The sequence below is a fragment of the Sinohyriopsis cumingii genome, unplaced genomic scaffold (assembly GCF_028554795.1).
Source record: "Sinohyriopsis cumingii isolate HCF-2022 unplaced genomic scaffold, ASM2855479v2 utg000695l, whole genome shotgun sequence".
In the NCBI taxonomy this organism is placed as follows: domain Eukaryota; kingdom Metazoa; phylum Mollusca; class Bivalvia; order Unionida; family Unionidae; genus Sinohyriopsis; species Sinohyriopsis cumingii.
Genome location: NW_028315924.1, coordinates 964,462 through 1,108,640, shown reverse-complemented (window position 1 = coordinate 1,108,640; position 144,179 = coordinate 964,462). Strand labels below are relative to the sequence as shown.

The window sequence follows — 144,179 nt, the reverse complement described above, 5'->3', positions numbered from 1 at the left end:
GTCCGAGCGTGGTAAAGGAGGAAAAATGTGCTCAGCAAGACAGCCATGGATGTAAAAGTACTCACCAAAACGCTAGCCCGTACTTATTTCAAATCAAGTCGTGTCACCAAAAAAGACGACGTGTACGACATCAAAGGCATTGTCAAACGCAGAATGCCTCAGTGCTAACTGGCTAGGTCTGCATTTCTTACTCCTGCTGCTGTTGCGTATATTTCTTCCCTTCACACCGAGTTCTGGGCCTACTTCTTTAAATTTCGTTGTACCCGAACTTACATTATCCATATTATCACCAACAAAAAAAAACAAAAAAGAAAAAAAAACGCACAGACCTAAAAGAAACACTCACTCACTATAGCAATCGCTTCAAGTTCCCCAAAAAAATTTCAGGGCTACCCCATACTCTCGAAAAGAAATAACATTCCATTGCCTATGATATGTTAGTCAGTTAGAAGAAAAAATACAGAAGTGAGTCTATCAGCACATGATTTCTTTATCTTGGTTAGAAAGTGTGACTCTAAGTTGTTCGTTTCCGTCGCATATCAAAATTTTAAAAATAGTAATGTTCTGTAAAAAGTGAGTGAGTGTTTCTTTTAGGTCTGTGCGTTTTTTTAGCACTGAGGCATTCTGCGTTTGACAATGCCTTTGATGTCGTACACGTCGTCTTTTTTGGTGACACGACTTGATTTGAAATAAGTACGGGCTAGCGTTTTGGTGAGTACTTTTACATCCATGGCTGTCTTGCTGAGCACATTTTTCCTCCTTTACCACGCTCGGACAGAAAAATGAGTGTGTGGTGAGACAATTCCCACTCATGTTTAAAGCCTTTCAGTCAGGTTGTTAAGGACTAGTTAGTCCTACACCTGATTGGCTAAATTTAAAAGTAGTCTGTGAGTACATAAAAGCCTGGGGGGATGAGGCTCTCTTTCCTTCCCCAGGAGTAATTAAAAATCACGCGGTACGTTATTAAACCAGTGATACATGCTCCATTAGAGCGAAAATCACTTTAATTCAAGTAAGCAAGCAAGCAAGTTCGGGTACCGTCTCTAGCACTCTTGATGACACCAACTGTCTGGGTTATTTTCTTTCTTGCAAGCCCCTATGTTCCACTTCTGTTTGTGATAATAACTTGTGATATTTCACATTTTCTAAAGTGGAAATCTTTACAAGCCGTACAAAATACAAAACTTATATGACTTTGGCTTTTGACACTTGCACAGACTCTTCACTTTATAAGTGTCACGAGAAAATTGTATATCCCATTTTTACCATTTTCAAAAACACGCACACACTTGCAGCTTGACCAGAAATATGTACATCTTGTTTTGTGGATAAGTCACAGACAAGTCCAAGCATATATAGGTGGTTATGAACGTTAGGAATATCCCCTCATTTTTTCAGAAATATCAAAGCTTGTATGTGCATTTTCCCTTTTCCACTCTATATTAGTGCTTAGATTTGTTCCAAAAAAAAGAAAAAAGAAACGAAACAATTTTGAAGAAAAAGAAACAACTGAATTTTGAATTCAGGTTTCTCTCTGTTTATAATTTTTTTCAAGTTGATGGTGCATGACAGAGTACATTCGCCTACCTTTCCAAAGTGAGAGGCATTTCTTCACATGTCATTGCCTTTGTTAAATTCGGTTTCATTGGTTAGTTATCGTTAATCTTTAATTTTTTTCATGCATTTCTTTTTGATAGAAGATTTAAGGCTTTCTATTGTTATAACGGTATTTATGTTGTTAAGTCTGTTGATGAAATTATCTATAGCAAAGTGCTTAAGATTTTTTAGTTTCTTTTATTATTTCAAGCCCTACAAAAGGAGACCAAGTTTGTCTTCAAAGACGATTGAAACTCTAAATTACACGGGCGTGAAGGAAAACATCGTTGTGTTTGATCTAATCATGCTTGCCGTATCTCTTTGTGTTTTAGAGGTCATATTTCTTCTTAAGTAAATACACGCATCAATAGACAGACAGATTGGGTCATCATCCTTGAGTTTCACTGTACTTTCGGTTCTTTACTTCATACAAGTCCCAAATTGATTAGTTTGAAAACGAAAAGATAACATGCCCCTCAATACTGTAACACGTCTGTTCTGACTCTACCGATGTGAGTGTGAGTGTTTATGTCGAAATGTTTAAGTGAGATATAAAAAAAATGGTCAGTTTGAAAACGCGAACCAATACTGTGACGCTCAGTATTTTGATGTGGTAAGAGGAAATGGTACAACACACACAAAGAGGGCTTGTAAGTTCACATTTCAGTCTGTCTGCACTGTAATGGTAACAACGCAAGAACATAGGGATTATTATGCCACACAGTCCTAGAACAAAACAATGCATCACCCGTTGTAAGCCATTTCATTGGCTATACTTATTTTCTTACCGCGTTCGCTTCGAATTGACTTGAGTAGCTATTCAGACAGTGACGAGAATGGCCATGCTTTACTGGGTCTATCCTATAGGCGATTTATATAAAAAAAATATTTTTAAAAATTAAACTAATGCACGAACATTCGTACCATGGGCGATCCCATGGAAATTGTGTCCGTCTTATTGCAAAATACATCAACATTTAATTTAACCGTGCAGATCGCTAGAACAAACCTCTGATAATATACATTTTGAAAAGTGTTGTGTGACACGGATCGCCATTGTCGCTTGGTGTCTGCTTTCTTGTTCGAAAAGAGATCGTTTCGTCTTGACTATAAAAATTTAATTTGACTAAGTTTTACGCACTACTTGAACTCATACATTTACGTTGTAGGTGTAAGCCGTCTTTCTCAGTTTTCTGGAAGTTCCTTTTTGCGTTTCTCAGATATGATACTATTTTTTATGGACCGAACGAAATTTCTTTTGGCGTGAATCAGGACTCGTGGTTTTGTGGCATAATTGGAGAGCATTGATTAAAGCTCAGTTATGTCGTCTTCGAAATCGCTGACACGGATTTGAACTAACACTTCAGGTTTTGTGTGAGGCGATACGGTACATCATTGCTTTTTACTTCCTCAATGAAATCGTTTCATCTTATTGCAAAATTACATTTGACTAGGTTTCATACGCAGCAGGTCCCTGTATATAAGTAGAGTATCTTAGCGTCAGAGTATTCATTCCGCTCTCAAACGATCAAGAAGATGGAAGAGTCAGCACAGATCGACCTGCTGGTCAAATATTTGCTAAAAGTCATACGAAAGCATAATTCACATGCGAAAGTGGCAACAAAACTTACTCTTTTGATCGTTGATTTGATGAGAGTCATACGAAAGTGTGTAAGTGCTAATGAAGTTTGCTATATCTGCAAAGGTAAATGGGTATTTGTCTCCAGAATACCTGCTTCGTCTAAGAAAGAGAGACAAAAGTCAAGATACCTAATATCGTTGTCAGGAGAAAGGACACTGGAATTCAGAGTGCCCTACGAGAAAAGAGAAGAAACAAAAACAAGACGAAACAGAGAAGAGGGATTCAGAAGAAGAAGAAATTGAAGATGATGAAGAACTTGTGCCAGTAAAGACATGGAAATGGAAAAATTGACAATGTGAGCCGATGCGTTGGCCCTGATGTGAAATTTCATACTACCTTCTAAAAGAGAATAGACCAGAAAGAAAACGTAAGTGTCTCTTGGTCTTGACATTGTATAATAAGGATGGCGTGTTTTGTTTTTACTCACACTTTATGAAATTGTGCTCTTTCACCTCTCTCTATCCCTCTGGATCATGTTTGAGTTAGAATTAAAACGGAAGGATGTTTTCCTTCACGCACGCTCTTTAGGCATGCAAGTCGGTAAACAATAGTCAGTCTATTCATCCATCATTTTGTGTCTTGATGTTTCCTAAATCACACACTGATGCCATAAAATAACGGGTTAAATGGGTTTTGTAGTGTTGGGAGTGGGGGTGGGGTGTAGGTGTTTGGCAGAGTTGGTCATTGCAGGTGAGGGCTTAGGTGCTTTCAAAAAACTTTTTCTTCTTCACTCTGTGTTGATAGTATATTTGGGGTTTGTATGCGTTCGCGTACGTTTGTGTGGATAGTTTATTTAGGGTTTGTATTATCTCCCTTCTGTGTTGATAGTATATTTGGGGTTTGTTTTTGCCTCTTCCCTCTGTGTGTGTGTGTGTGTGTGTGTGTGTGTGTGTGTGTGTGTGTGTGTGTGTGTGTGTGTGTGTGTTTGTTCGCGTACGTGGTGTAGATCGTATATTTGGTTGTTTTTTTTCTTCTTCCTCCCGAGTGTGGATAGCATATTTGGGGTTTGTATGCGTTAGCGACGTTGTGTGAATAGTATATTTGGGGTTTGTATGCGTTCGCGTACGTTTGTGTGGATAGTTTATTTGGGGTTTGTATTATCTCCCTTCTGTGTTGATAGTATATTTGGGGTTTGTTTTTGACTCTTCCCTCTGTGTGTGTGTGTGTGTATGTGTGTGTGTGTGTGTTTGTTCGCGTACGTTGTGTAGATCGTATATTTGGTTGTTTTTTTCTTCTTCCTCCCGAGAGTGGATAGCATATTTGGGGTTTGTATGCGTTCGCGTACGTTTGTGTGGATAGTTTATTTGGGGTTTGTATTATCTCCCTTCTGTGTTGATAGTATATTTGGGGTTTGTATGCGTTCGCGTACGTTTGTGTGGATAGTTTATTTGGGGTTTGTATTATCTCCCTTCTGTGTTGATAGTATATTTGGGGTTTGTTTTTTCCTCTTCCCTCTGTGTGTGAGTGTGTGTGTGTGTGTGTGTGTTCGCGTACGTTGTGTAGATCGTATATTTGGTTGTTTTTTCTTCTTCCTCCCGAGTGTGGATAGCATATTTGGGGTTTGTATGCGTTAGCGACGTTGTGTGAATAGTATATTTGGGGTTTGTATGCGTTCGCGTACGTTTGTGTTGATAGTTTATTTGGGGTTTGTGTTATCTCCCTTCTGTATTGACAGTATATTTGGGGTTTGTTTTTACCTCTTCCCTGTGTGTGTGTGTGTGTGTGTGTGTGTGCGTATGTCTGCGCGCGTACGTTGTGTGTGTGTGTGTATTGGTCTCTGTTTGTCCCTATAAAAACTCACTTTATCCCTATCAGATACACTCTACCTACCTACCTGCAGTAGCGTGTATTCAGGTCAGCCACTTGCAACACTGTTGACATTTATCCCCTAGTGTTCAGTACAGTGACGTCACTGACGCTGGAAATTTTGAGACTATAAATATCGACTTGGGGATTTCCACATTTTGTAGCTATACATATATACTAGAATTCATAAACAGGAACGTCACTCAAGCTGAGGCTATAAAAAAATAGTGGGATTTTCCAAAGGAAAAACCCACAAGTTGGAGCTATAAATAGATAGTGGGATTTCATAGGAATTTCAGCTGATTATAGATACATAGGTATTTATTCACGATCGTCACAGAAGTTGATATTGTAAGTAGTTACTAATTTTATCCATTTTAGTCTAAACCATTGTAACTTAATTTTCGGGGATATGTTTATTTTCCTTTAAATTCTGGGACAATTTCGTCATTTTAGCGTTACTTTTAGTTACATCCATTTTGTCGTTGAGCATTTCCTTGATTATAGCTATTTATAGCGTCATTACAATTATGCAAATTTTTGAACACCCCAGCAAGATTTCAGGTCTTGGTAATGCTTTATATATAAATCTCACGCTTGTACTAGTGTATGTATGTTTCTGTCTCTGTTGTGTTTGACCCTCTACCATCATTGTCCCTAGACAATCCCACCATGTTCAATTCCCCTGGACGCTATACAGACCCACCATGTTCAATTTCCATATGTTCAATTCCCTTTGTCCCTAGACAGACCCAAACTCTATTCCCATGTTAATTTCCCCTTGTCGCTAGACAGACCCAAACTCTATGTTAAATTCCCATTGTCCCTAGAGTGGCCCAGCGTTTTTCTCCATGTTAAATTTCCATTGTACGTATATTGTCCCACGATTTTTCTCCATGTTAAATCCCCTTGTGCGTATATTGACCCACGATTTTTCGCCATGTTAAATTTCCATTGTACGTATATTGTCCCAGGGGTCTCCGTAATGCTAATTCCCATTGTACGTATAGTATCCCACTTAACTACTATAGACACGTAAAGAAAATAAAAATATTCAAAACACCACAAACAATCAAATCAAATCAACACAATTTAAATCAAGTATAAATTAAATCAAATATATGTAACACCATTCTTTCACGTTGCAATTATAAATAAATTATGAAGTTATTCAGCTTTGTTTAAATTAAATTATAGCAATGACAAGTAGTTTTCCTAAGCCGTAACTTTACAAAAGGGACCTTTGCTAGCTGCTAGCTCCAGCTATTTTAGCTGGTAACCATTGAGTTGCCCCCACCCCCACCCCCGTATGTTGCTGAAATTTATAAAGGCTTTTATATGTACGTGTTATCCTTAAAGGTATCTGATGTTGTTTTCCGTAAAAAATCAAAAATAATTTTGATACGGAAATTTATTTACATATTGTTTTAGAATCTGGGGTTGATCTTACATATTCGGTACTTGTCGAGGTACCCGGTCTGGCTCCACAACGTTTCCATTTTTATTTGGGATTCTGAGGGTCGTACTTCCTGCCAACGACAGATGTCTAAGGTAGATTTCCTTCCCAATGTTCCCACTTGTAATCTTTGCCAAGAGATCTCCTGCTGTCCTGTGTTTGCTATGTGTATTATGCTATATTGTGTGTTTGCTTCTGTCTTCATGTAAGGACGGCATCTAGGTCAAACTCTTTGCTTTTTTGAGTTTTCTAGGGATTAAGTCTCTTAAACTTTCCCTTTCTGTTCTACTAGCACGGCTGTCGGAGATTATCTGAGGCGTGTGCGTGTGTAACATTTTCACTCTCGCATTATGAGCATTTGGGGCTCTTTCTAACATGTGGCGGCTCAGCACTACTTCCCCAGTAAGCCACAAGACGTGCAGGTATTTCAAGAGCATAATTTGCCTCGTTAGAGATTCCACCTTCGCCCATATTTTCCACACTTTCCCCCAGTTTCTTTGCCTATTCTTTTGTTCGACCTCCATCTCTCTGTTGAGTCTTCTCGTACCTGTTTGTTTTCTTCAGTTTCCGTCAAGTGGCGTTTGTCCCTATGTCTTAACAACAGTGTCCTTATTTGTCGGTACCTCGAGTTGCTTGGCTGGTTGTTATTCCTATAAATGTCTGGTTTATGCCTCGTGGGTACCTCTAGCTGCATGGCTATGTGTTTTTCCTACAGAAATTGAATTCCCTTTTTAAAACATTGCTGTTTCAGTGATTTCATCCTGTAAGGATGCTGTTTCATAGGTGTACACAATACACTTTCAATAGCATGGCAGATTGTATTTATTTGTGTTCGAATATCTGAAAAACATTCATTCATATTTAATTGCTGCTTATGCGAGAGTTTCTGGTCCATATTGTTTAATAGTTCCGAATTCCGTTGAAGGGGTTAACCCCAATTTATTAAAATCCGACTGCACGCCACCCCTTGAATCCTCACTGTGTGGAACTGGTACAACTAAATTAACTAAATCATTAAAAGGGCTATATCAATCAACATACTCCTTTAACTGATTTTTATGGTAAAGTAACAATGGTGCAATTGAAACCATTAACTTTGTGTGTGACTTTGGAAGAAGCATAATAGTTACCCGAGGAGGATTTTGATGTGTGGGCAAGAGAGTCAGAACTCTAACATCAAGCCGAAAACTCGTTGCTTTTGTATTTTTGACAGGCCTCAATTTCGTTTTTGACTGAATAGAGTGATCTTTATTTCTTGCAACTTCACAAGCTCCTGACAGCTTGTTCTTGAAAACAGGCCCATCCTCAAGAACACTAATCTCTGTCCCTTTGTTTCCAAAAATATTTATCTTTAAATAACTTCAATGGTCCACGAACAGTATATCCAAAAGCTAGTTCAAAACGACTAACACTTAATGATTCTTGAACTGATTCCTTAACATAAAAAGACAGCAAATTAACACTCTAGTCCCAATTTGTTCCGGTATAAGTACAATATGACCAAATCATATTCTTCAAAAGTGTGATGAAATATTTTCATAGCAAATTATCATTTTCAACCAAATAATGAATTGAAATGTTTTGTGTCTCTTGTTTCGTTAAAGAAGTTTTCGATTCATAAATATCATGCTGTCAGAAAAGTTCAAGTTGCTTGTCCCTTTTCAAAGACTCTAACGCGTCTTGGATGGGATTTAAAATAAGGTTCTCCACCTCTGATGACATTGTAAAAGCATGCTGGTTTCGCTAAAGATTTCTCATACGTGTGAAATCAGAATTTCAGTTACTAAGTTACGTTGAAAATGTTTACATAAATTCGGATGAGCACCTAATTTTATGTTAAGACTGTCAGTGTATCCCCCAGGGGTGTAAAACTGAGGGTAAAAAAACTTTTGGTGTCAGAACTGGGGGTCAAAAAAAAAATGTGGGGGTCAAAAATATACTGACAAATTTTCATCCAACTCGTACTTTTTCAGCTTGAAATAGGATACTGCAACTTGCACACCATACGCTCTCTCTCTAAACATACCAATAAAATAACATGCACAATTAAATTTAACAAACAAATGCATTGTCCATTCAAAAAATTATTTTATTAGTTCATTTTTCTTTTAAAATCGTACTTTTAACAGTCTCCTTATAATCTTTTCGAAGTACTATTATAGACCAACATATTACATACAAGCCAATACAAAAAGCCTAATAAATCTTTATAACCGAATGACAGTCAATTTACTGCCTGTCATAAAATGTGAACTATCATCGCTTTCATTGTACTTCGTCCTGAAACAAATTTATCCAAAAATCAAGGAGGCTAATGATTCATCTTTTTTCTAATAAGTTACACTTGAACTTTAAGGTCCTTCTTTTATTGCAGCAAAGTTAAAAACCAAAAAAATTTCCAATGCCCCTCTGACTGTGTAATCCAAATAAACGCTTTGTCTCGGCAAGTTTACTGATTTCTTTGTTGTGAAAGAATGTCTTGGGTTATAATGTGTTCTCCATATATCTTGTAGCGAACGAGGGCAGATTTGTTAAAATTCTTAAACCCTGTTATTCACTTATGCAGTCTTCGTAATCACGCTATCGTAAGTCACACCGGTAAACCTAATGGATGTGCCTTATTCCAGCCAAGGGAATTATTTTCTCCATTTTTCATGAAAGTTAGATCCACAGTTACTCTTTTGTGTTCTGTTTCTTTCACTTTCTTCGCTAATGATTTTTAGTGCACGACGTTTCAATCTGGAGATCGCTTTCTAGTCCAACAAGTATTGAGGTTAAACATCAAGATGACTACTTGCTGAGCTCAATGGAAATCGCGTGGGAGCTGGCGAGATTAAGGGAAGCTACTTCGTCATAACATTGCCTATGCTAGTCTGGTTCCTTATTTCGTATATTCCCTGCGTTCCACTCCGCTATACGAATAGAGGAGCCCAGCACAGGGAGTAAACAAAGCGGGGAACCAGTCAATGCCTATGCTTGAAGTATACACGATGCCACCCTTCGTCCAACGCATTGGATATTAAATAAATCCTGATTAAATTATGCGAATCCCTTGCGTCAAAAAAAAAGCACGGCAGCAAAATGTTTGCGTCAATTTTCTCCAGCGTGCGTCCCTGACGCACAAATGTGCGTAAAGGGAAACACTGCCAGTTAAGACTCTATGGACTTAAACTAAATAACATAGAAAACTCCAAAAAGGTTTTGTAAATTTCAACATGTAATTACATTTTCTAGAATGCGAAATCTGAAACAAACCTATGGTATTATGATTAAACTTTCTATAACAAGTCCAAAATATAGAGGTCAGAATGAAATTTTGTGGTGTTACAGTTCTTGGATGTGCTGATGTACCACAGTCTTTAATGTGCTGATGTGCTAGCAGTCTTGCTAATTTGGAATGATAATATCCAGAACGTATTCTCATCAACTACAAAACATCTATCAGTCATAATTTCAATGAACGGTATGCTACTCCATTAGTTTAAATAAATAAATTAATAAACACATAATACGTCCTCTCAAATTAAAAATAGCTAAAACTAATGACAGGAGGAAATGATTCTAGAAAGAAATGATTCCAATGTAACCGACCTTTAAAAGATCCAGACATGACCTATTGTACAATAACCAGGTCTTGTAATTTAAATTTTAGCCTCCAAACTTTAACATCAGATAGGCCATAGTAATTACAAGGTAAAAGACAATGTTCTGACTTCATATCCAAGCTAACGTGTTTACAACATTATATTAAAAGTTTAGTCTACTCTCTTATGTTACGTGTTTAGGCTCTAATAAACAGCAACAAATGAAAGAATGAAAACGACAAACTTTTGAACAATTCAACAAATAATTTATTTCCCTGAAGAAGAAAAAAAAAATGTGAAAATGAAAAATAAGAACTTACGGTTTCAAGAAACAAATCCAAATATAATCCAAGAATAGTCCATGAATTAAATTTTAGAAGTCCTGGTAATGAAATGTTCTAATGAATTCAAGTTCGAGTCCTGACAAAAAATCCATGCTATAACCATTATAGTACAGATATTTCTATAGTTCTTTACTGATTCACAAACAATATTCCAGTGTTTGAATTTCCAAATAAAATTTAAAGAAATAACTTTGTCCAAGAATTCTATATGAGCACTCAAAAATTGTCTGCAATAAGAATTAATCTTTTAGAATCCAAATAATTTGAATAACAGTTAAACTTTAACTCCAAACCGATTACAAACAAAACGAACACATTACGTCCCAGTCTTTAGAAGCCCGACTGAGATTATTTCTCCACAGACAAAGTTATACAGTCAAATAATACGCAAAACAGATACCCGTAAGAGGGTCACATGATGAAATTCCAGAAGAGTTTAGAAGATATTTACATGTCTAAGGTCACGTATTCCAGTAAAGGCTCGATTTCACTGTTATCATTCAAACATTAAGAATGAATTTAAAAAAGAATTTGTTTACTTGATTCTCAATCAAGGCCAGGAACTAGGTAAGCAAAAGGTACAAAGGTATATTTTTAGGAGTTTTCAACTGAACAGCCAGGCCAAACTAATTTCTGGAAAATATCAAATTCCTAATAAACAAAATTATACTACTCTGACATGTAATGAAATTAAAAATAAAAAGATTTTGAAACGTACAAACAATTAAATTAAATCAAATATAAATTGTCAAATATACATAATAACTCTCATGGACAAACATTAGCTTTGTAAAATGTTGTTTCCAAAAGGAACCTTACAATCGAGAATGATGCATAAACACACAATATAGATATACATAAATCCTCCTCATAAACAAAAATAAATTTATACAATACAGCGTTTTATTATTATTAATTAGATTTACATAAGAAACTTTATAAATGTCACAAAATAAAGTTAGTACTTCTATACACTCTTTTGTATGGCCTATAATTAAGTTTCCTGCCATTTGTCTTGACCTATGACGCTTGATACTTTTACTCAACATGTTGACAAGGAGTTCAGCAATTCTGGAAACATTCTGGAAAACGTTTCCGATAATATCCAACCAACCACCAAATTGCAACATACGCATTTTACTGGCAGTCACTGGGAGAGAGAGCATTGACCTTAATATCTATATTTTTAACTTGACCGTGTCCCATAATATGTACTATAAATGTAACACAAGAACGGCAGAACTAACTCTCACTTAAAATGAATGTCAAATCTGCATCACTCGTTGTAGACGATGGTGTCATCGATGTACGTAAGCCAGATATCTATACCAGATGGCATCATCGTCATTAAATACCGGACATTTAAAAAACGATTCACACCAAAGTTCATGACGTTATATTGATAAAGTTCATTTGGAGTTACAAATACCTAAATTTCTGTGAGTGCAATATTGAGGGAAAATTTTCATACCACACTATATCACATTGTACTGATACATCCCATATGGAGTTGCTAATTTCGAATTTCCCTTTGATCTTTCCTTGAGTGGAATTTGCTAGAATTCTTTTAAAGAGTCAAACATGGTGATGTATGTTGAATTTTCAATTTTTCAAGTGAAGTCATCTAAATTTACTATAATTTCAAATTATGATTTCTTCTTGGATTGTCTTATTGCGATGCACAAAAAGAATACTGGAACATCAACACTTTATGAGCCACCACAGGCACATCAACACTTTCAGCATTGGACTTCATTTGATTTCCATTAAAATTTATTCAGAACCTTTAGTATTAGGACATGTGCCTGTAATTATATCACTATTTGGTATTTAATCGCAATGCCGTATGTTTTGTTTAAATTTGCACATTGTTTTCTAGGGACATAAAATATTTGTTGAATTCTATAATGCTTGATGCTTTTCACTCTTTCATATTATTTTTATTTTAAGACAAATCTCAACATCACTATGGACACAGTTCTTGAACTCTTCAGCTAATAAAATTTCTCTGAGATTATCACAATATTCATTAACCTTTTTAAAAGAGTGCAATTTATCAAGATCAAAAATTTTGAAAATATTCTTCGTACTGCTGACGAGTATTCCTTAGCTCAACGTTTCTTTTGTCGGTAAGTCTTTCAATCAGCAGTCTTCTGGTAAAAAATTATTTTAGTCTGATGCGAGCACTTGCAAATCAAAAACTGGCAAAACTTTTAGAAATCAAGTTTCTGATAAGACTAATCAGAAGTTCTTATCACTTACTATGTGTACTTATTGCAATAAGAAAGGTCACCTTGTTTCTGATCTCTGCAAATTAAAAAAAAAAACAACATGATCAAGACAGATCTATTCCAAATGCTCTTATTTCTAAGAGGTCAAAGGTACAGTCATGTATTTGAAGGCAATACATTTGTTGGGCCAACCAGACCCCAATAACTATTATTATATAGAATTAATAACCATTCATTTCGAATGGTTCTATATCACACTTTGTTGATTTCCCCAATCATATCCCTATTAACATTTCAAGGGATACAAGGCTTCTCATAATCTTGTATTATCAGGTACTTTGCCTTTTTTGGAGACGTCTTCTTCTAATGAGAGTTATCTTATGCCGGGAGTAGAGTATGACTTTGTTAATCATCCTCTCTATTGTGTAAATTTGTCATCTGATTCACTCTCAGGACCCGTGACAGTCAGCACTACATATTCTCTTTAATGCAATCACTTGTTATCAAACAGGAAAAATATTAACATTTTCATTTTGTGATGTACGGAAATAAATGATTTGATGAATTTATAAAGCATGTTGCTTTTCACTCTTTTCTGTTTCATGTTTCAAGAGCATAGACTCATAACACTGTTCACAGTAACTAATAAGGCACTGATATTGATCTGTAAGTGAACTATGTGACCCATTGCACAGTGCTTTGTTTACAGTCTAGCCTTTCAAAAAAATGTCAGATAACTTATGACAAGAACTTCACTCTGAAATTATCTTTGATGGTATTTTAGATTAATGTAATTTTTCAGGATTTTGACACAGTGGAAAATTCATTGCTAAGAAACAAATGAAAAGACCATTGTCAGAAAAAATAATTGTGATCTGAGGCCCCCAGTGCAGAAATAACCACAATGGTCATAATATAATTAAATGTTGCAAACCTTTTCTTCTGCTCATCATTTTCACTACATGTATAAATTTACAGTTTTCAGTTGCCAAGGTGAGTGACATCAGGTTACATGAGTCTCTTGCTCTTTATCGCAGTAGCAACATTACAAAATTATAGCAGTACATGTATCTAGTTAAAATATTTCATTTGCCCATCCTTGTACATTCACGTCATAAGGCAAGGTATATATTGATATAATGTTGTCTGTCGACCTCTTAAAACAATTTGTTTTCAATTAATAACTTGAGTTGTCACATACCTATATTTGCCAAACTTTGAATGACTAGCACTTGAGGCTAAAGTGAACTAAGCTGTTGTTGGGGATAAAGATAAAAAGTTAAGTACTGACAGAAGAATACTATTTTTATCCACAATAACTTTAGTTCAAGACCATGTACCTTATACAAAGTTAAAAGTGAGGAAGAGGCATGTTGATTGTGGGGTTAAAAGGTCAAAGATCAAAGTGACTAAAATAATTGTGTTTTTCAGAATAGCTCTGGTTCAAAATGACAAAACTTTACAGATGAATGTGCAGTAGGTTAATAAAAAATATATAGAGTCTGATTATAAAGGTCAAAGGTCACAGGTCTGGTAGCACGAGAAGTCTGAGGCCAATATATCCTGCAGTCACAAGGCTGCTGTCCTCAGACATTGTATCATAGGGTACTAAAATAGTAACCAGCAGGGGTAGGTGTGTGAAGTCATATGCTGATTACCACAAAAGGTCTGCCCTGTCAGAATTATATTAAGCTTTATAAACATTGATAAATGAATATAGATTAACCCGGAATAAACTGTCACTTATATGAAATAAGAAAGATTTCCACTGAAGACAGGCTATTCCCAAATCTTTGTTGCTACTGATGGATGATTTGTGAGTATGATGTCACCTGTTCATTACAGTGTGCAATTTTCCTCTTTGCAAATCTTTCTGGGATGCACCTGTTTGCAGTTTAAAAACTTAACAGCCATATCTAGTGCAAAATTCAAAATGGCCACATGAAGTAGGATAGAACTTTTCCACGTAGATTTACAAGTAATCAAACATAGGATTAAAGTTATAAATATGATGTACATATTTTGCCTCAAAAAAAGCATTTAACTGACAGTAACTTAACAACTGCAAGAAATCCCAGTAAGTGTACAAAATGTACACTGATGTGTGCCGATGAGGGTGTCTGCAAATATCTGCATGTTTTAATGAATAGGTGAGATCAGCCCATAAAACTTCAGTCAGTATCATTACATGTGTGGTGCTGATATATCAGCCTATTAAATGAGGTGACCACTATCAACAAGGCTATCATAACACAGTACAGTCTGTCAAAAGCAGCCATATCTGTGAAGATATGTATGCACTGAAAACAGGTGATTGTGTAATAGAGGTGACCACTTTCAAAACATGGCTATCTTAACACAATACAGTCTGTCAAAAGCAGCCATATCTGTGAAGAAAAGTATCCACTGAAAATAGGTGATTGTGTAATAGAGATGACCAATATCAAAACATGGATATCTTAACACAATACAGTCTGTCTGAAGTAGCCACATCTGTGAAGAAAAGTATCCACTGAAAACAGGTGATTGTGTAATAGAGGTGACCACTATCAAAACATGGCTATCTTAACACAACACAGTCTATCAAAAACAACCATATCTGTGAAGAGATGTATCCACTGAAAACAGGTGATTGTGTAATAGAGGTGACCAATATCAAAACATGGCTATCTTAACACAATACAGTCTGTCTAAAGTAGCCACATCTGTGAAGAAAAGTATCCACTGAAAACAGGTGATTGTGTAATAGAGGTGACCAATATCAAAACATGGATATCTTAACACAATACAATCTGTCTCAAGCAGCCATATCTGTGAAGATAAGTATCCACTGAAAACAGGTGATTGTGTAATAGAGGTGACCACTATCAAAACATGGATATCTTAACACAATACAGTCTGTCTAAAGTAGCCACATCTGTGAAGAAAAGTATCCACTGAAAACAGGTGATTGTGTAATAGAGGTGATCTCTGTAAACATGGATATCCACCTTTGGAAAGGAAGAGAAGTATCCACTGAAGACCAATGACTGCTTAATATAAGTGTTCTTTATGGCAGGTTTGACATCACTTTTTGTAAGTCATATAACAACAGAATCACATTCTAAAATGAGATTTCATTAGACATTGTGCTTAAGTTTATTAAAAAATGAGATATTATTGGACAGAGTGCTAAATCATTTTAAGTGAGCTTTTATTGGACACTGTACACAATATTAAGAAGTGAGCTTTTATTGAATATCATGTCAATTATAAAGTAAATGTTTTCCTTATAATATTATGTATACAAGTAAAACAACAAGTGATAACAGTTTTAAGAAAAAGATGCATATGAGACATAAAACATGGTGACAGCAACTACAGTTTAGTATGCACATGTGGGTAAGATACAATGCAAAAAAAGTAATTTCAAACTAAGTATACTGCATTCATAAAATGTACTTGAGCTGAAAAATAAAAACATGAATAAAACAAAATACCAAAATGTTATTGCATATCAAAAATGACACATACAGAACCCGTACATACAGCAATTATAATTATCTAGAACTATGAGAGTATGATGAATTAATTTATCACAGAACATAAGCGTTACAATGAATTTCTTAGTGATTTTATACTAACGGATGCATAATTCTTAGAAGTTTTAATGTTGATACTGACATGTACATCTATATTGGAGGTCATTCCAGATACGTGACCCAAGTCTCTTGAAAGATTACTGTGAGTTCTAACAATAAGCACATCCAAACTTGAAACTAATCTAGTAGGGTGTAAAATAACAAGACAATTTAAAGTCAATAGGTCTGTTATTGTCTGAAAGCCAAGTCATGCATGACATTCCACATTAATTAGCAAAGTGTCTGAAAGCCAAGTCATGCATGACATTCCACATTAATTAGCAAAGTGTCTGAAAGGCAAGTCATGCATGACATTCCACATTAATTAGTAAAGTGTCTGGAAGCCAAGTCATGCATGACATTCCACATTAGTTAGTAAAGTGTCTGGAAGCCAAATCATGCACAACATTCCACATAAATTAGTAAAGTGTCTGGATGCCTAGTCATGCTTCACATTCCACATTAATTAGTAAAGTGTCTGGAAGCCAAGTCATGCAGCAGCAGGGGGGGCGAATCGGACATTTTGTCCAATCGTTATTTTGCTTAATTATTACTTTCTGCACTCAGCGGATCCGGTGTAGTCAGCGCCTGGTAAAAAAAAAACGACGACGGTCCATCCTACACGATGGTGACGTCATTTGGTTTAGTTAATACGTTCTGCGCGTCGATCCCCAGCGTCGTCAGCGTCCGGTAAGCACATCGACGACCGCGTCGATGTCATCGCCCCCCCCCCCGCTGCTAAGTAGTTATTTACAATGAAAATTATTTACAACTAACCGAATATTTGGTCAAGTCCGATACGATATCGTGTCCGAGGATCATGTAAATTTATCGTTACGAATCCATGTGGGGTCGACTGAGCATGACTAAAAAAGTTTCGAAAAACATTAAAGTCCATGTCACCGCCGCACCATGTCTGCCAAATATTTCGTAGCGTGTGTGTATCAACGCCGTTGAACACAGCAAGAATATTACAGTTGTCTCTAATTACTTTTGGAATCTGAGTGTATCGTTGAGTGACATATATCACGTCAGTGTTTTTATGCCTGCCTCTGGAAAATATCCTAGCTGGGTTTTTTTGATTGTCTAACATAACATCATCGTACACGACTAGATTGTTAACGTCGCCATCAATATCATCAATACCCGGTGCATCATTGATATCCGTAATAAACTCAATAACATTTTTTTTAGCGATCGCTGATGCATTCTCGTTGAAATCTTTCAACACCTCGTAGCATCGTTGATCATCTACGCTAGGAGCAACCAAATACAGCTTATCCCACTTCATCCATCTCATTATTAAATTGAGTAACAATTGCGTCTTGCCGGATCCAGATGGTCCGATGATAATCATCCGGATCGAGTTTGGTAACGCTGCAACATGCTTAACTGGTTCTCTTGTTTTAGTCGCCGAAAAATCAATTATATTCATATCTCTATACATAAATTATGGATCTATATTGTGTGAAGTGTAGAGTACGTACTGGCACAAATGATATGACAACCGTTACGACAAGAAATAACAGATCGGCGCTTACTGGCAAGTGTGTACAATGCGGTACAAAGAAATTTAGATTTATTTCTATTAGACCCGGAGATGTTTTAAAAAAAAGCGAGGAGGTGACATCGCAGCCAAATTGGCAAAACTCCCCGGAACACCGTGGGCAAAGTATCCAGGAGAAAAACACCTCCCAGGATATAACTACTGTGGCCCCGGAACACGATTAGATATTAGACTCGATGATCAAAATCAGCCCAAACCCGGTGAGTATCCAATAAACGCTATCGATAAGGCGTGTCATGCTCATGATGTTGCTTACAAAAGTAGCGATCTGCAACAGCGTCATATCGCGGACGTAAAATTAATTCACGCGTTAAATGCTATTCCTGATAAATCCGTCAAAGAAAAATTGGCCTCATGGTTGGTAAAATCGGCTATGAAAGGTAAATTAATGATGGGCGCTGGTAATTAATAACAACATGGAATCCATCTATTATTCTCCGAGAGGATACTGGAAGGGGAAGGCCGCAATTGGTAAGCTTGCAAGCGCTGCAAAAGTAACAAAGGCCACTGCGGCTAATTGGTTATCCAAACAGGCTATATGGCAAATCTATCTACCACCGCCTAAACAAATCAACTTCTCGCGCTTTGATGTCAGCGTACCTAATGAAGTTCATCAGGCTGATATACTATTTCTGCCGTATGACAACGGTTACAAATACGCGCTAACCGTAGTTGATGTTGCGAGTCGATACAAACAAGCGGAGCCGTTAAAAACAAAGTCAGCAACTGAAGTAGCCGCTGAGTTTGAAAGAATTTATCGAAGAGGTCCTCTGCGCTGGCCAAATCTATTACAAGTTGATCCTGGTAGTGAATTTCGCGGCGCTGTTTTATCAACGCTGAAACATCATAGCGTCGCGATACGACGAGGTCATACTGCGCTACATCGTGATCAGGCAATTGTTGAACGATTCAATCGGACTCTTGCTGAACGGTTATTTGGATATCAATACGCGAAGGAATTCATCCAAGAAAAACGATCTCGTGAATGGGTCAAAAGGTTGCCAGGCGTAATTGCAGCGTTAAATAACGAGATTACCCGAGCAATCAACATGAAGCCCAGCGACGCGATTAAATACGAGTATATACCCGGAAAATCAAAAATAAATAGCGTTTCCAAGCCGATTCTTGGCGATGTTACCGTGAGATATCTGTATGAACCAGGAGAGCTTGAAGGCGGTAAAAAAGGGCTACCGATCCTATTTGGAGTGTTACCACACATAACATATCAACGATAACACGATCAACTGGTAGACCACCGATCTATAGACTGGATTCAACTGCTCCTCAGCGCGGATTTACACGCGAGCAACTACAAGTGATACCTAACGATACTCAATTGCCCCCACGTGGTCTTAACTAGCGCCGTTGCGTCTATTGCACTCAAGACAGGTCAACCTCACATTGTTTTTGACATGACCGAGACTGTTATCGATCCTATCCACGGTGAATTGGCGAGTGTCTTTATCCGAATAACGCCAACTCATTATACAATTGCAACTCGCGCAGTGATTATTCTGTTGTTGTCGTAGCGAGATTATTAATTCGGCATCAATATCAAAACGCCGCTGTTTTTTTTTATCCTGTTGGCGGTAACCCGAGAGTTTTCTATTAATGACGCTTGCATCGATAATGTCGTTGTCGTTGGTGACTCCGTCACTGACTTCGTCAACAACAATTCTTCGAAGCTGATTTATCCTTCGTACTCTGGACACTGCAAGATAGACTAGATTCGACCATTCGATGCGATTATCAACTATCCAAACAACTGTGTCCGTGATGGTTAGTCCCTGCGTGGAATGTATTGTTGTTGCGTATCCTAGCGTCCACGGGGATTTATCAGCACGTAGCGCGTCTTCGACGACGCTGATATCAACGAGCACAATATCATTCAGCACAAGAATTTGTTTTTCTGTCCGGCCCGGGATTTCAACTTCAATGTTCTGCCGCCGTGTGTCCGCGGGTCTATAACACAACGGCACTGGACGCGTTGGAAACTTTTCCTTATGCAACGCAAACAATTTCCGCTGAAGTGTGTCTCTGACTATCTTTCTACTCGCTACAATCAAATCGTTTGGTCTCCATGTTTCCCAGAATTCATTTAACGGCGTTTCCGGAATCACCTCGCGGATTATTTCACATTGAACTCTATCCGGCTGTAATCTGATTAATTTTTTAACCTCGCGCAGTTGTTCATCAAGTGCTCGGTAATCAGTATCGGTTTCTTCATAATAGTCCACGAACCCGCTCAACCAATCATGTGGACCCTCGCCGACAAATGGTGGTGGTTGGCCATGGTCGCCACACATGATTACCGCTGTATTCGCGCGCAGCAACCACTCAAGAAACATTTGTAAAGTATCTAACGAAACAGTACATATCTCGTCCCAAATGATAACCTCAGGAATAAATTTTTCCCCCATTCGATCAGGAGTCCACTCACCGCCGCTGTATCGAAAAAAACTGTGATAAGTAACGGCGTCAACATTTCGTTGTTTTATCTCTCGCGCTAGTCTATGGGTCGGTGTAAGCACGATTATACTTGCCAGGGTTCGAAATAATTCAATTGCCCGAGTCGTCTTTCCTGACCCGCCACAGCCGCTTAAATAAACTGTTTTGTATCTACAAATTGGATCAGAACACGGTGGTGCATTAGACCATTCTGACAATTTATCACCGCGTAAGTAGTCGTTCTCAACGGTGACATTTGCTGACGGGGAATAATCGCGTCGTATTTCATTTTTAATTCTCCATATACCCCAACTCTCGTCCGGACTAGTAAACTCGGCTAAGTTTTCCTTATACGCTACGTCAACATAAAACGAATCAACGGCTACTCTAACCGCGGTGTCGGGAAATCTATTTATCATCGAGAATAAATTGATAGCGGCGTAACCCAGCATAGACGCCCTCAAATGCGGATACGCGGGGCTGTCTCCACAAAGTAGGTAACAACTGTACCCAACTTTGTTCCATTGGACAAGAAAGCTGTTTTGCAGTTTACGTATCTATTTTTTGCCACTGCGTCCTTGATTACGAAATCATATTCTGCGTCATCTATAATCAGCCGTGAGCAATATCGTTTGTAGTCGTGGTTTTTTCCACCTTGTGTGAACTTGCCGATTATTCTTCTACCGAGATCTTTTGCCTCGCGGTTTCGTTGGTTGAATATCCTCCTGGACCATTCGATGATATATTCCTCGTCGGCATCAATGTGTTTTCTAGATTCGTCAATTATGCTATCTAGACGCTCCGGTTCTGGTAACCAGACTTCAGTCTGTTCCCGGTATGATATAATCGCGTCACTGACAATCAACGAAACTAGCATGCCACAATCAATCATATACCGTAGCAGCGCTATTGGCAGCCACTTCTTTTCAGCCATGTGTCTACCGATCCAAATATAGCAACAGCGATGAAGTCCTGCCGCGAATTCAAATGATACTATGCGAGCGAATCCGGTTAAATCAAAATCAGGCAGTGGTCCATTAATAGCAACACGAGTCATTTCATGTCTGGGGTGTCCAAATCGTTTGAAATACTCAGCGGCGGATCCATACCCGAGAAAACTCGCTGGATAACAGGCAACCATATCAACGGAAATCATAGCGTCGCGGTTGTATTCAGTGTTCCATAGTCCACCGTGATAGTATTCCAAACAACTGGATTGTACATCCGGTAGAAATTCCTTGCGTGTTGGACTCCACGCATTTTTCCTTGCTGCAACATGAGCCGCAACCGATGGAATCGTAAAACAATTTGTTAGCAGTTGTTCATCATGCTCTTCAAATTCCATGGCGGTTTTTTTCATCTTGTTGTGAAATGTTTCAGTGCGATATAATTCACCATTTGGTCTTACAAACTGATCAAAGGTATCCATGTCGTTTTCAGCGCTGCGAAGTAACCACACTGATACAGGGTCGTTTTTACACAAGCAGGCAATAGCATCAAATAGTTTCCTCTCTGCGAGAAAACCATCCCGGGAGAATTTTTCTCCTAAAAATTCTTCGGGTATATACTTTACTGTTCTATCCCGTGGAAATATTGTGACCGCGGGCGTCCACGCGTGTTCGTTATGATCAATAATTTTGATTGGGGTTCCCTTTGATTTATATTTTGATTCGTATTGTTGTAACGGTTATTGGAAATCTCAGCGATGTTTCTAATTTCGCTATGTCGCTGATGGTTGCTCCTCGCTCGCGCACTGTCTTCTCCCATTGGTTTATTTTACTACGTCGTAAATCAGTCAATTTGTTTCCTCGACATGCATTTGTAAAATGCTCTATTATTCGTTCTGCTACACAGTTTATCCCAGTTGACTGTTTCATTGGTTTCAGTTTTCCGATATCAGGTTTCTTATTTAACGGGTATATTCCATAAACAACTGCTGTTTCAGGATACGCTCGTTCATAGTATGGTCTGTCAATTCCGGTTAACAATCCTGGCTTGGAGTCGCGGCTAACAATGACTGTTTTCTTATCGCTGAGAACCGGTTCAAATTTATCACGTATGATCCAATTACCTGATTCCACCCGGACAATGAATTTTACTCTGAAGAAATACCTTTTACCGTCAAGTTGTGATATTATCATTGCTGCGCGGTTGTCGTTCATGGTTGCATCAACAACACCATCAATTCGAAATGTTGACCAACTATGAGATGCACCATCACGCTTGAATTCATTGATACAATCGCGTATTTTATTCAACAGGGTTCTATCGTTTATTAACGCTTTTGGTGCGTCCTTGAGGACGCTATCGAGATTAAACCTAATATTTTTCCAGGGCTTAATTGCTGCTAATCTCTCGAACTCATCCATATAATTAAAACAAGTATTTAAATGAAAGAATATAGTATAATGAATAAATGCAAATGGTTGATGATTGGGTCGATAACCCCGTGCAATAAATCATGTAGAGGTGAATTCTGCGGGTATCATTTACAAAGCGTTCGTAATGGTTCTCTTGGCCCCCTCCCGTGCTTGGTTTGCCACGTTGGTGTAAGAGGAAAATCGCAGTTGTGTATCAATTGTGGCGGAAAGCGATACAGGGAACTAAAACGTTATTATGATAAACGAATAAAAAATGCCGTCATCGACCCCACCGCAGACTTCGTCATCAAAACCCCCCAAGACTATGTTGCAAGGTTTATAATTAAACCAAATAATGAATTAGACAAGTAGTATTATTATACAAATGGACCAAGAATTTCAGCCGCATCCCGTGCTCGTTAATTACGAGGCATCTCGCGACGGTATTGTTAGAAATTGTAGACTGAAGAAGCCGGTTGGATGGAAAAATAATCACGGATACTTGATGTTTGGTGCCGGAAAGAAGAAGTATTATGTTCATAGGGTGGTATTTGAAGCATTCAACGGATTAATCGAGGACGGTCTCGTTATTGATCATATTGATGGATGTCCTCAAAATAACAGACTGTGTAATCTGCAAGCCATCTCTCAGAGTGAAAATAGTAAAAAAGGCCAAACTGGTAAATGCTCAAAAAAAGCAAAAAGCGTAAAATCATTTGATACTACAACTCACGAGGAAAAAATATTTCAGTCGATGAATGAGGCAGGAAAATATTTCGATATTTGTAGAGCCTCAATACAATTTGTTGCAGAACGAGTATATCAAACAGCGATCTCAAAAAAGACGGGTCACAGAATTCGATTTTTATATATATAACATTAAAGGGAGATAACTCGTTTTGTGATAGCGTCGCATGACAAGAGTTACGTTCCTTGAAGTCCAATTAATGTTGCGATTAATTGATCATTTTACGATGAAAACTAATGAAATACACGCTGTTATCTAACAGCTGTATTCTTTTTTTTAGTGTTTTATTTGAGTATTTGGTTTCATTTAAATGCCGTGAAACACCATTAATAAGTATTTAATGGTTTAACGATTCAAGGGAATTCAAATTAACACACACCTTGTGACTGACGCCGCTGTATTAGTCACTTTATATATAAGATGACTCGTTATAAGCCTGGGGCTTTCGAAAGCCAATTCAACTAATCAAAAATAACCCACGCTCTTGACCCGGGCGTGTGGTTGTCTTTTGTTCACAATCATGCAACCGGGTTAATTTAATTGGGTTGCTTTTGATTGGTTGAATTGGCCGTAGAGTTCCGCCCCGCCGTTTTATGTTTGTGCTGTCTTGTGCCGTCCCATCATCCATCACTCATTTCATTGTAAATATATCTATCCTTAATTAAGTACATGTAGTGATGTCCCCCAAGCATATCTTCTGGGCGGTCTACGATGACGTTTGTCACCCTAGGCCTCCCTCCCGGAGATGTATGTTTTGGGGTTCCCTTGGGCTCAGATGGATGCGAAGGCACCCAAGGGGTTTGTCCTTAATTAAGTATATGTATATGCCTGTAATCTGCCACAACACTCGAGTGGAGATTTATGGCATTGTATTGTCCATGTATGCCTGCAATCTGCCACAACACTCGAGTGGAGATTTATGGCATTGTATTGTCCATGTATGCCTGCAATCTGCCACAACACTCGAGTGGAGATTTACGGCATTGTACTGTCCATACAAAAAACGGGGTCAAAAATGACCCCCAATAATTTTATTAAACTTTAAACTTAAATTTTATGTTTATAAGAATATGGATTCCCAAGACATCAATAATATATTAACTGAGATTTCAAAATTAAAAAATCAAGGAATTGTATTATCTGATAGGCTCAACAGCGAGGAAATATTATCCGATTATGAGGCTATAAACGAACAATCGAAGCGAGGGCGTTTTACGCTAGCCCGCGAGTATTCTTTTATAAAACGATTACAACATACAATTAATGAGAACCTGTATGGCAATGACGTAAGCGTATTCATTGGGTTATTCACTGCCGTTGAAACAATACGAAAAAAACTCGGGCAGCTTTATGAAAAACGCCGCGAGATCTCTAGTAAGATTAAAAACATTAGGAGGATTATAGACGAAACCCCCGTGGGAGCCTCAGCTTGAAGTTACCTGTGCCCACGCCGCGTGACGAAGTCGGCATACCAATGTAACATTATATACAATGCCACCATGGAAAGACCCGGCGGAAAATTTTATTTGAAATCGCGGATCAATTTACAATAATGGTAGGTGAATCACTTACTACTCGGCTAGCCAGAGAGCGGCTAGCAGCGCTTAGAAAGTTTATACCGTTACGAGACAGAGTGAGAGAGAAACTTCAAACGCGACAACAAATGCAAACTGATTTTGCTGTTGGAAGTGAACAGTTATTTGCCCCGGTAACTAAAGCGACTAAGGATGTTACGGCGGCAACTGTACCCGTTCTTGGTGCGCTTGAAAAGATAGCGGCAGAGACAAAACAAACAAAAAGGTCTTTAGAAACACTCCCTGCAAAAATAGCGGCTGCTACAACACGGAGGCCACCACCACTCGCTATAACCGAACCACAAGAACCTTATGTTACAATGGCCGACGAAGAAGAACTAGGCGCCACCGCAAGAGAACCAGAAGAAGAAATACCCGAAGAAATACCCGAAGAAACACCGAAAGAAAAAAAGAAAGAGGGAAATATACCCCGTAATGTTCTTAAAAAGTCCGCAATAGATCAAATTAGAAACATCGACGACGATGAGAAATTAATTAATTTTGTTGTTACAACATCAACTAAGAACCTTCGAGATGAGTATATCAATGAAGGTTACAAGAAAAAAATAACCTCGACGGAGAACTGGGCAAGAATAGTATATTTAGCGAGTAAACATAGAGACGCATTACCAAATCGTGGTGATCCCGATTATGATGAATTCCTCGAGAAAGTTAAAAGTAGAACACCAAAAAAGGGAAAAGGATACTCTGTTGGTAAAGAATCCTACGGCGTTACCTGTCCTGGTAGTGTTCTCAGTGATATATCACGGCTGGAAGTACTAATCGGAGGAAAACGAGCTGGAAATAACTCTACGGAAATAATCAATGAGGCCGCTGATATTTGCAAGCGGTTATTTGCAGGCGGTATCATGGACATTAATGCATATCGAACGCTCATAGACGAGCTCGTGGATGATTAAAAAAATTATATTTTGTTAATTTTTTGCCATTTTTTGACTGTTTTTGGCCATTTTTTGCCATTTTTGCCATTTTTTGAGGGCAAAAACCCAAGGAAATCATTTAGAGAAAATCGATGTTTTTGCTAAAAAATCGAAAAAAAAACGACTATAGGCAACCAAAAATGACTAGAAATCAAGAAAAAACCAGAAAAAAACCAGATTTTTATCGAGGGTAAAAACCCAAGGAAATTTTGTCAAAATTTATTCCGGTTTTCCACACGGCGGTGGGGAGGGGGTCAATCACTGGTGATCACAATCACTAATTGGAAAACTGGTGTTTTTAATAAGGATGATCATACACTACAACCATGATAAACCAGTACTCGTCTACGTGGTAAACTCGCGATTGCCTGTTTACCGCGCGTACTATGGAGATGGTCTTGGTAGCACCATTGCGGGGTTATTTACAAGAATGGCTCCAAAAGTAGCGCCGTTAGCCAAACAATTAGGAATGAAGGCTATTGATGTTATTCGTGATAAGGGAATCGATGTTGCCGGAAAGGCGCTTTCAGCCGCGCGGAACAAACTAATGTCGTTGATGAGATCCAGGGGATTTTTAAAACGAAAACAGAAACCACCGGTACTACCATCAACGACAGTGATGCCTGCAAATGTCAGTAAAGTAATAAATAACGCCGTGGAAGAAAAATTAGAGTCATTGGCGACGACTCAGTCGTTGGCGACGACTCCGTCGTTGGCGACATCGCCATCCACCGATGCTGCAACCAACGCGCTCATGAACGCGATAGCGGGAAGTGGTCTACGACGAAAAAATCGCAATTGAAAACATCAACATGATAAATAATAGAATGTTTGCGCGTACCGCTGATCCCGCGTTTGATATGGACGCCCCAGTGCGCAGGGATGATTCTGTCCGTGATTATCAATTTTATTCTTATTATGCAGCGCAACCTGACCTACGATCGCGAATTGAACTTCAAGTCCAAGATACCAGTAAATACTTTCTGCCGTGTGAAGCGTTTATCGAAATCGAGGGAGAACTCGTGACAAATGCCGCCGATAATGCACCATACGCAGATGACCATCGTGTTCGAGTTGGCTTCGTCAACAATGGTATCATGGCGTTATTTGAGAGCGCCAGATATCTTATTGACGGGCGAGAAATTGAATCAATAGAACGCGAGGTTGATGTTGCAACGACGATAATTGGGTTGGCGAGATACTCGGATGATTATACAAGATCGGCGGGCCCATCTATGATGTTTGCGAAGGACACCGCTAATAGCGCTGATCATCTTCAGTACATCAACGTGCTAGCGAAGGAAAATATCGCAGGTGATCAGGCTGAAGCAGCCAATTCAGATCGCAGAGCAAAACCAGGCGCTGATTTCAATATTATAAAAAGTACTAACGATAATTTTAATCTAGGGTTTGCAACACGAGTAGGAATGTTGCAAGGACCACGCCGAAAGTTTTCATGCGCGATTCCACTCCATCACATATTTGGGTTTTGCAGAAATGTCAGGAAGGTTATCTATGGGGCTAAGCATACAATCGCGCTAACGCGAAGGGGCGATGATAACAATGCAATATGGCATGCTGCTGGCGTCGCTGCCGGTAAAGTCGTTTTAACTAAAATGGCATTGTGGATGCCGGTGTTAACTCCATCAGTTACCACGGAAGCACGATTGTTAGCATTTATGGAACAGGGGGGGAAATCGTTGTTGAGTTGGCTAGCGGTAACAACTGATGCTAAAGAGGATAACGTCGCCGATACGTTTACATGGCACTTGGCGTCAAAACAGGGTGTTTCAGCCCCGCGTCATATATTCATAGCGCTACAGAATAGGAATCGATTGGGCAGTCAAGAACACAGCCATATGATATTTGATCAATTAGGAGTCAGGGATGTTTCGCTGAGAATAAACGGACAACAGGAACCATCCGAGGATATACAGCTTAATTACGGCGACAACCATATCGCACGTGTGTACCATCGATTGCTGTCATATATGGGTCGTGATCAAAACGTCGACACTGGTTTGCAAATATCACAACTTGATTTTAAAAACCTGTATCCGATTTATTATTTTTCGTTGGAACATCTTGATTTAACGAGACAATCCGTCGTTGATATACACTTCCGAGCTCATATAGCCCCGGGTAATGTTAATTATAGAGCGGTTGCTGTCATTCTCAGCGATAAATCAATGCTGCTAGAAGGTGTTGGTGGACGAATGAGAATCGTTGATGCGCCAGTGGAAAACATGTAATTGAAAGCACAAACGCGTTTACAATAAAATGTCGTATAGTGTTGTCGGCGTAGAGTTGACTGATGGTCAAGTCAAGAAATTACGATCAAAGTCGGCTAAACAATGTGGAACCACAATAACGCTGAAGCCGTCACAGATGGCAGGTGGTAATCATAAGATATCGTTGACGGCGCGTCAAATAAAACATTTCAATAATGCGATGAAGAATAAAAAGGGTGTTCAAATAGATTTTTCGGCCGCAGCGATTAAAAACATGGAAAAGACCGGTGGGATATTTCCGCTGTTAGCTGCGATTCCAGCGTTGATTGCCGCGGCGGCCCCAGCAGTGGCTAAGGCGGCTGCGTTAGGAGCCGTTGGTACCGCGGCGGGGATGGCATTGAAGAAGGCAACCGGGAAAGGCTATAAAAAAAAACGACCCGTAGCCGGAAAGGGTCTAAGACTACCGGGGACCCCGTATTCATGGTACTCGGGAAAGGGTCTAAGACTACCGGGAACCGTTTAATGACTCAGGAGTCAATGACTCCCATGTCTAATTTTGATTTAATAGACGCCGCAAACGCGCTAGCGATAAAAAACTTCAGAGGTGTTTTCATGAGGGATCAATTACCGGCGGCACCAAGGAATATTGAAACCGGCAAAATTAACCTCGATGGGTCCTCCGGAGCGGGAACTCATTGGGTTGCGTACGCGATTGATCCGCGTGCGATCGTCTATTTTGATTCATACGGGTTAGCCCCGCCGAAAGAGTTTATGCGGTATATCCGGGCGTGTTCAGCCCGGGTTTTTTATTCCACTCTGCCAACACAGCGATTAAGCGACCCACCGATATGTGGCCGTGAGGTATTGACCGTACTCGCGGCGATTTCATCATCGCGAAAACCACCTCATGTGGTTGTAAACGAATACACTAGTGGGGTCGTAGAGGCCCGGCGGGTTAATTAGAAACACCGTTTTTTTTTACAATAACGATGATTGATATCTGGGGACGACCCATTTCGGCGCTGAAAAAGCCCACGGAAACGACCGCCACCGATGACATAAAAAAACTAATTAAGGATGAAATCGCTGATACGTTGAATCTAACAAGTGTTGACCCGGGAGAAATAGTTGTATTTCAAGACCGCCAGGGTAAATTGAAATCCGGTAATGTGTCGCTGAATGAGGTTTTAATACGACAGCGTGATACCTCCGAGGGCACTATCGCGCTGTATACCAGAGACGGACGACTCAAACCGGGTGAAAATATATCGGCGGTAATGTATAGGATAACATTAAACCAAGACAATTTTATAAGGTTGAATGGATTGGTGACCGAACTTGACGCGCAGGTGAAAAAATATGCCACCGAGGTGAAAAAATCTGTCACCGAGGTGAAAAAATCTGTCACCGATATACAACTCACTACCGCTAGTTTTTTTGGGGTCCCGACGGTAACCGAACCAAATCTTGCAACAATAAAAAATACTATTTCGGAGTTTACGACACTGTCGGGCCAATTTACCTCGTTACGAAAAAATATTAACAGGATCGATGACAACTTTGACAAATTCCTTGGTAAAAAAAATACCAAACCGGATGAAATCACAATAACTATAAATGATATCACTGCGTATGGACAGGAAATAGAAACAATCAAAACTAATGTTGCAACGAACAAAAGGAGTGTAGACGTGCATGAACGGGAAATAGGAATAGTCGGCGATAATGTTGCAACGATCATAAATAATGTAGACTCGCATGGACGGAAAATAGAAACAATCAAAACTGATGTTACAACGATCATAAATAATATGGACGGGCATACACAGGAAATAGGAACAATCAAAACTGATATTGAAGCGAACAAAAAAAATATAGACGCATATTGGCGGGGAATAGGAATAATCAAAACTGATGTTGCAGCGAACAAAAAAGGTATAGACGTGCATACATATGAAATAGGAACAATCAAACTTGATGTTGCAGCGAACAAAAAAAGTATGACCGAGAATACACGGGAAATAGAGATAATCAAAACTAATGTTGCAGCGAACAAGAATAATATAGACGCGAATTTGCGGAGAATAGAAATAATCATAACTGATGTTGAAGCGATTAAAGACGGACTACCGAGAGTAACAGAGCAATTCGAAAAAATAAAAACCCCTCATGAGAACATCATCAACACAGTATACACAATTCGGCATGGATCATTTGATTGGACTCCTACACAGAATACAGTAAATATTACCGCAACTGTTAAGGGTATTTATCGATTGACACTGGTTTCAATGATGCAGTTTAATATAGTATCGTCGAGTTCATCCGGGTTTAACAATACAATATCAACAATCATTGACAAGGATGCAACTGAACAGTTTACAATTTATGCCGTTGATGGAAATCTAGCCGGGGCAAACATTACATGGTATGTGGAATTTGCAGCGAATCTAAGTAATTAAAAACACTAGCTCTTTTAAAATAAAAATGACCACCAGGGAAATTGAATCAGAGGTATCACCGACGTCACATCAATATCGATTCGATACCGCAAAAGAATTCTCCGCAAACTTGAAAACGCTTTCCGAACAATACCGTGCAAAAATAAAAAAATACCGTCGTAAAATAACCGCCATCGACGCGGTCGTGTACTCGGTGTCGGGTATAGTAGCCGGTACCGGTGTTATTTTATCCACGGTGATCATGATAGCCCCGATCGCTGTTTCAATTGCTATCTCCGCGGCGACAACAATTGCTGCAGTCGCCAACGCAATCACTAGAAAGATATCATCGTGTTCTCAAAAAAAACTCAACGAGTATACAGTAAAACATCAAATAGTATCCGACGCGTACTCGAAATTATCCGAGTTGATCTCGTTGGCGATAGATAATTCGTTTATATCCGATGCTGAATTCTCCACGATGGTCCAGTTGTATGACTCCGCGATGTCAAAAATCGAGGATTTTTCAACTGGAAGCTGGAAACCACGTGGCTGAAACAACTTCAATGGGCTTAAAACAAGCAGGTTGTTAATATTCGGTGTTGAAATTAAACAATAGAAACGACGAATAATAATAATGTCGCTGAACCCCGAAGGGTTTCAATTGCTTCAACGGATCGCGGAGAACACCACTCCGGTACAAACAAATATGATATCGATAACGTCAACGAAGCCAGAATTCAGTGTAAACTTCCCTTCTCCGATTCCAGTGAAGGAAATAGCGCTGGCAAAATTGCGAGTATATCACAGTTGGCCTAATATCCGAGCGGACGCATTTAACGGACAACAACCTAATAACTCGCTGGTTTTTGCATGGACAAATAAACCCGATGGGACCCCAGACTGGAATGAGGTTACAATACCAACTGGGTCATACCAAATAGAACAAATCAATGGAGAATTTCAACGCAGGATAAAATCGATCACAGGAAAGGAATCAAAAATCGCTATTACGGTTCATGAACCAACGTTATCGTCGACGATTGAAATAAGCACACCGGGGTATATGGTTGATATCTATAACAGTTCAATAAGAACCATACTAGGATGGCCTAAGAATCCATCTCATGAAATCGCCGCGGACTTGCACACGAGTGCGCAATCGTATCATGAGATTAATCCCAATTATCGAATTAATTTGTCTATTATAAAAGGCGCGTTATTACCCAGTAGGTTTATATTTCAAGACAGGAATACCATGCAATGGATATTTCCGTATAAGGAAACTCCTAAATTGTTCGCCGCGGCCACAGTTAGTTTAAGCGATATTAATGGGTATTTTATCGAGATTAATCATAATTACCAATTGCAACTAGAACAGCTACGGAAAACAAAAGAACGAAAACACGTTGAGGTGTTAAATCAACTTATATCAGACATGGAATATATCAATAAACGAATCGTTAAAACAATATCCGATATCAGCGATGATAATAAACAAAAATTTCTAACCGAGTATAATATCGCAGAAGCCGATTTACCCGATTTTAGGTTTTCAGGATACAACGCGCCAGAACTAAGAAAGTCTCTTAATGATTTTCTCAGTCCATCAACTCATATCCTCAGACACGATAACGGAGATGGTGGTAGGCATATTGCCCCATACAACGTAAATATCGCATCGGTGATAGCAATCAATCTAGTGTGTGATGCTATCGAAGGGAGTTACCAGGTGGATACCAAGCAATCAAATCAGGCTCAACAGGGGTATATCCTTTATTCGTTTTCACCAACAGCCCCTCCGGGATTTTTAATCGTTGAGAGTCCGATTAATCCGGTCTATATGAGATGCCATAATCGGTTTTTAACGAGAATTAATTTCAGACTCACCGATCAGTCAAATAACCTAATTGATCTACAAGAGGAGGAGTTAGTGGTTACTCTGTTTGTAAGATCATAGCAGCAGGGGGGGGGGCGATGACATCGACGCGGTCGTCGATGTGCTTACCGGACGCGGACGACGCTGGGGATCGACGCGCAGAACGTATTAATTAAACCAAATGACGTCACCATCGTGTAGGATGGACCGTCGTCGTTTTCTTTTTACCAGGCGCTGACTACACCGGATCCGCTGAGTGCAGAAAGTAATAATTAAGCAAAATAACGATTGGACAAAATGTCCGATTCGCCCCCCCTGCTGCTCATGCATGACATTCCACAATAATTAGTAAAGTGTCTGGAAGCCAAATCATGCACGACATTCCACATTAATTAGCAAAGTGTCTGAAAGCCAAGTCATGCATGACATTCCACATTAATTAGTAAAGTGTCTGGAAGCCAAGTCATGCATGACATTCCACATTAATTAGTAAAGTGTCTGGAAGCCAAGTCATGCATGACATTCCACATTAGTTAGTAAAGTGTCTGGAAGCCAAGTCATGCATGACATTCCACATTAATTAGTAAAGTGTCTGAAAGCCAAGTCATGCATGACATTCCACATTAATTAGTAAAGTGTCTGGAAGCCAAATCATGCACGACATTCCACATTAATTAGTAAAGTGTCTGAAAGCCAAGTCATGCATGACATTCCACATTAATTAGTAAAGTGTCTGGAAGCCAAGTCATGCAAGACGTTCCACATTAGTTAGTAAAGTGTCTGGAAGCCAAATCATGCACGACATTCCACATTAATTAGTAAAGTGTCTGAAAGCCAAGTCATGCACGACATTCCACATTAATTAGTAAAGTGTCTGGAAGCCAAGTCATGCAAGACATTCCACATTAGTTAGTAAAGTGTCTGGAAGCCAAATCATGCACGACATTCTACATAAATTAGTAAAGTGTCTGGAAGCCAAGTCATGCATGACATTCCACATTAATTAGTAAAGTGTCTGGAAGCCAAGTCATGCATGACATTCCACATTAGTTAGTAAAGTGTCTGGAAGCCAAATCATGCACGACATTCCACATTAATTAGTAAAGTGTCTGAAAGCCAAGTCATGCATGACATTCCACATTAATTAGTAAAGTGTCTGGAAGCCAAGTCATGCATGACATTCCACATTAGTTAGTAAAGTGTCTGGAAGCCAAATCATGCACGACATTCCACATTAATTAGTAAAGTGTCTGAAAGCCAAGTCATGCATGACATTCCACATTAGTTAGTAAAGTGTCTGGAAGCCAAATCATGCATGACATTCCACATAAATTAGTAAAGTGTCTGGAAGCCAAGTCATGCATGACATTCCACATTAATTAGTAAAGTGTCTGGAAGCCAAGTCATGCATGACATTCCACATTAGTTGGTAAAGTGTCTGGAAGCCAAATCATGCACGACATTCCACATTAATTAGTAAAGTGTCTGAAAGCCAAGTCATGCATGACATTCCACATTAATTAGTAAAGTGTCTGGAAGCCAAGTCATGCATGACATTCCAGATTAGTTAGCAAAGTGTCTGGAAGCCAAATCATGCACGACATTCCACATTAATTAGTAAAGTGTCTGAAAGCCAAGTCATGCATGACATTCCACATTAATTAGTAAAGTGTCTGGAAGCCAAGTCATGCATGACATTCCACATTAGTTAGTAAAGTGTCTGGAAGCCAAATCATGCACGACATTCCACATTAATTAGTAAAGTGTCTGAAAGCCAAGTCATGCATGACATTCCACATTAGTTAGTAAAGTGTCTGGAAGCCAAATCATGCACGACATTCCACATAAATTAGTAAAGTGTCTGGAAGCCAAGTCATGCATGACATTCCACATTAATTAGTAAAGTGTCTGGAAGCCAAGTCATGCATGACAATCCACATAAATTAGTAAAGTGCCTGGAAGCCAAGTCATGCATGACATTCCACATTAATTAGTAAAGTGTCTGGGAGCCAAGTAATGCATGATATTCCACATAAATTAATAAAGTGTCTGGAAGCCAAGACATGCATGGCATTCCACATTAGTTAGTAAAGTGTCTGTGAGCCATGACATGCATGGCATTACACATTAGTTAGTAAAGTGTCTGTGAGCCATGGCATGCATGGCATTACACATTAGTTAGTAAAGTGTCTGTGAGCCATGACATGCATGGCATTACACATTAGTTAGTAAAGTGTCTGTGAGCCATGACATGCATGGCATTCCACATTAGTTAGTAAAGTGTCTGTGAGCCATGACATGCATGGCATTACACATTAGTTAGTAAAGTGTCTGTGAGCCATGACATGCATGGCATTCCACATTAGTTAGTAAGGTGTCTGTGAGCCAAGACATGCATGGCATTCCACATTAGTTAGTTACTATCTGGAAAGCAAGACATGGACATTCAGCAATAAGCAGCATCTAAAATAACACCTAAGTAGACACAATTATTATCTCTTGATTTGGTCAATATTGTTCAGGTTAAGAGATATATTTGTGCCAGGTGTGTCAGTGTCAGCTGTGTTAGTGTCAAGTATGTCAGTGTCAGCTGTGTTAGTACCAAGTATGTCAGTGTCAACTGTGTTAGCGCCAGGTGTGTTAGTGCCAGGTGTTTTAGTGTTAGGAGTGTTAGTGCCATGTGTGATAGTAGCAGGAAGATTTGCTTCTTTCATTGTAGTAATAGCATTGGTCTTGTCATTGTAGAGACTTCATTTGTTTGCATTCAACATTAGTAAGGTCGGACTTCAGAACTGACTTAATTTTGTAATGATGTGAATTTAGTTCCTAGCACATAGCATTATGATATTAAAAATACATATTCAAAATGTACATTTAACGATAAGGCTGACATTGTATTAAAGTGGAACATTCCAAGTAGTCATATGCCTTTCTTGCAGTAAATTTAATGTAGTTGGTTTTATAAATTTGCATCATAACTGTTATCAAGCAAAACGGTGCTTGGAGAATAGAAAACTATTTAGTGTGTCTGATGGTACACTCTCCACTTTCCTGCTTACATTTGTATAAATCATTTTGTTCCTTCTACTCTGTGAAAGGGAAAGGGAAATAACCATTAGGTAACTCTTCTTGGTGTCTTATCACTATCTATCCCTACCATTCTACAAAGGTGAAATTTTATCATACACACTCCGTTCTGTGTTTCCTTTATTCAGTTCCTCATAAATTGGCTTTACAGTCTGTGGATTCATCTCAGTATTGGAATATGTATGCATTTCTTCATCTGTCTTCCCTTGGCTGAAGAAAAAAATAATGTATGCATCAGTAAAATTAATTATTGAAGATACAAATGATTGTACATTTCATATTCATATTTTAATTAGATTACATTATATTTTGAAATTATATTTGAAACTATCAGGTGAACATTAATAGATTAAACTAAATTGAAATGCAAGGTTGCAATGCCCTTGTAACAAAAAATGTCAATTTCTTCCTGTAATAAACAGCAAGTACTGTTAACAATTGACTTTGAAACAAATTTTAAACCTTGAACCATATATAACACTAGCATCATAAAAAACAACAACATTGGTATACAATACATCATTTCAAGCATTCTAGAATTACAGATAATGGTTCCTATGAAAATGGCTAATGTTGTCAATTAGGTTAATGTTGGATACTTAATACTCTGTTAGATTCAACATTGGATATTTAATACTATGTTAATTTTGTTTAACATTGGATATTTAATACTTTGTTAATTAGTTTCACATTGCATACTTAATAATGTGTTAATTAGTTTAACTGGATATTTACTAATTTTTCAATTAGTTTAACATTGGATATTTAAAACTTTGTTAATTAGTTTAACATCTGATATTTAATAATGTGTCATTTAGTTTAACATTGGATATTTAATACTGTGTTAATTAGTTTAACATTGGATATTTAATACTGTGTTAATTAGTTTAACATTGGATATTTAATACTGTGTTAATTAGTTTAACATTGGATATTTAATACTGTGTTAATTAGTTTAACATTGAATATTTAATACTGTGTTAATTAGTTTAACATTGGATATTTAATACTGTTTCAATTAGTTTAACATTGGATATTTAATACTTTGTTAATTAGTTTAACATTGGATATTTAATACTGTGTCAGTTTGACATTGGATTTTAAACCCTGGCAGTACTGTGATGTTTTGCTTGACATTTAAACCATTGCTGATTTGTTTCTAATTGCCAGATCTGTGCATGCTGATTTGTTTCTGAGCAATACAGACTTTTTGGGCCAGCAATTATTTATAAACAGATCTTATGTTACGTGTTTAGGCTCAAATAAACAGTAACACAAGAAAGAGTGAAAACAACAAGCTTTGAAAAAATATAACAAATAATTTATTTCCCTGGAAAAATACTGTACAAATGAAACAATATGGGAACTTATGGTCCCAGAATCAAATCCAAAAATAATACTAGAATAATCCACTGATAAAATTTTTTTAAGTCCTAATATTGAAATGTTCTAATGATTCCAAGTCTGAGTGCCGAAGAAGATCCAAGATGGAAGGCGATGACATATGCTGTAACCTGTACTGTGTTGAGGTCTACAGTTCCTTGTACAAACACAACATGTTATTCTCCAGTCTTGGAAATCCAAACAAAATTTTCAATAAATGTATTTGTTCAAGAATTCTGTATAAATTCAATAATATTTCCAGAAAAAATAATTAATCTTTTAGAGTCCAAATAATTTGGAGAAAAATTAACTAATAACTAAAAATCTCAAAAGTTCCTTTCTGGTCACAACAGAAGAAAACAACTTGACATCAAGTGTTTAAAAGCCCTGGACTCTGAGATATCTCCCTCTATACATCACTATTAATACTACCATAAGTATTTTACAATTTCAGAAATGCCTAATTGTGAAATATATTGCAAAACAGAGAATGATGTGATCATGTTTACATGTAAAAGCCACATATCTCCTCTATGTCCTTGATAAGAACCAATCATTTTACTCCAATAAAAAGTTGATTACTTGACCATGAATCAAGGCCAGGAACTATATCAAAAATGGAAACAAGTGTTTCTATTATTAGGTATCTAAGTTAAAACTTGGGTCAAACTGGATTTTCTGGAAAATATCCAACTGCTTGTAAACAAAATTACATTATAATGACATGTAAAGAAATTAAAAAGATTCCATAACCCACAAACAATCAAATCAAAACAAATAAAACTTAAATATAAATTAAATCTAATATCTGTAACACAATACAGATGTTTTTGGCCCAACAATTATTAATAAAAAGATTGCAGTGATATTGTACAAAGTGATGCATGGAGATTTCTAACACAAAATAATGACATTGAAATTGATGTTTGTTCATGGTTACCATAGTAACCATATAGAGAAAAAGGCTGAAAAAGAATATAGTGTATACTTTTCCATTAAAATATTGTTATTCTGAAAGTGTTCATGGGCAGTTAATTTTTTTCTACATACCATATATCCTCAGTTCATTAATTTGTTCAGTAGTTTGCTATAATTACAACTTTACTTTCAAACACGTGTCTACATTTCAGTCTGTTACAATATTTAGATGATGCAATCTTTACATTTTATTATTTTAAATTTTTTTCTCCATATAAAATATAATTCTATTCACTTATAATTCATTAATAAATAATTTTACATTTAATTTGGTTGCCATAGCAACCAAAAGGTAATGTTAGTGTTTGAAGGGTTTAAAAGACTTTAAAATAATATTGTTGGCAGAATCTTGTATCCAACTAAATACAGCATTAATTTTTCAAAGAAATTAATGTTATCAAGCTGTTTTAATTATGAAAGTAAAATACTAATTACCCTAATGTAGAACAATTACATTGGTCATATTTTATGGTGACAAGGATGAATTTTAGGCTATTTTTAGACTCATACTACATAAACTTTTATTTCTTTGCATCATTACTAAATCTTACATATGTCTTAACTTTCCTTTAATATCTATTAACATGCAAACTGAATGCATTAAATATAATAGGATATATTATGTCTCTGATTTCTTTGATAGCTTTTATAATTAATGCATTCTTTAATATATGACAGCACATTAAGTTCTAGAATAACTTTCTTTACAACTCAAGTTGTTTTAAAATCTTATTTGTAATCCCTCTTCGAGTGTTGAGCACAACTGTTAATGGCCTACCAAATACACATATTTAATTATTTAACATTCTAGTGTCCCATCTGAATGATTTTAATTTTATACCAGGTAGTGCTCATAAACTTTTGGACTAAATGACTTCTTTGGGATTATAGAAGACTCGTTGAAAGATATTCTGGATTATATAATTATGGTGCATCAAGACTATTGGTGTATCAGCACATTCAAGATTATTGGATTTCATTGGAACATTCTATGCCTTTTGACTTGTGATAGAACATTTATGATTATCTGGCATTTGATCCACAATACTGTAAGTTCCTCATAATTTTTCATGTCACAACTCAGAGACTTAAAATATTTCTTTGATTTTACAAAACTTGATGGTTTTCACTGTTTTCTGTTACTTAGTTTAAGACCATAGAGTTGTAACAGACAGCATATCCATCCACAATTTGTGTTAACCTGTTCTATTGTCCTGTGGAAGGAATACTGATTTTTACACATACTATGCTCATAGAATGAAACTTTCCATTATCCTATTCAACTGGCATACAGAAGGAACCATTTAGCAGGAATCCTAATTGTCAAACATACTATAATCATAAGGAATGCTAAACTCATATTTTGGCCTGCACTTCATTACTACACATGTTAATCAGTCACCTTGGTCAGTAACCTGATTTCTATACAAAGGTTGCATTAACCTGTCTTGGCTTGCAGAAGGAACCCAAACTGTTTATACACACACTACACCCATCCGATCGTAAGTTATATTGTTATGTCCTCTTGGCTTGCAGAGGAACCAGACTTGTTGCACATAATAACCTGTGTTATTGCACATAACATATATTCATCCAACTTCATCATCTCATGCCATATAAAAGTTTGCACAATATTCTAAATTAACCTGTCCTCTTGACCTATGAAATGACTGGCATGAAAAATGATTGCTATGCATGGCATGCATGTAAGTCTCATTATTTCTTCATTTAGACCTACACAGATAACATAAAGAAAGACTATTGACCAGAGGTATCTGTTTTGATAACAGCAATTCAACTGAAGCAATATTGCAGTTTGAAGCTGATAGTGAGAAAACAAAATGTGACATTACCCAGATATATTAGTCCTGCTTCCTTGAAGTGGACATAGATTTCTAGATAATTAAACTCCTGTTTTCTACTCACCTCCTGAAGCAAGAGTTTGTAGGTCCTGAAAATAAACAATAGTTAAGTGAGGCAATAAATTACCATATATATAGAGAGAGAGAGTGTGTTTAGTAGTAGTAGTAGTAGTAGTAATACTAGTAGTAGTAGTAGTAGTAATAGTAGTAGTAGTAGTAATAGTAGTAGTAGTAGTAGTAGTAGTAATAGTGCCAGTAGTAGTAGTAGTAATAGTACCAGTAGTAATAGTAGTAGTAGTAGTAGTAATAATAATAGTACCAGTAGTAGTAGTAGTAGTAGTAGTAGCAATAGTACCTGTAGTAGTAGTAGTAGTAATAGTACTAGTAGTAGTAGTAGTAGTAGTAGTACCAGTAGTAGACAGTGATCTTTATATTTGACACAGCTATGAGCAAGCCCTTTTGTAACCAACAATGCCAGAGAACATAAATTCTCAAATTTAAAACAATTTGTATTCTTAAATTTGCTTGATTTGAGATTAAAATCAATTGTAAAAAAGTATCTTTTATTTTATTTATATTCTGACATGAACATTTTCAATGTTGATTAAATACTCATCATGAGTCAGAGTTAATCTACCATCTTTAAGTTGTCCCATCATTTATCAGAAATGGAGGATACAATTAATAGGAGGAAAAAGATTCTAAGTGTATTGGCATTTCACTAGACAAGTTTATTTCTAGTAGGTCTTCTGATATTGCTTAGAAAAATACTTATTAAAATATTCCTCTTCCAAAATACAATAAATACAAGGGACATGATGTCAATACAGTCCTTAGATCTTTCATGTGTCAGATGTTTGCATTAAAGTAAAGCTTAAAAGCTAATGGTAAGGAAATAAAATAGCCTGACCTTGATACTAGAACAAACCTAATTAATTAGTTTATTCAAACTCATCAATCATTTTTTTTAAACAATTCTGAAATGGTTTTCATTTGGGTTTCTTTTAAGAGGATGGCAGTGATGAATGTCAGCAAATTGGCAATATTAATTTTAAAAGAAGACATGTCATGATCAAATGCCAAACAATCCATGCTGACCATGTGTTTTTGGAAGATTAGATTAAATATTTATCTCTCCTGTAGCATCAATGGACATACACATCAGTGGAGAAATGTCTTTTCTATCAAATGGAAAGGTTTAGATAAATTTGAAATTTAAGGCCAAAATCAGTTTTAATTAATATCATTTTTAATAAAGAAGTATTAGCTTTAGGCAGAACGATTTGGCAACAAATTAATCATTAGAATATATTTAAAACAGGCATGTGCAACTTCCTTGAGTTCATGAACCAGATAAATGATTTTTAAAGCTACACCTTATGATGTCAGATGTGTGTAAGTGGATAAAATCAGGTTCCAGGCTGGCCATAGGTTGCATATGACAGACTTAAAAGGTGGTTAATTATATAAGGAGATATTTTACAATTATTATTAAATTCTGTGTAATAAATTGTGATAATGTTATCATTTTTGTGATTCTCCTTTTTTGCAAGGACAATTTTTTGATATTACAACCGTATCTTCTGTATAAATACGAAATACTTTGATACCTGAATCACAGTGCTCTGTCAAAGTTTCCTTTACAAATATGAAATACTTTGATACCAGAATGCACTCTGTCAAAGTTTCCTTTACAAATATGAAATACTTTGATACCAGAATGTGCTCTGTCAAAGTTTCCTTTACAAATATGAAATACTTTGATACCAGAATGCACTCTGCCAAAGTTTCCTTTACAAATATGAAATACTTTAATACCTGAATGTGCTCTGTCAAAGTTTCCTTTACAAATATGAAATACTTTGATACCAGAATGTGCTCTGTCAAAGTTTCCTTTACAAATATGAAATACTTTAATACCAGAATGCACTGTCAAAGTTTCCTTTACAAATATGAAATACTTTAATACCAGAATGCACTCTGTCAAAGTTTCCTTTACAAATATGAAATACTTTAATACCAGAATGCACTCTGTCAAAGTTTCCTTTACAAATATGAAATACTTTGATACCTGAATGTGCTCTGTCAAAGTTTCCTTTACAAATATGAAATACTTTGAGACCAGAATGTCTTCTGTTGAAGCTCAATAAATCTCATCTAGTTGTTCTCAAGAAGTTTTTTATTTTTGCTGTGTCTATATAGTAGGCACAATCATTTTCTTAAACTCTTTTTCCTAATGATCTCATTATGTTGATAACTTTCTAAAAAGATTTTTTATAAAACAACAACAATTGCTAACAGATCAACATATAGTTTAGAAACTGAAAAACTTTGTATTCCCCACATAACTGATGATCTAATTACTACAAGAAAATTAAATAAAACTCACTACATATAACTAAGTATATGGCTTACACTGTATGCTCTTTACCTTTTCACTGCAGTTTTCCCCACTATAATATGCAGTACAACCTTTATCTATTCCATTATCAAATGATTATATGCAGTTTCAGTTGGGTTCCATCTCAGAAGAAAGTGGTAATATTATTAATTGAAAAGTTGAAAGGAAACAATAGATTGGTATAAGTGATTTTTAAAATTAAAATACAGATCTTCTTTTAATGTGTTTACCTGTTTAAACTGCATTACAGCTTTGAATTATATTATATAAGTTTATGTGGTATGATATTTTAAAACAAATTACAATAAATAAAATAGAAGCCTTTATTTTTAAGCTAAAAGATCTTTTTGTTCTAATACTTTTGTCTTGGCTACAAGGAAATAAAATCACCCTATTCTACTTATATATTGCTGCCTGTCAAGTTGATGAATTTCCCATGCGACCAATTTTTAAGAGAATAAAATAAAAGTTTTAATCAGAGAAAATGAGCAGATAACACATATCCCTCAGCATAGCTGGACAGACAGTTTTATATGCAATATCTTTGGTATAAAAAAACCTGTTCTGTCATCCAGGTATCAGTGTTTGACTATGCTAGAACATCGTTTAGATAAGAAAATTGCATATAAATCTTAGTGTAAACAAGGCTATCTTGACTGTACTTACCATATTCTTGTCATAACCTAGGTATATTTTTTATGAGGGAATTCCAATATCCTAGAACAAGACCCAATAAACATGTTTATTTCTATTGATAATGATCCTAATAATTAACCCACACTCACTTTGGTATATTATGGTATATTAGCTGAGTATTAAAAATAACAGGTACTGGTCAGATACAACATGAACTTATTTTTGGAAAAGGGTATGTGTGTGTGATTTAGATTTTTAATGTAGCTTTAAAACAAATTCAGTCATATCACTATGATGTCTGCAGAGTGACGTTTATAGTGATGTCTACCACTGGGGCATCATGCCGCAGACATGTAGCATGATGTCCCACCCAGTCACATTATCCTGACACCAGGCCAACCAGTCCTAACAATAACCTCTTAATGCTGAGCACCAATCGAGGCAGCTGTTAGTACCATTTTTGTAGGTCTTTAGTATGACTCGGCCGGGGTTCGAACCCACGACCACCCGCATCCAAGGTGGATGCTGTAACCACTAGGCCACCGACGGGGTCTGGAAAAGGGTAGGTCCAAAGTATGATTATACATACCATATAATCACAGCGAAAAAAACTAACAACAATACAAAAAAATATAAAGAACACTCAAAAGTACCAATAGGTCAAATTATAAAGTGAGACAGTTTTTTATTAGAGACATTTTTCATTATTAGAATGAGACTTACATATATCCTAATGTAGGGAAATGTTCTTTGTTAGCTTGTGTAGTGTATAGATAGACTATTCAGTTAACAAGTCTTTGAACTGAGTGTATTTTACTTTCATTCTGTTTATTTTTCTCTTGCATAATTAATTTGAATTTCAGTATCATAGTAAAATTGTGGCATGATACACTGTTGTTTACCATTTAAATGGAATAAAAACATCCATAGAATATTTAGTCATCATAAGTTTTCTTTTGATGCCAACATGGCAATATGACATCCCACTACAATATGGCAATAGGACATCCCACTACAAGATGGCAATATGACATCTCACTACAAAATGTCAATAGGACATCCCATTGCAACATGGCAATAGGACATCCTACTACAACATGGCAATAGGACATCCCACTACAACATGGCAATAAGACATTCCACCACAAGATGGCAATAGGACATCCCACTACAACATGGCAATAGGACATCCCACTGCATGGCAATAGGACATCCCACTACATGGCAATAGGACATCCCACTACAAAATGGCAATAGGACATCCCACTAAAACATGGCAATAGGACATCCCACTACAACATAGCAATAGGACATCCCACAGCAACATGAACTTTTATTTTAGTAATTTAATCATTTCGAATGTGTGAATGATATAATGCTAATGTGAAATCTTATAAATGTATGAGATCGTGGAGTACTGTTAAATTAGTGGAATCCATAATTGTTTATTTATCCACTTTTGATAAATAATGTATTCTTTCTTCTTACTGCACTGTATAGACCATCATCCTCAAGAACAATGCTGCTTTTCTTGATCTTATTATTACTAAAAGTAATTCATAAAACTGTGTTTTTTGTTGAACTTTGCAGGATATCCATGGTGTTTCAAATCAAAATTTGTGTACTACTGAAAGCTATGTGTGCTCTATAAATTTTGTCTTGCATCCTTATACAAGATTTGTCAAAAAAGCAAAATATGCGAGTGGATGAAAGATCCATCTCTAAACTGTTACTATTGAGAAATCTGGAGGTATTTGTTATAAAAAGAAAATTTTATTAAGCTCTATATTGTCACAATAGTCTGAAGACTTGGTGTATTTTCATTTTAAATGTGAGTGTTCCAGACTTGTAATTGTCATATCTGTATACGAGTTTTAAAGTTTCAGACACTAATGTGGCTTAAACCCAATTAAGACAGTTTAAGATGGCAGAATGTCCTCTTTGTCCTCTTCTTAAGTACTGATGTTGTTGTAAAATTAGTTTTAAATACAATCTGAAATATAATCTAGGGAGAAAGGACAATAAAGCAAAATGAAACAATTTAGGGCAATCTAGATTTAAAAGTGTAAAATACTAGACTTTGAAAATGGAAAAAATGTACCAGTTTCTTTGAATTTATATATGTATGAAATGGATGGCTTAAAACTTTCCATTCATAGAATTTAAAGTCTCATCAAATTTAGCAGCTTTAAAGTAACTAATAAACTTGGAGTTATAAAAACATTATTTTCTTTTAAAAGAGCCAACTCATCTTACTCCACACAGTAACATTGAGTAACATTCCATACTGTCATTTCATGTTAGGCTAATGCTTCAGAAAAATGTCTTAATATACTCCTTATAAATACCATTTAATTGTCCTTAATGTACTCCTTATACATACCATTTAATTGTCTTAATATACTCCTTATCAATACTATTTAATTGTCCTTAATATACTCCTTCTACAAACCAGTTAACTGTCTTAATTTACTCCTTATAAATACCATTTAATTAACAGTAATTTACTCCTTACATACAATTTAATTGTCTTAATATACTCCTTGTTAATACCATTCAATTGTCCTTAATATATTCCTTATACAAACAAGTTAATTGTCTTAATTTACTCCTTATACATACCAGTTAATTGTCTTAATATAGTCCTTATACATTCCATTTTTATGTCTTAATATACTCCTTACATACCATTTCATTGTCTTAATATACTCCTTACATACAATTTCATTGTCTTAATAGACTCCTTATACATTTCATTTCATTGTCTTAATATAGTCCTTATACATACCATTTAAGTGTCTTAATATAATCCTTATATTTACCATTTCCTTGTCTTAATATAATCCTTACATACCATTTCATTGTCTTAATATACTCCTTACATACCATTTCATTGTCTTAATATACTCCTTAAATACCATTTCATTGTCTTAATATAATCCTTATACATACCATTTCATTGTCTTAATATACTCCTTATACATACCATTTAATTGTCTTCTTATTGTGAAGGCAATGATAGCTGCAATTAATCCAAGAACAATTCCACCCACACCGATTCCAACAGCCCCACCAACACTTATTCCAGCGGATGCACTGACCTCTAATGAAGATGAGCATGAAGATTATATTGAATAGATCTTTGTATTAGCATATTACTGGATGCAACAAATTTCAAGTCTAATTTGTTTACTAATTTATTTTCTATTTATGTATGTAATATTAAAGTTGTTCTCTTTTCCAATAGATATTTCTTTGTAAATATGCAAAAAAATTGTGAAAGTTAGTATATAGAAAATTTGTACTACTGGATATTCAGAAGATAATCAACTATTTAGAGTATGGCCAAAGTTCATTTCTCATGGCAGAGATTATGCCCCAAACTCATTTCTTGTGGATTAGATAATGCCCCAAACACATTTCTTGTGGCAGTGATTATGCCCCAACTCTTTTCTTATCTGATATATAAATTGCACCATTATGACTTTCTCTCAGCAGTTAATTTATGCTTGGGTGATGATCTGTTCCTTACATCAACAATAATGAATCAGACTTCATTAGTCATGACACCAAGAAGGACTGACAGACATTTCTGATTTGACAGAGTCAAGATTTTATAGTGATACAAATATTGCAGCTTTACACATACAAAGGTTACCATTCATGCATTTACTAATTAGCATTTGATTGTAAAAAATGCCATAATATTTAGGTGTACAATATTTGATTGTAGCAAATGCCATAATATTTAGGTGGGTACAACATTTAAATGTAGCAAATGCCATAATATTTAGGTGGGTACAACATTTAAATGTAGCAAATGCCATAATATTTAGGTGGGTACATCATTTGAATGTAGCAAATGCCATAATATTTGGGTGTGTACAATATATGATTGTGGCAAATGCCATAATATTTAGGTGGGTACAACATTTAAATGTAGCAAATGCCATAATATTTAGGTGGGTACAACATTTAAATGTAGCAAATGCCATAATATTTAGGTGGGTACAACATTTAAATGTAGCAAATGCCATAATATTTAGGTGTGTACAATATATGATTGTGGCAAATGCCATAATATTTAGGTGGGTACAACATTTAAATGTAGCAAATGCCATAATATTTAGGTGTGTACAATATTTGATTGTAGCAAATGTCATAATATTTAGGGGTGTACAAGATGTATTATTTAAAATATTCCTCAATATTTATGTTCCATTTAATGGTAGATTTTCCTTAACCTCATGGGAAGATAAATAGGAAAATATACTTAAGGAATGAAAATATGCAAGACAGTACAACCTTTCAACATCCTTATGACAAGTTGTACATCGGCAAAGTCTCCTCTTCCAAGTATGTTGTATGCATACAATCTCAAATAATATTCAGATCCTGGGATAAGGTCCTCAATGACTGTAGTAAACCATCCATCCCTGTTTCCAGCACTGACTTCAGACACATTATTCCATGTTATATTATCAAGACTTCTCTCAACCACGAAAGTTTGAGTGAATCCCCCATGATATCCAGATTGCCATCTCAGTGACAGTTGTTTTTCCTGTATGTTGGTAGCATGGAAATTTATTGGCTTCTCTGGTGTAACTGAAAGATATTGACATTGGAATACTTGTTAGCAATACTCTGAGATTATTTAAGCTGTCAGAAGAAATATCTTCTGTGGTTTAACAACCATTATTCTCAGTAGATAATCATTTTCATTTTGTTTTGTGAAACCACATATGCATTTTTTTTTGTTATGATAGGAATCATTTTAATAATGTACAAATTGAAGAGACTTATCCCAAAATCTGTATCCCATTTTTTATTATAAGCTGTCACCTACAAAATTATATAGATCCCAATGTCTTTTCATTATTTCCATTGTCATGGCATGGGTACAATAGATAATAAAACATTTGCAATATTGTCATGAACCTTTTCAAATGCTAAACAATGTGTATATAGATAAATAAAAATATTTGCAGGACAGTATGATGTAACTTTTTTTTAATGAAAACTGGACAGTGTCACTTTGAATAATTTGACAGGTGATCTAGTTTTCAAACAGACTGCATTAATAGCTTTTATAAAAATCATCTACTTGTTTGCATTAATTTATAACAAGTGTTTTCTATTCATTTATTTGAAATGCAAGTCAGGGTACTTTCCTTTCAAAATTGAAAAATATGCATTTTACATTCTTTCAACAAAGATACAACACTTTAAAGAAGAGAAACCTCTCTTTTATTTAAAGGCCATACGTTATGTTGGATATGAAATCTTTCATACATAGATGGACAACGTTAAAAGAAAAGCTTTGTTTTCATCTTTTATATGCCAAAAATAAGAGAGAGTGAATGCACTGTCAGTTCTCCCACCCCATTAGAATTTGATATCTTGTCTGTATGCCCTACCCCACAACCTACAAAGCCTGACCCATATTATGATATTTCTAATTCATGCCAATGTATATCAATAATTCTATTAATCTTTGATAATATACATTACTTCTTAAACAAAATGTATTTCAGGTAATAAAAAAAATCTTACAACAAATTTGTAAATTTCTGACCCAGACACAGGTGAATGAATGTAATGATTGCAAGGGAAATATCATGTGACTTACTCTGTTCTATGACTTTGATGTCTTTTGAATCTGAACCAATAACATTTTTAACTTCTATGGCATACAGCCCAAAATCATTTTCACTCATTAAGCTGATGACCAGCATTGCCCTGAAGACTGGTGTTGTTATTTGTGAATATACTGCTAGATCATCAAGGTGAGTTGGCTTGATTATTCCTTGATGTATTAATCTGCTAGAGTTGGAATGTTGTGCTGTGACTGTTAAGTTCTCATCTGTATTAGAGTAGAAATTGAACTGGATGATGGCACATTGGCCAACATAACCTTTATAATATGGAGAGACATCTAGTATTCTTGGAACAGCTGTAAAAGAAACATTCATATTTATCTTTGGCAACTAAATACAAATAATGTTTCCATTCAATATTCAGACACATAATCATACACCTCTTTACTGAAAATATAATGTTACAATATCACCTACTTCAAAGATTAATGAAGATAATCAACTTCAAAATTATAAGAAAACATTGCTTAATATCTGTTAAAAGTATATACTTCCTAATACATTAGAAAAGGTTTTGGAGATCAGATAAGAAAACTAACAATGATTCAATATCTATCTTAGAGTGGATTTCTGATTCTTCATAACATCAGGAAGGGGGAATAATCCTTTGTGCATTCCAGGTCATGGGATTTGTTCATCATGATCCCTGACAAAAATAATAAGTTTAAACTGGAACGTCTTGTCGGAATGTATTAGCTATCACTGTTGATTGCAAACTCTGATGTTGAATAGCCAATAGTTTTATACATGTTTAGTACGAGACATCAAAAATCAGTCTCATAATGAATCATACACAAAATTTAATTGATTTTGTTAGAACTAAAGGCTGAATGGGGAATAATGATAATTAAGATAACCTCATTTAAACAAAGAAAGTAATGATAGATTTGTGTAAATGCTGTGATACACAATGTTACACCACTGATAACTGCAAGTGGAGGATGAGTTGAAAAGCACAAAAGTAGAATCAGGGTTGTGTCTTACTTTCTGCTTATTTATGTAACCAAAATTATTTGTTTCTTAAAACTATGCAAGAAGCAGAAATACAAAATTTTTTACAGACTTTCAACACAAATTTTTCTTTTGGTCCAAACCATGAAATGTGAATATTCCATTGATATTACATGATTTACTAAGCACACATGCCACAATGTGGCAATATATTTTATGTGGCATGTGAAGGGCAGCCAAAAATCTTGATTTATACAGTGTTACTCTCTAACTGGTGGCTGGCACTCATTCATTTTCTAATTAATCCAGAAAAAAGTGGCATGCTATGTAAAATAGGTTGCTGACTCCTGGTTTACTTCATGAATATTGAACATATACCATCTGAAAATTGTTACATGTACCTATCCATCAAGACATATCAAACTAAACTAACTGGCCATTTTTATTAAAGTTTACATCTCAACACCATATGTTTTGGTGTATTATTTCTCTTTGTATCTCTCTTAAAATACCACAAACAAAAAAAACAAACAGTTTCTACTAGACAATAAAAAGGCCAACAAACATGTCCAAATGTTGTATGTAATAAAAATGTACCAAACATTGTATGTAAGAGTTAATTGGTCTACAAAGACCATAAACATGTACCAAATGTTGTATGTAATAAAAAAAGAGAATCAAGATGATACATTAGGTAATATTATCATGAAACGGAGAATTGATAGGATGCATTAGGTGATATTATCATGAAAAAGAGAATTGAGACAATACATTAGGTAATATTATCATGAAAATGAAAATCAAGAGGATACATTAGCCACTATTGTCATGAAAAAGAGAATCGAGAGGATACATTAGGTAATGTTATTATGAAAAAGAGAATCCAGAGGATACATCAGGTAATATTATCATGAAAAAGAGAATTGATAGGATACATTAGGTAATGTTATCATGAAAAAGAGAATCCAGAGGATACATTAGGTAATGGTATCATGATAAAGAGAATCAAAATGATACATTAGCTAATATTGTTATGAAAAAGATAATTGAGATGATACATTAGGTGATATTATCATGAAAAGAGAATGGAGAGGATACATTAGGTAATATTATCATGAAAAAGAGAATGGAGAGGATACATTAGGTGATATCATCATGAAAAAGAGAATGGAGAGAATACATTAGGTGATATCATCATGAAAAAGAGAATGGAGAGAATACATTAGGTAATATTATCATGAAAAAGAGAATGGAGAGAATACATTAGGTAATATTATCATGATAAAGAGAATCGAGAGGATACATTAGCTAATATTGTCATGAAAAAGAGAATCGAGATGATACATTTGGTAATGTTATCATGAAAAGAGAATGGAGAGAATACATTAGGTGATATCATCATGAAAAAGAGAATGGAGAGAATACATTAGGTGATATCATCATGAAAAAGAGAATGGAGAGAATACATTAGGTAATATTATCATGAAAAAGAGAATGGAGAGAATACATTAGGTAATATTATCATGATAAAGAGAATCGAGAGGATACATTAGCTAATATTGTCATGAAAAAGAGAATCGAGATGATACATTTGGTAATGTTATCATGAAAAGAGAATGGAGAGATACATTAGGTAATATTGTCATGAAAAAGAAAATCGAGAGGACACATTGCCTAACAAACCAGCGTCATGAGACAAGTTCTGTTGCCATAGCACATAACTTATAGACATTGTTCTTCATAGCATGTTGATAGAAAACGACATGTTTGTGTTTTACTTTAGTGTGGAAATAAAAGCTAGTACATTTGAGAAGTCTTATGAGGCTCAATGTTTTGCTGCTTCCATTATGTAAATTTTATAAAAACATTCAGGTTACAAACAGGTTCTTAATATCTTAATTTATATAAGAAGATATATATCTTCTAGGCAGATTATCAATGTCACATTATATAAATCTATTTAAATTCATTATACCTACATTGATTAAACTTACAAACAACAAAGGTTTGCTTATCTTTTACATCATAGTTTAAGGAAAATCAATCTTAATTAGCATATAGTATATATTGTAACACACATGTGTTCCATGTATATTTGCAGAGGTTGTCAGGAACTTAATCCTGGAAATTATCAGATAAACATGCATAGGATGCAAAATTATAATAGATATACATCTATTATGCAATACTAACCTTGAAAACACACATATCCCATGTACTTCATGTTTAAGTGTGATTTTATTTTATTTTGTAGAAGCAATTTTATTTTAATTCCAACTGGCAGACATTCTAATGTACCAATTTACCTCTTACAAAGAGTACTGGTTTATTCGACATTACTGATTGATTTGGATCTATGTTGTAAGCCTGGCAGTAAATTGCCTTGTTATGATCCTCACTGGTCGGGATAAAGTTCAGACTGGTTCCATTGCCTCTCTGCTGAGATCCTATGTACCAGTCTATGTTGGCAGCAGGTCGACTGTTTCCTGTAACACAGGATAGGGTTGTTGGTTTCCCAGAAGTAACAATAAGAGTTGCATTGGAAATAGTCTGGCCATTCTGCTGTAAAACTGCCTCAGTCACTCTCACTAAAAAAAGAAAAAAGAATACATAACATCAATCAGCAAGATAATTAATACATAGTAAAGACACACAAGCAAATATCTGATACAGCTTATTTCACCTATGACAGACACTTATGTCCATGGTCCATTTGAAAGTGAGAGAATTTTTACAAACCCATTTTCAATGATGTTTGTATCAGGAAAGCAAGTTTTTTTTTCATTATTTGTTTTCCAAAGATTTCTTCATTTATGCAAACATTTTGTCTTTTTTCTCTCTTAATTTCTTTGTTTAAAACTAATACAAAGTTTTGATTCACATCATCTTCCTTTTAAATTGTATGCATATTTATTTATAAACATTTCCTACATGAACTCATTCCCACTCTTTCAATTCATGTAAAGTAAATACATATCTTTGTGGTATAAATCATTTTTATTAGGAATCTGAAACCAATTGTCATGATCTGCCACATCACAAATCATGGCCATATTTCAATAAGCTCATGTTCTTGAATAAATTAGATTTCTGTGTCATGATCTGTCTAATGAATGAAAACAATTGTCATGATCTGTCAAATGAATGAAAACAATTGTCATGATCTGTCAAATGAATGTATATAGACACAATGGATAATAAGAGATAATTCTGAAATTGAATGATTAATTGTGATATATAATTTCTTTTTATGTAAAATTGTGCAATGAATGAATTCTGGAATAAAATCCCCTTCTGCCATATTCCATGTATTTTGGGAAAAATTGAAAGGACATCCAGTTTGACATTTGCATTCACTAGTTTCTCACTGAAATTGCTTACACATCTGATTGTTCAGTTGAATTATATCTTGAAACATTGTATTGTATGTAAGAAAACAATTGTTGGGAAAATACAAGTGTGTAAACAAGGTATCCACCTACAACCATGCAGTAAAAAGGACATAAGCATAAAGATGCATTAATGTATTGTCCAAGAGTGACCCAATGTACTACATCTATGTGTGATATGGAACTGACATCTATGTTGTTATATTAAACTGAAGCAAGAAATGTTGAAGAATTTTGTGCTTCACTAAAGCAGTACTTACATCAACAATAGTGTATGCTGTTATGGTTGTAGCAGTAGTTATCTAAGTTGCTGTACTACTGCAGTAGATAAAATATAAACAATGGTAGTATAATTATCAGTATTACACTTCTAGATATTTGAATCCAGGTAAAGATTAGACATTTCACTCCATGATACAGGGCAAGATGAGATGTTTGACTCCATAATACAGGTCAAGATGAAATGTTTGATTCCATGATGCAGGTCAATATGAGATGTTTGATTCCATGATACAGGTCAAAATTAGATATTTGATTCCATCATACAGGTCAAGATGAGATGTTTGACTTCATGATACAGGTCAAGATGAGATGTTTGACTTCATTGTACAGGTCAAGATGAGATGTTTGACTTCATGATACTGGTCAAGATGACATGCTTGTCTCCATTGTACAGGTCAAGATTAGATGTTTGATTCCATGATACAGATCAAGATGAGATCTTTGACTCCATTGTACAGGGCAAGATGAGATGTTTGACTCCATTGTACAGGGCAGGATGAGATTTTTGACTCCATGATACAGGTCAAGATGAGATGTTTGACTCCATGATACAGGTCAATATGATTTGTTTGACTCCATGATACAGGTCAAGATGAGATGTTTGACTCCATGATACAGGTCAAGATGATATGCTTGACTCTATTGTACAGGTCAATATGAGATGTTTGACTCTGTTGTACAGGGCAAGATGAGATGTTAGACTCCATGATACAGGTCAAGATGAGATGTTTGATTCCATGATACAGGTCAAGATGAGATGTTTGACTCCCTGATACAGGTCAAGATGAGATGTTTGACTTCATGATACAGGTCAAGATGAGATGTTTGACTCCATTGTACAGGTCAAGATGAGATGTTTGACTCCATGATACAGGTCAAGATGATATGTTAGACTCCATTGTACAGGTCAAGATGAGATGTTAGACTCCATTGTACAGGTCAAGATGAGATGTTTGACTCCATGATACAGGTCAAGATGAGATGTTTGATTCCATGATACAGGTCAAGATGAAATGTTTGACTCCATGATACAGGTCAAGATGAGATGTTTGACTCCATTGTACAGGTAAAGATGAGATGTTTGACTTCATGATACAGGTCAAGATGAGATGTTTGACTCCATTGTACAGGTCAAGATGAGATGTTTGACTCCATGATACAGGTCAAGATGATATGTTAGACTCCATTGTACAGGTCAAGATGAGATGTTAGACTCCATTGTACAGGTCAAGATGAGATGTTTGACTCCATGATACAGGTCAAGATGAGATGTTTGACTCCATTGTACAGGTCAAAATGAGATGTTTGACTTCATGATACAGGTCCACATGATATACTTGACTCCACTGTACAGGGCAAGATGAGATGTTTGACTTCATGATACAGGTCAAGATGATATGTTAGACTCCATTGTACAGGTCAAGATGAGATGTTAGACTCCATTGTACAGGTCAAGATGAGATGCTTGACTCCATTGTACAGGTCAAAATGAGATGTTTGACTTCATGATACAGGTCCACATGATATACTTGACTCCACTGTACAGAGCAAGATGAGATGTTTGACTTCATGATACAGGTCAAGATGAGATGTTTGATTCCATGACACAGGTCAAGATGATATGTTAGACTCCATTGTACAGGTCAAGATGAGATGTTAGACTCCATTGTACAGGTCAAGATGAGATGTTAGACTCCATTGTACAGGTCAAGATGAGATGTTTGACTCCATGATACAGGTCAAGATGAGATGCTTGACTCCATTGTACAGGTCAAAATGAGATGTTTGACTTCATGATACAGGTCCACATGATATACTTGACTCCACTGTACAGGTCAAGATGAGATGTTTGACTTCATGACACAGGTCAAGATGATATGTTAGACTCCATTGTACAGGTCAAGATGAGATGTTAGACTCCATTGTACAGGTCAAGATGAGATGCTTGACTCCATTGTACGGGTCAAGATGAGATGCTTGACAGTTTGATATTCATCTATGCCTCTTGTTTTGAGCACTTATAAGATAAGACAGATACAACTCATGGTCTTAATCTAAGGCACTAAAAGAAGCAACATGAAGAAGTTATTGTAAAATTCATCAATTAATTTAATTCCCTAGTAAACAAAGTAAAAATTTAAAGGAACTTACAGTATTGTAAACTAAACACCAAAAGTCTTAAAAGTTCTAACGCAATTCCAAAATATAGAGTTCCAAATGAATTCCAGGTCTTGACTGTGCTGACGTACCATCAGTCTGGTATGTGCTGATGTGCTAACAGTTTTGTTGAAATCGCAATGATAATATCCAGCATGTCCCTGAATGAATTCAAGGCAACTCCAAAATACTGATTAGTCCTAATGTCAATGTGCACTTTGCAATTCCAAGAACTTGTAAATAAATAAATAAATCTTCTCAAATTATAACTGAGGACAACAAGAATCTGATATCATGACAATAGGAAAAGGAATCAAGAACTCTTTCTCTTTATATCAATGTGATGGTACTAACAGCTGTGCATTATGGAAGTCAGCATCTCAGTAACAGTTAAATCCATGAACATCTGTGTGTTTAATCCATGAAATATCTCGGACCAAAAGGCTACATCATGTTTCTTTTCATGAAGCTTTGACACTATTTTTCTGTTTCAATATAATGCAAAAACTATTTTGTGATGTGAAAGTTTGCTCAGCCAGCAGCCAGATTCAGCATGGCAGATTGTGGTCCCTTTGTTCCACAGATAGTCAAGTCAACAGGTTTGCTCATCAATGGTGGTGTATTCATTCCAAATTTCAAGAAGTAAAGGTTGTATAATATATTCTATTTCTCTAATATTCAGATTTAATAATTAACAGTACTTTCTTTTTATTTTAAGAATATAAAGTTAGTGTAAATGAAATTTAATGTGTTCCATCATGGATTCATCTATCACATTATTGCTGACTTCCTCACCCTCTTCTGTTTCGGAACAATGTTCATTTGAAGCATTCTCTGATGTAGAGCAAGACCTTCCTGTTAAGGACTATTTAGAGGGTATCATCTACAATGTGAAACATTTAAATTCAACCAATTTCACAATAATGCTGATGGACCAAAATGTGTACTTAGTTTTAATTGTGCTGAAAGTCTAATATAAGTTAGGGGTTTAGGGTCAATGAAATGGAAAGATAAGAACTTCATCAGAATGGCTACTGATCTATTTTTAGAATTCCCTATGATTAAGGATAGTTTCAATTCCACATGTTTATCAGATATAGTGGACTCAAATGAGAGTTGTAGTCATAGAAATCAGGAATTATCTGATGAGAGAGCTGACCCATTTTCTAGGGTTCCTGCAATAAATAGCACTCCAGTGACTATGACCCCTATGCCACCTAGAGATCATAGACAGCTCTCTCCATGTATGTGTAATACTGACCTGCTGCTGACTGTAATATAAACACTCCAGAAGTAAGTGGGCAAGATGCAAAAACAGATTGACAAGCTAATAAATGAGAAGGTTAAATTTGCTGCCCAGAGAGAGAGAAACCTTTGACTATCAGCAGACATTCACAAACCATTGGTCCTAAAGCTATTTCACTAAGCAAAAATGTACAGACACATGAAGTATTGCCAAGAAAAAACCCAGTGCAGTTTTCCAACTCTGCCACTGACTCAGCCAGAAATGATAAAGTTAAAAGTAATAAAGCACCATACAGACTACCTACATCAATACAAAGTAAACATACTACTTTTCCTTCTACCAGCAGAGATAACATCCTCCTTATTGGTAGTTCCATTTTACATGGAATTAACAACAGAGGGCTGAGGTACTGAGTTAGAAAATATGCCATTACAGCTGATACATTAAAGACAATACAGGAATATATAAAAATGTATGATCTCTCCAAGTTTACTAAAATAGTCCTCTATATTGGAGGGAACAATGCCAGTGAAGGGACTGATCTGGAAATTTTTGAAGAACCATATGACCAATTATGTACACACATCCATAAACAAAATCAAAGCTGTCAGGTTGCATTGTGTGAAATGGCCCCCAAGCGTTATTGTGATGTGTTAGATATCAATAAGGTCATCCGAAGACATCCAAATAATAATATCTATCTAAAACTCATATAAACCATTTTAACACTTTTAGATCATGTTTATACCCATACAAAAGAAAACGTTTTGGAAGTAATGGTTCCAAAGATAATTGGTATAAGTGACCAATTTGCAATTTTTCTAACACACAAAGTTAATGGCAAATCAACAAATAATAATATCCATAAATCCATTACTTATAGATCTTTTCAAAACATGAAACAGTTAAATTCCTAGAAAATCTAAAACATTGAATACAGTCAAACTCTTTAAAGATATTGATGATGTTTTGGATTCTTATTTGGATCTTTTCATAAAAACAGTAAATAAACATGCCCCTTTAAAAACACGCAGGATAAAGAATGACCACCAGCCAGGCTGGATTTCCCCAGAAACTTTTGAGGCAATAAAGCAAAGAGACCAACTAAAATCAGTAGGAAATCCAGCTGAATATAGAATCTGGAGGAATATAGTTAATAAAATGATATGACAATCCAAACAGTAAAAAAAAATGGCTGGATGAAAACAGAAATAGCCCAAAACCTATCTGGAGAGTTTTTAAAGAGTTTGTTGCAGAAAAATGTGAGAGTATAATGAAGATTTTATCCCTCAACAAAAATGAGGACAGTTATAACGATAACCCAACAGACATCTCAAATATTTTTAATGATTTATTTTGTTCAAATTACTGAAAAACTTAACGAACCCAGAACTTCTTCTGATTATCTGGAATTCAAACATTTTTGTGCTAAACAAATACCAAATAATATAAAGTTTGAAATTCCTGAAATGAATCCTGAATTAGTGATGAAATATATAACAAAAATGGATGATTGTAAAGCTACAGGACTTGATATGATTGAATCAAGGCTACTAAAGGTAGCTGCACCTGCAATTGTAGAGAGTATAGCTTTCATTTGTAATGAAAATATTAGGTCTAAATATTTCCACAAACATGGAAAACTACCAACGTTACATTATTGCATAAAGTGGGAGAATAAGATGATGTTATTAACTATAGACCAATCTCTATCCTTCCCTGTCTCTCATAAATTACTAGAAAAAACATGTACATGATTCTTTTCTCAACTATTTGAACACTTATGATCTTATTCATGATAATCAGTCTGGCTTTCACCAGAATCACTCCTGTGAAACAGTATTTAAATCTTTGATTGATAAAGGCTGAAAGGATTAGACACAGGTGAAATGGTAGGCACCATTATGGTTGATTTTTGTAAAGCTTTTGATCTTGTAAAGCATGAAAGTTTGCTTGAAAAACTAAACATTTATCAATGCAAACAAAGACTCCCTTCACTGGTTTCCTCCTTACTTAACTGACAGAGTACAAAAAGTATCTTTAAATGGTCAACTTTCTAACAGTAAAAATATTGTGGAGCATCACAGGGCTCCATCCTTGAACCTCTGTTATTCATTCTTTTTATCAATGACTTGCCTCTTAAGATTGGAACTTCAATTTCTTTCACTGACCTTTATGCAGATGATACTACACTGAATACAATGGTACTATGATATTGTGGTCATTATGGTACTACAGTAGTATGGTAATTATGGTACTATGGTATTATGGTCCTTATGGTACTATGGTCCTCATGGTACTATGATATTGTGGTCATTATGGTACTACAGTAGTATGGTAATTATGGTACTATGGTATTATGGTCCTTATGGTACTATGGTCCTTATGGTACTATGATATTGTGGTCATTATGGTACTACAGTAGTATGGTAATTATGGTACTATGGTATTATGGTCCTTATATTACATCATTACCACTGTACTTGAAAATAATTTACAAGATTCTCTCAAAAGACTTCAAGTATGGTGCAAGAAAAACAGTATGATTATAAATACAGAAAAAACAAAAGCCCTACTAGTTACAACGTAACAATAACAAGCAAGGCCAGATAGTGCCAAACTGCATGATCTATTTGACAATGTGAACCATAATATGAAGATTATCATTGTCAATAAAAGGGATCAGATCAATATTTTAGTCTTTTTGATAAAGTTGCCAAGAAAGTAGTATACTTTATTATTACTTGCTGGCAAAGCTCATGAAGTCTGTTGGTAAAACAAAGTGATAATTGTGCATGGTTAAGGAACATATTTTGAAGGGTTACAAGTTTGTACTTGAGGAATATTGACAAATGTTTATGAACTCAAAAAATGAAACTGGCAAACACATGTAAAATTTGCAGGGGAAAAAATAGAAACTATTTGATAGGTGGTGATCAGTGGAAAAGGTTGATCATAAAATAAAATAAAAAGAATAAAAAGTAATTTTCAGTCTAGTGATACAGTCCTAGCTATCTTGCCCATAGCTCAAAGTCCTCCTAATTTACAATGGTTTTATGGTACTATGGTATTACAGTATTATGATATTGTGGTCCTTATTGTACTATGGTCATTATGGTACTATGATATTGTGGTCCCTATGGTACTATAGTATTGTGATCCTTATGGTACTACAGTAGTATGGTAATTATGGTACTTTGATATTGTGGTCCTTATGATATTATGATATTGTGGTCCTTATGGTACTATGGTCCTTATGGTACTATGGTACTATGGTCCTCATGGTACTATGATATTGTGATCCTTATGGTACTACAGTAGCATGGTAATTATGGTATTATGGTATTATGGTCCTTATGGTACTATGGTCCTTATGGTACTATGATATTGTGGTCCTTATGGTACTATGGTCATTATGGTACTATGATATTGTGGTCCTTATGGTAATGTGGTCCTTATGGTACTATGGTACTATGGTTCTTATGGTACTATGATATTGTGGTCCTTATGGTACTATGGTCATTATGGTACTATGATATTGTGGTCCTTATGGTAATGTGGTCCTTATGGTACTATGGTACTATGGTTCTTATGGTACTATGATATTGTGGTCATTATGATACTATGGCATTGTGGGCATTATGGTACTATGACAATGTGGTGCTCATGGTACCATGGTATTGTTATCCTTATTGTACTACAGTATTATGGTACTATGGTATTATGGTACTATGATATTGTGGTCCTTATGGTACTATGGTATTGCGATCCTTATTGTACTATGTTATTGTGCTCCTTATGGTACTATGGTTCATATACAACTGAAAAAGAGTGAGTGACTTAATATTACATCATTACCACTTCTGGGAGAAGGAAACAGAAACAACTTTGCGATATAAATATGTTAAAGAAGTATGTTGATAGAGATAGCCTTTTTAATCAATCAGTTTATTTGTACCTGTTTCACACTGTGAGGATTTAAATGACAGCATTCAATCTGACTTAGAGATTTCGGTTTAACCAGTCTTCTGAATTCAGAAATATTTAATAATTTGGCCCAGAAAGGTTTCACATTTGTAGGCAAATGAAAAGAGTGAACTAAAGCTACTATGTCAATCAAGCAATTGTTTACAAATGTTCCAACATGAACAAATATCATGACATTGTCAATTCTATACCTGTGTAGCAGAATCCTTACTGGACAAATCTACTCAAACTGGAATATATGGAAAAGAAATTTGGTATTTTCTGGAGAATAATTTTATAGAACCAAGTAAAGCTAGTTGGAGTTCACCATGTATTTGTCTGCCAAATCAAGATAGTACTTTCAGTACGTGTTCTGACCATAGAAAAGTGAACAGTGTCACCAGAACAGATGTATGTCCAATGCTAAGATCTGATGACTGCTTTGACAAATTTGCAATTACAAAATATGTAATCAGGTTTGAAAATTTAAAGGATTCTGGCATAATCCAGTCACGGAAAGAACAAAGTTAAGGTTAGTAAATTTTGGCATTCATAACTCCAGATGAATTTGATCGATACAAAGTGCTGCAGTTTGGCATGAAAGGGTCTTCTCCAACTTTCAAGTGTTTAATGAACATGATATAGATGACTGTGATGCACACATTGATTGCATTATCCAGAACATCTGGATAATCCCATTGGAAACCATTCTGAAATTTTTTTATTGACTCACTGATGCAAATTTGACAATTAATTAAAGTAAAAGTGAGTTTTGCCATGCTTTTGTTACATTGTAGGACATTTTGTGGGATGCAGTCAAGTTAATGCTATAGAAGTTAAGGTCAAGGCTATCTCTGAATTCCCTGTGCCTAGCAGTAAAAAGCAACTAATGTCATTTTTGGGTAGGGCTGGACATTATTGGAAATATTCCTAAGCTTTGTCCATAATTGCTGAACCCCTGGCTAACTTAAAGACACAGAAAACCAAATTTTACTGGTTAGAGAAATGTCGGGGGTCATTTATGTATTAAAGGCTTTCCTTAAGAGAGCACCAGTTTTTACATCTCCAGATTTGAATCAATCATTTAAAATGTCTGTTGATGCAAGTGATGTTGGGGTTGGTAAAATATTGATTTAAGAAGACAAAAATGGTTTATATCATCCAGTGTGGTATGTTTCTAAATAAGAAGTACCAGATAAAGTATTCTGCAATTGAGAAGGAATATTTGGCTGTGATATTAGTTCAGCTCCTTCTCTAATTATTGCATTATGTGATTACAAAAGTGAAAAGAATAACAAATCTAAGAGATTATTAAGGTGCAGTTTGATGTTAGAGGAATACAACAATGGCATCAATTATGTCAAGGGAAACCATAATGTGATAGCAGATGTAGTTTCACAAGTATAGAAATTATGTATTACTTTAACTTCTGTACATATTGTGACATCATTGGACATCATGCTATATAAGCCTAATTAGTCTACTTTTATATGTAAAGAAAATTATATTGTATATATCTTTCCTTCTCTTTATGAGGGGAGGTGTTATGTATATTATATCAAGAAAATAAACAAAATATTGTCCACATGCTATGGTATATTGTACATTATTTAACTGAGCAGACATTGCATTTCTTCTCATTGTTCTATATACATTGTTATATATATGAATATTGTGTATCTAGTGTATCTGACCCTTCATCAGAAATTGAGGGTATAGGCCAACCTGTCTACTCACATATTTTGGACATAGGCCTACCTGACTACTCATATCTTTGGGCATAGGCTGACCTGTCTACTCACATCTTTTGGGTGTAGGCCTACCTGACAACTCACATCTTTGGGCATAAGCTGACCTGTCTACTCACATTTTTTGGGTATAGGCCTACCTGACTACTCACATCTATTGGGTATAGGCCTACCTGACTACTCACATCTTTTGGGTATAGGCCTACCTGACTACTACATTTTTTGGATGTAGGACTACCTGACTACTCAAATCTTTTGTAACAACACATTACATGGTTAATTCTTGCCTGTAAATTTAATTTAGTGGCCTATTTCTTAAACCTATGCTAAGTGAAGTAAAAATAATTTGAGAAACATCTACAACATACATAATGGCAATTGCTGCACTGCATTAATATCAACAGATTTTAGAAATGATATAATATTATGTATAACTTTATTGTGTGATTGTCTTTGTCAGGAATTTCATTTTATCATTTCAGTTTATATTTTAAGATCATTATTACATGGAAGTGTTTATAAATTTTGAGTTCCAGGTCTAGCTTTGTAAAAATTAGGAGTATTCAAGAAGTGATATTGTTTATGAATTTGATGGGAAAATTAATTTTTGACCCTCACCCTGGTTCTGTAATTGTATCTTTGCTATTGTATATAAAGGTTGTTGTACACACAATTACTCATTCCTAATCTTAACACATGTCTTGAAGAATCATTTTTTAGTTGTGTTCAGTTGACAGGATTTAATTTATTTATTTAAATTGTTCATTAGAATTACATCAACATTATTCCAAACTACTGGCATATCAGCACATTCGATACTTGATTTAATACAAAAGACTAATTCATATAGTACAATGTAAGCAAAGGTTTAATTGTAAGAATGACAAACACCATTAAAGCAAGTCAAAGGTCAAAACAAAGTCAGTATTTAATTAGGTTCTCATGGAAATGTATGCTTGTGGGCATCACTGTGGTGATTGTTATGTTTTATTACAAGAATGTACATCACATTTATGATGATTATACTGAAACAAAATTAAAACATAAAACTAACACATGCATTTTACTTTAAGACTTATTTCTTAAAAGATTGTCACCAGTTAGCATTAATAACATTTAAATTGTCACCAGTTAGCATTAATGACATTTTAAATGTCACCACTTAGCATTAATGACATTTTAATTATGACCAGTTAGCATTAATAACATTTTATTTGTCACCAGTTAGCATTAATGACATTTTAATTGTCATCAGTTAGCATTAATGACATTTTAATTATCACCAGTTAGCATTAATGACATTTTACTTGTCACCACTTAGCATTAATAACATTTTAATTATCACCAGTTAGCATTAATGACATTTTAATTGATCTATATTTTATCATAAATTGTTATTTACAATGCAGTGAGAATTATTTTTGTAGTTAAAGAAAATTTAACAAGATGTACCACTTTTATTAAAATGTATGCCTATCATAATTTTCAATCAAATTTCTGGCCATAAGCATAACCTTTTCATATATGATGAACTTGACCTTGGGATGAATGTGTGAATAAAGTTTCATGGCAATTCTCAAGGTAATAATGGATGACAACAAGATATACTGACTGAAAGGAATCTTCAGGTATTCAAAAGTAATCTACGTCTTCTTTCTAACTGTTGACTGTTGAAGCCACCTTAGACATTCTTGAGATGTAAAATTAAAATATTTGTCACTGTGGCAGCCATACTGGATGTATGATCAGTACAATTTTCATTTAGAACAAACTAGACACAATTAAGAAAACTTTGGCTAAAACTATAAGTCAATATGACCATCCAATCAAAAGAATTAGCCACTACAGTTTAAATATATTCATTGTGGCAGCCATATTTGAGGTCACACTGGATGTCAGATCGACACTAGTTTCATCTGGAACCAACTAGACCTCACAAGTGTTTTAGCAAAGCCACATGTCGATATGACCATTTATTATTGCGATGCACTAATAACAAGATTTAAAAGATGGTAACTGTGATGGCCATATTAGGTGTCTGAGCAGCACAATTTTCATTTATGACCAACTAGAACCATTAGCCTTTGAGTAAAAAGCCCATGTCGACGCAACAATCCATTCAGTAGTAGTGATTACATTACAAAACATGTTTCATTGAAATCCCATGAATATCTTGCCATCAATTCAGGTGAAGCAGCAAAAAGAAACATTATAAAATCGCACTATCATGGCAATATTGGATGTCCATGTTAGACCATTTTCCTTTATGACCAGGTAACACCATTTCATTTATGATGACATAACACCATTTTTCTTTATGACAATGTAACACCATTTCCTTTATGACCATATAACACCATTTTCCTTTATGACCATGTAACTCCATTTTCCTTTATGATGATGTAACACCATTTTTCTTTATGACAATGTAACACCATTTCCTTTATGACCATGTAACACCATTTTCCTTTATGACCAAGTAACTCCATTTTCCTTTATAATGACTTAACACCATTTTTCTTTATGACAATGTTACACCATTTCCTTTATGACCATGTAACACCATTTTCCTTTATGACCATGTAACTCCATTTTCCTTTATGTCCATGTAACACAATTTTCCTTTATGACAATGTAACACCACTTTCCTTTATGACCATATAACACCACTTTCCTTTATGACCATATAACACCATTTTCCTTTATGACCATGTAACACCATTTTCCTTTATGACCAGGTAACACCATTTTCCTTTATGATGACATAACACCATTTTTCTTTATGACAATGTAACACCATTTCCTTTATGACCATGTAACACCATTTTCCTTTATGACCATGTAACGCCATTTTCCTTTATGTCCATGTAACACAATTTTCCTTTATGACAATGTAACACCACTTTCCTTTATGACCATGTAATACCATTTTCCTTTATGACCAGGTAACACCATTTCCTTTATGATGACATAACACCATTTTCCTTTATGACCATGTAACACCTTTTTCCTTTATGACCAGGTAACACCATTTTCCTTTATGATGACATAACACCATTTTTCTTTATGACCATGTAACACCATTTCCTTTACGACCATGTAACACCATTTTCCTTTATGACCATGTAACTCCATTTTCCTTTATGTCCATGTAACACAATTTTCCTTTATGACAATGTAACACCACTTTCCTTTATGACCATGTAATACCATTTTCCTTTATGACCAGGTAACACCATTTCCTTTATGATGACATAACACCATTTTCCTTTATGACCATGTCACACCTTTATCCTTTATGACCAGGTAACACCATTTTCCTTTATGATGACATAACACCATTTTTCTTTATGACCATGTAACACCATTTTCCTTTATGACCATGTAACTCCATTTTCCTTTATGTCCATGTAACACAATTTTCCTTTATGACAATGTAACACCACTTTCCTTTATGACCATATAACACCATTTCCTTTATGACCATGTAACACCATTTTCCTTTATGACCATGTAACTCCATTTTCCTTTATGTCCATGTAACACAATTTTCCTTTATGACAATGTAACACCACTTTCCTTTATGACCATGTAATACCATTTTCCTTTATGACCAGGTAACACCATTTCCTTTATGATGACATAACACCATTTTCCTTTATGACAATGTAACACCACTTTCCTTTATGACCATATAACACCATTTTCCTTTATGACCATGTAACACCATTTTCCTTTATGACCAGGTAACACCATTTCCTTTATGATGATGTAACATCATTTTTCTTTATGACAATGTAACACCATTTCCTTTATGACCATGTAACACAATTTTCCTTTATGACCAAGTAACTCCATTTTCCTTTATGATGACATAACACCATTTTTCTTTATGACAATGTAACACCATTTCCTTTGTGACCATGTAACACCATTTTCCTTTATGACCAAGTAACTCCATTTTCCTTTATGATGATGTAACACCATTTTTCTTTATGACAATGTAACACCATTTCCTTTATGACTATGTAACACCATTTTCCTTTATGACCATGTAACTCCATTTTCCTTTATGTCCATGTAACACAATTTTCCTTTATGACAATGTAACACCACTTTCCTTTATGACCATATAACACCATTTCCTTTATGACCATGTAACACCATTTTCCTTTATGACCATGTAACACCATTTTCCTTTATGACCATGTAACACCATTTTCCTTTATGAGCAGCTAGATATCACATGTAGTCCCCTGATAAAAGCCCCTTGCTGATATTGATTTCCATTCAGGAAGAGTAACAATAATGGGATTATCGAAATAGCTCTCATCAGCATCATTTTTATTTAAGACCTACTAGATCTCATAAATGTCCTTTTGCTAAAAATATTATCATCCACTCAGAAACAAGTAGAAATAGAAGATGCCTGCTGTAGGGGCCACACTTGATGTCTGAGAAGCACCATTTTGATTTAGAACCAATCAGACCATGGGTTGAATGTGAGTTTAAATTTTGATGGCAATCCTCCAAGTAGTACAGGTGGTATAGTGACAAGAGTTTTGTCCTAACAGACAGACAGCCATTGGTTGCCACACAACAGTCAATCCCATAGGCTCTTCTGGTTTATGATCATTAGATCTAACAAACAGCCACTATCTCTTACATATATACCTTGAACAAACAATGTGGGTTTGTTGGAGTCAACTTTAAGATTTGGGTCAATGTTGTATGCCTGACAGAAGATCACTGCATTGTGGACTGTGTTATTGGGAGTGAAGATCAGACTGGTTCCACTGCCCATTGACCGAGATCTTAGATACCAGTCTATGCTTGGTGCAGGTCGACTGGTTCCTGTTACACATGTCAAGGTAAATTGTTCTCCATTGGTGACAGTCAGGGTAGATGTGATGTTCTGGTTGTTATGCTGTAAAAATGCCTCTGTAACTCTGACTGAAATGATTAAATAAAAATTATACTTCAAATTCTCAAAACTTACAGAAGGTGAAACACATTCAAGTACATAAAAATGAACATTCATAATTCAGTGGAAAATAACCTATTGATGCATAAATAGCAGATAAATGCAATATGATGAAATCAGGCATGTTTATGATAATAAGGTTTATGTTTAGTAACTGACTAATGTAATACTATTGCATCAATTAGACTGTACCAAACAAATTACCAAGATCTTTGACAAAGAATGGATTTATTTATTCATATTATTATTCACTGGAATTACAATGTACTTATTATTAATAGTTCTCGGACAAAATGATTAAAATTTAATTATAGTAAATTCAGTCAAGGAAATTTAGGATTGTATTATTGTGATATATCAAATGACTGTTAACACATTGCCATATTCCATGAAATTGATACATTAGCATGTTTGATACTACAGGCACATCAACACAAACTTTATACATTTGGGCTTGTGATATAATTTTGAGGACTATTTGAGATTTAATGGACAATAATGTATGCTCCTTTATAAATTTTCACTTTGTATTTTAGAGAAATAAATTATTTGTTGAATTTGGTTTTTGCTCTTTTCTGTTACTTAGTTTAAGACCATAGAGTCATAACACCTTGAACTCGCTATATTCCTGCAATACGTTAACCAACTAACAGCTTTTTATATAAGTATGTCAGATGGTTTTTACCATTGGTAGACTGGTACCCTTTAGAACTTATATATATGGTTGGTATCTATACAGGGGATGGGACCAACAATGGATCTGCCATGCCTCATCACATTAATTGTTGTACTAGTGGAATATTTCTGGTACCCAATAGTCCATTTCTCTCTGGTTTCTTTAACATGTTAATAGAACATATAAAAGTTTAAAACTGTGTTTGAGTAATTTAATAAAAGTTAAAAATAATTTTTGTCATTTTCAATATTGGTAGATTTCAGCTCTAAAACAGTATGCGTGATAGATGGCCTTGAAAATGGATATTTTTGGTACTGGCAGAATCGCATTCATGGACATCCTTAAAGTACCAAATAAAACCAAGAAATTACACCATTCTTTTAGGCAGGAAATGAAGAGTGCTTAATGTTTGGCATTTACAATGAAAGACATCTAACCAAGCCATACACCATTCGTTTAGGCAGGAAATGAAGAGTGCTTAATGTTTGGCATTTACAATAAAAGACATCTACTGTACTCCATGCAGTTATTAAAATTGTGTTTCACTTGTGCTGGAATCAACTTTTGGCCCAATAACATAATAGGTAATCATCATGGTAGAAGTACCAGTCTCCTACCATTATGCTGTCATGCTGGACATCAATACTGCAATAAAGTGTAGGGAAAGGAAGATATTTATTTAATGGTGAACATTTTATAATGTTGAACATTCTAGTCATTTCTGTTTCTTGATTTCATAATGGAGCATGTGGAAGATAATGGCAGAGACTACATGCATTTTTAGTTTCACAATTTTCCAGCTGCTGGGGTGTAGCTAACCAATCTTGTTTTACATATGAACACTTTCTAAAAATGACTAAATCTGCTCAAGCTATGCTTGGTATTAATCATGGAGACCCCTACAAATATATGAATAGACAAAATAAACATAGTGGAACAAATAAATAGAAACTAATAATTATCTGAAACAGTATTTATTATAATTATTTGAGACAATTTACCAATGTTAAACATTCTTTCATGCACTTGTGCAATATATTTGTGGTTTCTATCACAAAATTTCAAGTTTGTTAAAATATAGCCTCCCCATCTGCTTGCCCTACAAAGTTGATGCACATAAAGCAAACAAAAGGGACTTTAAATAGTGGAATAATCATATTCAATAAATTACTAAAGGATGATTCCACAAATTAAGGCAACTAATCTCCTTCACTTCAACAGCAAATGAAGGCTGGGGTGTTAGATTGTGTTAGATGGTTAGTCATCCCATCCCCAATCTGTTAAAAATGTACCCATTTAGGTGAAACATTATGTTATCCATATTAAGTACATTGAACAACCTCTTCTAAACAATTTCTCTCAGAACAAGTTCTTGTTTCTTGTGTGGTTAATGTACCAATTCCTCTGAATTAGATTAAAGCATCAGGTACTATGGATACAAAATAATTTCCTGCATTTCATTTAGATGAACATTCCAAAAACACATCTTAGAAACAGATCTAAATGTTACTTATGACCATTCTTTAAAGAGATCCTTAATTTTAGTTTTACCATCCATTTGGAATGGCAATGATATCATACCTGTCAAATGTGCAGAACTTGACATCTTGTAAAGAAAAAAAAAGCAATTAAATTTCTCATTTGATTCCTTTTGACATTTGAAACAGAATCATTGCTAATTTGTTTTTTAAAAAATATTTGAAATGACAACACAAATACATAATTGTGAAGAATATCTACATGTATAAGATCTCTGAACTTGCCTCACTGCATAAGGAAGATTGTAAAATTTTGATATGTAATATCCACCTTTATGGCACAAATTGGCTAATAGAGTAACACCTGTTGTAAGCAATCTCTGCTATTGTGTCCACCTGTCACTTTCAAACATAATCTCAATGAACAGATCAATTTTATTACATAAAAGCACCATCATGAGTGATCAACCACATAATGCATCCAGACCAGGTATGTAGGCAAAATATGTTTTTCAACACTGCTTTGAACATCAGCATCACAAAAAAGATAATGTATAGACACAACTCACCTTGATTTAATCCTTTGCAAACATTTAGCATAAAGTCCAGATTGTTCAAAACACTGCTATGAATGCAAAACCTAAACAAACTCCACTGACTTTGTTTACTCTTTTGTAACCATGACAACATAAAAGTAAAGTCTGCTCTAAACACAAAAATAAGGCTGGCTACTAATTTAAATGTAATGTAGATATTGTCATTTGTTTGTTTTGGGGTTAATCCAAATGTCTAGGATGAATAAGATCTTTGTTGTCATCTTTAATTCTATTAAGTAAACATATACAGTACTCACTAAGTTCATATAACTGTCAAGTTTAATAGCTGAAAGAAAGAAAGAAATCTTAGATTTTCCTTATGTGTACAAATTTCAGCGAGTAATTAAATCCCATTCTTTCTCATTCTTCCCCATACCAGGTACCAATCCCCATCTTGTGCTTTCAATTTTTTAATTATAAAATCATACAAAGTTCAGAATCAACCAATCACTTCTTTTACAATTTAAATGGTACATATAACTGGTGCCATGACCTATGCTCCTCAAAACGAATCTTGCATCCAACTTGTGTGGGACTAATAAGGGTGTATTGTGAAACCCATGAGTTTTATTTCAGTGGAGGTTCTTATATCTGTAGTATAAAGCTTAATTTGCTAGCATCATCATTCTACTATCAATAACTGATTACATCATTTTTATAACAATAACTGATGACATCATTATACTATCAATAACTGATGACATCATTATACTATCAATAACTGATGACATCATTCTACTAGCAATAACTGATGACATCATTATACTATCAATAACTGATGACATCATTCTACTATCAATAACAGATGACAACATTCTACTATCAATAACAGATGACAACATTCTACTATCAAAAACAGATGACAACATTCTACTATCAATAACTGATGACAACATTCTACTATCAATAACTGATGACATCATTATACTATCAATAACTGATGACAACATTCTACTAGCAATAACTGATGACAACATTCTACTATCAATAACTGATGACAACAATCTACTATCAATAACAGATGACAACATTCTACTATCAATAACTGATGACAACATTCTACTATCAATAACTGATGACAACATTCTACTATCAATAACTGATGACAACATTCTACTATCAATAACTGATGACAACATTCTACTATCAATAACTGATGACATCATTATACTATCAATAACTGATGACAACATTCTACTAGCAATAACTGATGACAACATTCTACTATCAATAACTGATGACAACAATCTACTATCAATAACAGATGACAACATTCTACTATCAATAACTGATGACAACATTCTACTATCAATAACTGATGACAACATTCTACTATCAATAACTGATGACAACAATCTACTAGCAATAACTGATGACATCATTCTACTATTAATAACTGATGACATCATTATACTATCAATAACAGATGACAACATTCTACTATCAAAAACAGATGACAACATTCTACTATCAATAACTGATGACATCATTCTACTATCAAAAACAGATGACAACATTCTACTATCAATAACTGATGACAACAATCTACTAGCAATAACTGATGACAACATTCTACTATCAATAACTGATGACAACATTCTACTAGCAATAACTGATGACAACATTCTACTATCAATAACTGATGACAACAATCTACTATCAATAACAGATGACAACATTCTACTATCAATAACTGATGACAACATTCTACTATCAATAACTGATGACAACATTCTACTATCAATAACTGATGACAACATTCTACTATCAATAACTGATGACATCATTATACTATCAATAACTGATGACAACATTCTACTAGCAATAACTGATGACAACATTCTACTATCAATAACTGATGACAACAATCTACTATCAATAACAGATGACAACATTCTACTATCAATAACTGATGACAACATTCTACTATCAATAACTGATGACAACATTCTACTATCAATAACTGATGACAACAATCTACTAGCAATAACTGATGACATCATTCTACTATTAATAACTGATGACATCATTATACTATCAATAACAGATGACAACATTCTACTATCAAAAACAGATGACAACATTCTACTATCAATAACTGATGACATCATTCTACTATCAAAAACAGATGACAACATTCTACTATCAATAACTGATGACAACAATCTACTAGCAATAACTGATGACAACATTCTACTATCAATAACTGATGACAACATTCTACTAGCAATAACTGATGACAACATTCTACTAGCAATAACTGATGACAACAATCTACTATCAATAACAGATGACAACATTCTACTATCAATAACTGATGACAACATTCTACTATCAATAACTGATGACAACATTCTACTATCAATAACTGATGACAACATTCTACTATCAATAACTGATGACAACATTCTACTATCAATAACTGATGACATCATTATACTATCAATAACTGATGACAACATTCTACTAGCAATAACTGATGACAACATTCTACTATCAATAACTGATGACAACAATCTACTATCAATAACAGATGACAACATTCTACTATCAATAACTGATGACAACATTCTACTATCAATAACTGATGACAACATTCTACTATCAATAACTGATGACAACAATCTACTAGCAATAACTGATGACATCATTCTACTATTAATAACTGATGACATCATTATACTATCAATAACAGATGACAACATTCTACTATCAAAAACAGATGACAACATTCTACTATCAATAACTGATGACATCATTATACTATCAATAACAGATGACAACATTCTACTATCAATAACTGATGACATCATTCTACTATCAATAACAGATGACAACATTCTACTATCAATAACTGATGACAACATTCTACTATCAATAACTGATGACAACATTCTACTAGCAATAACTGATGACAACAATCTACTATCAATAACAGATGACAACATTCTACTATCAATAACTGATGACAACATTCTACTATCAATAACTGATGACAACATTCTACTATCAATAACTGATGACAACATTCTACTATCAATAACTGATGACAACATTCTACTATCAATAACTGATGACATCATTATACTATCAATAACTGATGACAACATTCTACTAGCAATAACTGATGACAACATTCTACTAGCAATAACTGATGACAACAATCTACTATCAATAACAGATGACAACATTCTACTATCAATAACTGATGACAACATTCTACTATCAATAACTGATGACAACATTCTACTATCAATAACTGATGACAACATTCTACTATCAATAACTGATGACAACATTCTACTATCAATAACTGATGACATCATTATACTATCAATAACTGATGACAACATTCTACTAGCAATAACTGATGACAACATTCTACTATCAATAACTGATGACAACAATCTACTATCAATAACAGATGACAACATTCTACTATCAATAACTGATGACAACATTCTACTATCAATAACTGATGACAACATTCTACTATCAATAACTGATGACAACAATCTACTAGCAATAACTGATGACATCATTCTACTATTAATAACTGATGACATCATTATACTATCAATAACAGATGACAACATTCTACTATCAAAAACAGATGACAACATTCTACTATCAATAACTGATGACATCATTATACTATCAATAACAGATGACAACATTCTACTATCAATAACTGATGACATCATTCTACTATCAATAACAGATGACAACATTCTACTATCAATAACTGATGACAACATTCTACTATCAATAACTGATGACAACATTCTACTAGCAATAACTGATGACAACATTCTACTATCAATAACTGATGACAACATTCTACTATCAGTAACTGATGACAACATTCTACTATCAATAACTGATGACAACATTCTACTATCAATAACTGATGACATCATTATACTATCAATAACTGATGACAACATTCTACTAGCAATAACTGATGACAAGATTCTACTATCAATAACTGATGACAACAATCTACTATCAATAACAGATGACAACATTCTACTATCAATAACTGATGACAACATTCTACTATCAATAACTGATGACAACATTCTACTATCAATAACTGATGACAACAATCTACTAGCAATAAGTGATGACATCATTCTACTATTAATAACTGATGACATCATTATACTATCAATAACAGATGACAACATTCTACTATCAAAAACAGATGACAACATTCTACTATCAATAACTGATGACATCATTATACTATCAATAACAGATGACAACATTCTACTATCAATAACTGATGACATCATTCTACTATCAATAACAGATGACAACATTCTACTATCAATAACTGATGACAACATTCTACTATCAAAAACAGATGACAACATTCTACTATCAATAACTGATGACAACAATCTACTAGCAATAACTGATGACAACATTCTACTATCAATAACTGATGACAACATTCTACTAGCAATAACTGATGACAACATTCTACTATCAATAACTGATGACAACAATCTACTATCAATAACAGATGACAACATTCTACTATCAATAACTGATGACAACATTCTACTATCAATAACTGATGACAACATTCTACTATCAATAACTGATGACAACATTATACTATCAATAACTGATGACAACATTCTACTATCAATAACTGATGACATCATTATACTATCAATAACTGATGACAACATTCTACTAGCAATAACTGATGACAACATTCTACTATCAATAACTGATGACAACAATATACTATCAATAACAGATGACAACATTCTACTATCAATAACTGATGACAACATTCTACTATCAATAACTGATGACAACATTCTACTATCAATAACTGATGACAACAATCTACTAGCAATAACTGATGACATCATTCTACTATTAATAACTGATGACATCATTATACTATCAATAACAGATGACAACATTCTACTATCAAAAACAGATGACAACATTCTACTATCAATAACTGATGACATCATTATACTATCAATAACAGATGACAACATTCTACTAGCAATAACTGATGACATCATTCTACTATCAATAACAGATGACAACATTCTACTATCAATAACTGATGACAACATTCTACTATCAATAACAGATGACAACATTCTACTATCAAAAACTGATGACAACATTCTACTATCAATAACTGATGACAACATTCTACTATCAATAACTGATGACAACAATCTACTAGCAATAACTGATGACATCATTCTACTATTAATAACTGAAGACATCATTATACTATCAATAACTGATGACAACATTCTACTATCAATAACAGATGACAACATTCTACTATCAATAACTGATGACAACATTCTACTATCAATAACTGATGACAACAATCTACTAGCAATAACTGATGACAACATTCTACTATCAATAACTGATGACATCATTATACTATCAATAACTGATGACAACATTCTACTAGCAATAACTGATGACAACATTCTACTATCAATAACTGATGACAACAATCTACTATCAATAACAGATGACAACATTCTACTATCAATAACTGATGACAACATTCTACTATCAATAACTGATGACAACATTCTACTATCAATAACTGATGACAACAATCTACAAGCAATAACTGATGACATCATTCTACTATTAATAACTGATGACATCATTATACTATCAATAACAGATGACAACATTCTACTATCAAAAACAGATGACAACATTCTACTATCAATAACTGATGACATCATTATACTATCAATAACTGATGACATCATTCTACTATCAATAACAGATGACAACATTCTACTATCAATAACTGATGACAACATTCTACTATCAAAAACAGATGACAACATTCTACTATCAATAACTGATGACAACAATCTACTAGCAATAACTGATGACAACATTCTACTATCAATAACTGATGACATCATTCTACTATCAATAACAGATGACAACATTCTACTATCAATAACTGATGACAACATTCTACTATCAAAAACAGATGACAACATTCTACTATCAATAACTGATGACAACAATCTACTAGCAATAACTGATGACAACATTCTACTATCAATAACTGATGACAACATTCTACTAGCAATAACTGATGACAACATTCTACTATCAATAACTGATGACAACAATCTACTATCAATAACAGATGACAACATTCTACTATCAATAACTGATGACAACATTCTACTATCAATAACTGATGACAACATTCTACTATCAATAACTGATGACAACATTCTACTATCAATAACTGATGACAACATTCTACTATCAATAACTGATGACATCATTATACTATCAATAACTGATGACAACATTCTACTATCAATAACTGATGACAACATTCTACTATCAATAACTGATGACATCATTCTACTATCAATAACAGATGACAACATTCTACTATCAATAACTGATGACAACATTCTACTATCAAAAACAGATGACATCATTCTACTATCAATAACTGATGACAACAATCTACTAGCAATAACTGATGACAACATTCTACTATCAATAACTGATGACAACATTCTACTAGCAATAACTGATGACAACATTCTACTATCAATAACTGATGACAACAATCTACTATCAATAACAGATGACAACATTCTACTATCAATAACTGATGACAACATTCTACTATCAATAACTGATGACAACATTCTACTATCAATAACTGATGACAACATTCTACTATCAATAACTGATGACAACATTCTACTATCAATAACTGATGACATCATTATACTATCAATAACTGATGACAACATTCTACTAGCAATAACTGATGACAACATTCTACTATCAATAACTGATGACAACAATCTACTATCAATAACAGATGACAACATTCTACTATCAATAACTGATGACAACATTCTACTATCAATAACTGATGACAACATTCTACTATCAATAACTGATGACAACAATCTACTAGCAATAACTGATGACATCATTCTACTATTAATAACTGATGACATCATTATACTATCAATAACAGATGACAACATTCTACTATCAAAAACAGATGACAACATTCTACTATCAATAACTGATGACATAATTATACTATCAATAACAGATGACAACATTCTACTAGCAATAACTGATGACATCATTCTACTATCAATAACAGATGACAACATTCTACTATCAATAACTGATGACAACATTCTACTATCAATAACAGATGACAACATTCTACTATCAAAAACTGATGACAACATTCTACTATCAATAACTGATGACAACATTCTACTATCAATAACTGATGACAACAATCTACTAGCAATAACTGATGACATCATTCTACTATTAATAACTGATGACATCATTATACTATCAATAACTGATGACAACATTCTACTATCAATAACAGATGACAACATTCTACTATCAATAACTGATGACAACATTCTACTATCAATAACTGATGACAACAATCTACTAGCAATAACTGATGACATCATTCTACTATTAATAACTGATGACATCATTATACTATCAATAACTGATGACAACATTCTACTATCAATAACTGATGACAACATTCTACTATCAATAACAGATGACAACATTCTACTAGCAATAACTGATGACAACATTCTACTATCAATAACAGATGACAACATTCTACTATCAATAACTGATGACAAAAATCTACTAGCAATAACTGATGACAACATTCTACTATCAATAACTGATGACAACATTCTACTATCAATAACTGATGACAACAATCTACTAGCAATAACTGATGACATCATTCTACTATTAATAACTGATGACATCATTATACTATCAATAACTGATGACAACATTCTACTATCAATAACAGATGACAACATTCTACTATCAAAAACAGATGACAACATTCTACTATCAATAACTGATGACATCATTATACTATCAATAACTGATGACAACATTCTACTATCAATAACTGATGACAACATTCTACTATCAATAACAGATGACAACATTCTACTATCAATAACTGATGACAACAATCTACTATCAAAAACAGATGACAACATTCTCCTATCAATAACTGATGACAACATTCTACTATCAATAACTGATGACAACATTCTACTATCAATAACTGATGACAACAATCTACTAGCAATAACTGATGACATCATTCTACTATTAATAACTGATGACATCATTATACTATCAATAACTGATGACAACATTCTACTATCAATAACTGATGACAACATTCTACTATCAATAACAGATGACAACATTCTACTAGCAATAACTGATGACAACATTCTACTATCAATAACAGATGACAACAGTCTACTATCAATAACTGATGACAACAATCTACTAGCAATAACTGATGACAACATTCTACTATCAATAACTGATGACAACATTCTACTATCAATAACTGATGACAACAATCTACTAGCAATAACTGATGACATCATTCTACTATTAATAACTGATGACATCATTATACTATCAATAACTGATGACAACATTCTACTATCAATAACAGATGACAACATTCTACTATCAATAACTGATGACAACATTCTACTATCAATAACTGATGACAACAATCTACTAGCAATAACTGATGACATCATTCTACTATTAATATCTGATGACATCATTATACTATCAATAACTGATGACAACATTCTACTATCAATAACTGATGACAACATTCTACTATCAATAACAGATGACAACATTCTACTATCAATAACTGATGACAACATTCTACTATCAATAACAGATGACAACATTCTACTAGCAATAACTGATGACATCATTCTACTATCAATAACTGATGACAACATTCTACTATCAATAACTGATGACAACATTCTACTATCAATAACTGATGACAACAATCTACTAGCAATAACTGATGACATCATTATACTATCAATAACTGATGACAACATTCTACTATCAATAACTGATGACAACATTCTACTATCAATAACAGATGACAACATTCTACTAGCAATAACTGATGACATCATTCTACCATCAATAACTGATGACAACAATCTACTATCAATAACAGATGACATCATTCTACTCTCAATAACTGATGACAACATTCTACTATCAATAACTGATGACATCATTATACTATCAATAACTGATGACAACATTCTACTATCAATAACTGATGACAACATTCTACTATCAATAACTGATGACAACATTCTACTATCAATAACAGATGACAACATTCTACTAGCAATAACTGATGACAACATTCTACTATCAATAACTGATGACAACAATCTACTATCAATAACAGATGACAACAATCTACTAGCAATAACTGATGACAACACTCTGCTATCAATAACTGATGACAACATTCTACTATCAATAACTGATGACAACAATCTACTAGCAATAACTGATGACATCATTCTACTATCAATAACTGATGACAACATTCTACTATCAATAACTGATGACAACATTCTACTATCAATAACAGATGACAACATTCTACTATCAATAACTGATGACATCATTCTACTATCAATAACAGATGACAACATTCTACTATCAATAACTGATGACAACATTCTACTATCAATAACTGATGACAACAATCTACTAGCAATAACTGATGACATCATTATACTATCAATAACTGATGACATCATTCTACTATCAATAACTGATGACATTATTATACTATCAATAACTGATGACATCATTATACTATCAATAACTGATGACATCATTATACTATCAATAACAGACGACAACATTCTACTATCAATAACAGATGACAACATACTACTAGCAATAACTGATGACAACATTCTACTATCAATAACTGATGACATCATTCTACTATCAATAACTGATGACAACATTCTACTATCAATAACTGATGACAACATTCTACTATCAATAACTGATGACAACAATCTACTAGCAATAACTGATGACATCATTATACTATCAATAACTGATGACAACATTCTACTATCAATAACTGATGACAACATTCTACTATCAATAACAGATGACAACATTTTACTAGCAATAACTGATGACATCATTCTACTATCAATAACTGATGACAACATTCTACTATCAATAACTGATGACAACATTCTACTATCAATAACTGATGACAACAATCTACTATCAATAACTGATGACAACATTCTACTATCAATAACTGATGACAACATTCTACTATCAATAACTGATGACAACAATCTACTATCAATAACTGATGACAACATTCTACTATCAATAACAGATGACAACATTCTACTAGCAATAACTGATGACATCATTCTACTATTAATAACTGATGACATCATTCTACTATCAATAACTGATGACAACATTCTACTATCAATAACAGATGACAACATTCTACTATCAATAACTGATGACATCATTCTACTATCAATAACTGATGACAACATTCTACTATCAATAACTGATGACAACATTCTACTATCAATAACTGATGACAACAATCTACTATCAATAACTGATGACAACATTCTACTATCAATAACTGATGACATCATTCTACTATCAATAACTGATGACAACATTCTACTATCAATAACTGATGACAACATTCTACTAGCAATAACTGATGACAACATTCTACTATCAATAACAGATGACAACATTCTACTAGCAATAACAGATGACAACATTCTACTAGCAATAACTGATGACAACATTCTACTATCAATAACTGATGACATCATTCTACTATCAATAACTGATGACATCATTCTACTATCAATAACTGATGACAACATTCTACTATCAATAACTGATGACAACATTCTACTATCAATAACTGATGACAACAATCTACTATCAATAACTGATGACAACATTCTACTATCAATAACTGATGACAACATTCTACTATCAATAACTGATGACAACAATCTACTAGCAATAACTGATGACATCATGATACTATCAATAACTGATGACAACATTCTACTATCAATAACTGATGACAACATTCTACTATCAATAACTGATGACAACAATCTACTATCAATAACTGATGACAACATTCTACTATCAATAACTGATGACAACATTCTACTATCAATAACTGATGACAACAATCTACTATCAATAACTGATGACAACATTCTACTATCAATAACTGATGACAACATTCTACTATCAATAACTGATGACAACATTCTACTATCAATAACTGATAACATCATTCTACTATCAATAACTGATGACTTCATTCTACTATCAATAACTGATGACAACATTCTACTATCAATAACAGATGACATCATTCTACTATCAATAACTGATGACAACATTTTACTATCAATAACTGATGACAACATTCTACTATCAATAACAGATGACAACATTCTACTAGCAATAACTGATGACATCATTCTACTATCAATAACTGATGACATCATTCTACTATCAATAACTGATGACAACATTCTACTATCAATAACTGATGACAACATTCTACTATCAATAACAGATGACATCATTCTACTATCAATAACTGATGACATCATTCTACTATCATTAACTGATGACAACATTCTACTATCAATAACTGATGACAACATTCTACTGTCAATAACTGATGACAACATTCTACTATCAATAACAGATGACAACATTCTACTAGCAATAACAGATGACAACATTCTACTAGCAATAACTGATGACATCATTCTACTATCAATAACTGATGACAACATTCTACTATCAATAACTGATGACAACATTCTACTATCATTAACAGATGACAACATTCTACTAGCAATAACTGATGACATCATTCTACTATCAATAACTGATGACATCATTATACTATCAATAACTGATGACAACATTCTACTATCAATAACTGATGACAACATTCTACTATCAATAACTGATGACAACATTCTACTATCAAAAACGGATGACAACATTCTACTATCAATAACAGATGACAACAATCTACTAGCAATAACTGATGACATCATTCTACTATTAATAACTGATGACATCATTATACTATCAATAACAGATGACAACATTCTACTATCAATAACTGATGACAACAATCTACTAGCAATAACTGATGACATCATTCTACTATCAATAACTGATGACATTATTATACTATCAATAACTGATGACATCATTATACTATCAATAACAGATGACAACATTCTACTATCAATAACTGATGACAACATTCTACTATCAATAACAGATGACAACATTCTACTAGCAATAACTGATGACATCATTCTACTATCAATAACTGATGACAACATTCTACTATCAATAACTGATGACAACATTCTACTATCAATAACTGATGACAACAATCTACTAGGAATAACTGATGACATCATTATACTATCAATAACTGATGACAACATTCTACTATCAATAACTGATGACAACATTCTACTATCAATAACTGATGACAACATTCTACTATCAATAACTGATGACAACATTCTACTATCAATAACAGATGACAACATTCTACTAGCAATAACTGATGACATCATTCTACTATCAATAACTGATGACAACATTCTACTATCAATAACTGATGACAACATTCTACTATCAATATCTGATGACAACATTCTACTATCAATAACTGATGACATCATTCTACTATCAATAACTGATGACAACATTCTACTATCAATAACTGATGACAACATTCTACTATCAATAACTGATGACAACAATCTACTAGCAATAACTGATGACATCATTCTACTATCAATAACTGATGACATCATTATACTATCAATAACTGATGACAACATTCTACTATCAATAACTGATGACAACATTCTACTATCAATAACAGATGACAACATTCTACTATCAATAACTGATGACAACATTCTACTATCAATAACTGATGACAACATTCTACTATCAATAACTGATGACAACATTCTACTATCAATAACTGATGACAACAATCTACTAGCAATAACTGATGACATCATTCTACTATCAATAACTGATGACATTATTATACTATCAATAACTGATGACAACATTCTACTATCAATAACTGATGACATCATTATACTATCAATAACAGATGACAACATTCTACTATCAATAACAGATGACAACAATCTACTAGCAATAACTGATGACAACATTCTAATATCAATAACTGATGACAACAATCTACTATCAATAACAGATGACAACATTCTACTATCAATAACTGATGACAACATTCTACTATCAATAACTGATGACAACAATCTACTAGCAATAACTGATGACATCATTCTACTATCAATAACTGATGACATCATTATACTATCAATAACTGATGACATCATTATACTATCAATAACAGATGACAACATTCTACTATCAATAACTGATGACAACATTCTACTATCAATAACTGATGACAACATTCTACTATCAATAACTGATGACAACATTCTACTATCAATAACTGATGACAACATTCTACTATCAATAACTGATGACAACATTCTACTATCAATAACAGATGACAACATTCTACTATCAATAACTGATGACAACATTCTACTATCAATAACAGATGACAACATTCTACTAGCAATAACTGATGACATCATTCTACTATTAATAACTGATGACATCATTATACTATCAATAACTGATGACAACATTCTACTATCAATAACTGATGACAACAATCTACTAGCAATAACTGATGACATCATTATACTATCAATAACTGATGACAACATTCTACTATCAATAACTGATGACAACATTCTACTATCAATAACTGATGACAACAATCTACTAGCAATAACTGATGACATCATTCTACTATTAATAACTGATGACATCATTATACTATCAATAACTGATGACAACATTCTACTATCAATAACTGATGACAACATTCTACTATCAATAACTGATGACAACAATCTACTAGCAATAACTGATGACATCATTCTACTATCAATAACTGATGACATCATTATACTATCAATAACTGATGACAACATTCTACTATCAATAACTGATGACAACATTCTACTATCAATAACTGATGACAACAATCTACTAGCAATAACTGATGACATCATTCTACTATCAATAACTGATGACATCATTCTACTATCAATAACTGATGACTGATGAAGCAATGTACTTTGGCAGGTACAGCATTATATGACATTTGCCTGTAAAATAATTGTCTCAGTGCAGCAAGATTGGAAAGTCTTCTCATTTTTATTAAATCATGGGGGCAAAAATAAAATAACTGTCTGAGTGCAACAAGATTGAAAAGTCTTCTCATTTTTATTAAATCATGAGGGCAAAAATAAAATATATGTCTCAGTGCAGCAAGATTGGAAAGTCTTCTCATTTTTATTAAATCATGGGGGCAAAAATAAAATAATTGTCTCAGTGCAGCAAGATTGGAAAGTCTTCTCATTTTTATTAAATCATGGGGGCAAAAATAAAATAATTGTCTCAGTGCAGCAAGATTGAAAAGTCTTCTCACTTTTATTAAATCATGGGGGCAAAAATAAAATAATTGTCTCAGAGCAGCAAGATTGAAAAGTCTTCTCACTTTTATTAAATCATGGGGGCAAAAATAAAATAATTGTCTCAGTGCAGCAAGATTGAAAAGTCTTCTCATTTTTATTAAATCATGGGGGCAAAAATAAAATAATTGTCTGAGTGCAGCAAGATTGAAAAGTCTTCTCATTTTTATTAAATCATGGGGGCAAAAATAAAATAATTGTCTGAGTGCAGCAAGATTGAAAAGTCTTCTCACTTTTATTAAATCATAGGGGCAAAAATAAAATAATTGTCTCAGTGCAGCAAGATTGGAAAGTCTTCTCATTTTTATTAAATCATGGGGGCAAAAATAAAATAATTGTCTTAGTGCAGCAAGATTGAAAAGTCTTCTCATTTTTAGTAAATCATGGGGGCAAAAATAAAATAATTGTCTGAGTGCAGCAAGATTGAAAAGTCTTCTCATTTTTATTAAATCATGGGGGCAAAAATAAAATAATTGTCTGAGTGCAGCAAGATTGAAAAGTCTTCTCATTTTCATTAAATCATGGGGGCAAAAATAAAATAACTGTCTGAGTGCAACAAGATTGAAAAGTCTTCTCATTTTTATTAAATCATGGGGGCAAAAATAAAATAATTGTCTTAGTGCATCAAGATTGAAAAGTCTTCTCATTTTTATTAAATCATGGGGGCAAAAATAAAATAACTCTGAGTGCAGCAAGATTGAAAAGTCTTCTCATTTTTATTAAATCATGGGGGCAAAAATAAAATAATTGTCTGAGTGCAGCAAGATTGAAAAGTCTTCTCACTTTTATTAAATCATAGGGGCAAAAATAAAATAATTGTCTCAGAGCAGCAAGATTGAAAAGTCTTCTCACTTTTATTAAATCATGGGGGCAAAAATAAAATAATTGTCTCAGTGCAGCAAGATTGAAAAGTCTTCTCATTTTTAGTAAATCATGGGGGCAAAAATAAAATAATTGTCTGAGTGCAGCAAGATTGAAAAGTCTTCTCATTTTTATTAAATCATGGGGGCAAAAATAAAATAATTGTCTGAGTGCAGCAAGATTGAAAAGTCTTCTCACTTTTATTAAATCATAGGGGCAAAAATAAAATAATTGTCTCAGTGCAGCAAGATTGAAAAGTCTTCTCATTTTTATTAAATCATGGGGGCAAAAATAAAATAATTGTCTTAGTGCATCAAGATTGAAAAGTCTTCTCATTTTTATTAAATCATGGGGGCAAAAATAAAATAACTCTGAGTGCAGCAAGATTGAAAAGTCTTCTCATTTTTATTAAATCATGGGGGCAAAAATAAAATAATTGTCTGAGTGCAGCAAGATTGAAAAGTCTTCTCACTTTTATTAAATCATGGGGGCAAAAATAAAATAATTGTCTCAGTGCAGCAAGATTGGAAAGTCTTCTCACTTTTATTAAATCATGGGGGCAAAAATAAAATAATTGTCTCAGTGCAGCAAGATTGAAAAGTCTTCTCATTTTTAGTAAATAATGGGGGCAAAAATAAAATAATTGTCTGAGTGCAGCAAGATTGAAAAGTCTTCTCATTTTTATTAAATCATGGGGGCAAAAATAAAATAATTGTCTGAGTGCAGCAAGATTGAAAAGTCTTCTCACTTTTATTAAATCATAGGGGCAAAAATAAAATAATTGTCTCAGTGCAGCAAGATTGAAAAGTCTTCTCATTTTTATTAAATCATGGGGGCAAAAATAAAATAATTGTCTTAGTGCATCAAGATTGAAAAGTCTTCTCATTTTTATTAAATCGTGGGGGCAAAAATAAAATAATTGTCTGAGTGCAGCAAGATTGAAAAGTCTTCTCATTTTTATTAAATCATGGGGGCAAAAATAAAATAATTGTCTGAGTGCAGCAAGATTGAAAAGTCTTCTCATTTTTATTAAATCATGAGGGCAAAAATAAAATAACTGTCTGAGTGCAACAAGATTGAAAAGTCTTCTCATTTTTATTAAATCGTGGGGGCAAAAATAAAATAACTGTCTGAGTGCAGCAAGATTGAGAAGTCTTCTCATTTTTATTAAATCATGGGGGCAAAAATAAAATAACTGTCTCAGTGCAGCAAGATTGGAAAGTCTTCTCATTTTTATTAAATCATGGGGGCAAAAATAAAATAATTGTCTGAGTGCAGCAAGATTGAAAAGTCTTCTTATTTTTATAAAATCATGAGGGCAAAAATAAAATAACTGTCTGAGTGCAGCAAGATTGAAAAGTCTTCTCATTTTTATTAAATCATAAGGGCAAAAATAAAATAACTGTCTGAGTGCAGCAAGATTGAAAAGTCTTCTCATTTTTATTAAATCATGGGGGCAAAAATAAAATAACTGTCTAAGTGCAGCAAGATTGGAAAGTCTTCTCATTTTTATTAAATCATGAGGGCAAAAATAAAATAACTGTCTGAGTGCAGCAAGATTGAAAAGTCTTCTCACTTTTATTAAATCATGGGGGCAAAAATAAAATAACTGACTGAGTGCAGCAAGATTGGAAAGTCTTCTCATTTTTATTAAATCATGAGGGCAAAAATAAAATAACTGTCTGAGTGCAACAAGACTGAAAAGTCTTCTCATTTTTATTAAATCGTGGGGGCAAAAATAAAATAACTGTCTGAGTGCAGCAAGATTGAGAAGTCTTCTCATTTTTATTAAATCATAGGGGCAAAAATAAAATAACTGTCTCAGTGCAGCAAGATTGGAAAGTCTTCTCACTTTTATTAAATCATGAGGGCAAAAATAAAATAATTGTCTGAGTGCAGCAAGATTGAAAAGTCTTCTTATTTTTATAAAATCATGAGGGCAAAAATAAAATAACTGTCTGAGTGCAGCAAGATTGAAAAGTCTTCTCATTTTTATTAAATCATGGGGGCAAAAATAAAATAACTGTCTGAGTGCAGCAAGATTGAAAAGTCTTCTCATTTTTATTAAATCATGGGGGCAAAAATAAAATAACTGTCTAAGTGCAGCAAGATTGGAAAGTCTTCTCATTTTTATTAAATCATGAGGGCAAAAATAAAATAACTGTCTGAGTGCAGCAAGATTGAAAAGTCTTCTCACTTTTATTAAATCATGGGGGCAAAAATAAAATAACTGACTGAGTGCAGCAAGATTGGAAAGTCTTCTCATTTTTATTAAATCATGAGGGCAAAAATAAAATAACTGTCTGAGTGCAGCAAGATTGAAAAGTCTTCTCATTTTTATTCAATCATTGGGGCAAAAATAAAATAACTGTCTGAGTGCAGCAAGATTGAAAAGTCTTCTCATTTTCATTAAATCATGGGGGCAAAAAAGGGGTGGGCTAATGAATCATGTAATCACCAGAATGGATTGTAACTGCCTTTTTAATTCATCTTTTACATTTCCTAATTCAATCTTTAGTTGCTAACTTCCCTTTTAATTATATTTCTTATCCAAACTGAGAAGGAAAAGTCATAAAGATTTGAGAAATCCTAACCTTTTGCTCTTCATTCATTAACTGCTAGTTTAAATAAATCATGCCCAACTTTGATTATTCACACCTTTCATAACTGAGTCACAGGTCATAGTTTTATATAAAAGCTAAATACTGATATTATCACACACACACAGACACACACAGTATTGACATGAACTCACATCAAGGATAGATTAGATCTCTGTCACCAAATAATACATTTCATCTCATCTGATTTTATTATATGATTTTTTCTTTAAAAGCAACATTTGTGCACATAATCCTTTAACGAATATGGGGAGAATGGGAAAAGTCAGTCTCTTTGACTCTCTCCCTCTTTCAAAGAAAACAAAATGTATTCCATAATATATACATTTATACAGAACACATATACATTTAAACAGAATATATATATACACGTATACAGAATATATACATTTATACAGAATATATGCATTGTTAAACTTAATACACCATTGAATTCAAGGCAAAGTACTTGTGAAAATTCCATCATCAAAGAGCTAGTTTTGACAATGAAAATTAACTGCTGAACTGTGTTACCACACTATGGTCTTAAAATGAGTAATAGAAAAGAATGAAAACCAACATGTTTTGTAAAACTGATCATATAACTTAGTTCCCTAAAATAGAAGTGAAATATTATCAATGACTTCCAACATGGTGAATGAAATTCTAAATAGTCCTAAAAGTTACCTCACAAGTCCAAAATTATTGAGCAGTGTGAATTAATAGAAGTGGTAATCTGAATAAAATTATTGAGCATTATGAATGAATATAAGTGGTAATCTGAATAAAGTATCGAGCATTATGAATGAATAGAAGTGGTAATCTGAATAAAATTATTGAGCATTATGAATGAATAGAAGTGGTAATCTGAATAAAGTTATTGAGCATTGTGAATGAATAGAAGTGGTAATCTGAATAAAAGTATTAAGCATTATGAATGAATAGAAGTGGTAATCTGAATAAAGTTATTGAGCATTGTGAATGAATAGAAGTGGTAATGTGAATAAAGTTATTGAGCATTGTGAATGAATAGAAGTGGTAATGTGAATAAAGTTATTGAGCATTGTGAATGAATAGAAGTGGTAATCTGAATAAAAGTATTAAGCATTATGAATGAATAGAAGTGGTAATCTGAATAAAGTTATTGAGCATTGTGAATGAATAGAAGTGGTAATCTGAACAAAAGTATTAAGCATCATGAATGAATAAAAGTGGTAATCTGAATAAAGTATTGAGTATTGTGAATGAATAGAAGTGGTAATCTGAATAAAATTATTGAGCATTATGAATGAATAGAAGTGGTAATCTGAATAAGTTAAATATATTGTGTTGAACATTGTGAATGTTGTTGTTGTAGGGTTTAATGCCATTTTTCACACACAATAGGCTATACATGGCGGCCAGTATTAATGGTGGAGGAAGAACCCGGGAAAACGTCGGAAAGAACCACCGACCCTCGAGAAGCTACTGGCAAGCTTTCTCACATACCCACATTGGCTGAATCTGAGACTTGAACCTATGCAGACAGAGGTGAGATGGCAGTGATCCGTAACGGAGAGCGCTTTAGACCACTCGGCCACTCGGGGCCCCCATTGTGAATGAATAGAAGTGGTAATCCGAATAAAGTTATTGAGCATTGTGAATGAATAGAAGTGGTAATCTGAATAAAGTTATTGAGCATTGTAAATGACTAGAAGTGGTAATGTGAATAAAGTTATTGAGCATTGTGAATGAATAGAAGTGGTAATGTGAATAAAGTTATTGAGCATTGTGAATGAATAGAAGTGGTAATCTGAATAAAATTATTGAGCATTGTGAATGACTAGAAGTGGTAAACTGAATAAAGTTCAATATACTGTGTTGATGTGCCATTATGTCACAATGAATTTACTGTAATTCCAAACAGCTACTAGATCCTAAAGTCTGAGCACTTTGTAATTCCAATTAATAATTCCATTGTCAAAGAACTAGTTTTGACAATGAAAGTTAACTGTTGAATTTCATTACCACACTATGGTCTTAAACTAGGTAATTTATAAAATTGAAAATCAACAAGTTTTCTAAAACTGATGGAATAATTTATTACCCTAAAATAGAAGTGAAAATTTACATTAAGTTATAGCATGGTAAATGAAATTATAAATAGTCCTAATATGTCTATCTCAAGTCCAAAAGCACTGTGTGAATGACTTCAAATGATAATGTCAATGAAATTCAATCATTTGTGCTCATGTACTACTAGCATTGATCTATCACAATGATAAAATCCAAAATGTTAATGAATTTACAGTAATTCCAAAACAGCTACTAGATTCTAAAGTCTGAGCACTTTGTAATTCCAAAAAATAATTGAAATAAATTAAATCCACAAAACTATTAGACTGGCATGATTTTCATTTTGGACTAACTAGACATGATGCCACAGACTTTTATTTGGATCATGGTTCCATCAAATGCAGTCAGTCAAAATATTTCATCTATTCTTCTATTTATGCCAATCCCACTGACCAAACAGTTAGCTAGGCTTAATATTTGTTACTGCTACAATACGAAAATCTCCCAAATTACATTACCTCATCTCTTGATACCACTGTGTGTAATTTTTCAAACTTTGCAGCTATGTTGTAGTGATCTTCAAGAAGGATGTCATCCCTGAATCCTACCTGAGGTCCCTGGGAGATGTTCAAAGAATAATGTTGAAAACATTTAACTGGTATTTTACAACTATTTCTTCTTAAAAATATGGATTCAAAGATGGAAGATGCATACTACTTTTGTAACAACTTCACATTATGACATCCTTCCCCTGGATGACCATTCTAAGGATGGAGTAAGCACGGAGGAGGATATTGGTGAGGTTGGAATATGCAACACAAACATTTCCACTATAATTAATTTAATGGATAGACCATGGATACATATGCAGTCTGGTTGGGTTTTACTTAGAATTCATTCCTGGTGCAAGGAAAATTACATGAATGCAAACAAGACTAAAGTACTAATGATTACTACCAAACAAAGAGAGTGAAACTGGAAAATAACAATGTCAATCTTAAGTTTAATGAAAATAGACTACAAATGATTGTCCATGACAAAATCCCAGGGGTGAAAGTTGACAAATTTGCAAGGAATGAACATATTCAAGTTATATGGTATAAAGTCAACTCATATCTGTTATTGTTTAGCACAGTAAGGCAATATATGTCAACTAAACATAGGTTAATATATTACAAATGTTATATACAACCATACCAAGACTACTGCAATGTTATCAGGAGAAAAACTTCTGACATGAATATTTACAAATTATTCTGCTTGCAAAATAGAGCTTGCGGACTCATCTTAAATGATGCCAAAAACATCCCAGATGCAATCAAAATTTTGAAATGTTAACAGTAAGAGGATGAATATTTTTGAGAAAGGGTAGACTTATGCACACAGTTTCAAACACTATGGCTCCTTTATATCTCAATGAACTATTTCATGCTTGACAACAAGCAGCATGCCCAATTTAAGATCAATTTCAGTTAATCACCTCTTCATCCCAAAACCAAATAAAGAATTCTTATAGAAAAGTTTTCAAAACTCAGGATGACTAATTGGAAACAGAATCCCAAAGGAAATTACAGAAAATATAAATCCATTTAATTATAATCAAATTCAATAGATTAAAAGTGGAACCCATTTGATTTGACAAATATGGTACAACTTTAAGTATACATTCACTAACCTTCCACTTCTGTTTTTGTACTGTATATACACAATGTGCCTAGTTGTACTGTATATACACAATGTGCCTAGTTGTACTGTATATACACAATGTGCCTAGTTGTACTGTATATACACAATGTACCTAGTTGTACTGTATATACACAATGTACCTAGTTGTACTGTATATACACAATGTACCTAGTTGTACTGTATATACACAATGTACCTAGTTGTACTGTATATACACAATGTGCCTAGTTGTACTGTATATACACAATGTACCTAGTTGTACTGTATATACACAATGTACCTAGTTGAACTGTATATACACAATGTACCTAGTTGTACTGTATATACACAATGTGCCTAGTTGTACTGTATATACACAATGTACTTAGTTGTACTGTATATACACAATGTACCTAGTTGTACTGTATATACACAATGTACCTAGTTGTACTGTATATACACAATGTACCTAGTTGAACTGTATATACACAATGTACTTAGTTGTACTGTATATACACAATGTGCCTAGTTGTACTGTATATACACAATGTACCTAGTTGTACTGTATGTACACAATGGGCCTAGTTGTACTGTATATACACAATGGGCCTAGTTGTACTGTATATACACAATGTACCTAGTTGTACTGTATATACACAATGTACCTAGTTGTACTGTATATACACAATGTACTTAGTTGTACTGTATATACACAATGTACCTAGTTGTACTGTATATACACAATGTGCCTAGTTGTACTGTATATACACAATGTGCCTAGACATACTGTATATACACAATGTGCCTAGTTGTACTGTATATACACAATGTGCCTAGATGTACTGTATATACACAATTTGCCAAGTTGTACTGTATATGTACAATATACCTAGTTGTACTATATGTACACAATGAGCCTAGTTGTATTGTATGTACACAATGTACCTAGTTATGCTGTATATACACAATGTGCCTAGTTGTACTGTATATACACAATGTGCCTAGTTGTACTGTATATACACATTGTGCCTAGTTGTACTGTATATACACAATGTGCTTAGTTGTACTGTATATACACAATGTGCTTAGTTGTACTGTATATACACAATGTGCCTAGTTGGTGCATGTTTATTTAAATTGTCTTTTTATTATGTCCATATGGACATATAGCTTATTATCAATGCTCTGTGAGTGTGCATCTGTGTGTGTGCATATGTGCATATGTGTGTGTGTGTGTGTGTGTGTGTGTGTGTGTGTGTGTGTGAGTGTGTGTTACACTTTGTTCTGCATACCAGCAAATCTGATAGTCTGTGACCCAGATGCAATGATGTTCATGTTAGAACCTGGATACCCAACTCTACAGGAGAAAATCAATACTTTGTCACTGTTATCACTCAGTGTGGTGTTCTGTTGTAAATCTAGGGTGCTTGTGTAGAATTGTTCTGGTAATACACATGGGCCTCCTGTTCCTGTTGGATTAAGTGTTGTATAGACTTCATACGGAGATGATGCTGACTGGCCCTGGAATGTTTGATTAAAGTTTCCTTTTTTACCTGGGTATGACATCAGTACACATATATCTGTGCTAACATTTTACTTCATCTATCATGATCATGATGAAAAACAACAACAAAAATCCCATAAAAAATACATGAATATGCAAATGATCTATGGTTAAAGATAGAAGTAATCCGATGTGAGAGTCATAGTTTATAGCTATGCAATTACTACATTATATAATAACACACAAAATAATGACATAGAAGCATGTATATGACTACCATCAGACATCTTCATCATCCAGAAAGTAACAGCCAATGGTTGGCTTGCTTTTGTTTCTCATGTACAGTGTTCATGCTTGTGCAGAAGGATGATTTGGGTAAAATGCTTCCCTTGCAAGTAACCACTTCAGTGGAAAAAGCAAGATGATCAAGTTTCACTGTGCCTTAAAATATAGTCTCCAAGGCAATATTTTGAAAGAATGTGCCTTATAATATAGTCTCCAAGGCAATATTTTGAAAGAATGTGCCTTAAAATATAGTCTCCAAGGCAATATTTTGAAAGAATGTGCTTTATAATACAGTCTGCAAGGCAATATTTTGAAAGAATGTGCTTTATAATATAGTCTCCAAGGCAATATTTTGAAAGAATGTGCTTTATAATATAGTCTACAAGGCAATATTTTGAAAGAATGTGCTTTATAATATAGTCTCCAAGGCAATATTTTGAAAGAATATGCCTTATAATATAGTCTGCAAGGCAATATTTTGAAAGAATGTGCTTTATAATATAGTCTCCAAGGCAATATTTTGAAAGAATATGCCTTATAATATAGTCTGCAAGGCAATATTTTGAAAGAATATGCCTTATAATATAGTCTGCAAGGCAATATTTTGAAAGAATGTGCTTTATAATATAGTCTACAAGGCAATATTTTGAAAGAATGTGCTTTATAATATAGTCTCCAAGGCAATATTTTGAAAGAATATGCCTTATAATATAGTCTCCAAGGCAATATTTTGAAAGAATATGCCTTATAATATAGTCTGCAAGGCAATATTTTGAAAGAATATGCCTTATAATATAGTCTGCAAGGCAATATTTTGAAAGAATGTGCTTTATAATATAGTCTCCAAGGCAATATTTTGAAAGAATATGCCTTATAATATAGTCTCCAAGGCAATATTTTGAAAGAATATGCCTTATAATATAGTCTGCAAGGCAATATTTTGAAAGAATGTGCTTTATAATATAGTCTCCAAGGCAATATTTTGAAAGAATATAAGTACTGTATAATGTGAATATTTTATGCAATGCAGAAAAGTATTTTTCACCCTCTAAGAAAGCCTACAACTCAATTTACAATATGCATAAATAAATGTAAGTTTAACTTTATGTACTGTGTTTGGGTAAACAAGAGGCCAAAGTGTGCCTGATATTTCTCACCTGGCTTACTAGAGTATAAGAGCTGTAGGTCAAGAACATGCATTATTTGAATGTTTTCCATTAAAAAAACAGGAGTCCTTTGAAGGGACTGATGCATTACTGGCTAAAAATGATTTTCCAGGAATTCAAGATAAGACCATTACTTTTTTTTCTACCTGCTGAGTGCGAAAACCTTCTGTCATATTTATCCATAATAACAAGATTTTCAAGTTAGCAGTTCTGGCAGTCACAATGGCTGAAAGATGGGAACCATTTCCATTTAGGACCAACTAGATGCCATTTAAAACAATGACAAATAATTACATTTTCAGACTAAATAAAATGATCACAATGGTAATCATATTGGAGGTTTAATTTAAAACCAATTAGATATCATAAGGAATCTTCTGTAAATCCCATGTTGATATGAATTTCCATTGTGGAGGAGTTGAAGTAACAAGATATTAGTGACAGAAGTCATTTTGGTCATACTGGATGTCAGAATGGCAGCACTTTCATTTAGGTCCAATCTGATGTCACCACAAGACTTTTGATTAAAACCCCATATTAATATGACCATCCATTTTGAAGGGGGAAAAAGGATTTTCAAGATGGCTCTTACTGTGGGCCTGATTATACCAATCATTCATTTCAGTAATTTTCATTTCATTTGGGTCCTGTTAAATTTGTCCCCACAACTAAGTAATACTTGTGCAAACCACAGTACTTGCAGATCAAAGTAAAGACATCTTAAATAATGCTATGTTCTGGTTGTCTATGATGGACAATTGTCCTTGTGGTATATAATTTATATCAAAATAAAAGCACCCAGTCAATATTTCATCTAATAAATTGTCTTTATGATCTATTTATAAGCCTGAATGATTATCCATCTATAACAGTTATTTTATTTTCAGCAATTTGCACAGCTTCTTCAATCTTTTCAAATATAGGGTTCATTTGATTGATGTCATTTATTACCATTCCAATGGATGTCTCTCAAAAGTTATTGTATATGTTTATTCATCCTTTGTTATTTAAAATAATCTGCTTTCTGTATAAATTCAACATATGTTTTTATTGAGCAGCTGTAAATTTGATTTGCAAACTTTATTTAAATAATAGTATGCATTTGGGTCAATACAAATTTGTGTATTAACTCACATTAAATATGCTATTTACTTCATCGCATGCGGCTCTGTTCTTGCAAGCATACTATCAGGTTTGATGAGGTGTATTTTGGTGTAATCATTATTAAATAATATGTCATTGATATCTCTTTTGACAAATTGCTTTCATCTTTTTATAATGTTTCAAATCAACATTTTTTAAATTCCAGATGATGTTATTGTGTAGAAAAACAACATTTATTTGGCTTATTCCATGAAGCCTTTAACACAAGTAAGGCATATCTAGTGGTGCCAACACTGTAGCTTTCATTCTAAGCCATATTGTTAAACTTGCAACAAACTATATAAAAATCAGGAATTATAAAATGTAACTGCATGCCATTATTTATGCTGTGTAAAAAAAAATCAAATCAAACTGCACTAATGCAATGAGATATATCAGACCAAAGAATGTGGGTATTCAAGTATGATAAGAGCAGAAATCATCCTTTAATAACACTGACTTCTATACATGAGTTTCCAAATGTAAATAAATTATTAAATATTAAACAACATTCAAAATTAGGGAAATAAAATCATTACATATCATTCTCTTAATACACTGACATTTATTTTTTAATTTATTATTTATCAAATCTATTTTTCTTATTTTGTTTATTTATTTTATATTTATTTAGCTTTTTGCTGTTTTGTTTTTCTTTCTAAATATAAATCAATTTCTATCCTAATTAATTTTAGGACAATCACAATCTGCTATATTCTTCTTCTTCTTATTATTATTATTAGTAGTAGTTGCAGCTGAAATTATGTTATCCCAAAATATCAAATATATCCATCCTACTATCCATCACTTCAATTTACAAAATGACATACCTGTACTAACCATTGTATTACTTCAATTTACAAAAATGACATACCTGTACTAACCATTGTATCACTTCAATTTACAAATATGACATACCTGTACTAACCATTGTATCACTTCAATTTACAAAAATGACATACCTGTACTAGCCACTGTATCACTTCAATTTACAAAAATGACATACCTGTACTAACCATTGTATCACTTCAATTTACAAAATGACATACCTGTACTAACCATTGTATCACTTCAATTTACAAAATGATTTACCTGTACTAACCAATGTATTACTTCAATTTACAAAATGACATACCTGTACTAACCATTGTATTACTTCAACTTACAAAATGACATACCAGTACTAACCATTGTATCACTTCAATTTACAAAATGATTTACCTGTACTAACCATTGTATCACTTCAATTTACAAATATGACATACCCATACTAACCACTGTATCACTTCAATTTACAAAATGATTTACCTGTACTAACCAATGTATTACTTCAATTTACAAAATGACATACCTGTACTAACCATTGTATCACTTCAACTTACAAAATGACATACCTGTACTAACCATTGTATTACTTCAATTTACAAAATGACATACCTGTACTAACCATTGTATCACTTCAATTTACAAAATGATATACCTGTACTAACCATTGTATCACTTCAATTTACAAAATGATATACCTGTACTAACCATTGTGTTACTTCAATTTACAAAATGACATACCTGTACTAACCATTGTATCACTTCAATTTACAAAAATGACATACCTGTACTAACCATTGTATCACTTCAATTTACAAAATGACATACCTGTACTAACCACTGTATCAAAGGGGATGGGTAGGTACAGCCAGATGTTGTACACTGCAGTTGAGCTGATGTCACACTGAGGTCTACATTCATATTTGGCACCTGTGTGAAGTTAAGACCTGATGGAATAGCTTAAAAAGAAAACAAATATGGAAAATAAGTTTTCTTTTCTGTAATTATCTGGACACACATTATAATTATAACAATGAAATGAAAGTGAGGGATGTAAAGGATATCATGGTTAAGAGAGGCTGGTGTATCATTCATATTTTATTACTTAATCATCATTATAAAGTATGTTATTTGCAAAAGATTTTGACTGGTTGGTTGATTGATTTTCCTGCACTTACAACATGCTGAATATAGCCAGCCAGGCAAAGAGAGTTACTGATATTCAGATTGGGGTTTTAGGGTTTGTCACTTTGATAATTATGGCTATTACAATAACTTTCAAGATGACAAAGGCTAACCTCTGTAAAGAACATTATTGTTTAGTTCAAGTCACCATCAAGCAAAAATAAATATAAGCAATTATGGCTTAACTTAGATTATTAAATGTACTTGAAAGGGCATGGTAAAAAAAAATTGATTACATGACAAGCTCAAACCATTGTAAACATTGAGCATAAATATCATGTAATAAAAACAAATTGCCAATGAAAGAATAAATTGCTGCAAAAAGATGCAAAATGTCAGATAGTCTCAGTTTAAAATAAAATGTGAAAGCACTTGGGGTAAATGGATCATCATCATCATTATCAAACCCTTAACCCAAGAGGTCAATGCTGAAGGTATTTCTCACAAAGGAGTCTGTGATTGAAGATTTGTTCTGTGGCACTCCTTCCTGATCAGAAGCCTGCCTGCTCTTCAGCAATACTTTTCTCTGCTTGAGGCTATAGTATGTTGAGAATTATCTTCAGCATGACTTAGCTCAGGTGACTGATTAGACTGATGTTCTGTATTTTTGGCATAGCTGTAGGTTTCCTTTCTTGGGGAGCATGATGACCAAGGATTGAGTCCATGTGGTGGGCCATTCTCCTGTCTGCCATATCTTGTTGCAGATTGTTGTAAAAACTGCACCCATCTCTTCTACTCCTGCTTGAATGAGCTCTGCTGGTATGTTGTCAATGCCATCTGACTTTCCTGTCTTTAGTGACCTAACTGAAATTTCTACTTCTTCATGAAGAATGGGGTTATCATCAATTTATTTTGCCTGAGGGCAATTTAGTACTGCTGGATCTCCTTGGGTCTTAAGATTGTACAATTCTGAGCAATATTCTGTCCATTACTTGAGGATCTCGTAATCTTCTGTGAGGTATTTTCCTCATTTGTCTTGGATGATGGTCACAGTTTTCCCTTGTTTATGGGTTGTGAGATCTTTCACCAATTTATATGCCATCATGCTATCATTTCTAATAAGACTGTCTTCGATTTTGCAGCATTGTCTTTCTATCCAGGATTCCTTTGGCTTTTTATACTTTTCATGATAATGTTGTTTATCTCTCTTTGTTTTCTAGCTACTTCATGTTTTCTTTTTACCTTTTTCAGTTTGCTTTTTTATTGCATAGTTCAAGGACATATGTTGTGACCCAAGGTTTCTTTGTTTGATGATATTTGCCAATGATCTCGCCAGCTGTGCTAGTCACAGCTGTGTTGAATGTGCTTGTTAAGGACTCAAGGTTGGTGTCATGGCTGTCCAGGGTTATCAAAGGTGCAAATTTACCACCTATCATTGCTTGGAAGGCTTCTGCAACTTTTGGATCTTTCAATTTGTCAAGGTCAAATCTTATTCTTGATTGGTTAGGCTCAGGTGGAGGTGAAATGTAATTAATAAATTGTGGTTACTTCAATATCTGCTCCTGGAAAACTTAGTGTTCTGGTGATATTCAGTCCTGTGTGGAATTGTTTTTTCACCAAGATGTAGTCATTCTGGCTGTGATGTCCATCTGACTGTGCCAGGTCCATCTTATAGATGCTTCATGAGGGCCTAAAGTGTTGGCTAGAACAAGATTGTTGTAGGCAGCAAACTCCAAGAGCTGGAGTCTTCTTTCATTTGTTTCTGCATTGCAGAAGGGTCCGAATGTGCTTTGCCAGTTTGTCTGTGATTCAACTCCCACCTTTGCATTCCAGTCTCCTTGTACAAACATAATGTCTTTCTTGGGTGAGTTGTCAATGACATCTTGAAGTTGTTTGTAAAATTTATCCAGTTCATTATTGTCATCATAGTTAGATGTAAGTGCATAGGCCTGTATGATTGTGATGTTGAAGGGAGTCAACCTCAGGCAGATGGTAATGAGCCTGCTTGTGACTGGGTAGCAACCCATAATGATGTTCACAATGCACTTGTGGACAAAAAATTCAATGCCATGATTGTGTTTGTCCCCTCTTCCTTTGAAGTAGAGCTTATACCTTCATCTGTTGTTATTTTGCCAAAGTTTTATCAGCACACTTTGTGGAGACCAAAAATGTTCCAGTTGTACCTTTCCAACTCATGTGTAAGTTCTTTCAACTTTTCCACTGCCCTCAGTGTTCTAACATTCCATGTACCAATGATGATGTTATCTCTCCCATGGATCTTGGTAGCGGGGCACCAGCAGCACGCTTTTCACCTCCATCCTGGTGTGCAGCAGAAGGCATGGTCATTTTTGGCCTTGGCTGCGACCAATCCGGTGTGGAAGAATTGCTAGTAGTCTTGATGTGGTGTGTCAAAGGCAAGATACAGTACTCTCCAGACTGGATGACCACAGCCAAAATCCACTGATATAGTGTGACATGCCCTAGCCCTGAGCCATGGTCATTTAGCTCACCTTGTACCCATTCCGCCCTGGCCATTGACTTTATCGAGGACGACTTCCGCCCAATGATGCTGTGCAATCATCACATTATTTTACCCATAGTTGGGAGACTCATGGGGGTGGGACATCTTATTTCATCCCGTATAGATCCAATGGACCTGTACCACTGCCCATAAATGGATAGTGAATCCTTTGATCACTAATGAAAAACTTATGTCAGAAATATTCAAATAAACATCAGCAATGATGGAACATCTTTATCCAAAGCATGCATACCCTCGCTCTGATGCAACTTTGATTAAATGTAACATGATGAGAAAGTGATGTAAGATTGCCAGAAACTGCTCTCATGTCATCATCCAAACAGGAATGATTTATAAAGACCTGAGATGGAGCAGTAGCTCCAATCTCATGGGTTTTTATTTTTATTATCTCCCTCAGCATGAGAATGGCAAGCTCTTTTGATTGTTTGAGCAATCCATCTTGAGATGGTGGTTGCTGAAATATCAGAAGCAAAAAACAGATGGTTAAGACCCTTTTCTTTCTCTTTTCACTTGCACAGATAGAACTGCAGTGGAATTACTGTGCAAGAAAGTTTATCCATAAATGATACAATGGAGACTGGGGATTACCAGTAGGAACAGGAGCTATCAAAGGTACCTGATTTCTTGGCCAGAAACCCAGTTTGGCAGAAAAAAGAAACAGATTTATAGTCACCAATGAAATGTAAACAACTATTTTCCATGAATTTCACTTCTTGTCACCAATGCTATGAAGTAGATAAGACTGCCTTAAGGTTCTCAAAGAAACCTTCACCCAAAGGTTCATAAGCATGTTTAGATAATGACCAAAAACACATAGGTGAGGTTCCGCATTTGTCATTCTGAGGAAATGACTAGTTACTCAAGCTCAAAGCACATGAATAGTTTTGAAATATGTTGGTCCAATCCTGTATTGGCCCCATAGAGACCTTAAATGTATTAGCGGCCTGCAAAATAAGGTAAATATTTTCCATCAGATAGGAAATGAAACTCTGCAACCAGTTAAAAACAGGACAGATAATAAATGAAACTCAGCAACCAGTTAAAAGGGGACAGATAGGAAATGAAACTCTGCAACCAGTTAAAAGGGGACAGATAGGAAATGACACTCTGCAACCAGTTAAAAGAGGACAAATAGGAAATGAAACTCTGCAACCAGTTAAAAGGGGACAGATAGGAAATGAAACTTAACAACCAGTTAAAAGGGGACAGATAGGAAATGAAACTCTACAACCAGTTAAAAGGGGACAGATAGGAAATGAAACTCTGCAACCAGTCAAAAGGGGGCAATAGGAAATGAGACTCTGCAACCAGTTAAAAACAGGACAGATAATAAATGAAACTCTGCAACCAGTTAAAAGGGGACAGATAGGAAATGAAACTCAGCAACCAGTTAAAAAGGGACAGATAGGAAATGAACTCTGCAACCAGTCAAAAGGGGACAGATAGGATGCATATCAACCTTTTTGAAAACAAAACACTTTACCAGGATTTCTTGGTGAGCATATCAGCACAAAAATAAAAAGAATGCTTTCTCCAGGAGTTCATAGGGGAATCTCCCCCCTCGAAAAAAAGGACTGTGAGCAGGTATGGTCAACCATCAAAGATGGCATAACCCCAAAACCTGCTTACATCCAGAGACCACAAACATGGCACACATCCCACTAAATACAATGCACAATATTGAATATACATTAGCCATGAACCAGTCAGTCCCCCACATTCCATTAAGCTGCTAATTGATAGTCTCCCTGTTTATTAAGAATAGTAACTCATGGTCTCAACAATTAAACTAACCTTTCAACACATGATATTTAAATACTGTGCAATTCAGGCTATCTGCTAAGTTATCAAGAGCACAATAAATATTGAAATATTTATGTGTGCTAAAATGTCCACAACATCATGCAGGTATGCAAGGTATTTAAAAGAATTTGGATGAAGCCATTCACGCACAACTCATCCTTATTATGAATTCACAGAAATATACCCTGAATTCTGGTCTAAAATACTTGCAAAAAATCCATAATGATTAAATTAAATTGTCCGCCCAAAATCTGGTCTCCATGAAAAAACAGACAAATGTTTTACAAAAATCAATACACCCAGACAGAAGTCTTTTACCCATTTCACATGTACTGCCAGAATGGAAAGATTCTCAGTCAGAAGTAGCTCCATTCCAGGTGAAACAACCTTAACATGAAAGAATAAAAAGTCCTCTGTAATAGCTGGCATGAAAATAGAGAAACAAACTGTACTATGAAAATGTAGGTGGCTAAGACATTTTATATTTTATCAGAACTTTAACCTTCACAATTTACTTCTATTTTCAATTACCAAAATACAATATTATCCTACCCATAATCATATTTCTTGCAAGACAGTTTTAAACAGAAGGCTGAATAGGAATATCTTTGCAAGCTTCCTGCAAGAAACTTTCAGTCACATTTTCCTTAGACATGCAAATGAGCTTGTATTCTTCCAGTGAAGCAAATATTGGAATTCAAAGTTGTTTTCTTTCACAAACATTATGGTCGATTTTCATTTTTGTCCCTAACAAGTTGAAAAATCTATCATAGGCAAGAGGAAAGGTGGATGGAAGGAGGAGAGAGTTGGGAAGAGCATTTGATGTAACATTTTCAGCAGAGGTTCACAAAACTGTGGAAATTTTGTATGTGTGTGTATGTGTGATTACAGTGTACATACAAAAAGGAAACATTGTCTGTATAGATGATTTTATTGTGCATACTTTCAATTAATTATTCTCCAAAGTTAAATACCTGATAATAATTTTTGTCGCTTAGTAATTTTATAAAATAATTCACTTTACTCACTGATCAATAAATTACAATTGAGGATCTATGAATAAGAACAAACTCCCTGTAAAAAGGCAACTTGAAAAATGAATGCCACTACATGCCACATTAATTTAAGTAAAAGAAGCAGAACTCCATACCACCCCAAAAACCACCAGTCATGTTTAATCATGGTTCTTTTGAGTGAATAATGTGATAAGTAATACAGCCATATAAAGCTCAATACACAAAGTTATTTTATCAACCTCTTGTTCAAATTCTTCAATCAATGTCTTATATGCAAGGAAACTAATGCAGTTTCAGCAATAACAATCACTGCTTTGCAATGTATTTACTGGATTGCAGTTTCAGTACTAACCAGAAGAGAATTTTGGAACAAGCAAAGTTTAACCTTTCTCCATACTGAAAAAAGACAATATCAATATTGAAAGAATGAATTATAGTTTCAGGTTACATCAGTTCCTAATTTTAGATATTATTGGTTTTTCATACATGGTGTATAAAAAATACTGACACCATTTTTTATTGGGGTGAGTTAGGAGCAGGTTATAAATGTAATTACATGTAAATCATAGTCCCAACACATATAAAAGTAATTACATGTAAGTCATAGTCCCAACATATATAAATGTAATTACATATAAGAAATAGTCCCAACACATATAAATGTAATTACATGTAAGTCACAGTCCCAACACATATAAATGTAATTATATGTAAATCATAGTCCCAACACATTTAAATGTAATTACATGTAAATCATAGTCCCAACACATTTAAATGTAATTACATGTAAGTCATAGTCCCAAGACATATAAATGTAATTACATGTAAGTCATAGTCCAAACACATATAAATGTAATTACATGTAAGTCATAGTCACAACACATATAAATATAATTACATGTAAATCATAGTCACAAACCATATAAATGGAATTACATGTAAATCATAGTCCCAACACATACAAATGTAATTACATGTAAATCATAGTCCCAACACATATAAATGTAATTACATGTAAATCATAGTCCCAACACATATAAATGTAATTACATGTAAATCATAGTCCCAACACATATAAATGTAATTACATGTAAGTCATAGTCCCAACACATATAAATGTAATTACATGTAAATCATAGTCCCAACACATATAAATGTAATTACATGTAAGTCATAGTCCCAACACATATAAATGTAATTATGTATAAGCCATAGTCCCAACACATAAATGCAATTACATGCAAATCATAGTCCCAACACATATAAATGTAATTATGTGTAAGACATAGTCACAACACATTTAAATGTAATTACATGTAAATCATAGTCCCACCACATATAAATGTAATCATATGTAAGTTGTAATCCCAACACAATAAATGTATTGCATGTAAGTTGTAATCCCAACACATATAATATATTTGATACTTACTGTACACAGTGATATTCAGAAGGTTGCTATTTACAACTAAACTCAATGCTGGGTCAGTGTATCTGCAACTCCATATTCCATCAGCTTCTCTACTTAAATTCTTGATGATGCCGAAGACACCAGTCTGGTTTGATGTAAAATTGTACCCAATTTTGTAAAATTTGCATAGATAATCTGTTGCTGGAAGACATGTGGTAACTGGTTGATCACCCTTTCTTATGTCAATCCCATTACTAATAAATAACTCTGAAAATAGGCATGTTAACTCCAAACTTGAATGTTTCAAAGGTATGGTAGCATTCATCCCCAATGCTAAGGACTGTGCATCTGAAAATAGAAATGACAGTTATTTTACCAAAGAATAATCTGTAATGAAAAAGAATAGTTTCCATACATCTTTGTCAGTTATATCTCTTCCATCTATGTCACCTACATTTAACATGACCCAGAAGATCAGCATAATCAACCATAAAAAGCTTTCTCCATTTCTCTGGTCATTGGGTAGGACCCATGGTAATGGCTTTATAGCTTTCTCCATTTCTCTAGTCATTGGGTAGGACCCAAGGTAATGGCTTAATAGCTTACTCCATTTATCTGGTTGTTGGGTAAGACACACGGTAATGGCTTAATGTCTTACTCCATTTCTCTGGTCCTTGGGTAGGAACAGTGGCAATGATGTACTATGATATATGCTGATATTTTTTATTTCATCTGGAGATTACAATAATGAATGAAGTGGTTGACATGAATCGATGGCATATTTAATTTGTTAAGTGTACACAATGGCATGTGACAAAGCCAGAGATATTGAAAACCATTCAAATCATAATTTCTTTGATTCTTTGAAAGCTAGTGGATAAAATTAGCCTATGTTTTGGGAATGACTTAAAATGATCAAACAAATCAATTATAAACTGACCATGGATTGATTAGAAGAATTTTAAAAGCAATCATAAAGTTTCATCCAATTCCAAAAAGCAACTATAATAACCTCTTATGAATTTATCAATTAAAAGAAAGTTAGGAGGATGAGCAATCAGCAAAACCCTGTATATGATGTCATCAAGCATTGAAAGTAAACTCATTCAGGGTCTCAACAATTTGCAAATTTCATTTAAGTCCAACAATTCTTGTTAATGTTTAGCCGTGAAAACCAAAGACAGAACCAATATTTGGGTGCTGAAAGAAAAACCCATCCCCTGAAAATTAAATAGTTGGTTCGTAAGTCTAAAAAATATTTATGTTTCAAAGAGTGTTAAATAATATTAAATCCTTTTATTGCAATCTGGGCTACAAACACATTTTCTCGAAAACAGCACAGACCATCCCACCACCACATCTGAAAATTAAATTAAATCTGGACCATCACTGTGACTTATACATTCTGGTTTAGACAAATCTATTTGAGAAAGTTGTAGCATTATATTTCTGTCAACTTGTGTTCTCCACTGCCAACAGTTTACACAATGGCATATGATGAAGCAACAGATATTGAAATCCATTCAGACCATAATTTCTATGATTCTATGGTGTACACAATGGCATATGATAGAGCCAGAGATATTGAAATCCATTCAGGCCATACTTTTTATGATTATACAATGTACACACTAGCATATGATAGAGACAGAGATTTTGAAATCCATTCAGACCATAATTTCTATGATTCTACAATTTACACACTGGCATACAATGGAGCCAGAGATATTTAAATCCATTCAGACCATAATTTTTATGATTCTACAATTTACACACTGGCATATGATAGAGCCAGAGATATTGAAATCCATTCAGGCCATAATTTCTGTGATTATACAGTGTAAACACTGGCATATGATAAAGCCAGAGATAATGTAAATATTGATGTGAAACACAGGAATGTTAGTAATTCAAAGCCCAATATAAAGCTGCATGCAAAATGATTGAGATTTAATGACTGCTGTAAAGTTATGTTGCATAAAATCAAGTTTGGCCTACAGGCTATCAGGGGTCATAACTCTTCTTTATAGTGACATAACTGAAAATCAAAACTTATCTCCCATAATTTTTAAAGGCATAGTGGTATATATACCAGAAGTTTGGTCATGTAAGTGTCCAATAGTACATATTACTAAGAATATGAATTAATGGTCTTCAGTTATGTCAAAACAGACCTGTGCTGTAAATAACTTTTGGCTAAATTATTCTAAAACAATCATTACTGAGATGCCAAAGCTTGAAGGAGTAAATGAATGATGAACATTGCTGTATTCGGTAAAGAAATTTTCAATTTAATCAAAAGAAAAAAATATGTTCTCATGAAAATAATCTGTGTAAATCCCAGAAAGATGTATCATTTGCCAGAAGAAAAATTATTTATCAATGATTATATGGTACTAGTCAGTCTGAAATACAAGAAAATTAAATTGAAACCAAATCAGTTTTTGGTGAATTTACAGTGTTAGTGTTATATATGTAACAATGTATGAATTTTATATTAATATTATCAGAACCAAGTATGGTGACAGACGTCTATTAATGACAGATGCTGATTCAGGGGTTTCCATTAACATATATCCAAGCTTACTGTACACACAATGTCTTCTCCAGCATTTAATAATAATAATAATAATAATAATAATAATAATAATAACAGTTTTATTTAAAGGGTGTGATACAGTTGCATGGAACTAAACCCCATTGTGACCCTCTGTTGTCAGGCCAAATTGAGTACAAAACTTTATCGAAGCTTTTATTATTGTTTTAGTTTTAATATTCCTCAAAGGAATTGCCTCTAAGAATCTTGTTGACACACACATTACTTGGTCTTAGGTAAGGAACCAACACAGTCTACCACTATTCTGCTAAATGGTTCATCAAATGCAGGAATAGGTTGCAGATGAGCCTTAGGTATCTTCTGATTGGGTTTTGCACAGTATTTGGCAAGTATTACATGATCTATATTATTATCAAACACCACGTTTGATTTTTGGCCAGTAAAAGTGATTCATGATATTGTGATAAGTCTTATCAATCCCTAAATGACCAGCCAAAGGAGTTTCATGGGCCAGACTAAGACTTTCTTGTCTATATGACTTTGAAACTATAATATGATAGTTCACTGACCACTTGTCACCAGCAGGTACCTCAGGTGGACTACATTTTCTCATAAGGACCCAATTTTTAACCAGAAGAAACCAGCAGGTACTTCTGTGCTTTTGGTTCACTAATAGTCCCCTCAAACAAAGAGACTTCTGAGTGGAGCAACAAAAGACACTTTATGAGATAATGAATACTCATCAGCAGTATGTGCAAGCAGCATTTTCTAGAATTTCAACCTTGTGTTCATCAAGGTAAGTTTTAACGTCACTATAGACACAATATTTAAACTCTTCAACTATTACGAGTTGTCTGAGATTTTTGTAATCATGACCAACTTTCTTGGCTTAACACAACCTATCTGTTCTTTTTCTCTTGCAAAGTCAATATGAGTTTGTCCAGTTTCATTTTTAAAGTTCGTAAACGTTTGTCAAAAAGCTGCAGGTACCAACTCATAACCCGTCAAGATGCATTCTTTAACCAGATAATAATCAGAACTTTGCTGCACTGGCAAGGAAGTGTAGATGTCATGAGCTTTGACATAAAGTGCACATTGTAATAACAAAGTCCAGTGCTCTTTTCACCATTTCAAATTTTCAGCAATTTTTTTTTCTTCAAAATGAGGAAAATATTTATCTTCTTTTTCTTCAAAGGGAGTATTAACCTAATATTTTAGTGGAATATGTTTTAATTTGCCGGCTCTAATTGTTTTAATCTAAATTGAAATTCCCTTTCTTCCTGTTCTCATTCTTTCTGCCTCTGTATTTCCCTCTCCTCTTTAACCTTTTGTGTTTGCATTAGACTATTTTCTCTTTCTCTTTCTTTCTTCTTTCTGCAATTGTAATTCTCTTTCTTCTCTCTGTAACAGCATTTGTATCTTTACTTTCTCTTTCTCCAATTGCATTTGTCTCTCTCTCTCCTCTTTCTCGAATTATATGTTTTTCTTCTTTCTATAACTTCATTTGTCTCTCTCTCTTTTTCTCCAATTGCATTTGTCTCTATTTCTTTTTCTGAAGTTCTCAAGCTTTCTTAACATTAATTCCCTCTTTATTTTAATTTCAATTCCTTTACTGTTATGTTTGAGTCTGATACTGACTTAGTTATCACACCCAAAGCATTTTTATCCAAAAAATTTATTTTCCACTCAATACCGGAGAAACATATTTTTTTATTTCTTGCCTCATTACAGAAGCCTTTGGCCCTCAGACAGATCATAGTTTCTGGAAATCTTGAGTAATTCACCCTTTCTTAAGGAGTATAGCTGTTCCTAGGTATGATTTGTAAAGTTCTCCACTTTAAAAGACATTATAAAAGCTTGATGTTTTCAATATTGATTTCTAAAATGTGAAATAATATCTAGGATTTAGAAAATTCCAAAACAAGATGAATTAAATCCCAAAAGTTCTAACACATGTCCAAAAGTGTAGAATATTCCAAATGAATTCCAAGTCTTCAATGTGCTGATGTACCAATGGTCTTGAATGTATAGATATACCAATAGTCTTAATATACAACAGTGTCCTGGACCTGTTTTGCTTTGTTGGTTTTAATGGCATTCTTTGACTGAGTCCTGGACCTTTTATACTTTGTGGGTTTTAATGGCACTATTGGACTGTGTCCTGGACCTGTTTTGCTTTGTTGGTTTTAATAGCACTCTTAACACATTTCAAGCTATATCAGGTGAAGGAAAGACCATCCACAAAGTCTGGTCAAAGTACATGTTCTAAATATTAGTTAATATTTGTAAATGATCACATTTTCTTTGCTCTTTAAACTGAGCAATTATTGATTTCTTTTTTTAAGAAAAAAATAAAAAAATAAAAAATCAAGCCAATAACTGTTAAGTGTACACAGACTGACATTTGGCAACAGCATCTTACCTGAAATTATTCCAGTGTGAAGTACAGTCAGGATGAAAATGACCCAAGGCATCTTTTATTTGGAACAAAATGTAATTCCCATATGTCTATCATAGACTTGTTGGATTCAGCCCTGGAAAAGACTTAAGAAACAGAATTAGTTAATCTGCATGTACACTGGACAGAATGTTTCCATTTTCTTGTTATTGAGTATCACGTCTTTCATTAAATACTGTTTAGCATTTAACTCATGTGAACTCCAAAGTAAATATAATGTTTATAATTCTCAACTCATAAGTAAATATAATAATGATAATTCCCAACTCCGAGATAAGTATAAACATGGTTATTCCAATTTCCCAAACATCAGCACCTGTTCTTGTAGAAGCAACTGTACAGTTCACTCTAGTTTCTAAATAAGAGGCCGAATTAAGGCTGAAATCACTCACCTGGCTGACATCTATCTTCTGTCCAGTCCAATGACACATGGACAGGAAATAAGGGTTACTATGATGAAGTCAGTGCACATGTTGTTATTATGTTTGATGCCATTGTTGAGGACATGATAAGCATGGCATTGAGGTCAGTATATTTGATTGAGGAAAATGCCAGTGTTCAGAACATGATAGGCATGACTTGGAGGCCAGTATATTTGGTGGAGGAAAATACCAGTGTTCAGGACATGATAAGCATGACATTGAGGCCAGTATATTTGGTAGAGGAAAATGCCAGTGTTCAGGACATGATAGGCATGACATTGAGGCCAGTATATTTGGTGGAGGAAAATACCAGTGTTCAGGACATGATAGGCATGACATTGAGGCCAGTATATTTGGTGGAGGAAAATGCCAGTGTTCAGGACATGATAGGCATGACATGGAGGCCAGTATATTTGGCGGAGGAAAATGCCAGTGTTCAGGACATGATAGGCAAGACATGAAGGCCAGTATATTTGGTGGAGGAAAATGCCAGTAAATCCCCAGAAAGAACCACAGATCCATTGGAAGCTAATTACAAGCTTGCTCATATACCCACAGTGGCTGTACCCACCTTCAGGCTCATAAACCCACAGTGGCTGAACCCAAGACTCAAACTCATATGGACATGGGTGAGATGTCAATCATATGTAAAGGAGACAGACTTAGATCACTCAGCCACACAAGGCCCCTGTATATATGTCATGTATATATAGCATGTCCTCTGTAAAGGAGAGAGACTTAGATCACTCAGCCACACAAGGCCCCTGTATATATGTCATGTATATATAGCATGTCCTCTGTAAAGGAGAGAGACTTAGACCACTCAGCCACCCAAGGCCCCTGTATATATGTCATGTATATATAGCATGTCCTCTGTAAAGAAGAGAGACTTAGACCACTCAGCCACCCAAGGCCCCTGTATATATGTCATGTATATAGAGCATGTCCTCTGTAAAGGAGAGACTTAGACCACTCAGCCACCCAAGGCCCCTGTATATATGTCATGTATATATAGCATGTCCTCTGTAAAGAAGAGAGAGTTAGACCACTCAGCCACCCAAGGCCCCTGTATATATGTCATGTATATATAGCATGTCCTATGTAAAGAAGAGAGACTTAGACCACTCAGCCACCCAAGGCCCCTGTATATATGTCATGTATATAGAGCATGTCCTCTGTAAAGGAGAGACTTAGACACACTCAGCCACACAAGGCCCCTGTATATATGTCATGCATATATAGCATGTCATCTGTAAAGGAGAGAGACCTAGACCACTCAGCCATTCAAGGCCCCTATATATATGTCATGCATATATAGCATGTACTCTGTAAAGGAGAGAGATTTAGACCACTCAGCCACACAAGGCCCCTGTATATATGTCATGTATATAGAGCATGTCCTCTGTAAAGGAGAGACTTAGACCATTCAGCCACTCAAGGCTCCTGTATATATGTCATTTATATAGAGCATGTCCTCTGTAAAGGAGACAGACTTAGATCACTCAGCCACACAAGGCCCCTGTATATATGTCATGTATATATAGCATGTCCTCTGTAAAGGAGAGAGACTTAGATCACTCAGCCACACAAGGCCCCTGTATATATGTCATGTATATATAGCATGTCCTCTGTAAAGGAGAGAGACTTAGACCACTCAGCCACCCAAGGCCCCTGTATATATGTCATGTATATATAGCATGTCCTCTGTAAAGAAGAGAGACTTAGACCACTCAGCCACCCAAGGCCCCTGTATATATGTCATGTATATAGAGCATGTCCTCTGTAAAGGAGAGACTTAGACCACTCAGCCACCCAAGGCCCCTGTATATATGTCATGTATATATAGCATGTCCTCTGTAAAGAAGAGAGAGTTAGACCACTCAGCCACCCAAGGCCCCTGTATATATGTCATGTATATATAGCATGTCCTCTGTAAAGAAGAGAGACTTAGACCACTCAGCCACCCAAGGCCCCTGTATATATGTCATGTATATAGAGCATGTCCTCTGTAAAGGAGAGACTTAGACACACTCAGCCACACAAGGCCCCTGTATATATGTCATGCATATATAGCATGTCATCTGTAAAGGAGAGAGACCTAGACCACTCAGCCATTCAAGGCCCCTATATATATGTCATGCATATATAGCATGTACTCTGTAAAGGAGAGAGATTTAGACCACTCAGCCACACAAGGCCCCTGTATATATGTCATGTATATAGAGCATGTCCTCTGTAAAGGAGAGACTTAGACCATTCAGCCACTCAAGGCTCCTGTATATATGTCATTTATATAGAGCATGTCCTCTGTAAAGGAGAGAGACTTAGACCACTCAGCCACACAAGGCCCCTGTATATATGTCATGTATATAGAGCATGTCCTCTGTAAAGGAGAGACTTAGACCATTCAGCCACTCAAGGCTCCTGTATATATGTCATGTATATAGAGCATGTCCTCTGTAAAGGAGAGAGACTTAGACCACTCAGCCACACAAGGCCCCTGTATATATGTCATGTATAGAAAGCATGTCCTCTGTAGAGGAGAGAGACCATTCAGCCACTCAAGGCTCCTGTATATATGTCATGTATATAAAGCATGTCCTCTGTAGAGGAGAGAGACCATTCAGCCACTCAAGGCTCCTGTATATATGTCATGTATATAGAGCATGTCCTCTGTAAAGGAGAGAGACTTAGACCACTCAGCTACCCAAGGCCCCTGTATATATCTCATGCATATATAGCATGTCCTCTGTAAAGGAGATAGACCTAGACCACTCAGCCATTCAAGGCCCCTATATATATGTCATGCATATATAGCATGTCATCTGTAATGGAGAGAGACTTAGACTTCTCATCACCCAAGGCCCCTGTATATATGTCATGTATATAGGGCATGTCCTCTGTAAAGGAGAGACTTAGACCACTCAGCCACACAAGGCCCCTGTATATATGTCATGCATTTATAGCATATCATCTGTAAAGGCCAGTGACCTAGACCACTCATCACCCAAGGCCCCTGTATATATTTCATGTATATATAGCATGTCCTCTGTAAAGGAGAGAGACTTAGACCACTCATCACCCAAGGCCCTTGTATATATGTCATGCATATATAGCATGTGCTCTGTAAAGGAGAGAGACTTATAACATTCAGCCACCCAAGGCCCCTGTATATATGTCATGTATATAGAGTATGTCCTCTGTAAAGGAATGAGACTTAGACCACTCAGCCACCCAAGGCCCCTGTATACATATCATGCATTTATAGCATGTCCTCGGTAAAGGAGAGACTTAGACCACTCATCACCCAAGGCCCCTGTATATATGTCATGCATATATGGAATGGTTAGTCAGTATGTATATATGTCCTGTATATACAAATCTTAAGTCATAATGTAGATATAGATGTTATGTGTATGTATATATATATATATATATATATATATATATATATATATATATATATATATATATATATATATATATATATATATATATATATATATATATATATATATATATATATGTAAAGGGGGGTGGGTGAAGAACGGACAGACTTATAATAACCGAGGTGAAAGAAGTGGATGTGCTCCGGTGTAGCATTGAAGGACCACATTGTAAGCACTCAGATATTGCATAGCTTTCTAACTACTGTCGACATTACGACATGTTTATGATCCCTCATCCCCCATTTTCTTCACTCAGAAATACTCTTACTCTGTCAATAGGGAAGTATACCAAAATAAATATAAAAGATTTACTGTATGTATGTATGTATGTATTTATATATATATACTGTAAATATATATATATATATATATATATATATATATATATATATATATATATATATATATATATATATATATATATATATATATATATATATATATATATATATATATATATAGTTTTAAGTCACTGAAATAATAAAATTCATACTTTGTATAAAGAATATATTTCATAGTAAAGTACAAAACTGATAGAAACTTGACTAACTAGTAAATACTTCAATTTACATGAGAAGGTGAATATGCATAATGATACTTTGTTTGAATGATAGTAATTTGTTAAGTTTTACACAGAGGACTGTCTAAAGGAATATTATAATTTAACTCTGCGACCATCTTTGAATAAAGACATTGTTTTTATTTTTATTATTATTATTATTTAGTACCAATTACATATTGCAAGTATTTTAGTGAAATCCAAACATTAATACCTCAAGTTGTGTCAATGCCACCGTTACAAAAGGAACACTTGATTTCTGTTTTTTTAGATGGCCACTGTGTCATCAAATTGGAGGTCATTTTCATTCAGAACCAGTTACATACACCTTTAAGAATTTGGTAAAATACCATTTAAATATGATGATCATCTGTTGCAGAGAAGCAGGAAAAAAAAAAATTTCAGGATGAAAGTTATGACACTCAGTTGTGAGATTGGTTAGCATCATTGTAACACAGGGACAACTGTAATTGCATGAAAGACAAGTCTTAAAAAATAGACTCCATACATTTTTATAGTGTTTATATAATCAATAATGCAAGTTGCTATTGCCTGTCAACACTATACGGTCAATTCTTTGGGTAAAAGTCACACATACTGTAATGTATTTAATATGTTATTGTTGTTTTTGTTGTTTCTTAAACCTATTATAACATTCTAAAAATTGACTATTATTAATTAAACAGGAAAATGTCAAAAGGATGCCTCTTTCTCCCTCTCTCTCACTCTGGACCATTGTACCAATATATGGGCAAATTATATAATATATATATATATATATATATATATATATATATATATATATATATATATATATGAGAAAGAGCGAAAACCAACAAATTTTTTAAAATTCAAAATATAATATATTTACCTAAAATGAAGAATGAAGCATGGTGAATGAAATCCTAAAAATAATATCAAGTCTTAAACATTCTGTTGATTACAAACATATTGAAGAATCCAAATAAATCCCAGTGGTATTCAGAATTATTTTCTGTAATGTATCAACGGAACAAACGAATCATTTTGATATAATCCCAAAAATGTATTTTAAATGAAATCACAGTGATTCCCTAAAAGCTATTAAATACCAAATGCATTAAGTCAGTTCTAGAGTACAGTAATTGAGAAGAATGATAATTAAATAAATGTATCCCATCAATATAACTGGATATCTTCCAAATGATACAAAATTTAAATTTAAGAGGTTCTTACAGTAATATTAATTAAATCCAAAATAATTCTTAAAAAGTTCTATTCACATCCTAAAGAATCAAATGTTCCAAATTTACCACAGATCCTCAAAATTAATGCACTGGTCTGCCAACAATCCTGATGTGTAACAATGGCATTGTCCAGAACTCCGTTGTATAATTCACAATAGTCCCAGAATAATATTTAAGTAAATGAGCATTTTGTAATTCCATTGAATAATCCAAACAAATATATATCTTTAATAATATCTAAGCCCAAGAAAATGAGTCTGCAGACTTGATCTTACAACAAGAAGAAAAGAAATAAGAATGAAATAATTGACCAGTCCTACTAGCTATCTGTGATTTTGTCAATATCCCACATCATAAAAGAACCTATCTGGTCTAACCCATCCAACAGGAAATAATTTAATTCTTCCAAGAACCCACATAACAAATCTGTCTAATGGGAAACAGCCTCAAGTTGTAAACAGGTTTTGTTATTAATAGTAGTATTACTGATCAGAAACACCTACATATATACCTATTTATAGATCCTATGCAATATAAACTCTTAATATCTTAAAACAGAACCTATAACTGTATACAAAATTTAACTATAGGTAATCACTACAATTAATAGTTATGGATAAATATTATAAAAGTTATAGATATACATAACAAATATAACACGTTGCCTGGCCACGATTACGTAAGTCAAGAACAAAAGAATTGGTTAGAAACCATGTATATATGTTAGACCCTGCGACTATAGTGGTCCTGTTCGGAATTTGTACAAGAGCCCGGCTTGATGGGTGTCAGAATTCACATATGGACGTTGAAAGCTTTGTTCAAGAAGACAAGACCCTTAATGGCGTCATAAATCTCACCACGTTGACAGATGGCCGGAACATTTTCTGCTAAGTTGAATAGAACAGGGTAGAATCGATATCTAATCGGAATTGAGAGAGGGTGTGGACAACATTTCAACCCGAATTTAACTGAGTACGGTAGACTAGAAACCCCCAGTAATTGTGAAACATCGTGCTGAGAAGTTGTAGCAATAACTCCGTGAAGCCACTCGTGAGTTGGCTGGAAAAGTTAGGAAATTCTAAGGAATGACAAAGCTTCATAAAGGTCAGTGAGTTATGTGCTCGATTGTTGCAGAATATTAGAGCATTGTAATTGTAATTATGTGCATTATGTATAACAATAATAATGATGATAATAATAATAATAATAATGAGGACTTTGTATAGCGCCTAATCTTTAGAAGCTCTAAGCGCTTTACAACATTAGACAACACCTATAAGATAAGAAACATAATAATATTATTGCAAAAACAAACAACATGAAATTAGAAAAACATTAAAAAATAATAAAAAAACATGCTGAGAACATTTCAGGTAGGAAACATTATTAGGTCTTTAAGTTTGTTCTTGCTGTCGAAATAAGTGAGTTTTGAGAGCCCTCTTGAATGTGATCACTGTGTCTTTGTGTCTAAGTTCAGTGGGCAATTCATTCCACGTTGCTGGGCCCTGGTATGCAAATGAACGCTGTCCATATGACTTTGTTTTTATAGTGGGAATAATGAGTATACGATTGTCAGAAGAGGAGCGTAAGTATCTTGCTGGTGTGTACACATGGGTGAGGTCAGATAGGTATGTTGGACTAGAGTCCGACAGTGAAATACAGCACAGAGAACAAATTTTGTGTTTGAATCTGGATCGAATGAATAGCCAGTGTAGGTTACAGAGCAGAGGGGAGGTGTGCTCTGATTGTGGTACTGTAAGTATGATCCGAGCAGCTGTGTTTTGAACTTTTTGAAGTTTCTGGAGTAGATATTGAGATGAACCAGACAGAATTGAGTTACAATAGTCCAGTCTTGAAAATACTATTGAACACACAAGTGTTTTAGTGGCATCAACTGAAAGATATTTGCGAATTGAGCTGATGCATCTCAGCTCAAGATATGCAGCCTTGCATATGTTCATAACATGTTGGTGTAATGTGAGAGTTCTGTGCAGAGTAACACCTAGGTTTCGTACTGATTGTGTGAATTTAATGTTGGCATTGCTGATATTTATTGTTTGAGGTAAAGGATGTGAATGATAAAGACTCTGTGTTGTGATCAGAATGGCCTCAGTTTTTATCATCATTCATCTGCAGCTTGTTACAAGTCATCCATGATTTCACATCAGAAATGCACCTCTCTACACCTTGGATGGTAGCATCAACTTCAGTTGGGTAGCTAGATTTGTATAGTTGGGTGTCATCAGCGCATAATTGGTGAGACACTGGATGATGATCTATGACTCTTGAGAGTGACTGAGTGTACAGAATGAAGAGAACAGGTCCAATAACAGACCCCTGTGGAACACCACAACATAGATCAACCGGGCTGGGGTGTATTCCATTTGCAGATACAATTTGTGTCCTGTTGACCAAGTAGGACTTGAACCACAGAAAGGCTGTATCATGAATGCCAAATACATGCTGGAGACGGTGAAGTAATATAGCATGGTCTATTGTGTCAAATGCTGCAGACAAATCAAGGAGGGTGAGGACTGTAATCTTTCCACTATCCAACGCAGAGAGAATGTCATTAACTACTTTTAGAAGAGTTGTTTCAGTACTGTGGCAAGGGCGATATGCAGATTGTACTTTGCTAAAAAGACTGTTTGAATTTAGATGAGATACAAGCTGGGATAGAAAAAACTTTTTCTAAGATTTTTTAAATGAATGGGTGATTAGAATGGGTGTTTGAATTTAGATGAGATACAAGCTGGGATAGAACAAAACATTTTCTAAGATTTTTTAAATGAATGGGTGATTAGAAACTGGGCGGTAGTTCTTTAAATCGTTATGGTCTAATGTTGGTTTCTTCAGCAGAGGCTTTACAATGGCAGTTTCGAAAAATAAATGAAGGCAATACTGTATCTAAGCACTCAGTTAGCAGTGATGTTGGAATTGGATCAAGTTCACATGATTTTGGTGCACTCTTCATCACGATTGTACGTACGAAATCCATAGAGACAGGTTTAAATGCTACTATTGGTTGCCGCTCAAATTCGGTATCCCAAATGTATGGTGATGATGAGTCAATTGAAATTGTGGTGTGAAGCTTATCGCTAATGGTTTGTACTTTGTCGCGGAAGAAATTTGCAAACATGTCCGGAAGGTCGACTGGAGAGAAGGTAGTTGGAAATAGTGTTGATTTGTTCCTTGACATTAGCTTGTTAGTAATCTCGAAGAGCTCTTTGCAGCTAGAACTTTCCATGATCTTAGTAGTGTAGTGGGTTGATGTCTCTGCATGGACTTTGTTTGTGACATTCTTCTTAGCGACTTCATAGATTTGCTTATGAATAGCGAGTCTGGTGGAAAGCCAGAGCCTCTCAGCTTTACGGCGGTATCTTTTAGCAGTGCGAAGCTGGTCCCTAACACTGCTATACCACGGAGAACACTTTTGAATTGATACTCTGCACTTGGTAGCTGGGGCATGTTTGTCAAGTAATGAACGCAGGCAGTTATCGATTTGTTCTGCGGTAGGAGGTAAGCAAGTTGTTAGGTTAGCTTGGATGTCGTGCATTAGTTTGGTTCTATTTATCATACGGAGGTTTCTCTTAGTAGTAGATAAAGGTGGAGGGTTAGGGACTGATACGTCAAGATGGCATATAATGCAGAGGTGATCTGATGCAAGGTCATGGGATACCAGGGAGGACTGTAGAATGTTATCATCAGGTCTATGAAGAATCCAGTCTAAAATGTGACCATGTTTATGGTTGGGTTGGTTAAATGACTGTTTGAGGTTGAAAACATTAATAGAATCTATGAGTTTTGATGTATTTGAGTTTCCGGGACAGTCAAAGTGAAAGCTGAAATCTCCAAGAATAATCGGATTGCCACCTATCGAATTTCCATAGTCCAGGAGATTCGGAAACTGCTCCAAAAAGAGAGAGTCAGCCAGCTTGTTTTTTCTACTAGGAGGAGGGCGGTATAGGCAGAAAAAATGGACTGACCTTTGCTCCAGTGTGAGTGTGGTTTGGACTATTTCAAACGATGTGTGGTCGAAATTGAATGCTGTGGTATAGTTAAGATGTTTTATCATGGAGTTCTTTGTGATGACAGCAATTCCACCTCCGCGAGAATTACGGGGGAACTTTGTCAACATTTTGGTCGTTGATAAGATTAACTATTTCTGTGCGCTTTTCCGGTGGTCCTACTGACTGGGCATTGAAGAATGCAATGCGCAGAGGTATTTCTTGGATAGCTGACACAAATGTTGACGAATTAATTGGGATTTGAATTAGGTTATCTAAATTAACGGTCGAATTTTTTTAAATGGTTGTGCCAAAATAAAGGGAGATAATTGGAATTCTTCTTCCTGTTCTACACGGCCAGCTTTGAAACAACGTTTCTTTTCTCGCTTCTGTTTACATTTAGGTAATGATGAATGTAGTCCCAGTTCGTTTAGTCTAGAGCACAATGTAGTGTGGAGAGCGAAGAAGTGAACATTTAAAGCAATTAATGAAGGTCTATCGTAGCATAAACGAGTTGACTGGCGAGTATCACGTGATGACGAATTGTTCAAAAACATTGGACAAGACAGCTAAGAAAAAGTCTAATTATTCTCATTTCCGAAACAAAGAGATGAAGAAACACATACGAATTTAACAGCCAATACATAATGAACACAATAACGAAGATGAAAACAGGCAACAAGCACAAATGTCATGAAAACGGCACTAAAAAACGGAACAGCTGCTTCAAGCCGGTTAAGCGATAGCGGCCATCTTGTTCCTCATTACTAGAATCGTTAGTACGTAGAATTACCTTTGTAGTGTTTAATTAACAAGCGTATTTGAGAAATGAGTTATGATTATGTAAAGAATTATGTAGATTGCTAGCTCGTAATAAGAATTCATATTGTAATTGGTTATTTGGGTAATTCGTAGTAAACTAGTGCATTTATTCATGTGATATTCTAGATTTTGCAACTGTTGAATTGAATTGTAACTTTGGAAAATGGTTGCAGTGTGTAAAATTAGTTAATGTGGATATTTTAATATTTGTGTACACTTGTGGGAGTGTAATGTACTGAGATGCGTCACATTACTGTGCTATTGTTCAGTATACTGAGATTAAGAATATGTACGGATTTGACGCAATTATTGATGCCTGTATGATAAAGTAGTTGATACCGTTCTTTTGTTACGACTATGTTTACCATACAAGAGTGTATGGGTATTTTTATGTGCACGAATGCGTGACCGAAAAATATAATCGCCTTTATTTGATGGTTCATTGCTGGTTCAGTGTGAGACGAGATGGCTAAGGAAATATGCTAACGTCCTTGTGTTTTCACGGGAAGCTTTTACGGGACAAACTTCCGGTGTGGTTTAGACCCGAGTCTCTAGAAGAGAGACAGAATAGAGACTAGTAGGAGAATTCGATTGTGAATCGAAGGATAGTCGGAGAGCAGAGTCAAGGAGGAGGAAGAAAGGAGTCGAGGAGGATAAATTGGAGAAGAGCAGTTAAGGAGAAGGAGTCAAGAGGGAAGTCGGAAGGAGAGAAGGAACTGGCTGGATATGAGAGATACAGATGAGTAGACAGCAAGGACAGGTCGAAAAGCGATCTTAATCTATAAATCACAGGATGCAATAGGCTACTACTTGCTCGTGAGGAAGAAGAGCGATTGGGAAATTTTATCATTTAAATATTGAATTGTATTGAATTTCACCTTTGTGTTCTCACTAATTTCACTTCTTCCAACATCGTGCATGGGTGGGACTTCGATAGTAATTTAAACAATATATTGGGAGCACCCCATCCCAACCCTATCAAACCCCACAAACTAGGAGTACCTAATTCCATGTAATAATGTCTTATATAGATAACTAAGTCGTAATATAATTGACAAGATTCCAGAATGACTTGAAATGGTAAACAAAGTACACCAACCAATCAGGAAATATGTCAGCTTTATTTAAAAGAAAAAATCCATTCAAATCACATGATGTTTTCCTGAATTAGAGTGCAACTCAACCTTGGAACTTTATAAATGAATCAACGCACTTGATTCAGTACTGACTCATCTTTGAAATACAAACTTAAGATGAGTAAGAAAATTTGTATTTAAAATATAATTAACTAAATGATCATCAAAAAAAAATATTCATGAAAATAATACACATACTTTATATATATATATATATATATATATATATATATATATATATATATATATATATATATATATATATATATATATATATATATATATATATATTGGAGTAGGTGTGGGTGTTGGTCAACAAGGATGAATCTTGGCAAGTAAAAACGTGCATGTTTATCAGTCTACTGGTTAACAAGGGTGAGTGTTAGTAAGGATATGTGTTAGTCAGCAAGTGAAGGCATTGGTCACTACAATTGGGTCTTTGACAGTTAAACTGAGTGTTAGTTAGTAAGGGAGGTATTGGTCAGTAGTATAATGTCTACATAAAGTATTTGGCACCCGGGGCCTATCCTTCCTTTGGCACCCAAAATATAATTTGAAAACTTAAACACAGAAAAAAATATATTTGCAAGCATATTTTCCAAAAGTACAGTTAACAGGTACACTAAGGATGGGGCGCGGAGCGCGGCGATTTTAAAATTAAAGTACTAAACAGAAAAGAAAATACACTTCGTCACGAAAACCGATAACCGCGGTTTTACTTCTACCTCTACCAGATGGCAACGTACTGGTATTCCGACTCCACCGATGTCCCCATCCCCCAATTGCTGTCACCCGAGGTGGACGCCCTCTTCGCAAACTACTCCCCCCCTTAGTACACTACTATGTGCCAATTTCCATGCTATGATTCTCACTGTTAAATGTTATATTCTCATTCGTCCCTATACAGTCATACTTAATTAACAGTACACAGTGGTGTCACTAGGGTTGGTGTCGTCACCCTTCCTGCACAAAAAATTCAAAAACTTTATAGTCATGTGCGGTAACTCATGGTGTCACCCCCATGGACCCCTTTCCTGCACAAAAATTCAAAAATTGTATAGACAGTACTTTTGTTGTCACCCTTTCTGATGGTGTCACCCGGTACGGTCCGCACACTCGCTCCCTCCCCCACCCCATGACACCACTCACAGTATATGTAAAAACAACTCAAACCAAATTCATTAAAGTTCCACAATTCCATGGCAACGAACATTCTAAATAAACAATGTTCCACAATCAATCGACCAAAAGAAAGGCTGTTGAAACTTAAATACAAGAAGAAAAAAATTGAATTAATGAGATAAGTGACACAATAGCATCTAAGCTGTATTAACTTCATCGATTTTTTTAACACACATAAAGGAATAAATGTTCACTTCCAGTGAGTATCCACCATTATATCTCTAGGCAACACAAGGAATTATTGTTTTAGGTTACAGTGTTTGTATCATGTTAGAATTTACACAAAAGGAAATCTGCACAAAAGTAGATGTGATGTGTGTGATGTGATTTTGATTTTTAACGTAGCTTTAACAATTTTTCAGTCATATCGCTACGATGTCTGCACTGTGGCAGTTTATAGTGATGTCTAGCACTGGGGCATCATGCCGCAGACATGTAGGATGATGTCCCACCCAGTCACATTATCCTGACACCGGGCCGACCAGTCCTAACACTAACCTCTTAATGCTGAGCGCCAAGCGAGGCAGCTGTTAGTACCATTTTTGTAAGTCTTTGTTATGACTCGGCCGGGGATCGAACCCACGACCTCCCGCATCCGAGGCGGACGCTCTAACCACTAGGCCACCGGAGCGGTCACAGAAGTAGAAAGTTCGGGGTACACCCCAACCCCACACAAACAAGATAACAAACAACTTATGAGCTATTTCTTTCTGTATGAAATGGCTGTTTGCCAGGCCTTTTGTAAGGAGAGAATTTTTCTATTCAATTTTTAGGGCAAGGAGGGACTGCTAGCCTATACGGATGAAAAACACCACTAAGCATAACACGCCGTGAGTGGACTGCATTGTTTAGTGTGATCTAGTGTAGTAGTCATCTTTAGTATGAATGTAATGTATGCCTGGGTAACATGATTGGAAAGATCGAGTCTGTTCAAATAAATACGACTAATTTTCTTATAGAGCTTGAATCAGTTTATTTTATTCTGTCGGTCTCTGTCATATTATAATGAGAATGCGCGACGACATGTCTATCTTAAACTTGTATCCGTATTATGATGCCTGCATTGATTTACAAACTCATGACAGAGAAATTATCACATAGACGTTCTATTGTAGAGCGCGGGTAATAATTCTGATACAATTTGATTGAAGAAATACAATTAGTCATACAGCTATGATGCTTGTCTTCTACTGATACTGGCATGACATGTATAAAACAATTAAACACATACCTTTAATTTTAGATTACTAGTCCAAACGCCTCCCTAGTCAACCAGGAAGTTAGCGAGGCACAACAGTATGGTGTACGACAAGGATCAAAAACAAGAAATATCTCTTCACTGCATCGTAATTAGAGTAGCAGCAGAGAGGGTGAACAGACCACTTAGGGGAATGGTCACCCTTGTGTTTTACCAAAAAAAATAGTGATCACTCATAGAGGTCAATTACCACGTCTACGATTATTGTTTGTCCCAAACAGAACCGTAGACGCCCCTCTCTGCTGCTATCAATATTGGGAATCATCATCTGAATCATGGAAATCTTCATCTGTTTCATCTTTATTTGTTTCATCTTTATTTGTTCTATGTTTCAAGTAATATTCAAGTTCTGATGGTGGTTTTTCTATTTTTGGATTTATGTTCTTTCTGTGTTTATAATATATCATCAAACTTCTGTATCGATCTCCACCGCAATTTTTGCAAATCTGATATAATCCTCTAACGCCGTTGTTACATCCAACACATCTTCGTGGACCAGCATGAGGATTTTTCTTTATAAGATAATTATGTTTCTTGCAATATTCTCCACGGCACCTTTTGTTGCATTTATCTGTTGTTCCTTGACGCAGCCACGCACAGTTGTTCATTATATTAATGATATCTATTTAATTAAATTTAATGTTATCATCACCCCTCTCTGCTGCTCCTCTTCTGCTGATATTAATTAAATTATTATGTTATAATAAAAATGGTACATCCAGAATCTCATACTGCAAGAACAGCACGAGAACGATTAGAAACAATTAAAAAAATTTCTTCCTGTCAGAGACTCATTTAGAAAAAATCTGCAAGCGCAGCAAGAATCAAAAGTTGAGTACGAAGAAGACACTAAAAAACTTTTTAAACCCGTCACTGTAGCTACTAAGAAAGCTGCATCGGCTGTTGAAAAAACTATATGGGGAGATATTGCGGAGGAAGATGAGAAGAGGAAAAAGGGTATTTTTCCGGTATTAGAACAAACTGCAGTGCAGGCTGAAAAAACAGCAAGAAGAACCAAACAAACAAAAAAGATTTTACGAGACCTTCCAACTAACATAGCCGCAGCTCAACCTCCACCTGTTGATGAGGAAATACTTGAAGGTATTGAAGAACTTCGTACTGAAGTCGCCGATGTGAGAAAAAAACTTGCATCTAAATCCAAACCAGCAGGAGAAAACGTAGAATTAATTGCAAAATTTAACGAAGGAGTTGTTGAGGAAATTAGAAAAACTGAAAGAGAGAAATTACCTGAAGCAATATTAAATAGTATATCTAATAAATCTAGTATTTTAAAACCCCGTTATGAAAAAACAAATGATGATAATTTCATTAAATGGATATATCGTGTATATTACAACAAAAAACAAGCTAGAGGTTCAGAATTTGAAAGACTTAAAGAAGAAGTAAAAAGACTTTATAGAGAGAGAGGGGAACAACTAGAACAAGGAGAGTCCTCCCAGTATCAGCTTCCTCCACCTCTGCAACAAATAGAACAACAACAATCTTCTTCGCCACAACAAAGGTTGATGTCGGAAATTAAAAAGGCTAAAGAGTCACTTAAATCACCCTTCTCGAAGAAAATTCCTGCACCGAAAATGACATTTACACCGACAGGTTCACCGCATGGATTTCGAGAAGGTTCACCCCCGGACACCACTGAAGTACCTACTCCGGTAATGCAACCACCACCCCAAGATGAACCTAAAACAGGATCTGGTTTATGTCCTGATAATATCATCAATGACGTGTCACGGTTAGAAGTTCTCATAGGAGGAAAACGAGCTGGAAATAATTCACCAGAAATAACCAATGAAGCAGCTGATATTTGTCGGCGACTATTTCAAGGTAGTATCATGGATATTGGCGTTTACCGAGAACTTATTGATGAGCTCGTTGATGACTAGTTGTTAGATAAATGGTAAATAAAATAAGATGATTGTTCATGATAATCATCGTAAACCCACACAGGTTAGAGCGGTAAACTCACGATTACCAATCTATGAAGCAATTTACGGAAATGGACTTGGTGATGTCATTCGAGGATTATTCACGAGGATAGCTCCAAAAGTAGCACCTGTTGCAAAACAATTATCGATGAAGGCTATTGATATTGTTCGTGATAAAGCTCCTGGTGCAATTGTCAATGTTGCTGGTAAGGCGTTCTCGGCGATCAAAGAAAGATTATCACGATTATTGCGACGAAAACAACAACCACCGGTGAAACTGGCAAGTACTGAGGTGATGCCCGCAGATGTTAGTAAAATAATAAATCAAGCTGCAAATCAAAAACTAGCGGCGATATCTGAAGAAGCAGAATAAAATATAACAGCAAATTTAATAGCAGGAAGCGGTCTTCGTCGACGATGATTATCATTTGGAAAAATGGTAACTATAATAAAAATGTTCAGGCGCGAATCAGACCCAGCATTTGATATGGAGGCACCTGTCCTTAAGTACGAGTCAGTACGTGATTATCAGTTTTATTCTTATGACGCAATACAACCAAATCATCAGGGGAGAATCGAATTACAGGTTCATGATACAAGTAGATATTTCTTGCCCGCTGAGGCGTTTATTGAAGTAGAAGGTAGACTTGTAACGAATGTTGTAGCTAATACGCCATATGATGCTAATTTGCGTGTTGGTTTTGTCAACAACGGGATTATGGCACTGTTTGATAGCGCCACATACATGATTGATGGAAAAAATATTGAATCAATTCAGAAGGATGTCGATGTTGCTACAACAATAATTGGTCTAGCCAGATATTCTGACGACTTTACAAGATCAGCTGGTCCAACAATGATGTTCGCTAAAGATATCACCGACAACGCTGATCATATCAGGTATGCTAAAATACGGACACCGCAAGATACTGCAGTTGATCCACAACCAGTTGACTTTGAACACGCAACCAGACCAGCTGCTGCTTTTGATATTGTAAAAGGTGATAGCGCGACTTTCAACTTAGGATTTGCAACACGCCAAGCGGCGCTGTCAGGAGATAATAGAAATTTTTCGTGTGCAATTCCATTATCTCATATCTTTGGATTTTGCAGAAATGTTAGAAAAGTCATCTTTGGAGCTAAACACACAATTGTGCTCGTAAGAAAAGGTAATGATAATGATGCAATCTGGCGAGGTGGTGGTATTGCCGATGGTAAAGTAAATATATCAAAACTTTCATTGTGGATGCCAGTAATGACTCCATCTATTACTGAGGAACAAAAATTACTATCTTTTATGGATCAAGGCGGTAAATCATTGCTATCATGGTTAACAGTAACCACAGATGCTGCTCAAAGCAATATTAATGGTTTATTTACATGGCATATAGCATCACAACAGGGTGTTTCTGCACCACGACATATTTTTATTGCATTACAAAATATTAACCGGATAAATAATCAACAACGTTCACATATGATATTTGACAACCTTGGAGTTAATGAAGTTTCTTTACGGATAAATGGACATCAAGAACCAGCCGAGGATATACAACTAAATTTTGTTCAAAATCATGTAGCGCGCGCATATCATCGTTTAATGTCATTCATGGGACGTGATCAAAATATAGATACCGGGTTGCAAATATCACAACTAGATTTTACAGGTCTATATCCGATTTATTATTTTTCACTAGAACATCTTGATTTATCCAAACAATCTGTTGTTGATATACACTTTCGAGCCCATGTTACTAACCCTCCTCCTGATATACCCGGTCCACCAGTTGTTCCCGGCTTCTACAGAGCGATCGCGGTCATACTTAGCGACAAGGCCATGCTACTTGAAGGTGGCAGTGGTCGAATGAGGGTCGTTGATGCACCGGTGGAAAATCTTTAATCGTGTTATTTAGAAAAATATATTTTATATAAAAATGTCGTATAGTCATGTTAATGTTACTCTGACCCCGGGTCAGGTAAAAAAGCTTCAATCAAAAACCGCCAACAAATGCGGAACTAAAATATCACTAAAACGAGATCATATTAGTGGTGGTCCAAACAAATTATCGCTGACAAATAATCAAATTAAACATTTCAATAAAGCCCTGGAATCAAAAACTGGAGTTCAATTTCATCTCTCCCCGAGCGCCATCAAAGACATGGTTAAAACGGGTGGTATATTTCCACTTCTTGCGGCCATTCCGGCATTAATAGCTGCAGCTGCTCCAGCCGTAGCAAAAGCGGCCGCGTTAGGTGCTGTTGGAACAGCCGCTGGAATGGCACTAAAGAAAGCAACAGGGCGGGGATACAAAAAAAGGGGCGCGGTCTAAGATTACCGGGATCTCGTTGGGGGAGAGGCCTAAGGCTTCCAGGGTCACTTCGTTAGACGCTCCAGCATCAAATTTTGATTTACTTGATGCTGCTAAAAAATTAAAAATATCTGCCTTTAGAGGTGTTTTTATGCGAGATCAATTACCGAAACAACCAAACAAACTAGAAACAGGTATTATTAATCTCGACAAACGTTCCGGACCTGGTACTCATTGGGTATCATACGCGATTGATCCGCGTGGAATTGTTTATTTTGACTCGTACGGGTTAGCTCCACCTGTTGAATTTATCAAGTATGTCGCACCACTCCACGCAACAACTAGCGGTTATAAAGTTTGGTATTCAACGCTACCCACACAAACAATGACAGATCCGCCAATATGCGGCCGTGAAGTAATTAATGTACTCGACGCAATATCAAAATCATCCAAGCCGCCACATAAAGTCGTGCACGATTATACAAGCAACCGATATGTTGCGCGTAAAGCATTTTAAACAACGGATCTTATTATAATGGTTGACATTTACGGAAGATCTTCTACTGGTAAGAAAATAAAATCCGACGTTGATCTGTCAAAGTATGCGACTAAAGATGACCTCGCTGATATCATGAACCTGGCTGGAGTTGACCCAGATGAAGTTGTTATTTTTCAAGATCGATATGGTAAACTAAAAACCAGCAATATCAGATGGAATGATATAGTCCGGCGAGTACTTGGTGCAGTTACGGATAATATTCCCGTGTTTACTGACGGTGGTAGAATCAGAGATTCAAGTATGTCACTTAAAACCATCAGAGATGAAATTGCAAAAAGTGTTGCTAATCGCGTGAGAAACACCGGTGACACAATGACAGGTGAACTCAACATGAGCGGGAACAAAATAGTAGCTGTAACAGCTCCAAAATCTGACAACGACGTCGCAAACAAACAATACGTCGACGACGTGGATGGAAAACTATCCACGCTACGGGCCGAGTATGACGTTCACACGGGCACGTTTACAAGGCTTCGAAGAAATTTTCAGAAAACCGATGATGCCATAAATAAGTTCTTTGGAACTCCTTCCGTCATTGACATGAAACTTTCTGATATCAAAAGTAACCTAGACACGATCAAACGAACACAACTAGACATCGTAGCGGGAATTCCTGAGATTATCAATAAAACCAATCTGATTAAAATTCCAGCTGAAATAACTCCCGGGCATATCACAAACATCGTATGCACGGTATCATCGGGATTTGCAACATGGTCAAAACAAAATAATGCCATCAAATATACCGCAACAGTCACTGGCGTGTACAGGCTGTCTGTGTTTAGTGCTGCAAAATTTTACATATTTACAACGTATCCATGGCGTCATTCCACCGACAGGTTTTCCGGGGTTGTATCTGTTGTATTAAATAGCGGAATCGAAGAAGTATTTATGCTGGAAGCAGCTGATAAGGAATTAACCGCAACATCTTACTGGTGGTGTTTGGAATTTGTAGCTGAAACACCTCAATTGTTTACTGCATAAATATATATGGACGGTGCACAATACAGATACAATCAAGCGCGTGAATGGCAGGCGACGCTAAAAGATCAAGTCGATCAATATACAGTAAAAGTAAAAAAATATCGACGACGATTGGTTATCGTTGATGTGATTGTTTATTCAGTATCCGCTGTTGTTGCTGGAACCGGTGTAATATTATCAGCGTTGACAACGATGGCACCAGTAGCTGTAACTGTTTGTATTTCAGCAGCAACAACTATTGCAGGTGTGCTTGGTATCATCACAAAAAAAATATGTACTTGTACGAACGAAAAATTATCCGATTACACAATAAAATTACATACAGCGACGGTAGTATACTCGAAATTATCCTCGTTGTTATCAGCGAGTCTCAGTGATGGAATTATATCTGATTTCGAATTTTCAATGATGACCAAAATATACGACGAAGGTATTAAAGATACAAGTATCAATAATGACAGAATTACTCCAGCAGATCGTGACCAACACAACTCCGCCAAAGATAACGATGATCTCGGTAAGTTCAACTAATCCTGAATTTAGTGTTAATTTTCCTACTGCAATTCCAGTAAAAGAAATAGCACTAGCACAATTACGAGTATATTACAGCTGGCCCAATATCAGATCAAAATCATTTAATGGTACACCAGCAAATAATTCGCTTGTATTTACTAACAAGAACAAATCCGATGGAACACCTGACTGGGTTGTTGTTGAAATACCAACCGGCAGTTATGAGATCGAACAAATCAGTGAGGAATTTGCGCGTAGAATAAAATCAATAACGGGAAAGGAATCAAAAATATCAATTAATGTTCATGAGCCGACGTTGTCCTCGACGGTTGAAATAAACTCGCCTGATTATGCCGTTGATATTTATCAATCTTCAATCAGATCCGTGCTAGGATGGCCTGAAATTCCCCCGGTGCATAAAGGACCACGAGAACCAACTCGGGATGATTTTACGTCAAAGACCAGTCTTCGTCATGATATTAAAATGAATTCAGAATGGCTAGATTACATAGAAGTAAAACCAGGATGGAGGGGGGGAACACCTGTATATGATCCTAGAGCTCTTTTGTATAATCTTAATGAACGTGTTATTGCTTTGAATATTGATTCTATATTTGCTTCAATAAACTTAGACCATGAAATACAGGTAAATAATTTACGTGATAGTTTTCAAGAGTATTTATTTGATTCAACATCCGCGCGCGATAATATTATTAGGTACATAGAAGTTTTAAATTATATAGTTAATTCTTCTGAAGTTATCTATAACATAATTAGAGATATGGTTCTTAAGTCATCAAGCGATTATAAAAAATCCTTCGCAGCCAAGTACAAAATACCCGAAGCTGACATTGTAACGTTTAAGTTTCCTGATTATAATCCGGATAAATTAAGAAAATCTGTCAATGATGTCATTGATGAGTTTTTTCCTAAAATACTCGATGCGTGGAAAAAACTAGCACCATTAGCAGTTGTTCTCAGATATGATAATGATCCACACGGCGGCGGAAGACACGTATCTCCGCGGATCGTTAATATAACACCGACGGTCGCGGTCAATCTGGTTTGTGACGTAATCGATGGCAGCTATCAAATAGATCTCGGAAGATCAAATCAAGCTCAACAAGGATACATCCTGTACACGTTCACACCACAAGTTCCCCCTGGAAATTTAATCGTGCAAGAACCAACTAATCCCGTGTATTTGCGGTGTCACAATAATATGTTAACACGAATCAATTTTAAACTCACAGACCACCTTAATCGCTTGATTGACATACGTGAAGAAGAGCTTGTAATAAATCTGTATGTAAAGTCGTAAGGATTTCTGTCTTAAGGATTTCTGTCGTAAGACTTTATCGTAGATCTTCATGTGGAGGAGGGTTTTACACGCGAGGATTTCTTAACAGTTAGAAGAACATTTGTAACAGAGATCAGAATCAAATTCGATCAACTTAAAAAAAATAATATTTATTAATTTTACTGAAATTGTACAAATTACTTGATTTTGACTACCAACTACCCCCTCAGAAATATAAAAATGCACGAATTACTTGATTTTGACTACCAACTACCCCCTCAGAAACATAAAAATGCACGAATTACTTGATTTTGACTACCAACTACCCCGTCAAAATCAAGAAAGTTCTAACCTTGTCAAATTGTTCCTAACACATTTTATTTATTAATAATATTATTTTTACTGAGATTTTTATTTTTTTTTTTTACTAAAATACAACGAAATTGCTCAATTTTCCTGATTTTGACTACCAACTACCCCGTCAGAAATCAAGTAGTTCGTGCATTTTTCTTTGATTTTGACTACCAACTACCCCGTCAGAATCAAGTAATTTGTGCATTTTTCTTGATTTTAGTAAAAAAAAATAAATCCTCAGTAAAAATAAAATTTATAATAAATAAAATTTATTAGGAACAAATTTGACAAGGTTAGAACTTTCTTGATTTTGACTACCAATACACGTGGTCAGCGTTGACATGGACCCCAGTTACCAAAACTTTCATTTTCATTATCATCAGTAACGAAGTTACCTTGGATCGTTTCATCAGTAACGAAGTTACCTTGGATCGTTTCATCAGTAACGAGGTTACTCTGGATCGTTTCACGATCTAACATTATTTTTCTTAATAGTCTTATGCGAGTACTAATCGTTTTCTTTGCCTCATACTCGTGGGATAATAACGACTTAATTCTTTCTACGGCGGTAGAAAGAGGAACGAACTCCTTCACATGATCATCTTCTACGGTAGCTAGCGACTGAAACATTGCCGATTGAATCCGTTTCATGAGACTGTATTCAGATGATAGTGTGTGTGTCCCCATGGTTTTACGTTCTTGTAAAATCTCAAAGTCAGAAACTATTTTTTCAGGATTAAGTTCATCAGATATATTAATTCCATCTTTTTTTAATTTTTTAATAGCGACAATTACATCATTGATATTTTCATGGTTCATTATATAATATATAAATCTTTAAAATAAAAAAAATATCCCTAGAACACCTATCGAGTGTTTAGCGAGTTCGTCGGGATGTTTCAGGGACAGCACAACCAAGAACTCGTAGCTTGCCACCGCAATCTACCAAGTTCATTAGGCAAATATTCCCTCTACGAGAGCCCCTAACCCGCCAAACAACGGTCTAGAGGCCCAAGAGGGAGGACAGCACAATCCTCATTAAACTCGTAGCTTGCCACCGCAATCTACCAAGTTTAGAGGATATACACATAACATATAACTAACTAAGGACAGCACAGTCCTCATTAAACTCGTAGCTTGCCACCGCAATCTACCAAGTTTATCGGACATACATACAATGAAATGGTTATATACAATGAATGAAGAGCCCCTATCGAGTGTATTAGCGAGCTCAGATTATGAATGAAGTACAAACATATAACTTAACTAAGGACAGTACAAACATATACGCTCAGCAAAATCACACCCACAATAATTAATCCAGTGGGTGATACGAAAATATGTATCAACCACAAGTCAATATTGTGGTTGTGAATTTGCTGAGCGGAGGGGTTCTTGCGGTTCCCCCCACTATTATAAAAATCGCAATTATGCGCACCACCGACAAATTGTCAGCCATGGGGGTTTGATCCTGGACCGCGAGCGCCACAGTCCAATACCATACTGATCGAGCTATCAAACATTGTTACGAACATATGTTTCGGAAGTTAATATATAGCTAAGGAACCAATATTTACACTAAACAGCGGTTTCTGAATAATAACGGTTTCTGTATTTAACAGTTTCTGTATTTATAACAGTTTCTGAATAATAGTTTCTGTATTTATAACAGTTTCTGAATAATAACAGTTTCTGTATTTATAACAGTTTCTGAATAATAGTTTCTGTATTTATAACAGTTTCTGAATAATAACAGTTTCTGTATTTGTAGCGGTTTCTGTATTTATAACAGTTTCTGAATAATAGTTTCTGTATTTATAACAGTTTCTGAATAATAGTTTCTGTATTTATAACAGTTTCTGAATAATAGTTTCTGTATTTGTAGCGGGTTTCCTAAGCAGACCGAAAATCAATAATAATAGTGGCATTAATGCACCAGTCAAAGAACTTTCCAGAGTGTAAGTTCAGTGAACACACAACTGCAGGTCAATTACAATGAGTAACGGTTTCTGTTTCACACACAGCTTCCTACGGATCATGTGTTGTATGATGGGAAAATATTTAAAAACCATAAATAATACTTCTACGAGTAATTAGTTACGATGTAATTAGTTACGATGTAATTAGTTAAACTGACTAATTACGATCATAAAAAACCAACCATCTACGAAGAAAACTATATATTACAAAGTAATCTCCCCTTAAATAAAAAATTCAGTAGTGTATGGAGGACCTACTGTGACATAAATTAAAAAAATTAATTCAATGTGGTGATGATAGTTAATAATGTGGTGATGATAGTTATTGATACTGAAATGTAATTTTCTGTTTATATTTTTTCGATAAAGCTGTTTTATATATATTTTCTGCCACTCTTTGTACTGATTGCGGGTGAATATCAAAATATTTCGCCGCTGAACGCATCGAACGAAACATAATTTCTTCACCGGTTTCCATGTTTATGGAAATTACTACCCTTCTAGAAACTGTCTTACATCTTCCTGTATTTCCACGTGTATTATTCTCGCTGTATGTGACAACACGAAGGTTGGATAAATTATTGTTTTGAGGATTTCCATCAATATGATCAATAACAAGACCGTCATTGATCACTCCGAAGAAACATTCATACGTAAATCTATGACAGAAATAATGTTTCTTTCCAACTGTAAATCTAAGATAACCAACATTATTAATACAACCAACTTGTTTCTTCAACTTGCAGTGTCTGATGATACCATTAATATTTGATTCATAGTTTGTTATGACAGGATGTGGGACAAATATATTTTGCTCCATTATAATAATATTATATGTTTAAATCATTGTTTGTCTGAAATCTTGATATATAATCCTTCACGGATTTTATAGCGTTTTCACCGCTATTATTTTTTTTGTCATAATATCTTTTAAGTTCTCTGAACCGTTTCCCGCCGCACTTCCCACATAATTCTGTCTTTCCACGTACTCCAATACCACACCGTAGACATGGTATTGGTCCTAGACTTCCTCGTCGTATGTTTTGTGAGTGCATCCAACAAAATTCCTTTCTACAGGATTTGTTGCATCGATTTACTGAGCCGATCATCAACCATCTACATTGGGACATTGTATATATATATATAATTTTCTTTATTTAAATATTTGTTTTAATTATATGAACGAGTTTGAGAGATTATCCCAAACTAGGCCTGTTAAGTATAAATTCAACCTTGACAGATTATCTTCTGACTTGCCAGTACGAGATCTGGTTGATCCGAGAAATAAAAGTTTGATCTCGAAAATTCATGACGCTAAGAAAGAATTTTACACGGATGGTGCATCTCATACATGGTCAACGTTCAAGATTATACGCCTTGACTCTGTCAAGGACGCCACAATGAATGACAAGCGAGCGGCAACTATCATTAACTACATCGCTGAATACGAGGGCAATCAAAAATATTTCTTCAGAGTAAAATTTATTGTATTAACAGAAACAGGTAGTTGGATTATCCTTGACAAATATGATCCTGTCCTTAATAATAATAAAACTATCATATTAAGTAAAAATTCCAGACCGGGTCTATTGACGGGTATTGATAAACCGTATTATGAGCGAGCGTATCCTGTAACAGCGGTTATTTATGGAATTTATGAGATAAATAAAAAACCTAACGTTGATAAACTAGCGCCGATGAAATTATCATCCTTGACCTTGTCAAGGTTAAATTGTGTGGCCGAACGAGTAATAGAACACTTTACAAACGCGATGCGTGGAAATGGATTAACTGATTTAAGGCGTGAAAAAATAAACTCGTGGGCTGATTCAGTTAAGGATAAAGGTGCTACAATAAAAGATGTTGCTGAGTTAGGAAAAATCTTAAAATTTCCAATAACTGTGGCGACAATAACGGGAGAAGTACTGTACCAGTCGAAATATAAATCGAAAGGAGCTCCAATAAATATTATCGATCATAACGCGCACGCATGGACTAACGCAGTAACAATATTTCCACGTGATCGAACTGTTAGATTTTACCCCACAGAATTATCTGTGGCAGAATTATCTGTGGCAGAATTATCTGTGGCAGATATGAGTATGTTTGATTTTATCAACGAAATAAGTAAAACCGATCCTGTATCGGTATGGTTATTCAAAAGTAATGAGGAGGGTGAATTTGATCAGTTTGTCAAACCGAACGGTGAAATATATCGCACAGAATCCCTCCATGACGAGATGAAAAATCTTGCGACGTTTTTACAGTGCAAGCACGCGGAAAATACTGACAAATTACTAACTAATTGTTTTACCGTTCCATCTGTTGCGGCTCATTTCGCCAGAGAACGAAATTCATGGAAACCAACACGATTTGATTTACTCGAGGACGTACGTGCAAGTTGCGTCGAATATGGACATGGCGGATTATGGAATACCAAATACAATTACAATGATGATATTTCGGTTGATATGGTTGCATGTTATCCAGGAAGTTTTCTGGGATACGGAGATTGTTCTACGTACTTTGAAAGATTTGGTCACCCTACAAACGAGATGACGCGAGTGGCAATTAATGGACCATTACCTGATTTTGATCTGACTGGATTCGCCTGTATTGAGTCGTTCGAGTTTAACGAAAATCTTCACAAGATTTGTTATGTTTGGTTTGGCAGACATTTTTGTGAAAAACGTTGGGCACCTATAGTTCTGTTGCGATATATGCTAGATTGTGCGATACTGACATCGTTGGTGGTCAGTGAGGCAATTATATCATATCATGCACAGACCAAAGTTTGGTTGCCCATGTCAGATTCTGAAGTTATCAGCGAGTTTAAGGAAAAATATCCTGATGTTTCCGAAGATGATATTCCTAAAATTCTCGAGATTAAACTCAAAACCGCAAAAGATCTCGGTAGAAAAATTATAGGTAAATTTACTCAAGGTGGTGCATATGATTATAAAAGACATCACGCACGATTAATTTTAGATGATGCCGAGTACGATTTTATAATCGCTGATACAACGGCGAAAAATACATTTGTAAATCGAGAGAGTGTTTATTTATCCGACGGAACAAAATTGGGTACGATCGTTAGTTACATAAATGACGTATCCCCGCAATATACTCATCTAAGATCTTCCATGTTGGCTTATGTTTCTATAAATTTATTATCGATGATTAATAGATTTCCTGAGACCGCAGTCAGAGTCGCAACAGATTCGTTTTATATTTCAAGTAAATATTTAGAACCTGTTATGAAATTTACAAGTAATGATGAACGATGGGGTTCGTGGAGAATAAAAAAGGAACTATTACACAATTACACAGAATCAGCAGATGTTCCAGTGAGAGATGTTTATCGTGAGGGTAATAAAATATCAGAAATGTCGAAAGCACCATCGTTGAGTGATCCAATAACCAGATATAAGACAGTATATCTCAATGGACCTGGTGGATGCGGCAAAACAACTCGAACGATTAATGTTTTTAGAAATTCAGATATAATCGTGCTGACACCCACACATAGACTTGCACGTGAGATGAAACAGCGGCAAGTACAATCGTGCACGTATCATAGTTTCTTCCGATGGTGCGGGGATACATGGACTCCTCAACGGATGGGGGAAAAATATATACCTAAAATAATTATTTGGGATGAGATATGCACGGTCTCATTGGATACATTAAAAACGTTTCTTGATTGGTTGTTGACGAAAAATACCGCCATAATAATGTGTGGCGATCATGGTCAACCGCCGCCCTTTGTTGGACCATCTCCACATGATTGGTTAAAAAATTTCGTTGATTATTACGAAGAAATAGATGATGATCATAGAGCTCTTGATGCAAATTTGAAGGAGTTTAAAAAATTAATCAGATTACAATCAAACAAAATTCAGTGTGAAATAATACGTGGAGTGATCTCAGAGACATCAATGAGTGATTTTTTGAACTCATGGAGACCCACCGATTTGATCGTAGCAAGTAGAAAAATAATCAGAGACGCTTTACAACAACAGTTATTTCAGCTACATAAAGAACAATATTCAGAACTACCCGTACCGTTGTGTTATAGACCATCAGATACACGAAAACAGAATATTAATGTTGATATTCCAGGACAGACAGAGTCAAGGAAACAGAATCTCGTATTAAATGATATTGTCGCCGTTGATATCAGTGTAGTCGAAGATGCATTACACGCTGACAAATCTCCATGGGTGTTGGGATACGCTATGACGATCCACTCGTCACAGGGATTAACTATTTCTGATACACGAGTCTGGATTGTAGACGATCGAATCGAGTGATCAAATTTAGTTTATTTAGCGGTATCGAGGGTCAGAAATATATCTCAATTACGTATAATTATAATTCCTGAAATCGTTGATAAATTTAACATCATCGATGATGATATAATAAGAAAAAAATTAATCGGATACAAACAATCTGACAAAAAAAATAAACGCGACTTTGATCTTGATGTTGAATTTATTATTGAGTTAAAACAGCAGCAGAACAATCATTGCGCATGTTGTAATTGTATAATGTTATGGCGGTATTCGAGTAATGATTCAAGACAATTTACCGTAGATAGAAAAGATAATAGTCGCGGTCATACACGAGAAAATACCATGTTAACCTGTCTTGAGTGTAATCGACGTAGAGGCGCTAGCGCCTTGGGTGCTAGTTAAGTGATCGAAATCACCGGAGTGATCGCGGCGGTAGTTGTGTATCCGCGGGAATTATTTGTAGTTGTTCACGTGTAAATCCACGTTGAGGAGCAGCAGAATCTAATCTGTAGATTGCAGGTCTGGAAACGCCTACATTTCTTCCAGTGGATCTTGTCACGGTAGATATTTTGTGTGTGGTAACACTCCAAATAGGATCAGTTGCTCTCGCGCTACCACCTTCAAGTTCACCAGGCTCATATAAATATCTGACTGTGACATCACCTAATATTTTTTGTTTTCCAGCATCTTTCCGTTGTGTTGGTATATTTTTTTTTGTGACCGCGCTAATGGGTTTCATGTTGGTTGTTCGTGTGATTTCATTATTTAATGCAGCTATCACGATTGGTAATCTTGCAACCCATTCACGAGATCTCTTATCCTGAATAAATTCCCTCGCGTATTGATATCCAAATAACCGTTCAGCAAGTGTTCGATTAAATCGCTCAACAATTGCTTGATCACGGTGAATTGCAGTATGACCTCGTCGTATTTTGGTATTATGTTGTTTCATCAACGATGATACTGGACCAAGAAATTCCCTACCAGGATCAACCTGTAGTAGCTGTGGCCATCGTAGACCACCTTGTGGTCCAAGTCCTCGTTGATAAATTCGTTCAAACGCATCAGCTACTTCAGATGATGTTTTCGCCGATAGCGGTTCTGCTTCTTTATATCTACTTGCAACATCAACTACGGTTAGCGCGTACTTGTACGTTTTTCCACGCACAGTATCATGCGGTAAAAACAGAATATCAGCTTGATGAACTTCATTAGGAACACTGACATCGAAATACGAGTACTGAATTTGTTTAGGACGTGGTAGATAAATTTGCCATATTGCTTGTTTAGATAACCACGTTTTAGCAGTAGAATGTTTAACCGATGCTGCATCAGCGAGTTTACCAATTGCTGCTTTGCCTCTCCAGTATCCTCTCGGTGAATAATAAATTGATTCCATTATTAATTACCAGCCCCAATCGCTAATTTACCTTTCATCGAGGATCTTACTAACCAATTAGCTAATGATTCTCTAATATTTTTATTTTTTATAGAATTTAATGAATGAATTAATTTTACATCTGCAATATGCCTATCTTGTAGATTTTTACTTTTATAAGCTACATCATGAGCATGACAAGTTCGATCAATAGCATTTATTGGTTCCTCGCCTGGTTTTGGTTGATCTTGATTATCGAGCCTGATATCGAGTCTGGTACCAGGACCGCAATAATTATATCCTGGTAGATGTTTTTCTCCGCTGTATTTAGCCCATGGAGCACCTGGAAACTTTGACATCAAATTAGCAATATCACCACCGCGCTTATTAGGTAAAAACGAAAATTTCTTTCTACAGCATACAGAACATTTTCCACCGTACGCTATTTTTTTATTTTTTGTTGTAACCGTAGCTAAATCAATAGTTGGAGTTTTAACTTTACAGCGTAAACAATATAAATTCATGTTATAATATATATGGATATAATTGATTTCTCAGCAACTCGGCAACGAGAGCCAGTTAAGCATCATCCTGCGCTACCGAACTCCATCAGAATGATTATCATAGGACCATCTGGATCGGGTAAGACGCAATTATTACTTAATCTGATAATGAGATGGTTGAAATGGGATAAGTTGTATTTAGTAGCACCATCCGTTGATGATCAACGATGTTATGATGTACTTAAAGATTTCAATGAAAACGCGCGATTACTGGATGAAGATAATGATGTTATAGAGTTTATAACCGATATTGATGAAGCACCATCCGTAGATTCCATAGACGGATTTATTAATAATTTAGTTGTATACGACGATGTGATGCTAGATAAACAATCAAATCCAGCCAGAATATTTTCCCGAGGGAGACATAAAAATACAGACGTGATCTATGTTACTCAACGATATACACAAATTCCGAAGGTGATCAGAGACAACTGCAACATTTTAGTTGTGTTTAATGGCGTAGACACACACACGTTGCGAAATATTCATCAAACCTGGTGTGGTGGTGACATGGATATAATTAAATTCAAAAATTTCTTCTCACTAGCGCAAGCTACCCCGCATGGATTTATAACAATAAATTTACATGATCCAAGAACAAGATATCGTGTGGGTATTGATAAAATATTTGGGTAACAGTGGTGATGATAAAATTAAATTTAATTAAATAGATATCATTAATATAATGAACAACTGTGCGTGGCTGCGTCAAGGAACAACAGATAAATGCAACAAAAAGTGCCGTGGAGAATATTGCAAGAAACATAATTATCTTATAAAGAAAAATCCTCATGCTGGTCCACGAAGATGTGTTGGATGTAACAACGGCGTTAGAGGATTATATCAGATTTGCAAAAATTGCGGTGGAGATCGATACAGAAGTTTGATGATATATTATAAACACAGAAAGAACATAAATCCAAAAATAGAAAAACCACCATCAGAACTTGAATATTACTTGAAACATAGAACAAATAAAGATGAAACAAATAAAGATGAAACAGATGAAGATTTCCATGATTCAGATGATGATTCCCAATATTGATAGCAGCAGAGAGGGGCGTCTACGGTTCTGTTTGGGACAAACAATAATCGTAGACGTGGTAATTGACCTCTATGAGTGGTCACTATTTTTTTTGGTAAAACACAAGGGTGACCATTCCCCTAAGTGGTCTGTTCACCCTCTCTGCTGCTAGAGTTCGTCACTTTTAAAAAGAGGTTTCCTTTTAAGTATGAACACTTTACAAATACTAATCGGCGCATCAATTAATTCCAAGAAGATGCCATCCAGAACTAAAAAATATCAACTCATCAGCTGCAACTTATTACAAGCCATACAATAATGAAAAGTTGTTGAACAATAATACAAACAAACAAATAGGTCATTGTGTCTATCAGATAGAGAACTAACTTGTTTTGATCTAAATATAGCATGTAAACAAAAGTACGCATTCTCAGCATGACAAAAATCAACCCCATCTACAGTGTATGCTAAAGCAATTCAATATCGGTTGAGGTTTTAAATGAAAGATCAAAATAATTGTGTAGCGGGTTTATGGACAACAACAACAACAACAACAAAAACAATAATAATAATGATAATAATCTTTATTGGTAACATAGGCCATCGGCTCAAATTACATGCGTGTATTACAATATGGTGCAAACACAAAACAATACAATTCTAGGAATAAAACTGATTCTCTCACTTTTAGTGATTTTGCTTGATAAACAGCAAAAGTATGTAGGCTATTAATATTACTATTGATACTCTGGATAAATCTATAAAACTTTATGTTATTTGCATTACAATGAACGTATGAAGTTACATAGGCCTATCTTAAATTTTCGTTATAACTACCTATATTTTTATGGGAAAACTTCCATTTCTGAAAATGCATAGCAAGCTAGCACTGTACGAGGGGTTCAAATAATCTATGAAGTATTGAAAACTCCTACTGTTTCTGATCTTAGTATGTAATCGTAATCTATCCATTGAATTTATCTCTCCAGTTAAGTTCCTGTTGAAGAATATCTTAATAACGTTGTTTACATATTATAAAAAGTATTTCATCACATACCCTTGATTAACCCAAACTTCTCCCATTCCGTCTGAAAATAGTAGATGCTTAACTTCATTCATCCAACAGTCACACTATTTGTCCCAATTCAAGTGTAGGTTAAAGCCTAGTTTTGGGAAACTATCATCAGTTATCTTTAATAATTTTAACCATTAGTTAAGAATTCTACTATATCTGCTACTTGCATTAGCATTCGTCCCACCTTATTTATGTTTTGTAACACCAAAATGACATATGTACATCTTCTAGGTCAATTGCTTTGTATAAACCCCATACGTCCGACCCATATTAAAGAGTAATATTATCAGTAGTGAAGTGGGATAGTATAGCGTCAATGGGACTTACCATTAAAAATACCCTTGGGAACATATAGCGTCAAGGGAAATTTAACATGGAGAAAAATCGTGGGAACATATAGCGTCAAGGGAAATTAACATGGAGAAAAATCGTGGGACTGTTGAGCGTCAAGGGGAATTTAAACAGGGTGGGACTGTATAGCGTCAAGGGAAATGGAACATGGGATTTTTTTTTTATAAAAAAAATTTAAAAAAAGGGGTAGGCAATGGAAAGGCTATCTCTTTTCGAGAAATATGACTGGCCCTGAAAAGGGCCTTTGGGTTTTCTTCTTCTGCTTCTAATTTCTTCTTTTCCTCCACCAACTTCTTATTTTATCTCCAACACTCTTTCTCTTCTTCCCTTTCTTTTTTTTCTTCTCCTCCTCTTCTTTCTTCTTCTCTTCCTCCTCATCTTTCTTCCTCTTTTCATTTTCTTCTTCTTTTTCAATTTTTTCGTTCCATTTGCGTATTCTTATTCTTTCCTCTTCATCCTCCTTCTCCTCCTTTATCTCTTTCATTACACCACTAATCTTGTCCTTTGCTTTTCTTAAGTTATTAATTTCCATCTTTACACGATGGGGACTATAGGAATAATGGTCTTCAACGAGTCTTATTAGCATCTGTTCCATTATTCCTAAGTTGTCTAAAACGTCTTGCAAGGTTTGTATTTTGTCCATTTGGTTTGACGCCATCTTCTTTTTATTCTTTGCAGAATGGTTTGAACGACGAATACTGTGGGTTCTTATACTTAAAGCGCGTACGTGAAGGAAAACATCCCCCTAAAAACATAAAATGGATCTTACCTAGATCATGACCTAACAACGCGCGGACGTGAAGGAAAACATCCCCTACCTTTTCATTTCATATAATATAACTCAAACTATACTCTCCACATTTGCTAAGAAACAATAAAGAAACCCATAATCTACTATTCGCACAAACATACCTTTACTCTTACAAACACAAACACACAAACACATACCCTCACATTTTTTTAGAAAAGAGTTAGTGTTTATATACTCACTACTCTACCTACACACATTGGCAAATTAATAGTTATTTCTTTTCTAGAGTATTGGGTAGCCCTGAAAAGGGCTGTTTTGTTTGGAACTTCATGGGCACCTGGTTAATGGTGGCACCTTCCAGGCCTGGCGCCACATACGCATCTTATCCCCCAGTTACTTTTTACCTTTTGGGGGGAGAGAGCAGAGGCAGGATATGTCGCTTCAGAATCCCAATTTTCGCTCTCTGGGATTTTGAAATTTTTTCTTCTCTCCTTTTCCTCCTCCTCTTCTTTGTTTCTTCTTTCCTCTTTATATCTTCTTTCTTCTTCTTCTTTATATCTTCTCTCCTCCTCTTCTTTGTTTCTTCTTTCCTCCTCTCTTATCCTTCCCTCCTAGACAATGTTAGTTAGTTAGTTGGATTATAGTGGTTTTCGTTCTTTTGAACATGTACCACTTTTTTATTCACGCACTGCGTGATTTTTAATTACTCCTGGGGGAAGGAAAAGGAGCCTCATCCCCCAGGCTTTTATGTACTCAAAGAGTACTTTTTAATTTAGCCACTCAGGTGTAGGACTAACTAGTCCTTAACAACCTGACTGAAAGGCTAATAGACATGAGTGGGAATAGTCACACCACACACTCGTGTTTCTTAGTTGGATTGAAATGCCCCAGGTGTCAAACCAAGCAGTATGTGACTCCCGCCACGATTGGTCGGCAGCGATGACGTCACATTAGGACACCCGGTCTTGTGGCATTGACGAAGTGGCCCGCTTTTTTGATATCATCAATTGCCTTTCCCAGTCCGATATTCCGGTAGACAGAGCCTTCCTTTTTTCCACTCTGTTTAGGTGGTGCAGGTTCATCAGCTTCATTGCCGCTGGATGATGATACTTCCAGGGCCGCTGCCAGCGTGGAAGTTTCAAATTCTTCAGTGTCGTC

At 34.9% G+C, this 144,179-nt stretch overlaps 1 protein-coding gene across 1 annotated transcript; it reads right to left on the bottom strand.

Moving 5' to 3' along the window:
• Nucleotides 1–33,397: 33,397 nt before the first annotated feature.
• On the bottom strand, nucleotides 33,398–109,654 carry LOC149773280 (uncharacterized). The gene is made up of 11 exons (XM_089946504.1): nucleotides 109,541–109,654; nucleotides 104,583–104,909; nucleotides 97,493–97,623; nucleotides 93,034–93,262; nucleotides 66,886–67,164; nucleotides 51,730–52,011; nucleotides 48,445–48,768; nucleotides 47,121–47,420; nucleotides 45,802–45,918; nucleotides 39,843–39,867; nucleotides 33,398–35,765 (listed from the first exon to the last, which is right to left on the bottom strand). The coding sequence occupies exons 1-11, from the start codon at nucleotides 109,590–109,592 to the stop codon at nucleotides 35,630–35,632; spliced, it is 2,202 nt and encodes a 733-aa protein (XP_089802630.1). The 5' UTR covers nucleotides 109,593–109,654; the 3' UTR covers nucleotides 33,398–35,629.
• Between the last annotated feature and the right edge of the window lie 34,525 nt (nucleotides 109,655–144,179).

What these genes read in the sequence shown, in the direction of transcription:
- LOC149773280 (XM_089946504.1), bottom strand. Translation starts at nt 109,592, where the DNA reads ATGCCTTGGGTCATTTTCATCCTGACTGTACTTCACACTGGAATAATT. An exon ending in TCACACTGGAATAATTTCAG is followed by an intron (nt 104,910 to 109,540) that starts GTAAGATGCTGT and finishes TTCTATTTTCAG; the next exon opens with ATGCACAGTCCTTAGCATTG. An exon ending in ACAAACTCTTGCTTCAGGAG is followed by an intron (nt 35,766 to 39,842) that starts GTGAGTAGAAAA and finishes TTTTTTCTTCAG; the next exon opens with CCAAGGGAAGACAGATGAAG.